Source organism: Rattus rattus, chromosome 6 (genome assembly GCF_011064425.1).
Source record: "Rattus rattus isolate New Zealand chromosome 6, Rrattus_CSIRO_v1, whole genome shotgun sequence".
NCBI lineage: Eukaryota > Metazoa > Chordata > Mammalia > Rodentia > Muridae > Rattus > Rattus rattus.
Window position 1 is genome coordinate 135,003,473 of NC_046159.1, and position 113,100 is coordinate 135,116,572.

The 113,100-nt window shown below is 40.0% G+C and overlaps 1 protein-coding gene across 3 annotated transcripts; it reads right to left on the minus strand.

The window, feature by feature from the left end:
• Nucleotides 1–8,181: 8,181 nt before the first annotated feature.
• On the minus strand, nucleotides 8,182–111,475 carry Vps50 (VPS50 subunit of EARP/GARPII complex). Of its 3 annotated transcripts, XM_032906980.1 has the most exons (28): nucleotides 111,434–111,475; nucleotides 105,120–105,188; nucleotides 95,120–95,242; nucleotides 93,961–94,032; nucleotides 91,439–91,492; nucleotides 90,476–90,546; nucleotides 88,592–88,709; nucleotides 87,203–87,238; nucleotides 85,766–85,848; nucleotides 78,496–78,538; nucleotides 77,258–77,356; nucleotides 74,312–74,452; nucleotides 64,762–64,894; nucleotides 62,492–62,583; nucleotides 51,753–51,847; nucleotides 51,358–51,456; nucleotides 41,712–41,802; nucleotides 38,514–38,690; nucleotides 35,559–35,677; nucleotides 31,676–31,782; nucleotides 26,586–26,707; nucleotides 23,857–23,937; nucleotides 19,001–19,149; nucleotides 17,466–17,562; nucleotides 16,681–16,839; nucleotides 13,013–13,134; nucleotides 11,101–11,290; nucleotides 8,182–8,835 (listed from the first exon to the last, which is right to left on the minus strand). In XM_032906980.1, exons 1-28 carry the CDS (start codon nucleotides 111,464–111,466, stop codon nucleotides 8,716–8,718), a joined length of 2,895 nt encoding a protein of 964 aa, XP_032762871.1. In that variant the 5' UTR covers nucleotides 111,467–111,475; the 3' UTR covers nucleotides 8,182–8,715. The 3 variants fall into 3 exon arrangements, with proteins under 3 accessions (XP_032762871.1, XP_032762870.1, XP_032762869.1); XM_032906979.1 differs by lacking the exons at nucleotides 90,476–90,546; nucleotides 91,439–91,492; nucleotides 93,961–94,032; ... (1 more) ...; nucleotides 105,120–105,188; nucleotides 111,434–111,475 and having other exon boundaries at nucleotides 77,258–77,350; nucleotides 88,592–88,886; XM_032906978.1 differs by lacking the exons at nucleotides 90,476–90,546; nucleotides 91,439–91,492; nucleotides 93,961–94,032; ... (1 more) ...; nucleotides 105,120–105,188; nucleotides 111,434–111,475 and having other exon boundaries at nucleotides 62,492–62,580; nucleotides 88,592–88,886.
• Nucleotides 111,476–113,100: the final 1,625 nt, after the last annotated feature.

The window sequence follows — 113,100 nt, forward strand, 5'->3', positions numbered from 1 at the left end:
TCTCACTGTGCGCTAAAATAAGTGAGTGCTACCTGCTTCCTGTGTTCCTGCCATTGATCGATCGATCGATCGTGGATATTTGGGGCTGGAACACAAAATGAAGTGGGATAGCTTGGATGGAAAAGGGATAAAGGGAACAGGAGATTCACTGAGGGACAAGGGGAGGGACTGCAAGGGACTCTGCCGTGCAGTAGAATTCTATTCCTTGAAGGTCTCCTGTCATTCGATCTCCCATGCTCAGACTCCCTGAATGTAGGTTGGGAGAGGGGTGGTGTACACCTTAAAGAGAAAATTTTCCCCACAGCGGAACTGAGGGCAAAACGGTTGGAATTTCCTTTGGAGCTGATATGGCAGGAAAGAGTGGCAGTGTCTCATGAATTTCTTAGCCGTCAGGAGAGGACCCTTTGGGGTACTTTTCAAAAGAGAATCCTCCAGAGCCCTCGCCTGTACATGGTGTAACCATGGATTCTTACATTTACAAGGCAAGACCTGTTATTCTCTGCTAGCAATAGGCTCTGATATTAAATGTAGAGACACACAAAATTGAAGGAATCTCACTGAAGATCCGCATGCGTCGGACACTGTAATAACTAACCCTTTGGGAAGAAGATAAAAGACCCAGCCAGGAAGGGGATATGGGCACGAAATTCAAGCTCACCGGTGCCCTGCGGAAACGTGATGCAGCTGGCCAGTGGGCAGTTTGTGACTCACCACTCCTAGATGCACAGACAGGAAGAGCGCTGGGTTTAAGCTCGTCCTCCACTTTTCAGCATGACTTTGGGAAATGCTTACTACTCCAGCTGTGATTCCCTTCTCCCCAGATAAGGCTAATGATGCCAGCCATGTACTTGCAAACTAAGCCCTGTTTAAGGCTGTTTTCTTATTTTCTGTCTCACCCCTAGGGAGTAGGTACTATTATTCCCAATTTACAGCAAATGAAAGGCTTTCTCCCATCATGGCATAAAAAGGTGACCAGAAATCAGGCAAGGACAGAATCCCATCAGCACATATCCAGCTCTCAAGGAGCAAATTGGGGGAGAAAAACCCACATTAACTTTGCACAGGATAAGATATATATTTTCCAAAATTAAGCAAACAAAATGCACATACTTGGGATGATTTGTAGTGTGGTTGGCAAACGGAATGAAAATAGATTCCTACATCTTTTACCTAAGCCCACCTCAGCATTTAACTCATTCTGTGAGAATTTCATGGAAAGTAAGTCGATCATAAGCCCGTTTCCTCCCTCATAGAGTATGGGGAAGATAATAGCGTCAGTATTAAGCTGACTTTAAGGTCAAATGGACAGAGACGAGGAATTTAAAACATTCTTTGTGACCGTTAGCTTATATTTAGATTGTTACTAACAATTATATGGCAAAAGTGCTGTAAGGGGGAGGCTATGATGCTAAAACTGTTCCCCAATTGGTTCTTGATTTGTCAGTAAAGAAAGTCAGGGGTAGGGTGTGGGGTGTGGGAGGGAATTGCTGGGCGGAAGGTATAGGTGGGACTTCCGAGTCCCAAGAGGAAAAAGGCAGACAGCGGGAAGGAGAGGCTTTTTCTGTCATGATTTGGAAGTAGAAGAATGCAACAATCATGTAAGCGTAAGCCCTCAGAGGTAGCTTGGGCCTGTGGGCTACAGGGTGGCCAAGGATGATTGGCAGGGGCGAGGCGGAACACGCCACTAGGTTCAGAGCAGGAGAAGAGACAGAGATAATAAATAGGTAAGGGCACGATTTTCCAGACTGGAGATATCTGCGCCCAGTAATTGGGACCAGTAGACAAATTATAAAGTAACAAAGCTGTGTGTGTGTCTTTTATATGAGGATTCAAGGGTCTTGGGAGTGGCCAATCCCAGAGCTAAGCCAGGTAGGAAACAAAGGGAAGCTAGGAGGGTCAGAGTAAAGTCCGATCCTGAAGGTAGTAGCATTTAAAACTACATGTAACAAAGTGGTGTAGATTCTTCGAAAAGACTGTATACACACACACACACACACACACACACACACACACACACACACACACACACACACATATATATATATATATATGTATATATATATATATATATGTATATATATAGGTCTGATTTGCTTCATCGGAAGAAGCATATGAATACAAACCAAAAGATGCATTTCGGGTATTTTCAAAAGTCAACTTTTCTTATCACCCTTCCATCTTTGGAATTTTGGCAGGCGAACAGGTGAAGATGGTCATCATGATACACTGTTAGGAAAAAAAATCCTATAGGATCATGTGTGGGTGTTCCTGTGCACGTGTATGTGTGTTTGTGTATGTGTGTGTCTGTGTGCATGCACATGCATATGTGTACACAAAGCTTTATGGAAATGTCAGAATAACTTCAGCTCTGTTTTGTTTTTAAATTTTAGGCATTACATGTACTTCAATGAGCATGCACGCCTCCGGCAGAGCCCAGCTGTGGCGTTGGAATAGAAAGAGGTGCCCCCCACAATGCTGCAGGACTTGCAAGGGCAGTGTGGACAAACCAATCCTGCCAGGTGTTTGATTCCTTCCTGTATTCTAGGGACCGTCAGGAAAGTGAATGTTTGCAGCCAGCTGATTCTCAGACAATTGCCATCTGGCTGGCTGGCTGTCTTCAGCAAATCGTGGTTTCTCTCTTTGTCTGGTTCACTGAATCGGTGACTTAAAGATGGACTGCTGTAAATCGAGATGCATCACACTAGCTATCCTCAGAGCTCCACCTGCCCCACTGCTCGCAGCTCAGGCACCAAACTCTCCCACGAGGGCCTTTCCTCTGGATTCTAGATGGTGGCCCGTCCAACTGCAGGTCACTCTGAGACTTAGGGGCGAAAGACAATGTTCTAAGAGTCATCTGGCAGAGAATGTCTATTTGTTATACTGACACAAACATAAGAGAAATGTTGTCTAAAAGTGGAAAGAAAAGACTCCCAACAGTGTGCTGAAGTACAGTGGACTGTACCTCTGTCACGGCAGGGGAGATTCCAGGTGGACAACGCTGCATCGAGTCCATCAGGCAGCAAGGGTGGGGGTGGGGCGAGTCGTGGTGTTGTAGTTCCGGTCCTAACTTTCCCTCAACATATCATATGTGGAAGGTTCAGTTCTGAGTACAGCAGTATTCAGAGCTGGGCTTTTGAGGTACCTGGAACATGAGGGGCCATCTGCCACGATGGATTAACCCATGAATGGATCTGTAGTTTAATAGATCAAGAGGGAAGGTTTACCTATGAAAGTGAGCTCTGCCCACTCCCTGACCATCATGAACAGCTTCTTCCTCAACACGGTCCTACCACCATGATGTGTTGTCTCGCCATAGGTTCCAGAAGCAGGGGAACCCAAAATGGACTAAAAGCACCAGCATCGGAACCAAAGAAAACTTTGCTCCTCTATTTAGTGTCAGGTATTTTGTCTAACAGAAAACCGACTTAACAGCAGAAGTGGTTGAGCAACATGCAATGGTTCTCAAACGTCAGTGTGCCTTAGGGCTTGATAGAAGACGTAGGGCCAAGCTTCCTCCTACAGAACTAGGGTAGGGCACAGAAATCTGCACGCCTAAAAGCTCACAGGTGATCCGAGGCTGCTGGTCATTGCTTTTGGGAACCACAGAACAAAGTCTACTAAAACCAGGCCAAGCTTCACATTCTATAACTTGTAGTAATTTTAAAAAGTGAGGAAGTAGAGTTACTTGTTTCTTTTAAAGTTGCCAATATTTCATCTCAAATTGCTAATATCTATCTCTGTTCAATGGGCATGAGGGAAGTAATCTTTCTTCCACAATGTTGATGAGTCAATTAAAAAAAAAAAAAGGAAGCCCAATCATTGTGTGATCTATAATGGGGTGCTCTGGAAGGTTGCTCATCTTCCCCAAAGGAATGGACTAGCTGCTCAGGCCAGCTACTGGCCAGGAACTCCTGTCCAAGGCCCTGAGTGCTTACACTGCATCTATCTATAGAAGTTTTGAGCTTCTATGCTAAGCACTGCTTAGGCTGTACCTTGAAATACACACTTGGAAGTTCTAGGCCATAATCTCTTCTATACACTACTTCCCCAGCATGCCAACTAAAAGGCCAGCAGAAAGGTGCTTTCTTCGTTTTGATGTAGTTTTAAGTGACAACTCAGTGCTCTAGGTATTGGCTGGCCTGCACTGACTCCTCCAAATGCATGCCTGTCACTCCCTACTGCCCCCATCTGCTGTTTATGGACCCATGCCTTTTGCCTGGCTACACAAGACATTCTCAGTACAGCTCCTACCCCCATTTCCGGCCCCTTTCTCGGGTCAGCACACTGGCTGTGATCCTCCTGCATACTGTGTGCTCCACCTTCTCACCTAAGTCCTATTCATTGCCAGTCTCTGCCCAAGTGCCTCTTCCTTAAGGTAGCTTTCCTGATCCACGGCTCACACTTTCTCTGGTACATAACCCAATGTAACGGAAATTACATTGTACAGAGTCCACATACTATAGGATGTGGCATCTTCCAGAGCCGTTGCATGGCAGGTGGTTAACTCAAGAGATGACAGCGTCTTTCCCAGTATCACTAACTATCCTGGCTGTGGTAGACTTTCCTGTCTCATGAAGCGTGCCTGATTTTCTGCCACATTCATACTCACATTTGCACTGGCAACTCTGACATCCTCAGTTACTTGTCTCAGGTGCCTTCGAGATGCTCTTTAATACTCCTACCTCAAGGTATCTTAAGCTCCCGCGACTGCTCTTTTGATCTTCACAGACCCAGTCCTGACAGACTTGTACTTTCTCAAGCGAACCTTAAATCATCCTTAATTCTTCACCTCAGCACCAGACTCTACTGTCTGACTTCCAAGTATCTGATGTCTGATAGCGTCTCACAAAACCCACCAATACCGCTGTTGTCCATCAGCCTGGCAAGCTTTACGTATTCTTGCTTTGCTGGTGGCCCCTTTGTGGCCTCTTCTTGAAAACAGTAATTGGCTGAAAACTGAAGTCATAAATCAGACTAGCACTTTGGCCAGGTGTTTCCCATTTCAGTCAAACCCCAATCAGTCTCTTCCTGGGCTTTACAAAGTTGCACAAGGGACCCTTCCTGTCACATCCTTTCTACTCACTCCCTTACTGTGCCAGCCACAGGGTCCCCTTGCTACTCCTTATTATCCAGCATCCTGACCATGTTCTCTCAGCCAGCCACAATCTACCCAACTTCCCATGGGCAGTCTGTCAGCTCCTTCCACAAGGTGTCATAGTTACTCATTAAAACCAATTGCTACAGGAGCCACCAATTCTACTCCACCACACCTGTCTTTGAGAAGATCAATTTCATAGAAATGGCTCATTTGGGTCAGAGGCTCTACTGTTAACACAAGACCACAGAAGTTAGGAGACGTAGGCATCAGGGAGACAAAAGGACTGTCTTCTTATGATGATTCCATGTGATGTTACACTTGGTGAAGGCTCTAGAATGGAGCTTTGCAGAAGTGAAGACACTCATCTGTATCCCTTTTATGGGGGTGTGGGGGTAGAGGCAGGAGGTAACACACTGAAAGCTGGACCATACAGGTTGTATCATGAGACCCAACTTTTCGAGTCACTTGATTACTGTGTTGCTTGCTGTGGCAAAAAATACAAATTCTCAGAGAATGGAAATGCTGACTTCTTAAGACAAGTCCTTTTGCTTACAAACAGGAAAAGAACCAGGTATTGGGAAGAGGCAATACAATACATTCAGAGATGGGCTTTCTGCCAGGCATTCCTTTAGATGCTGTACTGGGGAGGCAGAGGTAGGAGGAGCCTCAGGTTGAAGCTATCCTGGGCTGCACAGTACAAGATTCAGCCTAAAAGCAAGCAACCCTTTCCAGATATAAAGGTTCAGCTCACAGTGAAAAACTAAAGGGTAAATTTGAAGGGACCCACAGGCTGGGTCTCCTCAGCTCTTAGATAGCAATGATGGCTAAGGTAACTTCAATCAGAGACAAACCAAACACAATAACTACAATTTCACTTGGGCTGCTCGAAGCGAAGAACATTCAGCGGTGGTGTTTAAAGACAAATATTCAGGCATACTTAGCAACAGTCACAAGAGGGTAAGTCCACAAAAGTCAACAAACTATTTTTCATTTGTTTTTAATACAAGGATTCTTGTGTATGAATCTAAGAGTGTTGCTCTGGTGAGAGTTCAACAGCCTGAACTTTTTGATAGCCTTCGAAAATCTGTAGACCATTAGAATCTAACAAATATTTTCCATAAAAAGAAAAAAACTCTGTAAAAGCCTAAACCAGTCTTAAAATTTACAAAGATTCCACCAGAGTATCAATGATATGCTAGTCATCAATCACTGGCAAGAGCCAAATGCCATTTGATTAACTAGAACATCTATACCAAAGTAATTTTCAAAGGGATAAGATACATGTCTATGTCTCTCTTCCCCCACACCACTTCTGTTTGCTTTGCGGACACTTGGATATCATTTTCAGATTCGATTTTTTCTATTACAGAAGATAACTATGTTTTCAAAGTGAATTGAATTATAAGCCTTCTGTCCACTACTTTTCAGTGGGCAAGTGAAAGAAAGCTATTTAAAGTTTCACCTTAGCACCCTGCTACAAGAAAAAAAGAGAGAAAGAAAACAAAACAAAAAACAAGACACAGGAGGTGCTTCCTAAAGATTCGATAAACTCCTACACAGGCTCTTCCTCAACAGAAATCTGATTTGTGAGCAGATCATGCCAGATGACTAAAGGGAGAACGAGTGCTCTACACAGGTAAACAAACGGAAACACATTAGCTAGATGTTGTGCATACTCTGCGCGTTTACTTGTATAAATAACTGTGCATCCATATGAACTTAAAATTCTGAATCCTGCAAGAAGCTTTCATATGAAGTGCTTGAATTAAGAAAAATGTATAAACTCAAAGGGGAGGGAAAGCTACCCACAGTCCTTTTTTTGAGCTACTTTTACTTACTTTCTTAGTTTTTCTGTACTATTTACCACATGGTAGTACACTGAGAAAACCTTCCATTCTCATTCTGAAAATGGAAAAAGTGAAGGTGGATTTAAAGGTCTTATTGTAAAGGGAACATCATTTAGTGTCTAGTCCTATTATCCCCAGAGAACCAGGTTCTTCCAAGGTAGTTAATTTCTGTTAATTTTACCCATAGGTGACTAAAAAAGAAATGAATGGAAATTAAACATAAAACCCCTTAAAAAATTAACAGCCTCTAGTCAATTAAGACATAAGTAAGATTAATTGGTTTTTTATGTACCCAACTGCATGTGCCAAGGCTCTCAAGGCTGTTATAAAAAAGTGGGTGCAAATAAATGAAGCCTGCTGGAGAGTCTACAAGTACAGAACTTCCTATCACAAGTTAATCATAATGCACCAAACTCATCTTGTTACAAGAGAGTTTAAATTGACCACAGAGAGACTGTAGAGCAAAAGGTTGAAAACAAATAAAACTCCTCATAGTGCTTACCCAGAATGCCCTGCACATACCCAGACCCACCCCCACCCCCACACCGAGCAATGCTCAAAATGCTTCCCATTATTACTGCTGTCTCTTAACTGAAGGAATGAGTGGCATCCTCTTGTCAGACCATGCCAACTACAGCCACACATCTACTCTTCACCTCATCCCCTAAGCCTCACTAGACGCAAGACCAATTTCTGATGAAGTTTCTGAGGGTCCTGGGGTCCATTGATGCCACTGATGATCTGGCCCAGTGCCACCCAGCCTAGATACTCTGTACCCCGGGGTCAGAAAGAACACACACATTCAACATTGACTTTCATGGTATACGTATTGGGAGAAGACGCTTGATTTCAAGGCGAACGTTCCGAGCAGCAGCACACAGAAATGAGCTGGGTTCTGAAACTCTAAAGTGAGAGACACACATTTCACACCTGTGTATGGCCTGTACTTACACATAACTAGTAACAGCTCTGTCTGCAGCCATTCAACCCAAATTTTATTGTCCTAAAAGTTGAATTTAAAGAGAGCACAGCCTGTATAATATTTTATTTTTAAAAAAATGCATGATAGTTGTTCAATATGCTACTCAGGCACTGGATAATCCATGCAATAAAATGACAGCTGATCAGGATAGAGGAGAACTAGGGTGAGGACATACTAAAAAAAAAAATGACACTATTGTCTCCTGAAATCTTTCCAACACAGAGTGATATTAAAAGGCAGTCTCATACAACTGATCATTTTAGAGTAACATTTATTAAATTTCATCATTTATGATCACTGTTATAACCAAATTAGCCCTGGCAGAAGCTCTGACAGTTAAAAACAGAGAACATATTGATTTTTCAACTACTTTCTTACATGTTTTTTACTTCTCATGCAATGCTCATAATTAGGAAAGACTGTACACTCAATCTCTCATTTTATTAAGACATTCTCCAAAAGCTATTCATAGACACACTAGCCACCGTTTCTTCCAACTATGTATTTACACTCTTTTGTAAAATGTATAATTGTAGCCACATAATAGTTATGACAATAAGATCATTTCAGGAAAAGGTTACAATAAAGAGGCGCAAAATCTGAAGAAACTGGAGCATATAAAAGCCGCCTGAGCACAGCACACACAGTTGAGTATTTTCTATTTTCCAGCTCAAAAGGACACGCTCCAAGTTTTCTTAGAGGAGAATTATCAGGAGTGCAAGAAGAACCGCCTTTCGTGTCGTACAGGCTGAGAGAAGATCAATGCCTTCGAGGAAGAGCTCTGTTCATTATCGTTTAGGTCTGTCTATATCATCTATAGCTGCTAGGAGCTTCTGTCTTGCTTTCTTATTAATATGCGATCCCAGGCAAACATTCACCAGGTTGGTCAACTGCTTCGTTGAATATTCCTGCCCAAAGAGAGAAAATCCAAATGTAACACCCAATGCACTGGAACTGATGCTTCTGATTAATACAACAGAGCAGGCAGACATCTGAGGCTGGAGGATGGCTGAGCGCTGTGGCCCAGCGAGAGTGCTGGAAGGCACAGCTGAAGCATAAAAGACAAAGGGCTCTGGTGTCACACGGGGGAGGAGCAGGGGTAGGATATCCTGGAGGCTGGCAGCAACCACCTCTGTCACTATGACAGAGCAACATAATGTGCTTTCGTCACTTTAAAGGTCGCACACTTTGTACTTGTTTTTGTGGTAGTCTGTTTTCAAATTATCAAAACACATTTCCATTTCACATTTTAAAGTACAGCATACATTTTATACTTTAGCTAAGAATCTCCAAAGGAACAATGACTCCTTACATCCTACAAGACTTGTGCTTGCTGTGCGTTAAGGTCAGAAGAGGCTGCTGGATCCTTTGGGTCTGACTGGCAGATGTTTGAGAGGCATTATGTACATGCTCAGAGTCAAGCTGGAAAGAGCAACACATGCTCAACTGCTGAACCATTTCTCCAGCCCCAAATCACTCTCCTTAAACTCCTCAGATTATAACTGTTGGACAGTTAGTAAAATGAGGACTAAATATCCTAACTGTCCAAATCTACCTAGCTCATGGGTTTCAACAGTGCACTGTTAGGATGGGCATAGATACTTCCTCAGACATACTGACACACTGTTTTTCTCCTGGATTAACAGGAGTTAAGACAAGGAAGGACAACTGTGTACCTTCACCTTGTAAGAGAAAAGAAAGTCTAGGTGCACTGAAGGCATTGTAAAAGACAACACTATTTTACAGCATGAGGCAGTTCGTTCCAACCCCTTAGCGAATGGTTTCATGTATGTACCTATCACCACCCCGCAGAGTTCCTGAGCCTGCTCAGCACTCAGTATCCACCATCACTGGCCTCTGTATTGCTCTGGCGGGTTGTTGGAGAAGCTCCCTGCTTTTTTGCCTGCATAGAACTGGCAGGAAATTCCCTGGAAATTGTCATTGAACTACAAATACCATCCAGTTAAAGCTTCTACAATGCCAAGTTAAAACATTTACTGACTGTACTAAAAGAATAAATCCTAAAAGGGCAGCATTTTGCATCAAGTAACAAACACTTAAGAGCTTTGCTTTCTCTCCTTTTGCACCCTCTATATCCATCCTCACCACCTACCCTCACCCCCTGCACCAGAACTGAACACTCACTCAGCAGTCCATCTGCATATAGGGCTAGCATTTTGGTTCTCAGATAGAAGTGGAGTAAGGGTAGTGAAGTTTTTCTTAATTCTGGCTTATTTATCAAAAAGTCCTTAAAATAGCATGGGTTTTAACTTGCTTACAACACACTAGATATTCTAACAAGGCTCATTTCATCTTTTTATAATGTTAAAACTCAGAAGTATTGAGATTTGGTGATTCCTCTTCCTGTTTCCCCGTTTCCCTGTCTCTCTCCCGACACCCCTCTCTTAGTGGTTCCTATGTAGCTCAAGCTGGCCCCAACTATGAAGTCAAGGCTGCTTCTGAACTTAGGCTACTCCTGCCTGACTGCTGGTAACGTTAATATTCTCCATGTTTTCCTCAAGACCCTTTTACAAGCTGTTTATCCAAACAAATGAAGAGGAGAGCAGCTGCCCTCTGCCAAGAATGTTTGTGTTATGTGTTCAATAAAGTGTAGAGGTCCAACATTCTACATAACTGAAGAAAACCTACCAAACTTTTATTAAAGGTAAAATCTCATGCTTGTTAAAAGTGTAGCCATGGGGTTGGGGATTTAGCTCAGTGGTAGAGCGTTTGCCTAGGAAGCGCAAGGCCCTGGGTTCGGTCCCCAGCTCGGAGAAAAAAAAAAAAAAAAAGTGTAGCCATAAGTATTAAGTACTTTTGAATCACCCCTACAGGCCACAATGATGAGGACGCTACCATTTTACTATTTAAGAGTACAACACTCAGGTTCTATAGCTAATGAGTCATTTCAGCGTTACTATCCTCTACTTGTCTTGACAACCATGTTTACCTCTTCCTACGATGCAGCACAGGAAAACCATACTCATATTCTGATCCTAGGGCACACTTCAAAAGGGCTCAAATGGATCTGAGCAGACAAAGGACATTGCCTAGACAGTGTGAGTACGGGAAAAGTGACCTCAGTGTGTTCCTTTGTATTTTATTCTTATGATTTGGAGTCGCACAACACCCAGACAAGAGCAGCACATGAGCATACACCAACCCGTTCTTACCCGGTGCTCTTTGATCCAACGCTCCATGTCATTCTCAGTCAAGTAGTAGGCTTTGATATATGTTTCCACAAATTCTTTATCAGGAATAGGCCTAATGTCAGTTAGTTTCTCGAGTTTCATTAAAAACTGTTGAAAATCCAATTGCATCAAGGCACGTCCCTCGTTACTGCACTTCTTGACATTGGCGTATCTAAGAGATACAAGGAGGAGGTAACATGTGATGAGACAGCAAGAAGGGGCAGGAACCTATGCTCCAGAACAGGCTGTGATCGCACAACTATGTTCAAACACTCCAAAGCCAAACTCAGGTTAGAATCCATTTCAACATTGTAGCAACTCAATGAAAAAGGAACAAATGAAATATTTCTCCCATCAACACTGCACATATTTTCCATAATAAAATAACTCATGGATGTATTCTTATATTTTTGGTTGTGAGCCTAGCTTTTAATGACTGAGCCATCTCTCCAGCCCATGGATGTATTCTTATACACTACTGAAATACTGGGTTTTAAGGTGGGTGCATGATAATACAAATACGGCACAGAATTTGAGTACTCTTAAGTCAGTGATGTATTCAATGTTAGAAAATGAGCCATTTCTTTTAAGGAAAAAAAAACTGACCAGAAAATCATAGCTAATATTATTTAGCAATCAATGGATTTTGTGTGTACGTATTTTTAATAAAGTGGAATATGTGTAAACTTAACATATATTTGTTGCTTTTTATTCAAACAAATTTATTTTCATTACTTCTACACTATGGCTGCTGATATGCTACCTTACTTACATATGACACTGAGATTGTTCTTTTAATAGGTCAGACCGACCACTTTCCTACTTTCTAAAGCATTCTGTCTGTCTGTCTGTCTGTCGTCTCTCTCTCTCTCTCTCTCTCTCTCTCTCTCTCTCTCTCTCTCTCTCTCTCTCTCTGGGTTTCCTCTTGCGTAGCCCTGGATGTCTTAAACTCGCTCTGCAGATCAGGCTGGCCTGCATATATCAAACATATATCAAAGCCTACTACTAGATTCAGAGATCTACCTGACTCTGCTTCCTGTTTCTAGAGGGAGTGCTGGTATTAAAGCTGTGGTATTAAAGGCCTGTCCTGCCTAGGGCATTCTTTTCAGATGATGATGATGGTGGTGGTGGTGGTGGTGGTGGTGGTGGTGGTGGTGGTGGTGGTGGTGGTGGTGGTGGTGGTGATGATGAAGAAGAAGAAGAAGAAGAAGAAGAAGAAGAAAGAAAAAAAGACAAAAAGGAAGAGCGAGCAGTCGGATGAAAGATGGTATGAAATTCAATGTGCACATGGTCTCTGAAAGAGCTGTTTGCCTCTCAGGCCCATTTTCCTCTGTGTGTCAGATGAATGTATGCACACAGTAGGGACAATGTCGAGTAAGAGGGAGAGCTACCGTAAAAAGCCTGAAGACATGGGCAACCTGGAGACTGAGCACCGGGCATGGAGAAGCCTTCCGTGCATCTGAACACGGTGGGCCTGGACAAGCTACACTCTTAAATCTGGGCTTTCTGATCCAAGGTTTCCCACTGACAATTACCAGCTGAGGTAAGTCATGAGTTGTCAATAAAATCTGTGAAATCTTTGGCTCAGTAAATAATCTTCAATAAATGTTAGGAATACTCACAGAATTACTAGATAATAATTATCAGCTACTTTCAGATGATCTAATGGCTCTGTATTCCTCATTCATCTGCCATCTTGGTTCAGTGTCAGTATCAAGAGAATAACCCTCAGGAGACAGGCACACTAACCTACGGCTCCTTTTCAAGCTTGGATCAAGCATGGCTGCCATTGGTCATCAGCTCTATTGATGCTTTCCATCCATTAAATCATAGGACATTCATTCATATGCTACATTGTAATTTAAGAAACAATGAATGCTTTCATGAAACTTACCCTTCCACAATAGTTCTGTTAGCTAATCGTATACAATGTTCCCAAAGTATATTTGATACAGGCAAGGGTATCCGAACTCTCTTAGAAACTTCATTTAACCGCTTGTTAAACTGTTCAAATTCCTAAGAGGGACACAAGGCATGACTATAATTTTAATGCCACAATATTACAATTATTTTTTAAAAAAGAAACAAAAAAGATCCAAGGATGTAGCTATTAACTAAATGAAGCAAAAAAGAAAAATGGGGGTGGGGTGGGGAGTGACTTATGCCATAGACAACTTGGACTTAGTGAAAAAGTTTTTAACAATATAATCAGGTCTAGCAAAATGGCTCGCTCAGTAGGTAAAGGCCCTTCTGTGTAAGGCCAACTCACAAAGTCTTCTGATCTCAGGCCCATATAGATCTCTCTTTCTCACAGTAAGTAAACAAATAAACATTTTAAGAAAAAGCATAGCACATTATACCAGAATTTATCTAAAGAGAAATAAGCATCATAAATTGACTAAACCATATAAATCATGCCTAAATATCTCAAAATTTTCTATGATTGGACTAAAAAAGCTATTGGCTTTAAGAAACAGTTTTGGTTTGTGTTTTTAATATTCTTCTTTCATATAATACATCCCACCACAGTTTCCTCTCCTTCCCCTCCCCCAATCTCTTCCCCACACCGCCCCTCTTCCCCCAGAAGGATTCCCATCCCCTGACTCTCCTGCTTACCCTCAGACAAGAGCAGGCATTTCAGGGGATATCAAAATGAAACTCAGTATAAGAAGCTATAATAAGACGAGGGAGGCAACTCAGTGGAGGAAAAGGGTCCCACAAGTAGGCAAAAGACTCAGGGACAGACCCTAGTCCCACTGCTAGGAATCCCATAAGAACAACTCCCATAGGCTCCCTGATCTCTCTGAGCTCCCATGAGCCCTAGTCAGTTAATTCTTTGGGCTGTGTTCTTGTGGTGTCCGTGACTCTTCTAGTTCCTCCGATCCTAAAGTCTATTTTAATAATCTTTTAATTCAAAACTAACTATTCATAGCTTGTCAGTATTCCTGGTAAATAAAAAAACCTGATACATAATTTTCTTTCCTAACCATTACTTAGCATTTAAAAAATGATTTGAGAGTTTCCTCGTAGTCACAAAAGTTTAATACACAGGAAAACAACCATGAAGTATTTTCTATCAACTCTTAACTTTCACAAGATTACAGTAGGGAACTTGAGTGACTGTGTAACAGCAGTGAAGAGTTCATTTCGGAGGGGTACTGCCATCTAAATGCTCATACACAAAGAAATGCCCCTGACTCCTCCCTGGGATGTAATTCATACAAATTTAAGAAGGGTTACGGTAGAATTTTTCTACAGTTTTCTGGATAGAAAGTCACATGCTGTTTAGCATATCGGGACCAACATGTGCTCACAGGTCCTAATGGGACCCAGGATGACAGGTGAGCTCAGCCCAGGTGAGCTGCCACAGAGACAGCAGCAGTAGCCACTGCTCTTTGCCTACATCACAAAGCACAGCTTTTCCTGTCGATTTATTTTTAACAGTTCATTGCTTTTAATTATTTTTTGAGGAACGTGTCTCCAATTCACCAAGCTTACCTTTTGAAATCAAAGTTAAATAAGTAATTGCTCTCCATCAGCTGTTTCATTTCAGGGACCTCACAGAGCAGCAGCATGGGCTACGGCATTTATTCATGCATCTGCTACAGTAAACTACTTTGGATTTCAAGTCATAGTTTGGTAACTTTCATTAATATTCTACTTTAGACAGCTATAGGCTTCATACGCAAACTGACTGTTTATTGCTGAGCTCGGTGTGCACGAGCACCGCCTGCTAACTGAAGCAGTGCGTTTTACTCTGGATTAGAAGAGAGCAACAGCATGGTCTGCCTTCACCCAGTTTCAGGAGAGCAAAATAAAGAACAGAAGACATCAGATGATTAACTTTTAAGCTTAAAGAAGGCCCTGGGCCAATAAAAAAGGACAGATTGAGATTAATAACCTCAGTGAGATTGGCTCTTCTTTAGAATATTTTTGTTCCAGGAACTAAGACAGGGCAGCAAGCAGTGCCCTTCAGAACTGTGCCCTGAGCACAGAATTCTTTTTCCTTTATCCCATGTGTCTGATTGTGGGCATGGGCTATGGTCCCAAAATTTTGTTACCTCGAGCTCATCTTCTAAAACCCCAACCCCAGGGTGACAGTGCTGGAAGTCAGGTCTTTGGAAAGTGACTAGGTCTTGAGGACAGGGTCCATGTGCCTGGGGACTGGCACGTTTGTAAGAGGCTCAGGTCAGCTGCCTGTCCCTTTTCATCGCTTGAGCATGTGCTGGGAGATAAGATTGGTGGGAGATCAGCCCAGCCTATACAACAAATCTGTCAGAGCCTTGACAGTGGACTTTCTAGGTGTCTGAGCTATGACAAACAAAACAGAACAAAACCAACCAAACAAAAAAAACACCTACCTTGTGTATTGTCTCAATAAAATGAAGAAAAGGCAAAAAAAAAAAAAAAAAAGAACATATTGTTTTGAAATGAGGAGGTACCATTATTTATAAATTGTCCTTGATTTCTTCATTCCAAATTTAAAGCAGCAACCAAATCTCAGAAGACAAGTATCTCTCAGTTCCAGGCCAGCAAAAAGCAAAACTCAAAGACTCACGATTGTCACTCACCCTTTAGATCTCCAAGCCTAGATCCTGCCAAGCGCACCCTGTGAGTCTTGAGACAGCAGAAAGTCCCACAGAAGCACTGTAAGCTGTGGTCAAGCACTGCAGCCCAATCCTACTTAACCTGTGTTCTAACCTTCAGCTCCATTGGTTCTCAGGTACCCTAGCTACTAAGAATGATTGTAAATGAGACCAAAAGCAGGACTTTATAGGTCAGGTTTTCCATGTTGATAGGGATGAAAAAGAACTCTGTGGAAATTACTTTCCTTTTCTCAGATACTCTTTCAATATTAGACTCCTTCTGTGACCAGAATGAACAAGTGTCATTCCCTCTCTCTGTGCTGGGCGTGTTTGTTCACAGCATTATATACCAATAGATACTAAACACCTCAGGCTCTCTGTGTATGCTCCTACCTCTATACCAACGTGGCTATTCCTCAAAGTCACATAAGTTCCTTAACTGGCAACTACCTGGGCAGATTTCTATCAGGCCTGGTATATATCAGGTGGTCATAAATATCAACTGACGCACAAAGGAAAAGAGGCGAGCTGCAACTCCTTTTAGGGAACTTACAAAAGCAGGCATCGCATATAGACACCTGATGCATAAGACCTTGCAAAAGTAATGTGATTTATAGAGAACACAACCTGGACCAAAGAAGACGATCCTGTCAAAGGAGCACATGCTGAGCTACAGCCATGACTCTAAACAGAAATACCTTCCTGTGTTTACAGATAAAGCTACTGGGTTCTATCAGAAAGGTAGCCATGGCATGCAATAATCAAACTAACTCAATGTTAGAAACTTGGAGCAAAATTTAACAAACAAAACACAAATCTGCAAATATCACAGATCAAAACAAGCACGGAATTTAAAGGTCACATACATCAATTCAAGCCAATTCCAGAAGTGAGTACCAAACAACTAGAATCTGATATTTTAGAGCCAAAACTCTTAATAAAAGTGATCATTGGCAAAGGTTCTCAGAGCACTTGCCTTTAGCAATGCATCTACATAGACGTTGTGCTGTGACATGATCTCTTTGACATCCCACTTCACATTAGTCATTAGGAGAAGCATCTGTTCATAATCAATAGCTTTACCAGCCACAATCCAGTAAATGGGTTTGCGCAGTTCACTGGCAGTTGAGACTGTCTGAAATGTTCCAGAGAAACAAGAACAATTATTTCTAAAAGTGCTACACCTAAAAAGAATAATTTGCTCTTTTCTAGTTTGTAAAATATATAATATACAATTGGAAATTTCAATTAAGAAAATACTTTAACATGAGGCAATGGCCCTGTTTCCACTTACCCCATCTCTCTTCCTGGTCCTCTTAGCTTGGGATTCGATCCTCATTAACAGCTTTCAACTGCCCCACCCCACCCTATGGGTGCCATGTAACAGTTTTTCCACACCTTCAGAGATTCCTTTCCAAGCGCACCCCTCTCCCACGCTCCCAGACCTTCCTGATGCCCTTGGAATACAACCTAGTCCCAGGCTGAGAGCCTGGGTGTAAAAGGCTCTTTTGCCTGTCACTCCAGATCCCCTCCTCTTCCCTGCTCTGACAACTTTAGTTTTCCTTACACACTCGTGTCCCCCCAGTTTGCTCCCTACCCAGCTGTTCCCTAAGTTGTTTAATCTAAGTCATGAGCAAATAGAAGAACATTTTATCCAGCTCCCCTGGAGCCTTCACTCTTGTGATATAGTAACAAACAGCTTAGGAGGTGGCGATGGCCGCACCTTGCCAGTAGCTGAAATGACAGACAGGAGCATCTGACCTGGGAGTAAAACTGCTGCAGGAAGGGCTTTTTGACTGCAGGCATCACAGCATCCAAATGTGGCTGAAGGAACTCGAACTGCTCAGCCAAGAACACTCTAAAGAGAATGAATAACCATGGGGTAGTTATTGCAGGATTTTGAACCTGTTGTTGTTCCTGTGTAATGAAGCTGTTAAGAACAAAAACAACTGAAAACTGTTTTCACTTTAGTAACTTTATACTGTGAACTAGACAAGTTTCCCTATCACATTATAGCAGTGGATGTTCATTTGTGAGTTAAAGAGTCATTTCCGGGACATTCGGGCTCTAAGGTATGGAATTACATAGCTTTTCATATGCAACATACGAGCCCAAGTAACGTTAAAAAAAAAAACAAACTAAAAATAGAGCTTTTCTTTTTAAAAGAAAAGGGTTTATTTATTTTATATGAGAATGTTTTGCCTGCATGTGCACGCCTGGTGACCACCAAGGCCATAACAGGGCATCGGATTCCCTGGGACTAGAATTATAGGTGATTGTAACCCACCATGTCAATCCTGGGAACTGACCCTGGGTCCTCTGCAAAAGCAACACATGCTCTCAACTGCTAAGCCAACTCTCCAGTCCACGGCTTGTCTTTTAGAGGATTTCTTTTAATTCCACTCAACGTATTCAATACACTGAAACTTAAGAGCTTCAAAAGGATATCTGTCATAACCCAACAATCCTAACAGGCTGTCTCAGGAGAGGCAGGCATATATACACTGGGTAAGTGCTCCTGGACTGTTGCCTGCAGATACTCTATCACTGAATACTGTTTTACTTGGATTTCTGTTATGTATGGGCTGTACCTTATGGAACAGTCTGCATGATTTAACTGAATTAACTTGGGGGGTTAAGAAAGACCAAAAGGCATTCTTGCTGATGCCCAAAATAAATTCTATGTAACAATAACAGTGGACTACAATTACCATGGATTCTACTAGGAAGCAGAAATATATCATCCATTTATTTAAAGTTTTACTTAACAAGGACCATCTTTTTAACTATCAAATCTTAACATATTTCCTTACATTGATTTATATAATTAAAGCCAACCATAAAAAGCCAAGGGTGGTGGGACCACTGTAACCCCAGGGGTGGTCAGGCAGACAAGTGGATCATCGGGGCTCACTCCTAGGCCATTGAGAGATCCTGTTTCAAGCCAGGTGAACAGCATCAGAGCGATGATATCCAAGGCAGTTCTCTGGCCCTCATACATACAGAGACATACACCTGCACAAACATGAGTCTCCCATACACATGAACACACACATACACATAGACACAGACACATGCAACCATGCAACTATAAAAAAAAATCAATTAGTAATCTATGCTAACATATATTTTGCAACAATGTGTAAGTGGTATTTAAGAGTAGTAGTAGTAGTAGTAGTAGTAGTAGTAGTAGTAACACAGCAGTAGTATATAGCAAAAAGTATAATTACACAATGCTTACTTCTCATAATTTTTCCTTAAATATTTATGGCAAACAACTGTTTTCAACAACTTACAAGGATTCTGTGGCTACCACTCTCTCTGCCAACCCATACAATGTATCCCCAGATGTCAAAATCACTAGCTGATTGAGGTGTGGGCTGGGTACCTTCTCCTTTCTTTCCTCGGCTGCTGTGAGAGTGGCAGTAGGATCAGCTGAGCCCTCCTGGAAAGACAAAGCACACAGTGGAAAGAGCAGTCGCTAGCACTGAGGACTGGCGACGGCGGACCACGGGGCTGCACACAGTGCACCTCACAGGCACAGGCACAGTTGATGCATACTTAGCTTCGGCCGCTCTTTTTTGCTTCTATGCTTTGCAGCTATTGGGATTTTCCTTTATATATTAAATTAAGATAATTCCGTCTGTTACCCAATATAACATGCTACCACATGTACACAACCTAAGTTAGCCACCACAGGAAATCTTCAATAACTGACGGCTGTTCAGAGAGCAATGTCTCTCAAAAACTGGAAGCTGAGGGTCTGATCCTTGAGAATTATGATGAAATAGCAACGTATGGTTTGATTAATTATTTCACAAAGAAAAAACGGAACCCAGGTAATCTGGTATACTCTCAAGAAGGCAGGACTAGAACGCTGTTATAAACTTAAATCTAACCGCCCTGTATATGTGTGGTTTTGATGTGTGACTCTAGGTGAGATGGCCATGGCTACGCTGCACTCCTTGGCACTGGCCAGGAGACACTGCATCACACAAACAGTGCCGCGGCCAATAGCAGAAAATCCGTGGTCAGAAAAATTCTCACGTGAAATCCCTACATCTGATACTCACTGGAAATCCTCTCCTTACTATATGATCTCAGCTTGGCACCTAAGTAAGCAGGGTACAAGTCACACATGCCTCTGAATGCAACAGAAATATATCTCCTATTAGAAGCAGTCTAGGGAAACAGAGTATCTTCAAGTCTTAGCTAAGTATGCTCAACTGGCTACATGAAGTAGCCAGAGACCAGAAGTCGGCCAAACACTTAATAGAGCTATGTGGATGGAAAGCTGCCCTCCATGAAACACGCATGAGAAACTGCTGCTGACAACACCATCCTCACTAGTAACTAGTGAGTAGTCACCAGTAACTAGTCACCACACTCAAGGTCAAAGAAAGATAATTTATTTACTACTTTTGAGGGGGCTTCAGAGGGTAAAATTACCATTGCACTAAAAACTCCCCAGCTCGTGCCCTCCTTTTCTCCCATCAACACCGCAAGTTAGGCATCAACTTCTCTGGCGATTAGTTGTTTACACCAAGTCTCCATAAGAAAATATACTCCAACCAACTAGCCAGCTACAAAACTGCCAGGCTACGCTTATCGACAGGAAAGGAGCGTGGGGCCCTCTGAAGGCAGAAGAGAACTTTCAGTCTCTAGTCATGGCAGAAGTCATGCTTTTGCCTCTTGCTGCCATCATCCTACCACTGTAAAGAGAATTTAAATCAACAGATTTTCTGGTCAGATTGAAAATGCTTCTTTAAGTAATCAGAGATTCAAGCTGGGTGTGGTGATAGATATCTGCAACCTTAGCTTTAAGAGGCTGAAGCAGGAGATCACCAGTCTGAGGCTAGCCTGGGCTACACAGCAAGGCCTTGTCTCAAATAAACACTGAAAGTTGGCCAAAGGTTTTAAGCAATTTAGTTATCACCACTCTGATGGTCTGAATAACAATGGCTCTCAGAGGCCCATGTATCTGAATGCCAGGGAGTGAACTCTTTACTAGGATTAGAAAGATTAAGAGGTGTGGCCCTGTTGGAGGAAGCCTGTTACTGGGGTAGGCTTTGAGGTTTCAAAAGCCCATGCCAGACCCAGTGTCTGTCTCTGTCTGTCTGCCTGCCAACTCCCACCTGTGGATCAGGCTGTGACTCTCAACTACTGCTTCTCCAGCACTATGCCTGCCTCCCCCATCCTCCCTGCCATGAAGATTACAGACTAGGCCTAGGAAACTGCAAGCAAGGCTCGATTAAATGCTTTCCTTCATACGTTGCCTTGGTTGTGTTGTCTCTTTGCAGCAATAGAACAGTGACTGACAGTCACCAAACAGAAGAGTAAAGACTCATTTCTGGGACGAGATCAGTAGCTGTCACTTCCTCATGTGTACTTCCTCTATTAGACCTTGAAGACTTCCCCTTGATGTGGGAAACACATTTTTAAATTTTAAACGGAATTTAAAATTATTCCAGGTAGCATTTTTAAGGATCAAAATGGATCTGCCATTTATAAATTAAAAGTGAAAAATCAGAAGATATGGATAGAGAAAATAAAGCCATGAAAAAGTCTAAAGTTTATAGAGCCAAGTAGGAGTAATGTGAGGAAAAGTATTTCAGCTTAGCTCTGAGTTGATTGGTTATTCCTTATTGGCCTATCCACACACTGCAGCAACTCTGCCACGCTTTCCAACATCATGGAAACAAGTTAAAGTTCATATACTAACTTAAAAATAATCTAGATCAAAACTATTAAACAGCAAACGAGATTTTTCTGAAACAATAAACCAAGGCTTTTATCTATGCAATGGTATAAAAACTAACAGGAAAAACAAAACAATACAAAAACAAGACACCCAGAAGGAAATGGAAACTATTTTGAAAACTTGGGCTGTACTCTAGGGAGTGTTAGTTATCCAGCTGCATGAACTGGGCAGGGGGGGGCCTTAGAAACTGAAGGATGAATTGACGGCTGGATGGATTTTCTATCCCACAGTCAACAACCTTCTGATTTACGAGAACATAAGCATAACACTTAAAATTGGGGCGTGTTTAGAAAAATGGTGCCAAAAATGAGAAACAAGAAAAGCAGGCATGTTACTTTTGAACATACAGCTGTAAATTTGACAAATTCACCACTTTAGGGAGCAAATTCATTCAGTTATCATCGTAGAGTTGGACAAACGTCATGGGCATTTCATTGTCAAGAAGATGAGTAACTGCCTGTTTCAAAGAACTTGTTTGGTTCCTTGATCTCTTACATGCCTTGTGGCAAAACCTTAGGTACAAATCCATGCCTTAAGGGTCAAATTCAAAACTCTGGTTTGACGATTCTAGTCTAGTAACCCGCAGGAGAGATGGAGAAATGCCAGAATGATTTTAATGATGAAATTCAACCCAGCAGTCTTGAAGCGTTCTGTTAGAAGGAGAGAAAAATTTCAGCTGAGTTTTAAGCTCAACAGAGAACAAGATCTGATGGTCAAAGCCATCCCAAGGCAGAGAAAATGCATAACAAAACATGGAAAATGGTTGAAGTGGCAAAAGCTGAAGGATTAAAAAAAAAAAACAAAAAAACAAAACGGAAAAACAAAAAACAAAGTCAGGCAGGTAAAAATGAGGAAAATAAATGCTGGGTCAAAAAAGGAACCATTGTTTGAGACAAAGATTAAGGATTAATAAACATCAAAACCTAAAGAAGTCAGACTAAATCAGGATACAAGGACCACAGCAGAGTCTTGCATACTATGAACATTTCCAGGAGATGTCCATGTGCCAAGAAAGGCAGTGTGATGGCTACGCTGTCTACTTTCCATACCCACACGTCTGTGTCTGAGCTTAGCCAACCACAGTTCAAAAATTCTTGAGGTGTAGGGCACATATTTGTACTGAATGTCATTACTTCTGAAAGAAACATATATTACACATCTTTATAAAAGATTTATGCTGTGTTAGGTAAGTATATACTATAGAGATGATGAACAATACACAGCTATGCACAGTTTATATACAAATATAACGCTATTTTTACATAAGGGAGGTGAACACGGGTGGTGAATGTGATCCTGGAACCAATGACCCACAAATGCTATAGGACAGAGATGTGCAGTACCAGAAGAACCCGAGGTGAGTGCTACTTATTTCTTCTGCTGTAGCAGTGCCACCTGAGACAGCAGTTACTCCATCAGTGCTCAGCGGCGGCCATCTTAGCTCTCTCCACTCCATTCACCACAGCGTTCAGCATGGCCCAACAGCGTCTCATATGTGCTAGAGAATGCATGTGTCTAACTGCCTCTTCACTACCACAGAATACACACTTTAGGAGCAAAAGATAAAGATTGCTATTTTTATATACTGCCAGAAGTTTTGTACACTGAAAAGTCATAGTATAATATATAACAATTCTTTCAATTCTTCTGTCTTTTCCCTTTTCTTTCCCTATTTCCTCCTTTATTTCTAAGACAGAGTCTCACTTGAACCCTCAATCTTCCTCGATTAGTTTCCCAAGGACTAGAATCAGAGGCATGCATCCCCATACCCAGCCACTGTTTCTTAAAAGATGTATCATCATTGCTCTATAAAATTTCAGTAATGGAAGTATGCATATTATATATCCTTTATGAAAAATGGGATAATCAAGCTTGTTCTGAGTAAGTGAAAGGAATAAAGGAAAACTCAGAGAAGTCTGTGTCAACACAGAGGCAGGCAGATGTCTGAGCAGCAATTTCTCGTCACAGCAACCAATCGGGAGACAGAAGTTCGTTTCTAGTTTTCAGTGTTTATACTACCTTAAAACCCACCTTTGGATTGCTATATCATCTTAAACCATGCATCTCATCATCTGACACACCAGTCAAGACCCAGGAGTTCCTGCTACAAAAAACAAACAAACAAACAAAAACCCACCCAAACTTTGCTGTGAATTTCAAGGTGACTAAGTATAAAGTGCTATCAGACACTTTCTGAGCACCGATCTCAGTATCTACCAGCAGCCAACTGGAGATACGTCAAGACTATCAGTATCAGGTTCTTACTTCCTGTATGAACCTGATGTAACACCAGAGGGCTCAGACACTCCATACATGCACATTTATATACAGTTGATTTGTGACTACTTGTTTCACATAACTCAAATGAATTAATTACACTTAATTACTTACCAGGTCAATAAGGCTTTCCTGAATTCTGTTTAGAGTTGTTCTTAGTCTGCTACTACTAAGGCCAAGTCCTGTTGATTCCAACTGAAAATAAAAAAACACATTACACAGCTCTGCAGATGCTGTTGCAGTAAGACCTCAATAGTTCAGATGATTGGTAACCGGTCTCCAAAGTGCATTAAAAATGCCAATACAATATCATCATCAACAACATCAACATCATCAACAACAACAACAACAACAGCAGCAGCAGCAGCAGCAGCAGCAGCAAACCACTCAAATCTTAGCCCAAAAGGAAACAACAAACCATTAACGAGTCCTGAAGGTCAGGGCAACATCTAAGGAGTTTGTCAATTATCAGGACAAATTTTATCAGAATTTTTTTCCTGCAAATTACATTTTTAGTTACAAAAGTTAAGACTTAGATTCCTGAAGATGGTTCACTTTGGAGTATATTATCTGTTATGTTTATATTTAAGCAAAAAATAAGTGTTGCTATTTTTTTCCATACATGAATTAAAGAAAGTGTATTGGCACTTGAAATAAAATCTCTTAGGCCTACTGAACATCTCACAGCACTCAATTCTATTCATTAGAAAACAAAGTCAAAGCATTTACAAAAGCCAGTTTATAGCATGTAAATGAGAAAGCTTTAGTGTTAAAACGTGAAACATTAGTCAATGTACAATAATTGTACAGTAATTCAATTGATGAAATTAATTTAACTGGGAAGTTATAGTAAACACATACAGGTACTTGGAAGAAAGTTAAATTACTTGCTGTGACCCAAGAAACTTAAAATGATAATATTAGTAAACTATAAAATAAAACCTCATTAACATAAAAAGGATGGGCGTGTGATTGTGTGAACTGACATATGAACAAGCATGAAACCATATTTAGTCTAACTTTCTTCCCACCCAAGGTGCAAGAACAGAAAGGCTCAAACTAAAGCCGATGTGGGACCCTGTGGGAAAGCATGAGCTAACTTCTTTCTCTGTGTTTTCTCCACTTCATTAACTCATCTCTCCCCTTTTGTAATTAATAAGAAACTTAATCAACTGTAAGTGTGTGGCATCCGGTAATTGTTATAATCTTTCAACCAACACCACTTAACTAAGATGTGAAGTTCTTTCCACTTGAAGATGCCATCTCACCTCAGGCACTCACCACACCCCATCCGTAGCCTCTAATCTCCCCGGCCTACAACGGATTGTGTTTTCCTAAAATCTCACAGAAAGGGAATCAACTGAATTATATTCTTGCTGACGTTTTAGCACTTCGTGTGCCTTCACAACCCATCTGTGGTTGAGACTGAGCATTGTGCTGCTTACTTCTGTTTACAGGGCCGACATGACACAGTCCCTACCTAACATCTGAGTGAAAGCTTAGGTCTCTGCATAATACTGCCATGAGCACTCCGGTCTTTGACCACTACACTCATTTTCACTTTCTTGGGCAAATACTTTGCTTGACACCAGTTTTCCCCTACTATTTACCATTTTGGGGGGGGGGGGGTTAGTTTGCACTTTTTTCTATTTTCGTTTTGCTGGTGACACTGAAGGGTAGACACCTCCCTCAAAGCCCTACTGAGGTGCACCACAACATCTAATATGTGTGCTTTTACCATCATCATTCAGCTCACAGTGTTTTCTAATTCTCTTGTAATTTCTTCTTTGAACTAACCATTTATAGAAGGGCATCATTTAATTACCAAATACCTGGAATTTTCCTAGCTATTTTATTTTATTAATTTCCAACCCAATTATACTGTCATTAGATTATACCTGTTTATTACTGGTCACTAAAGACTTTTAGGATGTGCTTAGTGGTGCAGGTATGAAGAGCCAATATTACCCTGTAGTCTGACCACTTCTCTCAGGAAATGCTCTTAACTGCCGGGCCATTTCTCCAGCCGCCAGTTTCTAGATTCTGACTGATGCTGAGTACACACTTGGAATCAACAAGTTCTAGGGCAATAATCTGTTGATACTTTGTTTCTGACCATTCTTACCATAAAAATTCCAGAATTTTGAAACCTGTCTATTAACAGGTCATGTCCTTGCTATACTTGTGATCATAGCAAAGATACAAATATTAATAGAAACTATGGAAGTATACATTAGAATTTACACATTTTAAAAAAGAAAACACTACATTAGAAAAGTTATTCCTATGAACCAGGGTCTACTCTCATACAGAAACCTTATACAGATGCACACAGGCTGTGCAAGTCTTTCCAGCCTGAGATGAGCCACTAACGTTGGAGCAGAAAGAGATAAGCTTAGTAAGATCTTGAAACACAAAAGGAAGCATGGAAAACAATTCTGAGGAAGGCAGATGGTTCAGTTAGCAAAATTAATGACTTAATAAATGTCTGTCATTATCTGTTAAGGTGGTAAGCCACTATTTAAAAAGTCTCAATTATTATACTTTAATTACACATAGGTCCAGGTTTATATAAAGAAACCTGCACATTTTTCATTTTCAAAAAATATAAAGATTAGAAAAAGCAATTTCATTTTTTCTACCAAAGATCTGAACAATATGAAGTATGTTCATCATGTCAAAACTAAAGTGAATATATAAACATCATAATCAGACATCTGAAGACATTTTCATGTTTGATGGCTGATTCTCCAGTGTTATCTACTTATACAGAGTAAAAACTTTACATTTGAGGAAATGAATACATTTTAAAAGAGATTTATCTTCCTCCAAAGTTGACTTACTGAATCATTCCGACCAAAAAAGGTGTATATGGCATACAAGTAATAATCAAAGAGCTGAGACATGAAATGGATAACATCAAAGGCGATTGGCTTAAGGATGTTCATCATCTGCATGTACTTTCCTGAAAGGACAAGAACACCCGAAGATTAGTTAAAAAAAATTAAACTGCGTTGCTCTATAATTATTAAAGGCAATAAGAATATTTCAATAAAGTATTTTAGGTAGTGCAATACGACATTCCTCATCATATGAATTGCATTTGTAGTACTTGGCAGGGACTAAAACGGCTCCAATATTTTGCGGTGTTCTACAAGGCAGCATACTGAATGCTCCTACCACAGTTCCCTACTTTTATACTGCATTGTCTGCTTGTCAGTTCTTACCAGAGTCCTTTGCTTTTCTGTAGATAACACTGTACAAACACACAACCCATGTTCTGAATGGTTCTACTTAAAATAATTTGTTCAAGAATATTTAACTTCAATAAGGTAATACACAACTTACTTGACAAAAAAGGACATTTTCAGAAGATCACATACACATAGCCAAAGTGAAAAAACTGAGTAAATTGAGCAAGAGGAAACTGCACAACAAAAGTGATGCCCGGGCCCTTTAACCTTAGCCCTATGAACTCATGTGTCAAAACATCTATCACAACATATACACATAAGCTCAATACCCTCAAAGTACCAATGACATGTAATTCTTACTCCTTCGATAGAAGCCAATGGCCTCTTCTCTTTTAAACATGATCACAATTAACAGACAATCACCATTTACCAATTCATCTGATGGACAGATATATAAGGAATAAGTAAAATTTTAAATAATCAAGTAAACAATTCTAAGTTTCTAGCTATCTTTCTTTTCTAACAAGAACTACACACACAAAATAATCAAAATAAATCTTTAAAGTAAAGATGATAGAACCAGGTTGATGGAAACTGTGGGGAAGATGAAAGATCCACAGCCATCAGTGACTACTCAAGAATCATGATAGCATAGAAGGTGAGAAACTGGCTGAGAAGAGAGGAGATATTCCCATGAGCCAAATTGCACTAGTCTATGTTCTCACCCAGAGTGGCCACCCGTCAAGCACTGCCTGCCAGGCTTAACCACCTAACAAAAGCCACATCCTTAGAAATCCTAATCTTTTTTAAGTCAATAACAAAACTAAAACAAAACAAGGGAAACTAAGTTAATAACAATAGTTGACATTTTCTATAGCTGAAACAACTAAACAATCAAAACTGGTTCTACTTAAGTGCAAGAAACCCCTGAAAATCAGACCCAAAGTGACTTTGACAAGAAAAAAAGGAAGGGAAGGAAGGGGGGGAAAAAGGAGGAAGAAACAAAGAAACAAAGAGAAACAAAAGAGAAAGAAAGAAGGAAACAAAGAAAATAGACATACATACATACATACATACATACATACATACATACATATAAAAAAAGACAAAAAGACAGATCAAAGAAAAGGTTAACTTTAACCATATACATTACATGGCTTTAAATATTCAACAAAAAAGTAAAAGCAAGGATTAAAATGACTGGTAAGATTTCTTAAAAACTAAAGGGACTATACTCTGTAGACAAAGGCTTAAATCTACACGAGAAAACTATTCCTCACCAACAAACTTCTTTTTGATAAAGAAAATGCTGCCCAGGCATAGGGCATTCCCTCCTTGGCTCAACTTCAACACACTATGGTACATACACAGGACCTGAAGCCAAGAGATATACCCACTGCTGTTCTAACCTAAAACTGAAATGACAGTTACAGCCCCCGCTCCTGCCTTCCCCTTCAGGCCACCTGACAGGGACCTCACACTGTGATTGTAGTCACTCCAACATCCATCAAAGTGCCTGACAGCAGAGTATCACTTTGTAGTCTAGCCTTGGAAGCCAAAGGGGGAAAAATACCCTAAGGACAAGCTCAAAACATCTTCTGAGCCCACCCAGAGATTCGTGTGGATTTCATTTAAGGAAGACCTCTGAGAAGCTTCGGGGTCCCCTGGTTATCTGTCTATGTCTTACAATGGTAAGTCACTGCATCAAAACATGCCTATTTCCTATTCCTAGTAGAATGAACCGTGTCCTCTGCTCAAAGGGCTCCAACTTCAGTTCTGCTAATTTCCCTCTTGCCTTTATTCCCCTCATATCTCCAGCCAGGTACCAACCAATAACGTCCTTTCACCCCTATACCTGCTCATTAAACAAATGGGACTGAGTTACTTTCTAGTCACCTAGACAGCCGCACTGGATATGTACCCCAAATGCCATATCTGAGAATTCCACTGAGCTTGAAAAAGCAAGACAGATGGACCAAAGCAGCCTAAATGCCAGTCAGGGAGTCTTCGTAGAGGAGACTGTTGAAAACAGGAGCTAGAACTGGACAGGCAGACGTGGGGAAAGGGTACCCCAAGGCAGCCGTTCCACAGATGTTTTTGGGTGTCTGGCCAGGAAAGCCGAAGGACAGCTGTTTTTTCATCTCCCTCTAAATGAGCACCGTGCCTGAGGCTCTACATCACAGCAGGAACCAAAATTCTAGCCCAGACTCTAATCAGGTAGCCAGAGTTGGACATGGAACTCCAGATTTTCATTAGAAATAGATTATGTCTATACCCCAGACTCAGTCTATCTCCTAAATGATTTCAGTGTTACCTCTTCATAAGGGAGATGCAGTAGATTTGATCAGAGTTACTATTGAGGCCTATTAAACTATTTCTCTAGCCTGAACAGAAAGACCTGACATTCCCTAAAAGGTAAGTCCAAGCACTTCGCCAAGGGACCACTAAAGAAAGCAGGCTCACCTCAGTCCATGCTACAAGGATATGGGGTAGTTAGTCTTTAATGAGATGATGCACTTCTCCCTCCCAGGCTTCTTGCACAAGCCCTAGCATAATGTTCAAAGAGAAGGGTAAGCTGAGTCACACATATATGCACATCTGGATCATGGAGGAGAGCAACAATGGAAGCCACTGCAGTGGACCACACCTAGGGCATTTTCAATGAACCTCATGTTATGTGGAAAGTGGGGAAAGGCACACTACAGAACACTATGCACAGTGTGAGCTAGTCTTGAAACCAAAGTGAAACAATCAAGAGAAGAAGTGCACACTAGCACTTTAAAACACAAACCAAACAAACAAACAAAAAACCAGGAAAAGGCTTCCTCTAAGGAAGGGGATCTGGACTGCAAAGCATTTGTTTAAACTTGGAGGTGTCTTAATAAACATATATATATATATATATATATATATATATATATGTGTGTGTGTGTGTGTGTGTGTGTGTGTGTGTGTGTATGTATATATATAACAATATGTATGTGTATACACACACACAAACACACACACACACACACACACACACACACACTTATTTACAGCCTCCTTCCTTGTTTTATTTAATGTGATAAAGCATTTAGAACAAAACGCAGTATGACTCCTCTAGCTACTTGATCTGGGTATGGTTAAAAACAACACTTATGTGTGAATGGTAGCTGCAGTATTCTCATTACCTAAGTCCCCACTCCCAATCAGAGTACTATGCCCCCACATCTTGACATCAGTACCTCCCCAGACAATTCTCTGCCACTAAAGCCGCTGATATGGCAAAAGCTGTCTCTAATTTAACCTTCAATAAAACCAGACAAACTATTTCAAGCAGTCTATTCAAATTCCAAAGGGTATTAAGAAAGATAACATGGTTCCTACAAGGCTTAGGATATCTATCACTAAAGACCACAGGGGTAAGGGTTAAGTGGGCTGGAGGGGGAAGAATGAGAAAGGACTGACAGAAAACTACCTTCACATATCTGAAAAGTGACCATGGAAAAACTGGAGGACAAAAGGCATAGACATATGCTTTATCTTTAAGCAAACTAAAGAATCTGATTCAACACAGGAAAGAGATTTTTAGCAATGAGATCCACCTAATGGTAGAGTAAGTAGCCTTGTGATATTATATGCTTTCAGTGACTCTGAGTCATGAAACAGGAGCCTGACAGGCACCACATATTATGGGCACCACTGGAAGGAAATCTTGTTCTGTGGGTATTATACCAGACAACCTCTCGGACCTGTCCAATTCTGACTCTGCAAATTCTAAAGTTATTCATGGCACTTTTCTGTTACTTCTCCTGGATTAAAGAAGAAAAGCTAATTATCCTGACAATAATTATTCACAGAGTAGCTTTTTAGAATCTTTTTTTTCTAGGGCTTAAAAATGTATCTTTTCTTCTCAGCTCAATATGACTTGCATATTTTTCTCTAAAGAAGGTGGACTAAAGCATTTTGTACATTTTATCATATTCATTAATGATATTTAGAAATTATCTTAAATAGTATAGATCTATTTCATCTGATCTGAGTTTACTCAAACAAGGCAGTAGATAAAAGGAATCTTAACAAATAGAACCAGAGATCTATTCAAGTGCTAAAATCCCTGCTGGTTTAGACAGCACTGAGAGAAACTCTCAAACTTACCTGTCAAATGTATGGTCCTATTTGTGAAATATAAAGTCTGAGAGAATCCAAGATGTTGAAATACCCACATTAGAAACTGACATGCCCCTGGAGCTGTATGTCTAGTATGGCATTTGTCACTGGTGGCCTTTGGTGACATCAACTAAAAGTCTCATCTGTAATGAGACACTTCCTACAATGGGAGCATTTCCTCTGTAAAACCCTCATGTCTTAGAAGAGCAAACAATCACTGTTCACTCTGCTTATCTGACAGGAAGGCTGGGAAGCTCTATAAGGCAATTAAACTGAGAAATTGGCACTATCATCCTTATACACCAACCTCTCGCTCAGTCACCTGGAATGCTTCAGAAAAATCAGAAGACACCATAACATACTAAGTAGTTAAATGAAAAAGTGAGACCAACATTGCCATCTGTATACTACTGTTCGCAGCATTACAAGATGAGAAGCACTGGTGTGTAAGAGTCTTAAATCCTTCACTCCAGTGAACATGAAGTAACCATGCAAAGGAATTTAAGTAAAAACAATTTGGTAACTAATTTAACAAACTCATGTAACTGACATAATAGTCAAAAAACTAGAAAGGCACGGCTACTCACCAACAAGCCTTATGACATTCAAGGTTGTGTTTGTTAAGATGGGTGCATTCACTTTATTTAGACTGTAATCCGATTTCTTCCTGCTCTTCAGTGTCTCTCGTGAAACACTGCACAGGGAAAACAATGGAGAAGCGCCATTAGACTGCAGTCGAATTCCCAGTACAACACTCAGATTATCATCTAGCTCCAACTCACAGGTTATTCCTGAAGTCCTATGCATAAGTGAACTCAGAGCAAGAGAGAGGAGAAAGAAGAGAGAAAGGAAGTTCTAGAAATGTATTTCTTTCTTTGTTGGCATTCTGAATGCATCACCTGGAGTTCTTGTTATCATTTCTATCTGTTGTCATTCTCTTCCGATTATGTCTGTGTTTTCGGATATCACTCAGTATTTACTGCCCTCCTCTTTAAGTTCCTGCAGTTGCTAGGTTTTTAACACTTGGGATTCTCTGAGGAAGTATGTGCTCTTTCAAGTTCTGAGCCCTGGGGTTCGTCCAGATTATTCCAACTGGAGAACATCCCTACAGGACTAGTGCACTGCATATTGCTGGTGTTTTTGTGATGTCCCCTGGGCAGATAAGCTGCTTTTATTATTTGTCTAAGGTGAGAGGCTGAGCCAATGCAGGAGTTCTGCACCAGGCCGGGTGCGGCAACCAGTGTATAATCTGTAACACTTGTGAAACAAATGTTTTCCTATGGAAGGTATACACGTAGGCATAAATTATCAAATCTACAGATTCCAGCAAGAAAAAAGAAAAACCCTCTATGGAAGTGGGATTAAAAGAAGACATAATGATTGGGTTTGGAGTAAACAGGTGACATTGATTCAAAGGAGAAGCAGAACTTAATGGAAGACCATCCTATTTTGTTCAAACACTGGTTGTAGGATGATATCATACTTCTCAGAAAATTAGAAAAATAATTTGCAAAGGGTATGGAAAAAGGGGATCTATCACATAACAGGAGATAAAACAGTCTACTGAGAGATGAACAGAACTTCACCATTCAGCCACATACAATACAGAGGCAGAGGAAAATGCCACAAGAGAGCCAAGCACAGACTAGGTCAACAAAAGCATCAGGCCTGAGGGGCACAGGGGTTTCTAAAGCAAAGGTGAATCAATCACAACTTATCCAGAAAAACACCATGGCACTGAATTAAACTTATATCTAAAACAAATAATCTAAATTGATAACTAAGAACAGTTTGAAAGGTGAGAAAGTTTGGAGTCAAGAAGCTAAAGTAACTAGCAAATTGGGATATACATTCATAAAGAACAGACACTACCTTACATGTCCACTTTAGTTAAAACAGAGCTTTCCTTTAGATAAAGTATTTCCTAAACATATCCGATGAATAAATTCAAGAACATCATCCTCCTTAGTTCAAAGACTGGTTGTAGGATCATGTCATTATATATACAGGTGAAGGCAGGTATAGGACAGAAGAAGGCCTGTCATTGGATGAGAAGGAAGGATGGGCAGGAGAAAAGTTTCAGAGAGGGGCAGAGAAGGGAGCAAGGGCGAGAAGAAGAGAAGCTGAGAAAACGTGGTGGTAGATTTTTTTTTTTTTGGTTCTTTTTTTTTTCGGAGCTGGGGACCGAACCCAGGGCCTTGCGCTTCCTAGGTAAGCGCTCTACCACTGAGCTAAATCCCCAGCCCCTGTGGTGGCAGATGTTAAGATTCCTCTCTGCACATAGTTACAGGTTATGCATATTCTTAAGGGATGGATGTGAACAGGACTTTGTATGTCTAGGTGGGCAATTATATCTGATCAATTGGATCAGAGGTTATTGTGTTGTGTGTTCTTTCGTGTGGCGATTTAATTAAATTCAAGAGTGTGTAGTGGCTGGAGACACTGGGCCGCTACGGAATTGGGATGTATATGTCTTGCATGGTGGTAAGCTGCTTTGGGAACTAAACAGGTAGAGAGAGTGCTGCCAGGCTCAGAGAGAAGCCATCGGCAGTATGACATGGGATGGAGCAGAGTTGGATGTGGAACTACCCAACTGATGCCATGAGGCACTGAGGCGCCTGCTCTAGTGTGGGGTAAAGAAAGTCCTTCTTTATTACAGCAACAATTGGTTAATATCTTACACATGGAAAACTCAATAAAATCAAACCTTCCCAGTCAAAATAACTACAACTATATGGGCTGATCACTATTAGGGAGAGAATTAACTAAGTGTAAAATATACTTAAATCTAGCATTTACATACGTATGTGAGTATGTGTATGTATGAACTAAAAAGTGTCTGAAATGAATTTAATTCAACCTAAAAATCAGGCTCATTGAACTGGATAAAGGTGACAAAAATTCTTAAGAAAATCATAGTTTTGAAGAGCTTATCATAAAACAAAACTTGATTACTAGCAGGAAACTTTAATAGACAAATCACCCACACACTCCAAAAGGCTGGAAAATTAGATGAGACGCTGTATTTACCAGATCAATACAAAAATGACTGAACACTCTTTAATAGGGCTTAATATTTGCATGAGATGATAAAGTAACTTTTAAGATTTGAAAAAAGGCAGGGCAATTATGGCACACTCCTGTGACCCTAGAACTGAGGGGCAGAGGTAGGCAGATCTCTTGAGTTTGAGGCCAGTCTGGTCTACAGAAAAAGTTCCAAGGCAGTGAAGGCTATACAGAGAATCCCTATCTCAGAGCCCACCCCCACTCACAAAAATGACAAACTGGAAAAGAGATTAGCTTGTAATTGTAGTTTTTTTATTCTCTTAATTAGATTTCTTTGTTAGGGTTGGGGATTGGGGTGGCAGTGGCGTGAGGGCCAAGGTACATATGTGGAGGTCAGAGGACAAATGATAGGAACTGGTTTCTTTCTACCAGGTGGAATCTGGGCTCAGACTCAGGCCATCATGCCTGGGGACTAGTCTTTACTCACTCACTAAGCCACCTCACCAGTTCGTGTTACTATTAGTTTTATAAAGAAATGAGAAGACGAATGGAAAAAACCTTATAAAATCCCGAGGCTAGATGAAGAGCTATAGGCAATTAATGGCTGCTAAGGGAGGGAAGTTAGTGTATTATTGTCAAACAAGCCCCCGACAGGCAATCTAATCCCATGTGGTCAGCTCTAAACCCGTATATCAATGATCAACATTAAATGGACCAAGGAGGGTGGTGTGTGTGTGTGTGTGTGTGTGTGTGTGTGTGTGTGTGTGTGTGTGTGTGTGTGTGTGTGTGTGTGTGTGTAATGATAAAGAAGAGGTCATGAATTTGAGAGGCAGTGGAGAGGGACATTAGAAGAGGTGGAGAGGAAAGAAGTTGAACTGAAATGATGTAAATTCAGTACTCATTTATGAAATTCTCAATAAAAATTTTTAGAATCTTGCTACGAAAAACAATGTCAATGATAAATATGCACAAGAATGTCATAATGAAAGTTATTATTCTATGCACAGAATATATGTGAAAAAGAGAGTAGTCCCTTGGTATACATCAAGGAAAGTGTTTTATGGGACAGAAGATCCACAAAACCACTGACTGAATGGGCAAATTTTAGAATAATTTTTATAATGTCAAATATTCTGTGTAAGTTGAAAGAAAAGGCATATTTAAACCAGCTTAGGTGAGGAGAATCAATTAATATTTCTGTTACAGTAACAGTCAAATTCCATCAAATTAATTGATCTGTGAACACCAAGTGAGGCTGTGCTTAACTCGAGTTTCTTTCATGTAAGTGTTTTACTATTTTTCCTGAAGGTTCAGTTGTGGAAAAAATCTGCATGCTCAAGTTTTTCAGAAATCATTTTTGTAACATACATTAACTGCTGCCATATTTTAACTTTTGAATTTAAATTTGTTCTCTCTTGACCTTCAAAGGAGCCTAAAACCCACCCTGACCAGAGCAGTAGTCACCTCTTTACGGGCACATCACCGGTTTGCTCATCTACATAATCGCGCTTCAGCTCCTCAGGAACGTCGCTGTCGCTGTCATAGTCCTGATAGGCACTCTTCTCTTGCTCATCAGATTCGTACTGAGGAAAACATGGTGGGATATGCAACACGGGGTATACAGGGTCGCAACACAAAAATGATGTGATTTTTAATAAATGGCTAAAGGAAAATTCTTAATTTAGTTTGAATTTTATCACGAAGTAGTAAACTCTCCTTCCATTTTCTTTTTCATCCTACTTTAACTTGACCAAAAGAAATAATAAATATCATTTATGTGTCATGTATTTGTAAATGAAAATGTAAATCAAATACTCATAACCACAACTAATACCTCACTGGACCTCAAAGAAGGAACAGTGTATTTTAGACTTAAAAAGATCTTTTAGTGCTGTTGTAATGTTTACGTTCAAGCTGTTAACTCTTTACAACTGAAGCTGGGGATTCAATTCTATCCCAGAACTATACTTTAGCTCAAAAGTACACTCAGCACAGGGAGGACTCCGGGAAGGCTCACTGGTGTGATGCGGCTTCCTTGCCTTACGGCACAATGGACGGGTGCCAGCAAACACAGGCGAAGTGAAGCAGGGGAAGAGTGGGCGCAGCACTCCCGTTCTCATCGTATCAGACTCGACTGTAACTAAATACTGGCTAGCATTTTGCAATTCTGACCACGGACTGTGCACAGTTCTCAGTAATTATATCTCCTGAGTTCTAAAAACTTAGGATTTACAGCTTAACCAAATATGGAGTTAAGTCAAGTCCATCCACAGCTGAGGAGACCAATGTGATAACAAATGGGAAGAAGTCTGTGCCCCGAAGCCAACTACTGTTTGGTAGTTTATTACTGGGGTACAGCATCAGGCCTTACTCAGATATATACCCAGATCTTCAAGGACTTACACTGTATCTGCGAAGACTAGATTCTTCACTAATAACTAGAAAAATATTGTGGCCTTTCCCTGTATTTAAACATTTAGACAAGAAATTCTTCTCAGGAGGCAGAGGCAGGTAGGTCTCTGAGTCTGAGACCAGCTTAGTCTACACAGTGAGTCCAAGCTCAGTCAGGACCACAGAGGAAACCCTGTCTCAAAACTCTGCCCAAAATAGGTTTCAAAACTAAAACAGAAAAAGAAAAGAAATAGGTGTTCTTACACCTAAACAATGCTTGTTTGGTTTCATCAAATCTACAGTGGGTTCATCTAGATATTATAGAGAACAAATGGACATACCAAGTAATATCCTGGGTCAAAGGATGATTTTGAAAGCAGGCACTGCTCTCTATTGCAAATATGGACAGACCAGAGTGCACACATGTAACTTGTCAAGAACCACACAGCTAATAAACTGAAGGAACGCTATTGCATTGAAATTCTACCTACTAAGCAATACCTATATTTAATATTTTAAGCTGCTCAAAGAATTGTTAAAAGATCCCAGTTCTCTAAATTCCCCTTTCTAAACTCCTTGTCAGGCAACAAGGCAACAACTGTGTGGTTGTTTGAACAGGAATGGCCCCATAGGCTCATGTATTTAAATACTTTGTCATCAGGAGTGGCACCACCTGGGAGGGGTTAGGAAGTGTAAATAAACGTACTGGACAAAATGCGTCACTAGGGATGGGCTTAAGCTCAAGCCACGCCCACCGTCTGTGTCTGTGTCTGTGTCTGTCTCTCTCCGGTCTGAGAATCTGGAGGTAGAACTCTCAGCAACCTCCCCAGCACCATGTCTACCTTCCCACCACCAAGCTCACCAAGACAATGGACTAAACCTCTAAAACCGCAATCCAGCCCCAATCAAACACTTGGCTCTACAAGAGCTGCCATGGCCAGGGTGTCTCTTCACAGTCACAGAACACTGACTCTCAGATGAAAGGACAGAGAATAAAGTACTGACTCGTTACCCAGGAGCGCAGTAATGACAAAAGCTGAGGTGCACGACTCCCTCAGCCGTCTGTTAGCCACCGGAATATCCCAAGGGAATATCCCACTAACAGGTTTTGTAGTTCGGAGACAGCATTATGAGTAAGCACACTGCAGAGTCATTATCCCACAACATATTCTGTAGGTACCCGGCACACACCAAGAACGCTGGTCAACAGGCAAGCAATCCAGCAAATTACCAATTCACTTCAGAACACTTTTTTTTTCCTGTTTTCTTTCTTTTTTTCCCCTATCTTTATTAAATTGGGTATTTCTTATATACATTTCAAATGCTATTCCCTTTCCCGGTTTCCAGACCAACATCTCCCTAGCCCCTCCCCCTCCCTTTCTTTATGGGTGTTCCCCTCCCCATCCTCCCCCCATTACCGCCCTCCCCTCAACAATCACGTTCACTGGGGGTTCAGTCTTGGCAGGACCAAGGGCTTCCCCTTCCACTGGTGCTCTTACTAGAATATTCATTGCTACCTATGAGGTTGGAGCCCAGGGTCAGTCCATGTATAGTCTTTAGGTAGTGGCTTAGTCCCTGGAAGCTCTGGTTGCTTGACATTGTTGTTCATATGGGGTCTCGAGCCCCTTCAAGCTCTTCCAGTTCTTTCTCTGATTCCTTCAACAGGGGTCCTATTCTCAGTTCAGTGGTTTGCTGCTGGCATTCGCCTCTGTGTTTGCTGTATTCTGGCTGTGTCTCTCAGGAGAGATCTACATCTGGCTCCTGTCGGCCTGCACTTCTTTGCTTCATCCATCTTATCTAATTGGGTGGCTGTATATGTATGGGCCACATGTAGGGCAGGATCTGAATGGGTGTTCCTTATGCCTCTATTCTAAACTTTGCCTCCCTATTCCCTCCCAAGGGTATTCGTGTTCCCCTTTTAAAGAAGGAGTGAAGCATTCGCATTTTGGTCATCCTTCTTGAGTTTCAGAACACTTTAAAAAAGAAAACTCACTCTGTTTTACAAAGCATATTAAAAATATCACATACCCCATTAGAGGCTAAGACATCTTCTGTTTCTTCGTCTTTGTGGTCAGCTTGAATTTCAAATGGATTCCCACCACTGCAGTACTGCTCAAACAAAGTCACAGGTTTGGAAGAAGTTGCCGATGGCTGCTTACTAGGTGAAACTGATGGGGATCGAGACTGTTCCAGGAATTTAAACTCCTATACATCAGAAAGGACCAAACGGCTGTTAGAAAGGTAACAAAACCTGAGCCCACAAACATATCCATTAAATGTAAATGTAGAAGTGGGAGGGGAGCGTGATCTTCACCATTCAAGACCTTTATACCTTGCAAGTTCTCTGAGATCATCTCGGAAAGGCAGCTTTTCTAAAAGACAACTCAATCAATAGTATCACTAAGTCAGAGCTGCCACCTCAAACAGCTCAGCCCTCCCTGAAGGAAAGGCCGAGCAGGAGGGACCATGGGATGGCACTTGTAACCCACAATAGCCTTTCACAAGAGCAACTGCTGAGACACTGCTGCCTCACGCTTGGACCATGCAAAGCATTCTTACACGGAAAGTATCAAGTGCCAATCTATCCTTATTATGTCAGTGCCTGTAACTTGATAGAGCAACTAAAATTCATTTTGGTCAGATGTGTCTTCTGCTCCTAGACTGATGTATTCACACTATTACGAAACACCACCCGCCTTCTCTTTGCTTAAACTTCCTCATCTTTAAAAGGGGAGAAACCATCTAGATTGGAGAAATAAAAGAGTGATAAAGCTAAAGGGACTCATCCCTGATCCAAATTCCACGTTACAGAAACGAGGCAAGTGCAGCAGTCTGGAGAGACCAAGTGCCAAGCTCAAGGAGCAGTTTATCGGAAAAAAGAATCAAATGATCCCCGACATTTGCCTACAGCACAAAACTTCTGACTTGACAACTGTGATGGTTTGCACATGCTTGGAAGGTGTGGCCTTGTTGAAGGAAGGTGGAGGCTTGTCGGGTGGAGGCTTGTCGGGTGGGCTTGGAGACCCTCCTCCTAGCTGCCTGAGGATGCTCAGTCTGTTCCTGGCTTCCTTTGGGTGAAGATGTAGAACTCAGCTCCTCCTGCACCATGCCTGCCTGGATGCTGCCATGTTCCTGCCTTGATGATAATGGACTGAACCTCTGAACCTGTAAGCCAGCCTCAATTAAATGCTGTCCTTTATAAAACTTACTTTGGTCATGGTGTCTGTGCACAGCAATAAGACTGTAACTAAGACAACAACTTACCACAAAAAATAAGTTTTTTTTTACCTATCAAAAGTCATCCCAGGTTTACACTCAGAATTAGTCTTAGAAGGTCCAAGGGCAGTGTCTCACATCTCTACCAAGTACACTGACGTCTTTACCATTATACTGTGTCTTAGTCTCGGTTTGTTCTCTTTACAAACTTCAACTACATGTTAAATCACATCTAAGGCGATGCCTGAAAATGTGACATTATTTTTACAAATCTAAACAAGTGTTCAATATAACAAAATGATTTTTTTTTCATGAGAATACATGTGAGTAATTAAGTTGTAAGTGGTTTTCAAGGCAACCATTTAAAAAAAATAGGCTTGCTTAGATGGAAACATGTTTCTATTAAATGTTCTCTTACAATTATTCTCTTACAAGTATAAATCAAAACATGCATGAACAATCCTACCACGATCATTCAGTTAAATAAAAATTCAACAAAATCATTTATATACTCTAAAACTAATGTTAAAGTTAGAATTCTAAATGTAAGGGTTATAACAATTTTAGAATTGACAGATTCTGCTTAATTTAATGTTATTTCATTATTGCCAATTAAAATGTGTTAGTTTTATTGTCCTTGAACATATACTAATCACCAACCACTGTTAGTGTTTTTACTATTGCCATATTAGGAAAGCAACATGATAGTACTGGATAAGAAACCACCTAACATAAAAATAATACCCCTACTAGAAGAACACATAAGGCTGCAAAGGTGGGTCAGCAGTTAAGAGCACCAGCTGCTCTTCCAGAGGACCCAGGTTCAAATCCAGCACCCATATGACAGCTAGCCATCACCTGTAATTCCAGATTAGTGGAGTCCATGCTCTGATTTGGCTGCCCACAAGCACTGCACATATGTAATACATAGACATACACAAGGGAAAATACCCATACATATAAAATAATTTAAAAAAAAAACCCAAGTACTCTTTAAATATAACAGATTTTGTTTTAATGCTTCTAGAAAGTCATTCCAACAGACAGAAACTCTCAAAACACTGTACGTTCAAGTCATGGTGTACAACATATACCTTAACACAGCAGTACTTACTATAATGTATTTCAATCAGACCAATTAAAGAGTTTTTCACAAACTTCATTCCAAAGACTCCAATTAACTAGTAAAAATTAGTATTTCTTATAAGTGCCTCTTTTGTTTATGAAGCATTTTGTCAATACAAGCTGTGATGGTTTGCATATGCTTGGCCCAGGGAGTGGCACTATTAAGTGTGGCCTTGCTGGAGGAAGTGTGTCACTGTGGGGGTGGGCTTGGAGTCCCTCCTCCTAGCTGCCTGAGGATGCTCAGTCTGTTCCTGGCTTCCTTCGGGGTAAAGATGTAGAACTCAGCTCCTCCTGCACCATTGCCTGCCTGGATGCTGCCATGCTCCCACTTGATAATAATGGACTGAACCTCTGAACTTGTAAGCCAGCCCCAATTAAATGCTGTTCTTTACAAAACTTGCATTGATCATGGTGTCTGTTCACAGCAATAAAACCCTAACTAAGATACAAGCAAATCTGATAATTGTGTTATAACTTAAATGCCCATCCATCCCTTTAGGAAGTTACTAGTATTTTATGTCTGTAAATAAGCACTTTTATACAGAAAATATAGCCAATTCACTCTCTGAAAAAATGAAATAAAACACTGGGTTATCTTCTGAAGCCAAAAGATAATCCACTGTACTTGTCACTTTTTTGGCAAAAGAGTTTACTGATGCATGTAAACTAAGCTCTGGAAAGAAGGCAGCTTTTCAAGTCCACCAGTGGATAATTCCTATAAAAGGGCCTGCTAGGAATGCCTTTCAAAGATTAAAGCTATACAGTCTTCTCTCCTTTGGCTGCTTTATAAATGCTCTCACATGTGTTTCTGTTATTAAAACAAAAGCTCATATAGTAACTAGAAGACACATTTTGTTGTTGTTGTTGTTCATAGGAAAAACTTACATGAAGCTGCAAGATGCTGAAATTTGACTTAACAGGGCAAAGCTCCCATGTCTCATTCTCTAAGAACATTCTCAGTTCATCAAGTCTTATCCTAAAGAAAAGAAAATGAATAGTCCAATGGAAGAAAAGGGCAGGAAATACAAGAACTGAGGAAACGTGATACAATGAAACAACAAAATTATCATCATCATAATCACCTTTACAACCCATTTAGATTAGCACAAGAAACTACAAAAGCTTGCTTCTGCCAGCTACCCTAATGTTCCTTAAGAGAAAACAAAATATACTAAATATTTACTAAATTAAATATTTTTAACACAGAGTAAGAAATGAGGTGTAGAAATATGATTTTTATTAAGGAACTGATATAAAACCTGTCACTAATTCATGCACTTAAATTTGTCTTAACTAATCATGTACCAATGCCAAAAATAGAGAAACAACTAGCCAAATATAATCTCACAAATATTTATGTATTAGTGTATCATAAATATATCAAGTGTCAGACTACTAAGCAAAAACAGCAAGGTAATCATCATTCTCCACAGGTCTCTGAGGCAGTGTCTAGCACCACAATGCACTTAAGACTTAGCAGGTCAGTACTCAGACTCCAGATTCTCCACTAACTGCACACAGTACAGTACACATTGCCTGAACAAATCACCAATGGCTTATGCTCAAGACCAACAATCTCTAAATGGGGAGTCTTAAAACTGCAAAGCTTCTGTAAGGCAAAGGACACTCTCAATAGGACAAAACAGCAACCAACAGATTGGGGAAAGTCCTTCACCAAACCTAGATTTGACAGAGGGCTAATATCCAATATATACAAAGAATTTAAGAAGTTAGACTCCTGAGAACCAAATAACCCTACTAAAAAATAGGGTAGAGCTAAACAAAGCACTATCAACTGAGGAATGCCGAATGGCTGAGAAGAACCTAAAGAAATGTTCAACATCTTTAGTCATAAGAGAAATGCAAATCAAAACAACCCTGAGATTTCACCTCACACCAGTGAGAATGGCTAAGATAAAAAACTCAGGTGACAGAAGATGCTGGTGAGGATGTGGAGAAAGAGGAACACTCCTCCATTGTTAGTCTGATTTCAAGCTGGTACAACCACTGTGGAAATCATTATAGAGGTTCCTCAGAAAATTGGACATTCTACTACCTGAGGACCCAGCTATCGCACCCACTCCTGAGCACACACCCAAAAGATGCTCCAGCATATAACAAGGACACATGCTCCACTATGTTCATAGCAGCCTTATTTATAATAGCCAGAAGCTGGAAAGAACCCAGATGTCCTTCAACAGAGGAATGGACACAGAAAATGTGGTACATCTACACAATGTAGTACTACTCAGCTATTAAAAACAACGACTTTATGAAATTCATAGGCCAATGGAATAAACTAGAAAATATCATCCTGAGTGAGGTAACACAGTCACAAGAGAACACACATGGTATGCACTTACTAATAAATAGATATTAGGAAAAAAGCTTGGAATACCCAAGATACAATTTACAGACCGCATGAAGCTAAAGAAGAAGGATGACCATAGTGCGTTTGCATAACTCCTTCTTAAAAGAGGGAACAACAATATTTATAGGAGGAGATACGGAGACAAAGTTTGGAGCAGGGACTGCAGTAAAGGCCATCTAGAGACTGCCCCACCTCAGGATCCATCCCATATATAGATACCAAATCCAGACACTATTGCTTATGCCAAGAAGTGCTTGCTAACAGGAGCCTGTTATAGCTGTCTCCTGAAAGGCCCTACCATAGTCTGACAAATACAGAGGTGGATACTTGCAGCTAACCACTGAACTGAGCACGGGGTCCACAATGGAGGATTTAGGGGAAGGACTGGAGGAGCTGAAGGGGTTTGCAGCCCAATAGGAAGAACAACAATATCCAACAACCAAACTCCCCAGTGTTCCCAGGGACTAAACCACCAACCAAAGAGTACACATGGAGTGACCCATGGCTCCAGCTGCATATGTAGTAAAGGATGGCCTTGTTTGACATCTATGGGAAGAGAGGCCCTTGGTCTGGGGAAGACTCAGTGCCACAGTGTAGGAGATAACATTTAAAATGTAAATAAATAAAATATCCAATAAAAAAGAAAACATCTTAATGTTATAAGTATATATAATACAGATAATAAATATAATATGTAATATAATCAATAAATATAAAATAGATATTAAGTAGTTAGGTGGAATGATGGAGAAGCATGAATAGATGGATGGATAGGGATGCATATATGATACCCTGTTTGCCAGGAAAATGGCTACACTGGTAAAGTATTTGCTACACTGCCATGAGGAACTGAGTTTGTATTCCCAGCATCCATGTAAACAGGCATGTGGACTCTTATAGTCCAGTGTTGGGGAAGTGGAAAGAGAAGGCAGTCTAGCAGAATTGGTAAAGTTTGAGTCTGTGAGAGATCCTAGCTCAAAAACATAATGAAGGATAATATGGGGAAGGCAACTGATGTCTTCTGGGTTATAGACACACACAGAAACACACACACCAGACACACCACACACACACACACGCACGCACACACACACACACACACACACACAGAGAGAGAGAGACAGACAGACAGACAGACAGACACAGACACATGGGGTGCTTATGGGGAGGAGAGAGGGAGAGAGGGAGAAAGGGAGAGAGAGAGAGAGAGAGAGAGAGAGAGAGAGAGAGAGAGAGAGAGAGAACAAACAAGATCTTATGTCAAAGTAGGGGAAATAGCAGATATTTACTTAAAAGGCTGTGTCCATGTGTAAAACCACAGAGGGAAAAATAGTGGACCTAACTAGAAACTACAACTATATAATTTTTATAATTTAACAGTAAAAGACTAATAATCCAGTTAAAAATGGGAAAAAGCTTTAGACATACTTTTGCACAGGAGATATACCAAAAGCTAATAAGCACATAAAACATATAAAGCTGGCAGCATCTTTATTCATTAAGGAAATGCATATTGAAGCCAGAACATAACACCATTTACATCTACCAGGGCAGTTACACAAAGAGAGAAAAGGAGACTTTGGCAAGGATGTGGAAAAACTGGAACCCCCCCCCACACACACACACACACACATATACACTACCACCACAAATACAAAACGGTGGTGACTAGTGGGTTGGAAAACAGTTCCATGGTTTCTCAAATTGTTAAAGTTAACAGCAGAACCAATTGCTGTCTCTATTATATTTTTCTACAACAAATCATCACAACTTGAGTAACTTCAAGCTCTGGCGGCAGGAAATAAAACATCAATTTTGAAATCAAGACTTGAAATGAAGAGGGCAGCAGGACTGCCCTGTTCCAGAGATGCTGGCCTAGGGGGAACCGAGGCAGCTGTTCCAGCTCTAACAGGGTGCTTGCTGGAACCCCTGCTGCCTCCGGCCACAACACTCTCTCTGCCTTGGTCTTCACACTGCTGCAGACAAACTTTCCTCATGTCTCAGTGAAATCTCTGACATTGCTTTCCTCTTAACTTGTGATGGCATTTAATGCTGACCCAGATAATAAAGTCTCTTTGGTGCTAAAGACTGAACCAAGGACCTCATACAGACTAAACATTCATCCTACAGCAATGGCCTCTGCTACTCGTTGCAAAATTCTTAAGATAATATTACATGTCAATGTATTTTTCCCAGTAAGCTATCAATTACAATTGTGGGGGACTTGTCATGAAATTTGCTGGATGTATATGAAAGGAAGCATATCATTTTTCAACTTTGCATAATCTCCTATAAAATATTTATTAATTCAATTTTATGTACACCATATATGTACACAATGCCCTCAGAGGTTGTGAGCAATCACATAAGTCCTGGGAACCAAAACCCAGGATCTCTACAAGAGCAGAAAGCATTCTTAACTGCTGAGCCATCCAGTCCCTTATCATAATCTTGAAAAGAATAACCTTTTCTTCTGAATGAGAAAAAAAAGGTAATTTTCCTCTTCCAACACGACTCACAGCACAGTCCAAGCCCTTGGACATGCTTTATGGTTTTCTCAGAGCAATCATGAAATCAAATGAATTTGTTGTTAAATAGGCTATTTTGATAAGCACACATTCGTGCATCATTCCAGGCTGTTACTGCCTCAGCTAGAAGGGTGGTCCTCTTTGTAGCAGACGAAGGATAGCTTTAGGTCTGTACAAATTCTTAGTTCATGAACATAAAGAAATTTGGACAATAGAATTCCCCATGTTAAGACATCAAATCTCAACATTAGAAACCATTTTCCCACATCTGCTCATACGGTTTTGCTGCAGAAAAAGATAAATGGTGTGAAACTTGGTTGTATAACTAGCAGAAGTAGCACACAGCGGAAGATGTGACATGCTTTCAGTGTCACCTCTCTCATGCCTGTATCTTCCAACTAGCAGTCTAAATGACATGGAGTGAGGGTAACTTTACAGTCCTTCATTCTCCCCAAGAGCTCTGTTAAGCAGGAGAGAACTACAAAACAAATCACACATTTAGGCACCTTGTTAAGAAAAGAAAATCATGCAAAAATCTACATTTTATACTTTTTCAGTGTTTATATAACACAACTTGTTGGGAAAAAATAGGCTTAGATTTGACCCTGTCTCATATAACTTTGGTCAATACAGCTGTGCACACTGGTGTCTAGGCTCTGGTTTAATCATTAGGGAAAGAAAATATTCACCAACCACTTTTTGCCTTTTCAGGTGTTCTAATCTTTGTTACATACAATGCAGCAAGAAGAAAGGATAACCAAGAAAGCAGGAGTTTCGGAGGCCAGTCAATCCAGCCACCTCACTTTACAACGGCTCGAGCCACAACCCTGAGAGGTTGAACAACTGCCCAACTATCTAAGAGTTGGCACGCACCACAGGTAGACAAGAGCCTGAGCCTCTGCTCTCCCAGTCCAGTTCTAACCACACAGTGTAGCTTCATCAATGAAAAGCAGGCTCATTTTACCAAAAGCGATCTACAGATTCAATGCAATCCCCATCAAAATACCAATCCAATTCTTCAAAGAGTTAGACAGAACAATTTGCAAATTCATCTGGAATAACAAAAACCCAGGATAGCTAAAACTATCCTCAACAATAAAAAGGACTTCAGGGGAATCACTATCCTGAACTCAAGCAGTATTACAGAGCAATAGTGATAAAAACTGCATGGTATTGGTACAGAGACAGACAGATAGACCAATGGAACAGAATTGAAGACCCAGAAATGAACCCACACACCTCCATAGGCACTTGATTTTTGACAGAGGAGCCAAAACCATCCAATGGAAAAAAGATAGCATTTTCAGCAAATGGTGCTGGTTCAACTGGAGGTCAACATGTAGAAGAATGCAGATCAATCCATGCTTATCACCCTGTACAAAGCTTAAGTCCAAGTGGATCAAGGACCTCCACATCAAACCAGATACCTCAAACTAATAGAAGAAAAACTAGGGAAGCATCTGGAACACATGGGCACTGGAAAAAAATTTCCTGAACAAAACACCAATGGCTTATGCTCTAAGATCAAGAATGGACAAATGGGATCTCATAAAACTGCAAAGCTTCTGTAAAGCAAAAGGACACTGTGGTTAGGACAAAACGGCAACCAACAGATTGGGAAAAGATCTTTACCAATCCTACAACAGATAGAGGCCTTATATCCAAAATATACAAAGAACTCAAGAAGTTAGACCGCAGAGGGGGAGACAAATAACCCTATTAAAAAATGGTGTTCAAAGCTAAACAAAGAATTCACAGCTGAGGAATGCCGAATGGCTGAGAAACACCTAAAGAAATGTTCAACATCTTTAGTCATAAGGGAAATGCAAATCAAAACAACCCTGAGATTTCACCTCACACCAGTAAGAATGGCTAAGATCAAAAACTCAGGTGACAGCAGATGCTGGTGAGGATACGGAGAAAGAGGAACACTCCTCCATTTTTGGTGGGATTGCAGACTGGTACAACCATTCTGGAAATCAGTCTGGAGGTTCCTCAGAACATTGGACATTGAACTGCCTGAGGATCCAGCTATACCTCTCTTGGGCATATACCCAAAAGATGCCCCAACATATAAAAAAAGACACGTGCTCCACTATGTTCATCGCAGCCTTATTTATAATAACCAGAAGCTGGAAAGAACCCAGATGGCCTTCAACAGAGGAATGGATACAGAAAATGTGGTACTTCTACACAATGGAATATTACTCAGCTATCAAAAACAATGACTTTATGAAATTCGTAGGCAAATGGTTGGAACTGGAAAATATCATCCTGGGTGAGGTAACCCAGTCACAGAAAAAACACACATGGTATGCACTCATTGATAAGTGGCTATTAGCCCAAATGCTTGAATTACCCTAGATGCCTAGAACAAATGAAACTCAAGACGGATGATCAAAATGTGAATGCTTCACTCCTTCTTTAAAAGGGGAACAAGAATACCCTTGGCAGGGAATAGAGAGGCAAAGATTAAAACAGACACAGAAGGAACACCCATTCAGAGCCTGCCCCACATGTGGCCCATACATATACAGCCATCCAATTAGACAAGATGGATGAAGCAAAGAAGTGCAGGCCGACAGGAGCCGGATATAGATCTCTCCCGAGAGACACAGCCAGAATACAGCAAATACAGAGGCGAATGCCAGCAGCAAACCACTGAACTGAGAATAGGACCCCCTTTGAAGGAATCAGAGAAAGAACTGGAAAAGCTTGAAGGGGCTCGAGACCCCATATGAACAATAATGCCAAGCAACCAGAGCTTCCAGGGACTAAGCCACTACCCAAAGACTATACATGGACTGACCCTGGACTCTGACCTCATAGGTAGCAATGAATATCCTAGTAAGAGCACCAGTGTAAGGGGAAGCCCTGGGTCCTGTTAAGACTGAACCCCAGTGAACTAGATTGTTGGGGGGGGGGCAATGGGGGGAGGACGGGAGGGAACACCTATAAAAAAAGGGAGGGGGCGGGATTAGGGGATGTTTGCCCGAAACCGGGAAAGGAATAACACTCGAAATGTATATAAGAAATACTCAAGTTAATAAAAAAAAAAAAAAAAAAGGAAGGAAAAGAAAGAACACATTGCTGGAGTTAGTTGAGGACAAGCAGGGCAACTCACAGAGAAGCTGAGAGAAGCCAGGTTGAATCAATCAGCTTAGAGAGGAGTTTGAGCCAGGACAGTTGAACCAGCCAACCAGAGATCAGAAAGAACTAGAAAGGGTGAATTTATTCAGCAGTAATTCTCAGAGGCTGAAACACTCTAGGTCTAGTTTAGCAGACAGAGGCTGGAAGATCGTATGGAGGCTAGAGGCTTCTGGACCTAAGCCTAGGGATAGTTAGAACAGAGAAGGACACACTCTAGACTCAGCCAAGTTGCACAGCTGTCATCTTATCACCTCATCTAAGGTAATAAAAGATGTATTTACAGATAGTGATGTAGATGTGCTGCTGTTCATATATTAAATATATATAAATATATAAATTTAATATATAAATATATTAAATTCTCAAAAAAATATTAAAAACAAAAATCATAAAGAGAAGTACTATGTAATATAATATAGTTGAAAATTTTCTCCTTGTGTCTCCATGTATGAAATTCTTCACAATAATATACCTTTATTTCTTTATTAAGAAAAAAATTGTTTAGAATATGCCTAATCTCATGCTGATATTATTGGAACAAATAAGAAGAATTTAAATTGAGGGTTATGAAATTTAAGACTTGATAATTTCTTTGATAGACTTTTGGAAAAAGTAGCTAATCATAGTTTGAACTATTAGCATGGGGTAATAAAGTTCTGTGATCATCCAGTCCTGTGACTACTAATTTCCCAGTTTTACTTATGTTATTCATCCGGCAAAAAAAAAAAAAAAAAAAATGCCAGTCAGGTCATAACTGAAAGTAAGCTATGTTAGAGGTAAACATGACAAATTATGGAATTGACTGTATGTAACGCCATTTACTTTGTGATATGAATAACTGTAAAACTAACATCTAAAAAATTAATGTTCCTGGCCATGGTGCCAAGGGATGAGGACACACCTCTTTATACCATGGTACTTGGTGCAAGTAAATATGGCATCAGTTTAGAGGACATTAAGCAAATGAGTAATAAGGCATTTACAACCCTCAAAAAAAAAAAGAAAAGAAAAGCAGGCTCTGCACATGTGCCTAAGAAGCTCTGATACTGGCTGAGTATTTAGAAGAGTAAATTTTTTCCCAGATTCTCTAATTTCTGCAAGATAAACTTTCACGAATATTTTCCACCATGATCAGAGTCTAATGCAAAAATGTCTGCACTTGGATACCAGAGATGGTGACAGACACCCTCTAACAGTCACAACAGTACAATGCAGAGTGGACATCACTCCCAAAATCAACATTAGACAATGCCTGTTCCTCCAGACACTAGGAACAACAAATGTCTCCTGGTTGTCATGCTGGGTACAAAGCACTCTTTGGGGAAGTAGGCATTTGGCAGAGAAAGGCATTTGGCTCTTTTGTGGTCTTTTTCCCACTGTTTTTATCAATTACCTTCTCTTCTTTAACATAAATGTATTTAATAATCAATCAATACTTTGATGCCCAATAATCTCTCTACTGACATGCTACATTATCTCTGTGTGAAGGTACTAAAATAAAGAGAACACAGAATTTCATACTTTGATGCTCCGAATTAGAATATCGAAACCAAAATTTAGCTGTAAAAATTAAAATCTCAGAATGAAAACGTATTTATAAATAAGTAATGACAAACCATATAAAGATACAACTTGGAATCTGGCTTACATCAGGAAAGATCCAGGGTTCGAGACACAGGTCAGGGGGTCCGAGTGTTTGCTGCCAGGCCTGACAATACAAGCTCAAGTCCTAGAACTCACATCCTAGAGAAGGAGGCTAGACACCTCTGGCTAGTTGTTCTCTGACTTCCACATGCACGGCGCTCTCCCTCTCCCTCTCCCTCTTTCTCTCCAAATAAAACACACTTTAAAACGGAGAGTCTCACCACTGTTCTTCCTCTCTCACCATCTGGTATGGCTTGGGCACATGGCCACACTGCCATGGCAACACTCTTTTGCATCTTCTTGCACTCACAGAACAGCACCTAATCGCCCTTTCCAACACTGGCAGTGACAGTCAAGCAAGCGATGCTACATACAATCTTGGCTCTGCAGCTAGGGTCTGAGTAGCACATCTGCTACTCTACAAGCCTTCTCACTCCTGGAAAGCAGACTCAGAAGCACGCCACTGAGCGCTACCACTACCGCTCACTGTTCTCACTCCCTTTCTACTTGTGCAACACACCCTCAGGCACACACCAGTGACTAAAATCTCTCAGTAACACTTCTGTGACACTAAAGTTTTACCTCTAAAGAGACCAGTTCAATATTTAATCCAATATGTTCAACCCAGTCAAAACGAAAAATGTAAGATACAAGGAATAAATAATGAGAATACTTTCTAGTATATTCTTGATTAAGTATCCCTAACTATCCTAAAAAGAGACAGAATAATTTACTGAAAGTGAAAAATAGCTTAAAATCAGTCAATCTTAGAAAAATAAGCATAGATAAATGGCCTCATTGTCTACTGGATTTATTCCTATCTTACTGAGTTTCTTACCTATGGTGGTTCTTGAAGTAATTGATACTTTGTTTTCTAATGGATTCCTGCAAAACTTCAGACTTGCTACCACAAAACTCTTCTCCAACTTGCATCAACCTAGTTGGATAGAAAGGTATAAGTTTCAGAACATCCTTATAGAAAAAACAAACAAACAACAAACAAACAACAAAGAAAAACTAGCAATCGTCCAGGTTCTTTCTTTAACAAGTACAACTAATAGAAATTTAGGTATCTGGAAAAAAAATTATAAAGATCCTACAAGCCCAGATCCATCAGCCATGCATAATTATACCCTCTTCTGTAAAGAAGTTAGACAGAAAACTCAATTTCTGATTTCTTAATATTTATGGTTGAATGAATTATCCCACAAAAGTCAGTATCTCAAACACTACCTGCTGACTATATCCAGAACAAAGATGAAATCATCATATTTGAAAATAGATAAATCAGTTCCAAGCAAGTAGGTTTTTACTTTTAGTTGAACATCCTGTAAGACACAAATAAATAAATGAGTAAATTTATTCTAGTTACAGAATAAAATGAGATAGTACATTTTTAGTTCAATGACATCTAGCTACTTCCATCAACAGCCAAATCTTTAAGAGTAAGTAACCTAATAGAGACAGTCCCAAGAATATTTTTTTAAGAAACAGTAATGGTCAAAATTTTACTACAACTTGACAAAGTTGTGTTAAACTCTATCTTATGTAAAGACACACATGTACATGCATTTCCTATGGTTAAGAGTGATATCCTAGACTGAAGAGATGACTCAGTTAAGAGTCCATACTACTTTTACAGAGAACTAAGAGCTATTCCCAGTGCCCCACTGTCTCATAACTGACTATGACTTTAGCTTCAAGGGATCCCACATCTCTGACCTCTAAAGACATCTGTCCTCAGATGCACATAACCATAAACAGTCATACATATAATTAAATATTAAACAAAATCCTTTTCAAAAAGTTATACTTTTTGAAATAACAGGACAAAATCATCATTAATGCATGTCTCTTGTTCATTAAAAATCCAAATACAGCATATTTAGAAATAAAAAACTGTGTAAATAAGTATCAAATAATATATAAAAAAGATAGCCCTCACAATTACCAGCAAAAATGCTATAAAATAGGGAACTTTCACTTGGAAACATACTAAAACATAAAACGCCTATAAAAAAAATTCCAGACCATTAATACATAAAGAATAACTACAATGAAATTGTATATATAAATGTATATGTCTATATATTTTAAATAAATCAGCACATTAAGCGTAGTGGGACTAAGTATATGACTAACCAGTAGAGACAATTTTTTTTAAATTTTTATGTATGTCAAATAAAACTCCTGCCAAAAATCACAAGAACTTTTTGTTCTAAACAGTTATTCTAAAATTCATCTAGAACAATAGACAACAATTGCTTTTTTTACTTATTTTATTTATTTACATCCCAAATGTTACTTTCTCCCAATAACCGTTTTTTAAAGTGAAAGTATATAAAAATAAATGTTGTAAGTAATGCTGAAAGACTTGTAATATAAAAACAATGACTTCATGAAATTCTTAGGCAAATGGATGGAACTAGAAAGTATCCTGAGTGAGGTAACCCAATCACCAAAGAACACTCACTGATACGTGGGTATTAGGGTATTAGCCCAAAAGCTTGGAATACTCAAGATACAATTCACAGACCACATGAAGCTCAAGAAGAATAAAGACCAAAATGTAGATGCCTCAGTCCTTCTTAGAAGGGGAACAAAATACTCACAGGAGGAAATATGAAGACAAAGTGTACAGAGACTTAAGGAAAGGCCATTCAGAGTCTACCCCACCTGGGGATCCAGCCCATATACATACAGCCATCAAACCCAGACAATATTGATGAAGCTAAGAAGTGCATGCTGACAGGAGCGTGATGTAGCTGTCTCCTGAGAGGCTCTGCCAGAGCCTGACAAATACAGAGGCATATGCTCGCAGCCAACCATTGAACTGAGAATAGGGTCCCCATTGGAGACATTAGAGAAAGGACTGAGGTAGCTGATAGGATTTGCAACCCCACAGGAAGAACAACAATGTCAACTAACTAGACATCCCAGAGCTCCCAGGAACTAAAACACCAACCAAAGAGTACGCATGGCTCCAGTCACATATGTAGCAAAGGATGGGCCTTGCTGGGCATCAATGGGTGGAGAGGCCCTTGTTCCTGTGAAGGTTTGATGCCCCAGTATAGGGGAATGCCAGGGTGGGGAGGCTAGAGGGTGTGTGTGTGCGGGGGGAAGCACCCTCATAGAAGCAGGGGGAGGGAGGATGGGATAGGTTTTCCAGAGGGGAAACTGGGAAAGGGGATAACATTTGAAATACAAATAAAGAAAATATCCAATAAAAAAAATGGAAAAAAGGGGTTGGGGATTTAGCTCAGTGGTAGAGCCCTTGCCTAGCAAGCGCAAAGCCCTGGGTTCGGTCCCCAGCTCCGAAAAAAAGAAAAAAAAAATGGAAAAAAGACTTGTAATATATTAGATATTACAAACTATTTGAAACAAAAGAATGAAATATTCAGATAAATAATCCAGGTAATTCAGTAATGATAAAGAGTATACATTATAACATATACAATGGCTGAATAAAACAGTTTAAAAAAACTCCTTTCTGATTATTTACCCATGTCAAATACACTATGCTAACAACATTATATATGAGATAAAACCAGTCTTGTGAGCAAGCATTTATATCCCTGAAGAAAGGCGGAGGCTAGAAGGGTCAAGCATTTTGTCTCTTGGGCCTGCTGCACAGCAGAAGTCTACCTTCATTCAAGGCTACCTTTTTTCTCTGTATCTGGCAACTAATGAAGTAGACGGCAGTAGAATTATCCAGAAAGTGGTGAAAAGGAAACTAGTAGAGGGAAACATTTACTACTCAGATATCAAATGGAGTACACAGCAGATAAGTGATTCCTATGCACTCTCAAAAAGGTAAAGATTAGAAATTTCACAATAATTTACTAAGATAAAACATTTCTAGACTATCTCTCTAGTGCTTCTGATACTACTGTAGGCATTGTGGATACAGCAACTAATATGCAGTTTAGAGGCCAAAGTACAGCTACCAGGCAAGCACTTAGCTAAGCCATATGCACAGTAAAAGATAAAAAGACCCTGGTGGGAGAGAGACCTCACCGCCTGATCAGGTGGGCACTCCTGAGGCTGCAGAGCGGAAGAGACCACCAACACTGCCCACCCCTGCCGACATACCTGGCCCAAGAGGAAACTGTATACCACCTCTGGGTTCCCGTGGGGGAGGGCCCAAGAGCAGCAGGACCGCTGTGCCTGAGACACCGCCGGAACCTGAAGGAACAGACCGGATAAACAATTCGCTGCACCCAAATCCCGTGGGAGGGAGAGCTAAACCTTCAGAGAGGCAGACACGCCTGCGAAACCAGAAGAGACTGCACTCTGCACACATCTCGGACGCCTAAGGAAAACACCAAACGCCATCTGGAAACCTGGTGCACGGAAGCTCCCAGAAAGGGCGGCACAGATCTTCCTGGTTGCTGCCACTGCGGAGAGCTCATAAGCAACACCACACGAGCAAACTTGAGCCTCGGGACCACAGGTAAGACCAACTTTTCTGCTGCAAGTGACCTGCCTGGTGAACTCAAGACACAGGCCCACAGGAACAGCTGAAGACCTGTAGAGGGGCAAAACTACACGCCCGAAAGCAGAACACTCTGTCCCCATAACTGATTGAAAGAGAGGAAAACAGGTCTACAGCACTCCTGACACACAGGCTTATAGGACAGTCTAGCCACTGTCAGAAATAGCAGAACAAAGTAACACTAGAGATAATCTGATGGCGAGAGGCAAGCGCAGGAACCCAAGCAACAGAAACCAAGACTACCTGGCATCATCGGAGCCCAATTCTCCCACCAAAACAAACATGGAATATCCAAACACACCAGAAAAGCAAGATCTAGTTTCAAAATCATATTTGATCATGATGCTGGAGGACTTCAAGAAAGACGTGAAGAACTCCCTTAGAGAACAAGTAGAAGCCTACAGAGAGGAATCGCAAAAATCCCTGAAAGAATTCCAGGAAATCATAATTAAACAAGTAGAAGCCCCAGAGAGGAGTCACAAAATCCTGAAAGAATTCCAGAAAACACAATCAAACAGTTGAAGGAATTAAAAATGGAAATAGAAGCAATCAAGAAAGAACACATGGAAACAACCCTGGATATAGAAAACCAAAAGAAGAGACAAGGAGCTGTAGATACAAGCTTCACCAACAGAATACAAGAGATGGAAGAATCTCAGAGCAGAAGATTCCATAGAAATCATTGATTCGGGCTGGGGATTTAGCTCAGTGGTAGAGCGCTTACCTAGGAAGCATAAGGCCCTGGGTTCGGGTCCCCAGCTCTGACAAAAAAAACCAGAAAAAAAAAAAAAAAAAAGAAAAGAAATCATTGATTCAACTGTCAAAGATAATGTAAAGCAGAAAAAGCTACTGGTCCAAAACATACAGGAAATCCAGGACTCAAGGAGAAGATCAAACCTAAGAATAATAGGTATAGAAGAGAGTGAAGACTCCCAGCTCAAAGGACCAGTAAATATCTTCAACAAAATCATAGAAGAAAACTTCCCTAACCTAAAAAAAGAGATACCCATAGGCATACAAGAAGCCTACAGAACTCCAAATAGATTGGACCAGAAAAGAAACACCTCCCATCACATAATAGACAAAACACCAAACGCACAAAATAAAGAAAGAATATTAAAAGCAGTAAGGAAAAAGGTCAAGTAACATATAAAGGCAGACCTATCAGAATCACACCAGATTTTCGCCAGAAACTATGAAGGCCAGAAGATCCTGGACTGATGTCATACAGACCCTTAGAGAACACAAATGCCAGCCCAGGTTACTGTATCCTGCAAAACTCTCAATTAACATAGATGGAGAAACCAAGATATTCCATGACAAAACCAAATTTACACAATATCTTTCTACAAATCCAGCACTACAAAGGATAATAAATGGTAAAGCCCAACATAAGGAGGCAAGCTATACCCTAGAAGAAGCAAGAAACTAATCGCCTTGGCAACAAAACAAAGAGAAGAAAACCACACAAACATAACCTCACATCTAATATGAATATAACAGGAAGCAATAATCACTATTCCTTAATATCTCAACATCAATGGCCCTCAACTCCCCAATAAAAAGACATAGATTAACAAACTGATATTTAACGAGGACCCTGCATTCTGCTGCCTACAGGAAACACACCTCAGAGACAAAGACAGACACTACCTCAGAGTGAAAGGCTGAAAAACAACTTTCCAAGCAAATGGTCGGAAGAAGCAAGCTGGAGTAGCCACACTAATATCAAATAAAATCAATTTTCAACTAAAATTCATCAAAAAAGATAAGGAAGGACACTTCATATTCATCAAAGGAAAAATCCACCAAGATGAACTCTCAATCCTAAATATCTATGCCCCAAATACAAGGGCACCTACATATGTAAAAGAAACCTTACTAAAGCTCAAAACACACATTGCACCTCACACAATAATAGTAGGAGATTTCAACAGCCCACTCTCATCAATGGACAGATCATGGAAACAGAAATTAAACAGAGACGTAGACAGACTAAGAGAAGTCATGAGCCAAATGGACTTAACAGATATTTATACAACATTCTATCCTAAAGCAAAAGGATATACCTTCTTCTCACCTCCTCATGGTACTTTCTCCAAAATTGACCATATAATTGGTCAAAAAACGGGCCTCAACAGGTACAGAAAGATAGAAATAATCCCATGCGAGCTATCGGACCACCACGGCCTAAAACTGGTCTTCAATAACAATAAGGGAAGAATGCCCACATATACGTGGAAATTGAACAATGCTCTACTCAATGATAACCTGGTCAAGGAAGAAATAAAGAAAGAAATTGAGGACTTTTTAGAATTTGACGAAAATGAAGGTACAACATACCCAAACTTATGGGACACAATGAAAGCTGTGCTAAGAGGAAAACTCATAGCGCTGAGTGCCTGCAGAAAGAACCAGGAAAGAGCATATGTCAGCAGCTTGACAGCACACCTAAAATCTCTAGAACAAAAAGAAGCAATTACACCCAGGAGCAGTAGAAGGCAGGAAATAATCAAACTCAGAGCTGAAATCAACCAAGTAGAAACAAAAAGGACCATAGAAAGAATCAACAGAACCAAAAGTTGGTTCTTTGAGAAAATCAACAAGATAGATAAACCCTTAGACAGACTAACGAGAGGACAGAGAGTGTGTCCAAATTAACAAAATCAGAAATGAAAAGGGAGACATAACTACAGATTCAGAGGAAATTCAAAAAATCATCAGATCTTACTATAAAAGCCTATATTCAACAAAACTTGGAAATCTACAGGAAATGGACAAATTCCTAGACAGATACCAGGTACCGAAGTTAAATCAGGAACAGATAAACCAGTTAAATAACCCCATAACTCCTAAGGAAATAGAAGCAGTCATTAAAGGTCTCCCAACCAAAAAGAGCCCAGGTCCAGACGGGTTTAGTGCAGAATTCTATCAGACCTTCATAGAAGACCTCATCACAATATTATCCAAACTATTCCACAAAATTGAAACAGATGGAGCACTACCAATTCCTTCTATGAAGCCACAATTACTCTTATACCTAAACCACACAAAGACCCAACAAAGAAAGAGAACTTCAGACCAATTTCCCTTATGAATATCGATTTAAAAATACTCAACAAAATTCTGGCAAACCAATCCAAGAGCACATCAAAACAATCATCCACCATGATCAAGTAGGTTTATCCCAGGCATGCAGGGATGGTTTAATATACGGAAAACCATCAACCACATCCATTATATAAACAAACTGAAAGAACAAAAACCACATGATCATTTCATTAGATGCTGACAAAATTAAACACCCTTCATGATAAAAAAAAAAGTCCTGAAAGAATAGGAATTCAAGGCCCATACCTAAACATAGTAAAAGCCATATACAGCAAAAACCAGTGGCTAACATTAAACTAAATGGAGAGAAACTTGAAGCAATCCCACTAAAATCAGGGACTAGACAAGGCTGCCCACCTCTCCCTACTTATTCAATATAGTTCTTGAAGTTCTAGCCAGAGCAATCAGACAACAAAAGGAGGTCAAGGGGGACACAGATCGAAAAGAAGAAGTCAAAATATCACTATTTGCAGATGATATGATAGTATATTTAATGATCCCAAAAGTTCCACCAGAGAACTACTAAAGCTGATAAACAACTTCAGCAAAGTGGCTGGGTATAAAATTAACTCAAATAAATCAGTAGCCTTCCTCTACACAAAAGAGAAACAAGCCGAGAAAGAAATTAGGGAAACGACACCCTTCATAATAGACCCAAATAATATAAAGTACCTCTGTGTGACTTTAACCAAGCAAGTAAAAGATTTGTACAATAAGAACTTCAAGACACTGAAGAAAGAAATTGAAGAAGACCTCAGAAGATGGAAAGATCTCCCATGCTCATGGATTGGCAGGATTAATATAGTAAAAATGGCCATTTTACCAAAAGTGATCTACAGATTCAATGCAATCCCCATCAAAATACCAATCTAATTCTTCAAAGAGTTAGACAGAACGATTTGCAAATTCATCTGGAATAACAAAAAACCCAGGATAGCTAAAACTATCCTCAACAATAAAAGGACTTCCGGGGGAATCACTATCCCTGAACTCAAGCAGTATTACAGAGCAACAGTGATAAAACTGCATGGTATTGGTACAGAGACAGACTGATAGACCAATGGAACAGAATTGAAGACCCAGAAATGAACTCACACACCTAGGGGCACTTGATTTTTGACAAAGGAGCCAAAACCATCCAATGGAAAAAAGATAGCATTTTCAGCAAATGGTGCTGGTTCAACTGGAGGTCAACATGTAGAAGAATGCAGATCAATCCATGCTTATCACCCTGTACAAAGCTTAAGTCCAAGTGGATCAAGGACGTCCACATCAAACCAGACACACTCAAACTGATAGAAGAAAAACTAGGGAAGCATCTGGAACACATGGGCACTGGAAAAAATTTCCTGAACAAAACACCAATGGCTTATGCTCTAAGATCAAGAATCGACAAAAGGGATCTCATAAAACTGCAAAGCTTCTGTAAGGCAAAGGACACTGTGGTTAGGACAAAACGGCAACCAACAGATTGGGAAAAGATCTTTACCAATCCTACAACAGATAGAGGCCTTATATCCAAAATATACAAAGAACTCAAAAAATTAGACCGCAGGGAGACAAATAACCCTATTAAAAAATGGGGTTCAGAGCTAAACAAAGAATTCACAGTTGAGGAATGCCGAATGGCTGAGAAACACCTAAAGAAATGTTCAACATCTTTAGTCATAAGGGAAATGCAAATCAAAACAACCCTGAGATTTCACCTCATACCAGTGAGAATGGCTAAGATCAAAAACTCAGGTGACAGCAGATGCTGGAGAGGATGTGGAGAAAGAGGAACACTCCTCCATTGTTGGTGGGATTGCAGACTGATACAACCATTCTGAAATCAGTCTGAGGTTCCTCAGAAAATTGGACATTGAACTGCCTGAGGATCCAGCTTATACCTCTTTGGGCATATACCCAAAAGATGCCCCAACATATAAAAAGACACGTGCTCCACTATGTTCATCGCAGCCTTATTTATATAGCCAGAAGCTGAAAGAACCCAGATGCCCTTCAACAGAGGAATGGATACAGAAGATGTGGTACATCTACACAATGGAATATTACTCAGCTATCAAAAAACAATGACTTTTATGAAATTGTGAGGGCAAATGGTTGAACTAGAAAATATCATCCTGAGTGAGCTAACCCAATCACAGAAAGACACACATGGTATGCACTCATTGATAAGTGGCTATTAGCCCAAATGCTTGAATTACCCTAGATGCCTAGAACAAATGAAACTCAAGACGGATGATCAAAATGTGAATGCTTCACTCCTTCTTTAAAAGGGGAATAAGAATACCCTTTGGCAGGGAATAGAGAGGCAAAGATTAAAACAGACACAGAAGGAACACCCATTCAGAGCCTGCCCCACATGTGGCCCATACATATACAGCCACCCAATTAGACAAGATGGATGAAGCAAAGAAGTGCAGACCGACAGGAGCCGGATGTAGATGGCTCCTGAGAGACACAGCCAGAATACAGCAAATACAGAGGCGAATGCCAGCAGCAAACCACTGAACTGAGAATAGGACCCCGCTGAAGGAATCAGAGAAAGAACTGAAGCTTGAAGGGGCTCGAGACCCCATATGTACAACAATGCCAAGCAACCAGAGCCCAGGGACTAAGCTACTACCTAAAGACTATACATAGACTGACCCTGGACTCTGACCTCATAGGTAGCAATGAATATCCTAGTAAGAGCAGCAGGGGGGGAAGCCCTGGATCCGTTAAGACTGAACCCCAGTGAACTAGACTGTTGGGGGAGGGCGGCAATGGGGGAGGGTGGGGAGGGGAACACCCATAAGGAGGGGAGGGGGGGGGATTAGGGGATGTTTGCCCGAAACCAGGAAAGGGAATAACATTAAAATGTGTATAAAATACTCAAGTTAAAAAAAAAAAAAAAGATAAAAAGACCCCATCACAATATGACATCACAGAAATGCCACCTGCACTTAGAGTAAGTGGAAAAGACGGTTAATAAGATAAGGGACTATAGTTAGCACTGGTAACCAAGAATATATAAAAACAAATTAAAAAAACAAGTAAGTCACAAAACAAATTCTAATACAGAAGAGGCCCAATACTGGAACAGAAGACACAGAGGTTAGCAGGGAAAGTAGAAATAACAACAAACTAAAGTGTGACACTGGAGCATGACAGTCAACTCAAAAGAACACTGCAATCATATAGGGAAGCAGGATGACTTCCATAAACTGGCCAAGTGCGTAAGTAGCAATGGGGTACTAAGTTTTACATCAAATAGGTTCTTAGAGACCAAGAATACAATCGGGTGGCCGTGTCAGATGAGAACTAACTACATAAAATGTCAAGTACTTCAAAGGGCACAGTGATTACCAGAAATTCTTCCATAAATACACTAATTTCAGTTAAGTACAGGGTCTGTAGGAACTAAATCACAAAAAATTCATGCCTGGCCCTGGGTGAGTATTAACGAGGATTAACAAAGTATTAACAAAGTAAATGGAGGGGTATGGGACCATAGCAGACCTAAAAGACTCTACAGTCTCTCAAGGTTACAAAGAGTCCCAAGAAATTACACTTTGATCTAGTAAGAACCAAGTTTTAGCTAAATTCCAGATTATAACTGAATCAGTTGACTGAAAAACATGTAAAAAGATCATTATTGGTCTCTCATATTTGGGTCTGTTTATTAGTTCATGTGATAACATCCGAACCTGCAAGACGACAGCACAAAGTAGGGCCTTTATGAGGGCTCTATGTGATGAGGGGGAACCTTAGGAATGGGATTAACTTAAACAAGTAAAATGATAGCCAACCCTTTTATGAATTTTGATCTTAAACTTCCCAGACTCAAGAGTCATAAGAATCAATACAGATTCTTCTGAAACAGTCCAGGCTGGGGTATTTATTATAGCAGCCCAAATAGAGTACCAACATCGGCCCAAACCCAAGGAAAAAGTGTATAGCATTCCTCAATGAACCTCACTGAGGAAATAAAATTTATTCTTCCCTATATTCTGACCAAATATCATCTACGTATTTCTTTTCTAAAATTAAGCAAAAAGGAAGTTAAGAAAATTAAATAAAATAAAAATAAATCTCAATAGGACATCTCAATAGAGAGGCACATCTTTAAGAAAGCTTGAGATTCCTTAATCATTGAACACACTGGAGATTTTCAAACTAAGAGACTTGTCTATTGTTCTTTGTAATCTATATAATTATCAACTAATTACACAAATTAGGCTAAATGATAGCCAAAGACGACCTAGCCTATGATTAAGCCTCCAGAGAGTACAAACACACAAAGTTTCGAATTTCTAAAACAACTGAACCATGTGACTTTCGGACCACAGCTTCTGTAAAAAGAAACATAAATAATCCAAACCTGCCATATTCGCGTAAGGCCATGCTCTAATTTCTTTTTTACATAGCCACGATCAAAATTGGTTTCTTCAGTACTCATCACATTACTTCCTTCTGAAACAAAAGATGGCATATGTTTTTAAATCAGTTTTTTTCCTAAAACTTTTCGTGTTTTCTCATTTTTATAAGCCAACCTAAGATTTAAAAAAAAAAAAATTATTTTTCAGGGCAGGATACAGGGCTCAAGGGTAGAGAGTACTTTAGATTCTGAGCAGCTATATGGCCCTTGAGCCTCTTGTAACTCTGGTCCTGAGGAATCCCCAGACCTCTTTTGGTGTCTGTGGGTACCAGCATGCATGCGGTTGGTGTACAGTATACACACAGGCAAACATCTAGACACATAAAATTAAAAAAAGTATGCTCCATATATGTACATTAAAGGAATAGTAAAATCAGGCACTGGGATTACAGCCCTTTGACGCATGGATAACTTCAGAGACAGGATAAATACACCCAGTACTAAGCAGTGCACGTGTGGCTATGCATATGCACCCTGTTTATGAAGGCACTGTGGCCCCAGAGAGACATACCACCTACTTCAGTCTGAGGTCAGCGAGCTAGAAAACCAAACAACTCCAGTCAGTCATGTGCATGCCAACAAGAGTACAACACAGGAGGTATATTTTTATTGCTATAATTCATATTATATTTTATAATGAACAATATTATTAATCATTCCAGATAATCAGTTTAACAGTATCCAGTCCCACAGGCAGGATCAATATTGTTCCTAAAAGAAGCCTAAAAGAAGATGTGTGAAAGCACAAACACACATCTGTATTAAAGTGACTGTAGCTTAGTGCACTGCAAGTGACAGCCAGTTCCCTCCACGGTGTCCAGGGGTAAGAAAAGGCTGTACATACACATTCTATCCACCTCTGAGCACTGCCAGAGCTTACCACAACCCAGCTGGGGACCCAGCACAGCACAGCATAACTATGCATGTAAACTACATCGTTAGTGTTTTGTATAGAATCCAGTGTTGGAAAGACAAACAGTATTGCTACAAAGCTACAGAAAATACATTTTAGAAGCTGAACACCTTTCCAAAGGACCTGGGAACAATTTCCTATCACAGTTCTTGCACTGTGTATAGACTCTGTGTGTGTGTGTGTGTGTGTGTACATATATGTATTGTGTGTCTTATATATATTATATATTATATTATATATAATACTAATTATATATTAATAATATTATTAATATTATATATTGCATGTCTGTAGGAAACTATGCAGAATTCTACATATTGCTGGTGGACTGCTGAATGAGTCAGAAAGCCCAAATGCTTTAAGATCTAGATTAGGAAGAGGGAATTGCGACCAAAAAGGTCTAAATATTTGAGGCCCAAATCTGGTATGATTCAGTATTCCATTACTATATTTTTGTTATACCATTTATATAAAGATTATAAGTATACATATTTAGGAGTTCTTATAGCTAATGATCTGCTATTTCTATCTGAAAGCTACCTTTCAGTTTAAGTTACTTATTAGAAAACAAAAAAAGATGTTGAAACATCTTACCACCGCCTTTAACTAGAAAAAAATGTAAAACACTAACGAAGTAGACTAAGCCTTATGAACCCTGGCATCTCAGTGAGCCCACATGCTCAGCAGGCACTTAGCACTGCACTACACACCCAGTCCCCTGGCTCGCAATTCTGACTTATCCCATGCACTGTGTATTATTCCATCCCTTTTATGTAGTGTATTAAACAAATGTTAATAAAATTATTAATTGTTTGAAAAGTAAAATTTTATGTGTGAAGGTGAATGTGAACAGGTATACAGGAGCACATGTGTGTATCTACACTGGTTTGTGGAAACCACAAGTTGTGGTGTGGTACTGTGAGTTAAAATGGTACTAGAACCTAATTTAATTTTCACAACCTGCAAATTAGAGTGATAATATTTAGTATTTCTTTCCTTTGTAAATCTAAAAAAGTCGGATCTCTTACCAGGTAACTGATAACTGATAACATTTTAGGGAAATTTTTTAAGCTTTTTCAAAACAATTCAGCACTAGGGCTATCAACATCTACCTCAAAAACAGAATTACGTGACACTTGAAAAGTCCTTTGCACTGCTTAATCCCCAAAAACTCGTAGATGTGAATGATTTCTTTTGCCCGTCTTAAAGGTGGGCCTTGTCCCTTCTCGCCCTTACTCCAGGAATGTGGCGGCACATGCTACAGCTCAGTTTTAAATGAGAAATTAAGACCATTTCCTACCAGAAGCTGCAGCTGTTTCCTCACTGTCGTGTTTCTCATGCCACTCCATGGTTCTGTAGTAGCTCAGCATGACTTCCCACAGTGCTTTGCACAGGTCCGCCAGGCATGGAATATAGCTGTCTGGTGTAACGTGCTAAAGAAAAGGAGTCAATTCCCAAGATTATATTTTCCTAAATAGAGCTAATCAAAATAAAAAGTTCTACTGTTCATCAAACCAAATACAGGTAAAAAATACAAGTTAAGAATTTCTTCTACTAGAATAACATGAGAATATCAACAACAAGAAAACATTTCAAGTGATTTCCATTTCAATATAGCATTTTATTACTCATCAGTACCAACATTCTGTGTAGTGTGAATCAACTGTAGTCCCTGAACCAAAGGATCCAAGAAATTACGTAACAGGTAAGTATTCTAACTAGTACTTTTAGCTTTCACAAATGTTGGAACACAGTCCAAGAATGGAATTGTGCAAGGGGAACTCTGAGACCTTATAAGAAAACTCCGAGTAAACAAGATGAGAGTCTCCTAGTCACTGTCCCCCCATAACACAGTGTGTTTTCTGTGCACCTCGAGGAGGAAAGGAATTAAGTTTATTCAGCTATTGTTTTTCATATGCAAAAATGTGTTTTTGCAATGGGAGGTTCGTCCTTATGATTGAATATCTTGCTAATGTTACCCTTCTGAGCCCTCGTCTGCTGCTCTGAATAAAGCTGGCTACTGAATGAGACTTGATTCTGCTTCTTTTTGGTCCTACACTCCCAAGTTTACACCACCAACCAGACCACTAAACATCCAAATACATACTCTTTTTGAAATGCACGTCTAACTATGCAGACATGGCTTTATATTTAGCTTTGGACCAGAGTCACGACTAACAAAATGGTGGCTGGATTTACAACTCAATCTGTGTAAAACGAGTTAACACTTTGCCAGATCTCCAAATTCTGCAGATACTGCAGAACTCAGATATTCCAGTAAAGTAAAACATTTTAAAGCAAGATATTACAAACAAAAATTCTGGAACACTGTAAAGCTCTAAGGGACCTACAAAGGTCTCTGCCGCCCATCTATCTTACATCTCTAAGAAGAGGCCTTCTGTATTTTTCTTCCTAGTCTACCTTTCAAGCTTCCCCTCTGTCATATGGCAGCATCTGTCACATTGTTAGGTTTTCTAGCTCCTTTACATTTGTGACCAGCGAGGACTCTGCTGATGAACACACAGCTGGCTCAGGCACTGGGTGGGTAGTGCTCCCAGGGAGGAGTGCTAGCAGAGCAAACAGACAGACACATCAGGCCGCTACTCAGTATGCTCACCAGCCCACAGCCTTTATGGGGCTGCTCACTAAGCTCACCTACCAATGGCCTAGTAGGGCTGCTTGCGACTCAGCCTGCTGCCTGGGGACCTTTCCAGACCGCTGCCTGGAGTGCTCACATGTCAGTAGCCCTCACTCTCAAACAGACCTTTTCTTCCCAGAACGACTTCACTCCTCCCAAAACGCCAACCAGGATGTCTTGGCACACTTTTGTGTTGAGCATGTCAAATTCCTCAAGCTGAACCACAAAAGAGAAGAGCTAACTTCTGGAACCAGAGTGCCCATGTAAGGCCTAGAACAAGATATTTTACTGGTTTAATATTACAAAACAAATTAATAATGCTTTCCCTCTTAATAGGTCTAAGAAGGCAAAACCAAATGACAGCCTCCCAGATACCAAGATAGAAAAACTGATTGTTATTCATCCAAGAGCCATTTCTAACTAACGACTCATGACTATATTAAGACTGGCCTCCACTATTAAACAGTTTTGGGAAATAGTGGTCAAAACGATCAGATTAAACCACTAGGGGCCACACAAACAAAAACCTACTTGAATCTATTAACTGACATAGTAACTGAAAATTCCTACAGATCTGTAAAACTAACTCAGTAATAACCCAGCAATGATAAGGGTTATAAAAAAGAATAAGACTCATGTCAGTAACAATCATTTAAAGCATTTACAATAAAGAGATAAAAAATTTTAGAAATAATCTTTGCAGTATATGTTCAAAGACTCCACAAGGAAAACTTATGAGACACTATAAAAAGTGTAGAAGATTTGAGCTAACTGGAAGTCAAGGTACTCTTGATGAGGGTGTTTCAGTTATGGACATATTACTTAAGTCGATTCAGTCTTATTATGGAACCAATTAAAAAACCCCAGTCTCTCACGAAAACCTAGCGAAGCGGGAGGGGCTCCTTACATCAGTACATTGTTGTTTCCAATGGTCAGCAACCTGACAGTCAGTAGAAAAGTAAGAATTAGACCCACTCCATACACTATGAAAAGAATAGTCAGAAAGCTAAACAAAAACTGTAACTATACAGCAGTAAGAGAAAATAGGAAGCATTTCCTTTCTAATGTTGATACAAGGCTCCCTTATGTACAACTCAACATTGAGAGGCATCCAAACTAAAAGCTGATAAATTTGTACATGAAAAAGCAGAATTTATAGGACCATAAACAAGTCAAAATGCAAATGATATAGCTGAGAAAATTCACACATACATATATAAAGAATTAACATTCCATGTCTAGATGGAATTCTAGAGTGAAAAGCTGGATGTGTCAGTATATGCCTGAAGTTCTAACTATTTGGAAAGCTGAGGCAGGGGAATGAACCTATGAGTTCAAGGTCAGCCTAGGCAGTACAGTGGGATGTCTCTTTCAGTAAAGAGAAGAATCACAACAACAGTCTGGTTTGTGGGGTGGCCTGCAAACACAAAATAATTGCTTCACAAAGAGAAACAGAAATTATGATATGAGAGACTATGCTCAGCTTATCTAATCTAGTCAGAGTAAGCCATGGCAAACATGATTCCCACAGCACTGCTGAAAGGAACCCGAAATGGTATATAATCTCACAGAGAAAGAGGAATCACCTAACAAAACAGCAACTTCAATCATGCCATCTCACCTCTAGAAATGTACCCTGATGATGCGCCATAACAGAATGTGTACTAAAAACCACTGGAGCCTACATAAACCCAAGCACCACAGGAATGTGCAGAAGAAGCTATCATTCACATACATAAAAGAATAGCATGCAGTTATGTAAAATAATTTCAAAAGCTTATTTTTATAAGTGCTAGCTTACAATGAGCCAATTTTAATTATTTTTCTTAGTTTATTTTAGCACATCATTATACCTGACTCATTTCTTACCAAATATACATTAAAAAAAGAACAAAATCAGGAATGATTAAAAATACATAGCCAAGTAAAACAAAACTCAAAAGTCCCAGGCTGCACTTCAGGATTCTTTACTCAATACAGGAGCTCCTCTGAGGCTAATTTAGAACAATAAACTTCACAAATTCAACAGTACTTAACTTATATTTATATTATGCAAATACATTTCATCTAGCTATATTCCAGCATTTTGCCTAGAAGATAAGAGAAAGATAGTATTAGGAATACTTTTTTCTGAGAGAAATATTAGGACTATAAAAATAACTGATACACTCAAACGTCATAGTTTATCAACTCATAAAATTAAAACTTAATTCTACTACTTTTTACTCTATACAATGGAAGGAGAAGAGACTCCTCCCCTCTGCTCTCCTTTAGGGCTCCCCCCAAGCTCTCTCTTGGGGCTCCCTCCCATGCTCTCTTGAAGATCCTCTCCTGTGCTATCACCTAGAGGCTTACTGTATTTTACAGATGTATCAAGCAAGATATATTAATGTTTGTCATTTTTTTCAAAAACAACTGAAATTACAGCAAACCTGTTAACCACTGATTCAAGCATAAATGATTCAAAGCTCTAGCTGAATCAATGATCTTGTCTAAAAGTCTGTCAAAAGAACTCAAATTTTATTATAACCCAGTACATCAATGTGTACAAGCATATGAGAATAATAAATTTAACACCAGATAGTAAGATAATTCTCATCTGTTTATATTTAAAATATAAACTTTAGAGACCATTTTACTAAATAAATGTATTTTTTTTCTTTTTTTTTCTTTTTTTTCTTTTTCTTCCTTTTTCTTTTTTCCAGAGCTGAGGACCGAACCCAGGGCCTTGCGCTCGCTAGGCAAGTGCTCTACCGCTGAGCTAAATCCCCAACCCCATAAATGTAATTTTTAAAGGGTATTTTCAATGTATATAAATTATGGCATATTAACCTCTGTACTTGCAACCTATGCTGTTGAGTCATTTTGCATTAAAATTGAGCATTTCCACTATACCATTCAAGCAATTAGCATCTGTACTCAAGAAACAACTCTTCCTAGCCATGTAAGGTAGGTGTGTTACAAGTTCAAGTCTGGCTGGGACTACATGGTCCCCTGCTTCACTACGAAATTCATGACCAAACCAGTCAATAATTCTGCAGGGATGGGGAGAGGAGGGGTGGGGAGGGGAGAGATGCATGGATTTCCGTCCCCAGCTGAGGGGCTGGGAGTTTCACGTCCCATAAAAGAGACAGAGGTACCCAGACCTATGTCATCACTTGCTTAAGTCAATCATCAATTACTAAACACCTAGCAGAAAAGCTTGGCTGGTGCTCAGGCTGGGCATCGCAGTTCCGTTTCTACATTCACAGATGGAAACGTGCAATTCATTGGGAACAATTCGATTTAGGAAATGCTACAGTCAGTCACCTCTTCCTGAAGTGCCTTTAAGGATGGGAGACAGAAGGGTGATTCCCAGCACCTCTCCACGGTCTACAGCTGTATTCAACACTTGGGGACTTCAGGGCAGGTGGGAGAGGGGGAAAGAGAGAATACAGTCTCTGAGAAACAAGTTTAGTACAGAAAAGGAAGAGTTTAAATAAAATCATGTTCAAGGGGAAACAAATCCCACATCTATAGGAAAGACATTCAATTCTCCTAACTGGGATGAGCACAGAGAGCAAAGCTCTCCATTGCAAGAACTGGATCTGCAGACCTGGCTCGCACAGTGAAGACGTGGACACAATCTGAGCCAGGAAGGCTCCCAGTCTAATCTTCACTGAGGCTTAAACTCCACAGATCTGACCTCCCACCTCACCACAGTCAGTTCAGAGAAAGCCTAGGACCTTCCTTCTCTACTACCAACCACTGCCGAGAGCCTATCTGATCAGCATTCAAGTGAAGACACCGACTTCTCAAGCGGCTACATGTCAGTCTTGATTAGTTAGTCCGGTCGATGCTCAACGTCTAGTGTAAATTCTGAACTTGAAGTATACAGTGGAAGAATATCGTTTCAAAGTTGCTTCAGTGAAAAGTGATGAATATCAGACTGACAGTCTTTTATTATACAACTGAACTCATAAGGAAACTCTATGAACTATAAAAAAAAAAAACCGAATTCCTAGAGGGTCCTATGCAGTTTTGTTGTTTCATATTTAGAATTAGTACTCTACTCACATTCTAATAAACATACAGAGAACAGATGCTCTGGAATCTTACCAAGATCCAAATTCCACAGTGCCTGTGTGTGTACGTACACACACACACACACACACACACACACACACACACACACACACACACACACACGGTCATTATCACCACTGGGAAAATGCTGCAGCTTGGGCAGTCATGGTCAAAACAACACTAGGCTGAGTGAGCTGAGAGCATCTACACGGGGACTGAACTCTGTCTCTAAGTGGAAAAGTGCTTAAGAGACATTCCCTCTGCCGTAAATCTCTACTGATTACTGCATGTGCCATGCTGTATGCAATGTTAATATCTTATGTACTTTGTAACCACCAAATACCTCGGCAGCAGCAGAAAAAAGAACAGAACTGGATGGGACAGGGCTGGGCTTGGAGCCCATGCTTGTCACTTCCTTGGCCAAGACTCCTGAAGGGCACCAGGGGATGACAAATATTCCTAGCATCTGATTAGACTCCTGACTTAAAAACACAAACGGCTTATGGAGAAAGCTGCCATTCTCAACTACCGGGCACTTGATCATCAGTGCTAAACAGAAATACAAGCAAAAAAAAAATGCAAAAATGTACTCCTAAGGAACAGCTGTGGCACAGACGCTGCCTCCTGAGCACAGTGTCAGGCGTTTGTAGCTGCTGCTGGTGCCTGTAATCAAACAGGTATGCACTAGCACCGTAAAACAGGCAATAATACAAATTACAATACAACATTACAAATGGTAGAGTGCGATATGGCATCTGAATGACCGTAACCATTTAAACATTTAGTTTAAATATAAGAACGCTAATGAATTAACAGCAGCAGTTCTCAGACTTCAAGTGGTTTTCTTCCCGTAAATTATTTTGTTTCTGCTGAGAGTTGTATGCCGACCTCCGGAACCACAGAAATAGTAAAGGAAAATGGAGGTTTTGTTTTCTCTGCTGGGCTTAAGAACCAAGAGACACTGTTTATCAGTTGATGAAAATAGGATATAATTTTATCCGATTCCTTTATAAAAGGTGGAGTTTAAAAAAAAAAAAAACCAGCTCCACTTCAATCCTGCTCACCCGGACGGATGTTCAGTAGAGTACCAAGAAGAAAGCAGGCTGACACTGTCTCCTTTTATTCCCAGGCTATTCCCAATTAAAGGAAGCACCCTTCCCTGCTCAGAGAACGTTTACCTCCCGATTACTTTGTGCCATTCAATCATCTTAATTTTTAATATTTTCAAATACTTTTAATAAGAGACAGATGACTCCCACCACCACATAAAGCTCATGTCCTACGACCGGACTCCTTCATGAATTACCCCCTTGCCTGAGTGATGCCAATGAGCACCCTACTTGTTCCCATGAGGAAAATGTGCTTATGTTTTCTTTCATCAGTTCCCTTAGTGAACGTCAAAGGCCTTCTACTCTCACTTCCTTGAGGTAACCACCGTCTTTTACAGAACAAAGTCAGTACATGGTATTATTCTGATAAACTAATCAACAAACTGAACTGAAGTCCTTTCTCCACCCCCAAATCTTAATCACCAAGAGCACAGTGTGTACAGTGGACCCAACATACATTCTCAAGCACTGCGCTGCTCATCCCCGCCTACCTGTGCTGAGCGTCAGTGAAGTGAGGGAGGGGGACTTAAAGATGACAGCTGAAGACTGTGGTGCACACCACACAGGCCATTGATTTTTTGGCACCCATTTTGGTAAAGAATTAAAGCAGTTCTGCAACCACCTGGGGCTACAAGCTAGCCTAGAATTGCCACAGGCAGTCAATAACACTGTACTCCTCTGAAAGCTGTATTACTTCATCATACTGGGCAGTATTTTACATGTATGTGTGCTTTCTATGACAGCTCTAGAATATTAGCAGACCAATGGTTCCCATAACTGGATTATATACAGTTCAACTACTACCACATATAGATGACTACTTTTGTAACAAGGTACCAGAAATCTTTTAGGGGTAACTTTAAAAAGCATTTGCTCAAGGGGCAATCCACAATGATAAGTTATTGGTTATCTTATAATTAAAAAAATATAGCTATTACAAAATATTTCTGTATCATCACTGTTTAAGTGAAAACAATACAGAATAAGCACGGTAAGAAACACTGAGCAGCTTTTCACTGATCAAAGCACATATAACTCAATCTTAATTGCCGAACTAAGAGTTTGAATGTAGAGGACCCGCTCATAAAGCCTGGACTTTAAAAAGCCTACGAAAACAATATGCACAAACAGATATAAACACTAGAGCTAACCATTATAAAGAGACTGGGCCTTTATTTGTTTAATCTGCTTTTTTGAATTAGTAGGAATTATATTTCACCAAAATTACAAACTTGTAATCACCTGCTATATTACTTAAAACCATCTGACAATTATAGTCACACTAACAAAACCAGAAGCACAGGCAACTATTATGGTAATAAAATATAGATGATTAAGAAAATAAATGATTCAGAAACATCAATTGACAGCTGTATTTACCAATGGACAAATGTATAATTATATAACTATATTAGATTAAAAGTTAATAACTGACATGGGTAAAAGTCCTATTTTATAAAATTTTTTTTTTTTTTTTTTTTTGGTTCTTTTTTCGGAGCTGGGGACCGAACCAGGGCCTTGCGCTTCCTAGGTAAGCGCTCTACCACTGAGCTAAATCCCCAGCCCCTATAAAATTATTTTTAAAAGACATTTCAATCACATTAACTCCCTGACATAGCAAATATACATAGTATGACCCTTAGAATATTTGTAATAGTTCAAAAGTAAGAAAATTTCTCTAGATCCCAAAAGACGTGTCTATGTGTGAGTGTGTGTTGAGATAGTGAGATAGGCTGACTCCATGCAGGCTTCAAATTGGCAGTTCAGAAGACTAGGCCTAAGAACCGGGCAAGCCCAGGCAAGTCAGTAACTAGAACAAACCCCAGGCTTCAGTCAGAAACTGTTCTGCCATCAGAAGCTGCCCACGACCGGGGCTGAAGCCAGGACAGTGGGTCAGCAACAGTTTCCAGCCCCACACGCTGGTTCTGGAATGAATGTCCCTAGCCATGGAGCAAGATAAAGTCACCTACCCTGGAATTCCACTAATGCACTTTAAATCAGGCCTGCGAGCTCACTTGGTTGTCTCCCTATCTTGGTAATGGGCGACCCCAGCGTGCTGGACTTCTGCAGAATAGAGCACTCTTTGCCTTTACATGCTGTCTGAGCCTGGGGTGTCACTGGGAATCACAGACCCTTACATCGTGTGTGTGCATGTGCACGAGTGCTCCCGTACATCCTGTTTCCTTCAGAAACTTGTTGAAGAACTAAGATTAGCAACTTTTCAATAGCAATAATTCCTGGAAATAATCTTTTAAAGTAGCTGTGTCGTTTCTGGAAGTGCTAATGGTTCCCTCACCAGATGTCCGAAGACTCACAAGGTCAGTGAGACCAAGGAGAGCACAGAAAGCGATGGTCTCCAGGCTGCAGTCACTGGGCCTGTGCAGTTTCCCGCATTCAGCCTCTGGTACCATTCACTACTCCACATCTTTCCTTTACACTGCTGGGTCTCCAGCCTCTCCTGGCTGTTCTACCCCACCAGCTGCTTTTTTCATCCTCCATCCTCTTCCACAGAGCCAACGGTTTATCATTTCCATCCCCCTTCCCCTTTCCCAGTCTCCTTATCTGGGCTCCTGGCTCTAACTGCAAACAGATGACTTCCAACTGCGTAACTACAGCCCTGCCCACCCTGAGCTTTTGGCCAATGGCATCTACAAGGCCACTGATGGTTAACAGGTACCAAGCAAGTTAAGATGGCAGCATCTGAAACTTGGGAGACTAAGGGAGGCAATCCCAAGATCAAGGCCACTCTGGACTATATAGGGTAAGATATCTGAAAAATAAACAAGCCAAAAAATGAAAAAAAAAAAAAAAACAAAAAACAATGAGTAGCAAATAGATGCTACGTTTCCTCTGCAGACACACTCTGAGGTTCCATCAGCCATGCTTCCTGCTAAAGTACACCCTAAATATGTCCACTCCTCACCTGTTTTCTATGTTTGCTTTTATTTTAATGGCATCTTCAGACAACAGGTGCAAAGAATCAGGGAATTATTGGTTTAAAACCTAAGGGAGAGAAGAGTAAAGAAACTAATACATACCGTACAGAGATCTTTATACTGAAGCTTCTGGAACTTTGTATCTGTGTTTCCTGCACACAGCTCCACATAGCCAAGCACAACTTGAAACACGGTGTTGTGAATGGCTTGAGTGAAGTGCATATGAAGCTGATCCATTGCAGTCTGGGAAAGAAAAATAATAATAATGTAAGTTCGGAGTCTTAAATACACATCAAAAGACTTGACAAAACAGAGAAGCAAAACCGTATCAACTATAGCAGTAGCAGGAGCTCACTACCATCTTAGAATTAAGTGTGGTGCACGCTGTTTGCAGATCAGCTTTCCTGTCACCGTGGCGTCACACCACTCAGGCTGAGTGTGCACTGGGAAGCCGTGCTGCTGCTCTCATTGTAACTGGCATTCTCGTTCGCTTGATCTTAACTGTCTCACACATAACTGTCCACCACAGGCCGTCTCTTACATTACTCAGGAGATTCCTCAATGGGGAGCCTTTCCTGACTAGACTATTTAAATCAGTATTTCCCACCACTCTTTTTTGGTTTCTCCAGGCAGAGCTCTTTGTAGCACTTCCTATTCCGCCTGACAGCATCTTCGCTTACAACCATAACATGTGCATCTGTGGTGGTTTGAACAAAAATGGCTCCCACAGGCTTCTGTGTTTCAACGCTTGCTCACCAGGGACTAGAACTGTTTGAAAGGATTAGACTGATTAGTAGGTGTGGTCTTGTTGGAGGAAGTGTGTCACTAGAGTAAGCTTGAGGTTTCAAAAGACCAACTCAGGCATAGGCTCCGTATCTTATGGGAAAATTCTAATTAAGGGTGAAGTCCACCATGACCAGATAGCCTATAGGCTCAGTGCAATATGGAAGACTCCATTTACTAGTGACCTTGTCTGAGGAATTCTAAGCTCTAACACATACCTATACTGGAGGAATGTCATGTAGCCTCAGTTAGATTTTAGGATCAATTTCCTTTGTCCTGATAAAGCCTGCTTAGCCAGCATCTGAGTTTCCTGGAATGCTTCCCTATGCTAATGATGTATTTCAGGTACCCTAAGCTCCCAACCAATGACCTCTGCCCATCCTGGATGTGCTACCCTCAATCCTCCAAAACATTGTAAGCCTTAAATCACCTAAACAAAGCTGACCTGCTTCCTGAGAGCTGGTCCCAATGGATGTGGTTATTCGCAGTACATACTCACATGTTTCTGAAACCCTTGTTCCATGTCTCTGCTCCCGCTGCCCTTGTGGACCAAATGGGCCCATGATCCATTGGGGGCAGGGGTGGAGTTGGGGATAGATCCATATCTCTTTCTGCTTGTTATCTATGGATGTAATGCTCTTAGCACCATGACTGCCTCAGTGGTGTCGGGATCCCCACCACGATAATAAGACTAATAAGCAGGCTCTCTAAATGTTTTCTTTTGTAAGTGTTGCCCTGGTCAGAGTACATTGCAATAGAACATTGACTACAGTGGTTTCCCTCACCACAACAGGATACAAATGACAAGTTACACTCTGGGACCTGGAGTAGTACAGTAAGAAGGTACCATGTAAAAAAAAAAAAAAAAAAAAAAAGAAGGTACCATGTATATTTAATACCCAACAGCCTTATGGAGAAAACGTAAAGTCATAATCTTAGTTCTAAAGGTCTTTACGAATGTCACTCAGAAATATGAAGTCTTTATGAAAATTAAGAAAATACAAAAAAATCAGTTTTTAGATACTAAACAAAATTCAAAACATTTGGAGTAGTCTTGAATTTCCTTCCAAAAGAAGACATCATTTAAAAAAGAGAAAAAGATAAAAACTTGTGTCTATCACGTGTAAAGACTGAGTGATTAAATGCATAATTCTAGATACGGAAGATACAATTAAGTTTCACACCATTTCCCTTGTTTCTATTGAGGCCTTCTCCCTTTAATATAACAGTAGCCATTTTGGATTCAAGTTCAGGTTCTCAGACTCTGCTTCTCAGAAGTGTAATTATCCATAGCTAACATAAGAAAAATTCTTCTAAAAGGTCCTAACACTATGGTTGTATTATTGCTTATGCCCTGTTATCTCAATACTCTGAAATTCCCACCCATCTAACTCCCATCCACCTCCCCTCGTACCCTCACACAGGACCAATCAGCTTAACTGTCAGTTGATAGTACTTTGTCGAGTTAGCCAAACACATGGTACTGCCTCCACCCTTACTTTCTCAACTTCTGAACTTGGTTTTCCTATAAAAAAAACTCACCCTAACAACAGATTGGTACCACAATTAGGGTCCCGAGTCCTTTTTTGTGATCTGGATCGATCGGTCTTAGAGGGTATGTTCAATAAAATACTCCTGCCTAACTGAGATCAGAGTTCGTATGGTTTGTGTGATGACTCCTGACACTACACAGTTTCATGTTTTTCACAGAAGACTGTGCATAATGAGTGTGCACACATTAGATGACAAGCTACAGTACTAGAGAAACCTGTTAGGTTAAATGTACTCATTAAGAAATAGTTTATATGTCATTGAAGGAGTCAGGCTAGCCTGTCTAGGATCTTATTAAGATCTACCTCACAGGAACAACTTAAAGCACAGATGCTCATGCACTCTCCCACTGACTCTAATCAGCTGTACTTCCATTCCTCCCTTTGTGGGTTTTTGCTTACTTGTTTGTTTGAAAACAGGTTCTTGCTATGGCCTTGAACTTGCAATATTCCTGCCTCATCCTCTCAAGTAAAATATACTTTTCTTAAATCCTGCATAAGTAGGGAAAATAGCAAAACTGGCAAATATTGTTTAAAACAAAGTTTTAGGATGTTTCTGTCAAATTAACACTCTGAGACTCTATTAGTAAGATGTTACCGTTATTTATTCGGCATTAAAATGTACTTTGTTAGGTGAAATTTTGTAAGGATATCATATTGGTAACAATCAGACTCAATCATAAAGGTTCCTGAGTGACATCTGCTCAGAACTAACCTGTGTTTTTCCAAGAAGCCGATAAGCTTGCTGAACCTTGGTGTAATGGTTAACGTCAAAATTCTTGCAGATCTTGGAAAGAGCTACATCCAACTGTTCCTATGTAATCAACAGAAGAGCTCATGAGAGAACCTTTTTTCACAGCAATATAAAGAAAATATTAAGACTACCCTCCCTCCATTTATAATTAATAACTATTTACCATTTTACTGGATTAGTAGAAACCATGTATAATTTACAATTAGCTGTTATAATTAAGTTTTATATAAATAATAAATCATTAGCATTATGAGCAATTTATTTACCTTGAAACCTATGCTTAGTATTTCAGAAGAAGCAAAATAAGCATTCTCAACCCAGCACTGACTTTGAAAAATGCACACCCCGGTTAAGCTTTTCCATCGTAAATGCACTTCTTATTGGGTTTCTATTTCAACGATTTCATTTTTAAATAATGATTTTCTATATGCACAGAATACTATTTTTGTTTTTATTAAGAATGAATAATATTGAATTTTCAAAAAGGCCCTCATTAAAAATATTCAGAGCAATGTTTTCTTACAGAATTCAAGTCAGTTGCTTTTGGTTAGCAAATAAAAAGACATTTTTATAATTACCAAATAATATTTCTGACCAGACTTCTTTCACAAAAGGTCATTTGATAGTTTACCTTTTACAATTACAGTATCCTGATCTGGAAAGCAAGAGGTGGAGAGGGAATCCAGGAGCTCATACTGCTTTGTTAACGGAGCTCCCTGCACTGTAAAGGCTGCAGTAGGCAGACGGCCTCTGACATGGGTAGAACTGTAAGAAAGCTCGGCGAGGAACCCTTCTCCTCCCACCTCTACACTTCCAATCTGTTTTTGGAGTTTATGAGGGTTTTGTCGATTAATAAACACAATGAAATCAATTCACAGGGCCAAAAAGAGAAGTAATTTATTAAATAAAGTATGTGGAAAGTATTTACATTGTACAACATGACAACACAGCCATTTCCCATTTTGAGAGTTACTATTTCTAGAAAAAGTGATATCTTCAAATTCTGCTTTAAAGTCCCCCTAATTCTAGAAGTATTATTTAGTTTACAAGTAGATTAAATCTGACTTAATTTCATAGATATTTCAAATGAAACACAAGAGACAAGGGAAATAAAACAAACACAGAAAATAATGTTGTGTCTACACTAGCTAAAAGCCTCCAAAAGGAAAATGCTATCCAATTTATAATAAAACTCCTACCTCAATTTGCTCCAAAGTATCCTGCAGTTTTGAATTCAGCTCACTACCAAATAAAACAGTTAGAGGTGTTTAGTGCTAAATACCGTTGATGAATAAACAGAAAACCAGTACCCACAGTATGGCACTGATGTTAAAAAGAAAAAGAAATAATAAGAATCTACAGAGAATTAAGAATTAAAAGTTCATGGCACATTTTAAAATTAAGTTAAAAAGTAAAATGTCACAAAGTTAATTTCTACAGCACAGGAATAAAGGAAATAGAAAATAACATCTTAAAAATACAATTTAAGGAGAGCAAATATCAACAAAAGTTATGCAATACAATGCTGAGCTGAAATAAATTGAGCTTAAATACACGAAAGAGCACGTCATGCTAACAGATCAAACTTTCTAGCAATTATGTTCATCAACTGATCTACAATAACCAAACTTTAATCAAAAGCATTACTTGGAGAATCGGATAATCAGTTCCTGAAATCTCTGTGGCAACTTAAATCACAGAGAACAAGGTTAGCAAGGCCTGACTGCCAAGATACAGCGGTAAGACAGTGTGGCTGACAGAAGGACACAGAGTGAAGTGAACGTGGGGGCAAATGGCGCCAACAGACACTTGGCAGAGACTATTCAACTGCCAATAAACAACAACAAAAAGTATTTTTTAAAAAAAGTGGTATTTGAGTATAGTAGTTATTCTGAAAAAGCTTCTATGAAAAACAGCAAAACCAACAAGCAGAATGGCCAAAAGATATTTTTAAATAATTAAAGATTGCATCTTTAAACTCTTGCTGGATGTGGAACAAAAGGAATACTCTAGCATTTGCATGACACAGGGGACATCTCAACAACTCTTAGGAAATCTTTAAAGGCTACTGCGGTCCACACTCTAGCTTAGCAGTTCCAGTGTGGTACAAACATCTAACCAAAGTGTATATACAATTCTTGGGCCTATTTTTAACAGTCAAAAACCATAAAGCTGACATTATTAAAATTATATATTACCAAAAGAGGTCTCCGAACTCTAATAAAATAAATCCACTCACAAAATAAATTCAATCTCAAAAAACACTGACAAATCTTTTAATAATAAAAAGAAGTAAAAGACTTAGTTCAATGCATTGAAATCTTGATTTTCAATGTCGCCTGCTGATAATAAAGTTGACTCTCAAGTTCCTGGTAGCCCATGCAAACAGGGAGGATTACAATATACAATTCATCATTCGTAAGATCAAAGCACATTTAAGGGAAGAAAAGGATACGAGCACAGAAAAAAAAGTTTATTTCTGAGGTCATTAGTCTCTGGGAGGAATTTTCATAATTTTTTTAAATAAGGAGGACTATTCGTTGTCATAGGCACCCTTGACAATCCTACCCTCATGCTATACACCTCGACGGGCTCCTTGTAATGGCTCCTAGCTGAGCCTCTTACTGAGCGCTAAGGAGGTAACAGTACAGGGAGATGGACACACAGACAGCCATACAGGTACAAAGCAATTTACCAGAAAGGAAAAACAGTAGCATGATGTGTGTGATGGTCAAAGGATCAATGTTCAAGCTTACAGCACAAACCTTGCTTTTTGAAAGCATATAATGCTGCCATACGCATACCTTAGCCTGAAGTCAGACACTGGCAGCTACAGTCTCTAGAAAAACTGACAGTGAGCAAAACTAAATCCTTTGTCCACCAGCATTTCCAGGTTGATAGCTTGGAAATAATCAGATCTCTAGCCAGAACCAACACACAGTATACAGCAGAATCCACAGGAATGGGTTAGAGGAATACTTGTGACATGTTATCCTCAGGCTCATGGGCTGCCTGTCCTAGCCTCTGAGGGCTTCTATCTACACTCTCGTGATTTTGTTGCCTGGCTGGTTCTCAACAGAGCAATGTTTGCCGCACCTAAAGCTAAAGCAAAATCATATTACTGCCCCATAGTCAATAAACACTTTGGCAGCTTCCCAAACAAGGACAAAGAGAAAGTTAGCATGGAGTGTGAGACCCTCGGCTTCTCATCCAGTTTCCAAAGCCTACCCTTTATCCATACGGACAGCACGCAAGACTCTAAGGAAACCCCAGACTTCCACACTACTATCCCTGCTCTGTGTTCACAGCTGAACAACTCTTCTGTCAAACATCCACCTAGCTTTCCAGTCTCCAAGGTCACCTTCTCTAGGAGGTGACATCTTCCACTCACTTCTTGGTCCCCTTCATGGGTATCTGTGACTGTGTTCCCAGGGGAAAGCCTCCAGGAGGCAATCGCTATTTCTCAGTCACTGCCCAGGACCAAATTCACTACCTGACTTAGGGAGCCAAAAACATATCTACGATCCAATCTGCAGTGTAAAGAAAAATCATTAGTTAGCCTGCATTTCTACTTTAATAACTTGAGCTATAAAGATAAAGGAGAAGAAAAGCTGTCCTATTAGACCCTGCAAGTGCTTCAGTAACCAAAAGATAAACACAGCTGAACCTAGATACCCTCCTGCACCCAGTGAGGTTGCAAAGTCCGCCTGAGCTGAGCTGGAGAGAGGGAAGAATGGCAATATAATGGCACTTTAGAACTGGCAATCCCTTTCTTTTCGGGAACATTTTCACTCTAGAGGACAAAGAAGTATTTCCAATTGCATTCACACCCATTCAATCACTATAGAAATGGTTGTTTATTTATAAAATTGTAAATCTGGCTGCTTTTATGGCAGTTATTATTTATACTTACATCATTCTTTTTCTGTGAGAATGGTTATGTAAATAACATGTCAAACGCTATAAACATAAAATCTAGAAATCAATTTCATTTTATTAAAAAGGCTCTCAAACTCTACAACTGCAGTTTGACCACAATTGCCTACTAATTAAATACACACAGAGAGAAATTAGTGATAAAGGCGCAGGCATTAGATGTGCAGCTTTTAAAGAAACCCTTAGGTATCGGTTAGAAACGTTAAGTTCAAGCCATTTTAGTAACATTAATCAGTATATTCAAAAGAATTACCCATAAACATTTTGATAAATAAAAGCCGCATTGTGGTAAAAAAAAATCACTAATTCTAAGATGGAAGGCTAAAAGCTTTGAAAAGCTATCTGTAAACTCAACAGAATGAACTAAATGCTTCTGCTGAGTCTGGGCATCACCAGAGAAAGTGTAAAGATACTGTATCCATAAATAATTAATTAAGTGCTTTTATGTAACTGCTCTAGTGCACACACACACACACACACACACACACACACACACACACACACACACACACTGGTCGTAAGGATGGAAAATAAAACCTCTATACAAATCTGATGATACAAAGACAATATAATACAAAGATAACAGCACTGTACTGAACTTTGCCTGGTCTGGTGTTTCAAGTCCATTTCTGTAAGATCTCTGGGCATCACTTTGCTCTATAAAGTAGGCTAACTCAAAAGACTGCTTCCAGCTCTAAGGTTTCCCAAATACCTGTTATTCAGTCACCACATCTTTATATATACTGGTCTGAGCAAGTTCTAAAACTTTTAGAATAAATGTGAAAAAATGGAATTCTAAATTATATTTAATATCCATATTCCATGAAAATCAACAGTATGCTTGCCTTAGAGCCTGCCCCACGGGGTTCCAATCTACACATGGGAAAGAGTTTACCCACAGACCTCGAAGAAGACCAAATACCGTGAAATGAAGCCAACAACCCGAGATATCACGAAACACGTACATGATCTTCTAAAGCTGACATGACCAGACCAAGCAGAACAAGCAAGGTGGCTTTGCTTATAATCACATCTCTGTCCTCAAATCCTCTGCCTAACTTCAAACACAATCAGCACAAAGCTTGAGTCCATTTCTAAGAATGCTAAATAGCCAAACATCTTCAAACTATATGGATTCTCAATTCTAGCAAGTTTGGGAAAACAAAGAAGCAAAGTCCTTAGCATGTACATGTCCACAGCTAAAAGCTGTAAACATTTACTGTAAATTAAGTTCATAAAACTGTCAACATCATACTCTGAGAAAAAAAATAAAGGAGACTTTAAACATTATATTATGGGAAAAGTATAGTGCTCAACAAAGTAGTTCTGACAACTTACACTTCCAGCGTATAACACAACACTTTTAGGGTCTGTCAAGAAGTTTCTCTCCAATGAAATAAAAAGTAATAAAGTAGTTACGACTTTTGGGATAACTTTCCTTGAAACTAATTTAGATAAATTTCAAGTGAAAAATAAAAACTTCATTCAGATACATTTTAACATAACACATTCTGAATTGTATTCCCAGTAAATTCCAACTATATGACTCCATGTCAGTCGACTCAAGAAATTTCCAATAACATTACAGAGGTTCTCTGTCAGTCAAAGTGAACAAAATTGGTATTACAGTTTATTTTATTAAGGATATATTTCAGTATATCTCAACAAAGACACAAAGTTCGGAAGAGGCACCTTCCTCTTTGTTACTTTTCATTGTGTAACCAACTGAGTGCCTCAAGTATCACTTGGAGCAGCGAGTGTTAAACTAGAGACTCCCTTATGTAAAAGCAAATGTGTGAATTCTGATTTTCCTACTTTCAGAACCTTAAGAGTTAGCCCAGTTGTCCCTAACCTACCTAAGCTCCTTGCAGACATGACCTTAATGCTCAAACCAGACCTCCCCTTTTATTTCAAATAAAGGAGTCAGGCGACTAGAACCTGAAACCAACCGAGGCCAAATTAAGACATAGCCAAGCAGATACACGGTTATGATAAATGTAACTGAAAGAAAAAAAAAATCAGAATACAGAAATGCTCTATATCATGAAGTAGTTCTCTTGAAGACATTTCTACTGGGAGGTGGGGGGCAGGTGTCACACAACTTCAATCCCAGCACTAGGGAGGCAAAGGTATTCAGATCTCAGTGAGTTTGAGGCCAATATACATACACACCAAGTTCCAGGTCACCCCTGTCTCAAGATAGGTAGGCAGGTAGGCAGGCAGGCAGACAGGCAGACAGACAGACAGACAAAGAAAATATTAATGATTCTCTAGTACTCATTAGAATGAAAGAATAAACAGTACTTAAAATTTCAATATGGAGATTCAATTGCAAATTAAATACTACTCCTAAGATTAGCAGAGTGTCCAATTGTTTTTCACTGATTCTCTGGTGTTAAAACTGGGAATTCACGGGATCATCACAGGATACAAAGCATAGGATATAAGTAACAGAGCACGCTCTGCACTTTAGAAACCCACTGCATAAAAATGCTGCAAGTAACTAGGAACAGTTGACTTCAATATTGCTGCAAAAATAAACTCAAATGTGCTTATCATAGAAAATCAAGTATTTGGGGTCACAATAGGCTAATTGGCTGGATTTTTATCATTCCATACTGTTTTGGAAAATCATATCACTTTATACTCCATAAATATATAACTGTTAACACATAAGAGTATAAATCATCCTCAAATGTGAGTAGATTTTTTAAAAGAGAGAAATGTATGTTTTTCTCAAGCAGGAACAAGGAGTACCATAAAGAGACAACAGGAAATGGGAAAGTGGCAGAGCTAGGCAGGACAAAGCAAACTGCTACTATAAGCCAGAGAGGAATCCTGGCCCCAGCCACTGCTGCACATTTAAGTAAGTCACATGATATATACCCAGCTCCATCCACCAATTTTCTTAGGAATCCTAAGGTAAGCTCATGCTACCACAGCTTTCCTGAGACACACAAATGTACCTGTGACAAACCATCTGTAGAGAAAGACAAGCCCCTCATTCATGTATACAAACAATGGGTGCTTTTTATATACACTGTATCATCTAAAATAAAGCAATTTTAATTTATACTGCCATTCAGATCACTTTCAATCTCATGTCTGATAACATCTCCTCCTTGTATCAAAACATTCATTAATATAAAAGTTCTTGGGAGAACTTCCTGATAAATGTACTTTCAGACATTTTACAGCCATATTTTATTATATAAGACATTTACTTTAGCATAGCTAAAATAGAACTTTTAATTAATGGGGAGTATAGTTTCAACAGTTAAGCAGCTTTCTCAATTTCCTGCTACCAAATTCTATATTCATTCTTCCCTCCTGTAATAGACAGTGACCTTTGCAAAGTCAACCCTTGCAAACTCTTGGCATTTTATGTTTTATTTTACTTTCCAGTTCTTACTCTTTTCCATCAAGTTTCAAATATTCAAGTCCTTCTTTTCTTAATTCCATGTTTTTCACAAAAGTTCCCCATTTTATACCTACACTTCAGCCAACTCTCCCTAAATCTGACCCCAAAATGGTTGGTCATAACTTCTTTATTGCTTAAAGCCAACAGATATTTTCAGTCCTCATTTTTCCTGGCATTTCTAAAGCTAAGATTTCACTCATGGTGCAGGAATTTCTTATCCATGACTCATTTATTTTGGCCTACCTCACCCCCTACCTCCATTTTCCTTCAGGTCTCATAGGAGACTCCCAAAGGCCAATGGAATCCTGGAAGAGAGGGAAATCAGCACTTCCAGTGCATGGACCTTGTACGTCCAGTTCGAGCTGCCGAAGGGTTTGTACTGACGGCACTGTGTGTGGCTCCCCACTGTCCCCACTTAGAAAATGCACAGCTACCTCAATGATTTCACTCCCACCAACTTATTACCACCATGCAAAAGTACCAGAATAAAGAACTAAACAGATGCTCAATGTTTTTTCAGAAACTCAGAACATGTCAGAAGTTTACAAGGATCTACGCAAGGTTCTGGGTTTATTTCCCAGCAAAGGAAAATATTAAAAATGAGTAGAGAGAAAAGGGAGAAAGGGAACTCCTGAGTACAGTCAACATACAGGAGGTAATTCTGTATTCACTTAGATAATCTAGTTACGTGTAAATGTTTTTGTCAAGCTTTTCAATAATGACAGTCAGGTTAGTATTGTATATTTTTAAGCATCTAGTTTAAACAAAAGATAAAACAGAATCATTAAATACCACAAACACCACTATTATATAAACCGAAATAATATTTAAATTTTCCAGAAAACGAACCACTTGAAACAACTGGACCTGTGAAACAAGCTGCAATAATACTTCAATCTTTCTACAATGAGCAGCAATCCCCAAGGGATGAAGAGGCAGGATTGAAAAGCATGTGCTCTTCCGTTCCTCAACAGTTGGTAGTCATTTTACTGTAGTGCCGTTTAGGAACACAAACATTAAGAAGTTCACAGTAAGCCTCAATGCTTATTCACATTGTTATGTTGAACAATCAGAAAGTATAGAATCAGGTTAAAATGTATATTCCGCCATACCTTATACAGCTGTAGTGTTTAAAAGTGCTGGCAGCCTTCTGACATTCCAGGCACAGCTGAATAGCTCCTGGATAGTCCTCTTCCTTAAGACAGAAGGAAAGCCATTAGACTAAAAGCAAGTCCTTAAAAAGCCTGATAGAAGCACACTGCTGCTGATAGGCTGACAATGTATCTCTTAAACAATGATCAGAATACTAATGACTGACAAGTAACAAAGCAGGCGAATTTAGAGGCAACTAGCCTCAGACCTAAAACCTATGTGGAGAAAAGCTGTGCGATGATACTTAGCTCCCAGCCTGCCAGAGTGAACTAGAGAAGCAGAAGCTACTCCCAGAGAGCTTCTCTCTAAGCAGTTATAGTATCTTCTTGTAACGCTTCTAAAAAATGTGCCAAAAGTCTGCATCCTGTGTGCAGTAGAGTTTGAACTGTTTTACCACCACAGAATCAATAAACATCTCTGCATAAATAGTGATAACTGCATAGCTTAAAACTGTCTCCCAAAAGAACATGTGACAGAGGCTTAGTGACCAGACTGCAATGAAGCCTTCAAGAAGGATGCCCAAGGAAGGAATATACCGAGCTCCACCCCCAACCCCCACCCTGCCAGCTCCTCCACTCCCTCTTCCAAGAGGCGCCAAGAGGTGAGGGAAGTGGTGTTTCCTGTTTGGTCCTGTCACAGGCTATTATACCCCACAGACCCAGTGGCCATGAACCAAAACCTTTGAAACCCTGAGGGAACCTTCCTTCTGTCAGTTTCTTTTCCTGGATATTCTGTCTCAGTAACTACCTAACTCAGGAACTTAAGAACATGTTGTTACCCAAATAGTAATGTAATTCCAAATAAGTCTTTCCAATAGATGTCTCAGACTCAGTTTATTAGTTGGTGCAGAAGTAACACTGGTTATACAGAAAACTTCAAAAATATTTCCTTATGCTTGCATTTAAATCCAACAGAAATAATTCAAACACTAGGGATGCTAAGATAACAGCAAAGCACCTACCCCAAAGAGATCAAGTATATGTTTCCTATAATATTTAATATATCATTATGCTTTAGGAAAACCTACTATATAACAGAAATGTCAAAGAAAGCAAATGGCTAGCTCAGGAAACAAATTACTATATGAGATACCAAATATAAGGAAAATATTACCAATTTCACAAATTACTTCCATATGTTTAATTGGGAATTTAATTTGATTGTTTGGACACAATCAAAAGCCTAAAGCCAGCATGCAAACACTACAAAAGAAATGTTTCCCCAATCAAAGTTCATTTTCCGAATGAAATATTTGCTGACAGAAAAGGCTCAAGTACCTTTCCTGTTAAATATTCTCCTTATAGAGGATATCAAAGAAAAGCACAGAGCAGAAGTTTGTCCTCTGTGATTTTTCTTGGCAGTAATTTAGCATCAAGAAATGTAGTTTGGTCACTGACCTCCAGCATTTCACTTAAGCGTACATCGGTTCTTTGCTGGAAAAAAAAAAAAAAGTCAAATCTGTTTCAATTACAAAAATGACTTATATTTTTAAGATTTACTTTTTAATTTCATAATTTTCTCATACAATATAATTTGAACGTGGTTTCCCTTTCCTGTACTCTTCCCTGTTCCTCCCCTATGCACAGGGGCCTACAGGTGTCTGCCTCGGGCACTTTGTGCTTATACACTACAACGTTCAGTTTAGTAATCTTATGGAACTCACGAATGTGCAAATGATCGGTTCTGATTCTTATGCCTTATCTTGAGGCTCTTCTATTTATCTCTTGGCTTGGCCTGTCTAACTTTGACAGGCTGGTTTTTGTTTTATTTTCTATTTTATTTTGTTGTGTTTTGTTGTTAATCTCCTAGAAGCCTGTGCTTTCCTTTTTTATTTTTAGATTTACTTATCTGTTTAGTTATATTTAATCACTATCTATCTCATTGCTTTTATTAATTGATTACTTTATTTACATTTCAAATGTTATCCCCCTTCCTGGTTGCCCCTCCACAAACCCCCTATCCCAGCCCCTCCCCATTTCTATGACGGTGCTCCCCCTCCCACCCATCCACTCCCACCCTACAGACCTAGCATTCCCCTACCCTGTGGAGACCATATTCTGAGGATAGGCTCAGCCCCTAGTTAAGGGATGGGGCCATCCCCCATCTCAAAAAAATTTTAACCCAGAATTGCTCCTGTTTAAAATAAATACAGGGACAAATTGTGGAGTAGAGACTGAAGGAAAGGCCATCCAGAGACTGCCCCACCTGGGGATCCATTCCATATACAGACACCAAATCCAGTCACTATTGCTAATGCCAAGAAGTGCTTGCTGACAGGAGTCTGATGTAGCTGTCTCCTGAGAGGCTCTGCCAACATCTGACAAATACAGAAGCAGATGCTTGCAGCCAACCATCGGACTGAGCACAGGGAGCCCAATGGAGGAGTTAGGGGAAAGACTGAAGGAGCTGAAGGGGTTTACAACCCTGAAGAACAACCATATCAACCAACCAGACACCCCCAACCCCAAGAGCTCCCAAGGACTAAACCACCAAAGAGTACACATGGAGTAATCCATGGCTCCAGCTGTATATGTGGCAGAGGATGTATTTTTATTACTTTAAATTGTGTACATGTAGCAGTAGGCCATAAGAGCATGTGAGTGCAGGTGCCCAATGACGCTAGAGCCTCTAGATGACATGGGGCCTCGTACCACAGGCAGGCGTAAACTACCTGAAGTGGGCCTGGAAACGGAAACCAGGACTTCTAGTTGAGCAGTTTGAGCTCTTAACTGCTAAACCATCTCTAGTCTGCAAGTTTTAATTTTGAAAATGTGACTCATACATACCAATGTTTTAATGGTTCTCAGTGACTTCAGAAGTCCAATCAGCAACTGACGTTTCCTTTGATTTGCAAGAAGGCCTAAGCTAGCCTGAGTAAAACCTTCCTTCGCAATATTCAAGTGTCTGTGGATGTGAGCAACACAACAGTTAGGCAATCAGTGAACCAGAACCTAGGTTACTAAAGGAGGGCATAGCTCAGAAATGATGCTGGACTGATCCAACCCATCATTGTTCATGGCGCATGGTGTGTGCGGAGTACAGAGATTAAGAAGAGGCATCTTGAAAATATCATCCTTTTGGGACTGGGTTATGTACTCACTGATAAACAGATACTAGCCATAAAGTACAGGATGCCCATGCTACACTCCAGAGACTCAAAGAAGCTAAACAAGAAGGAAGGCACAAGCAAGGATGTGTGAAGCTCACTTAGAGGGGGGATAATAAAACAGTCATAAGAGGTAGGTGGAGGGAGGGAACTGAGAGGGGGAGGGGATAGAGAGGGGGATGGGGACCTCAGGATCAGGTGTGGGTAGGGACAGGAGAGATGGCTAGACGGCCATGAAAATGAATGGAAATCTACAACTGATGGGGGTGGGGGAGGTGGGGAACATCTCCAGGACAAGACAGAGACCAGGGATAAGGGAGGTACCCAAGAATCGATAGGGGTTACCTTAGCTGTGACTCAGAGCTTTGGGGATATGGAACCTAAAGAAGCTACTTTATGTAGCTGGGTAGGAATCCCAATGGAGCAACAGGGATACCAACCCACCCATGGGATTTTCAACCAAAAATGTACCCTGTCTACAAGGCACAGGGGATGGAGCAGAGACTGAGGGAATAGATAGCCAGTGACAGATCCAACCTGACACCCATCCCATGGGCCAGGACCAATCCCTGACACTATTAATGGTGCTCTGTTATGCCTGCAGACAGGAGCCTAGCATGGCTGTCCTCTGAGAGGCTCCACCCACAGGCGGATTCAGACAGATGCAGACACCCACAGCCAGTGTGGAGCTTGGGGACTTTATGGAAGAATAGGAAAGGACTTCTGGCCCCCGAAGGATAGGAACTCTACAGGAAGACCAACAGAGTCAACTAACCTGGGCCCTTGAGACTTTCAGACACTGAACCACCAACCAAACAACAACCATGGGCTGGACCTAGGCCTCCCTGCACACATGGAGCAGATGTCCTGCTTGGTCTTTGTGTGGGTCCCGAAAAACTGGAGTGGGGGCTATCCCAAAAGCTGTTGCCTGTCTGTGGAAGATGCTCTTCTAGCTGGACTGCCTTATCTGGCCCCGAAAAGGATGCGCCTAGCCTCACAGAGACTAGAAGGAACAGGTCAGGGGGATACACAGGAGGCCACCACTGTCTAAAAGAAGGAGGGAGGGAGGGAGGCTTGGGAAAGGACTATGGGAGGGGTAACTGGGAGGTGGGCAGTGAGCAGGATGTAAAGTGAATAAGTAAAATAATAATATAAATAAAAACACACATGTATGCATGCATGCATATACACACATAAATAAACAGCATCTCAAAACAGTACAAAAGTTCGCCGAATAGTATTATTTGTAGATCTAGTAATTAAAAAACTGGCACTCCATTGTAGAGTTTGTTGTTCCCTTTTCTTTTCTTAATCATCTGCTTCTACTGTATATGACAAAAATAGCCGATAACAGAGAGAAGAGGAGGGGGACTCTGGTTCTTCACTACAAATAGTGTGGAAGGAGATCTGTGGGTACAGGGCACATGCCTTTCTGGTGCAAGTCTTAGAGCTATCTGCTTACTGAAAAGTACTGTACACATTACAGACAGAGTAGCAATGGCAGATCTCTCCGTAGCTCTTGGAATAGTTTGAGCTTGGGGAGCAAAGTCATGGGAAGCGATACCTCCTGCCGTTCGTGCAGATAACAGCAGCCAGCTGAAGACCTGTCTGCAGCGATGTGACTCTCTCAAGCTCCTGCGGGAAGAGTAGGCACAGACTTAGTCTCGGGCGTGTGCTTTCTTCCTACTTACATGACATTCTAGCAAAGACCAAGTAAACTTTAAAACTGTTAGTATATTGCACGAAAAGTAATTTAAAATGCCTACTTCCAATTGATTTTCACAATGGCAAATGACAAAATATTTAGTATTGTTTGTAAGGAAATCTAAACCCGATCTATTTCAGGCAGGAATACATACCAATAATACATCCATTTATATATTTCTGCCCTACAAGACTTTACAAATTAATTAAGGATACGACAGATCTGATTTCTGTTTGCTAAGGGGTTTCCATGAATCTGGAAGGCTATTCTCTGGCCCCACTTCAGTGTGCACTATGAGACCGCAGAGGCCTGAGCATACTGGGTGTCCTGCTCTAGAATTCTGCCTTCTTCCTTTTAGACAGGGTCTCTCACTGAGACTAGCCAGCAAGCTCCAATGATCCTTCTATCTCCAAATACACAGCACTGAGGCACAGACACACACATAAAACACACCCAACTGTTTGCATGGGTTCTAGGATCCAGACTCATGCCTATGCCTTAAGCATTCTTACCCACTGGGCCACCTCTCCAATCTACAGCTCTCTGTTTCTGATGAGGACGGAGATCCAGTTATAGACTTAGTTTCAACAGCAGCATACTTTTACAATAACCCATACTGCTAAATTACTATTCTATACATTTGTCACAAAGCTCATGAAAGCAACTTTCATTGGTTCTTTAATTTGATAAAAATATCACGAATATACATATACACACATATATACACAAAAGAGAAAAGAATAATAGTTAATATTGTTAAGTGTCAAATAAACTTAAACCAGTTTTAAATTTTACTATAACAAGCAGCAAAGAGTATCTTACCTTTACATAAGCAGGCTGTTTCTCAAGAATTAAATCTGCCACTTTTTTAGAGACCTATAAGAACATACAGTCAAATAGAATAATGAAAAAGTCTCACACTTTCCACTAAACTATTTATGTCAAACTTCAGTCAATAATACAAGTCGTTCCTGGTAACTTCTAGAACACTGTTGGAATGATCATCCTGTTAACATTCACCTAGACTAGGAAGTTAGTATAAATTAGCACAGACGCAATCCTACTAGACCCTCAACAAATGGTCTATGGATGTGAGGGATATGTGCTTCATTACTGGCTCCAACAGACAGAAAGGTAAGCATAAGGTAAGCATCTTTAAGGACAAAGATCTGATTGGAAAGATGAATATGTTAAGGCAAGATTTAGTTAAGTGCATTTACAGAGGTAATTAATATTTGTGGAAATGAAACTGCTTGCACCATGTAAAAAAACAAACAAATCACTTCATCCCTACTTTGAAAAGCTAAAAATACTCAGGTTTTCTCGTTGGTTCGTTTTGGGTTTGTTGGTTGGCTGGTCGGAATGCTATCAACTCCATGAATAATATTAACGTGCACGGTTAATATTACATTGTTTGTGAACACAAAGTTCTTAAGCTTTAGGGGCCTTTCAACCACACATGACATCTAGCAACAAGCTGGGCTGGGTAAGCATTTAATGAGGTACAGTTAGTTCTCCTACCCCAGGCCAAATGAGAACAAAATTTTAAACCAGTGGTTCTCAACTTTCCTTAAGACAGTTCCTTCTGCTGTGGTGAACCCCAACTATAAAATTATTTTCATCGCTAGTGAGTGTGTGTGTGTGTGTGTGTGTGTGTGTGTGTGTGTGTGTGTGTGTGTGTGTGTGTGTAATTTGCTGTTATGAATCTAATTCAAATACTTTTGGAAATAGAGGTTTGCCAAAGGGGTCACAACCAACATGTTGAGAACTGCTGTTTCAAACATACTAAATAAGTGCATAATAACTCTTTTAACTTGCTTGCATCCTTGAAATTATGTAAATTATTTTCTATATTGTTTTTATCTATGAAGTGATGAGGTAAATCTCCAACCCCAATAAGCCCATGCAAGGAAAACACAACCCAGTTATGTATTTATAAGCTGCACACCTATATTGGGCAGGTCTGCCTCTACACCACTTTCTCCCCAGCTATGAAATCCCTGCTACTCCAAACCACGCTTCTATCTGCCTTCCAACTTTTCTCCCTCTGTCCTCCTCCGTGTCCACTGTCTCCTCCAATTCCTCCTCCTCCCCTCCTCTTCCTGTCTTGCCCAGAAAACCCACCTCCTCATTTTCGCCAAGCAATTGGCTATTTGTCACCTCTATTAGCCAATCAGATAATTAAGAGAATTTCCACTACAATGAAGCTTTTCATTTAAGACTAGCTTTAACAGCTTTAGATCAGTTAGTGAAGAAAATTCAGTTAATCCCTCGATATTGTTTTAAGAATTCTAAAGATTCTCCAAGGCTAACAATAGCTTAATTAGATAATATAATCCCTATTAGAAAGTGTCAAGGAGCCATAAGAAAATGAAGTCAGGAAGCTCTAGCTCGACATCACAAAATCTGCCATAAGAAATTTATGTCATGTACACAAAGAACCTACTAACTCAGATGACTTTACAAAGAAAACAGATGGTGTAGCTGCTGTTTGTCTGCACTGCCACACCTTCTCACAAGACCTCCAACACTCCTCTGTGAGTACCAGAAAAGAGAAACATTTATCTCCTTAACTTGTAGGTATGTTAGTAATAATCATGTGTTAAATCCAAACAGATTTCTTACTAATGCTCCTCTAGCTTAAAATAATTAGCAAGACAACGTTAGTATTGCCTAAACTTCCAATGAATTTCATAAACATTAAGTTTTGCCTCATACAAAGAAAATATAGAATTGTTGAACTTCATAGCATTTAAAGAAATGTGGGTACACCTATCATTTTAAAAGTGCTACAAGGTCAGTAACGTTCAGCAAGCTACCCACTGGCATAGTTAAGTAGTGACAACTGTGACTTTCTGAATCTCAGTTCTACATTTTCTTCCCATATTTCAACTGTAAGTGTGACTTTTACTGTGAGATTAAGAACTGCTCCATTACAAATCCTGGGTAGGAACGCCATTTACACCACTGCAGGTGCCTGTAGGTGCTCAGAAAGCAAGCTCCAAGTCAGCGGGTCTCAACCTATGGGCCACAACCCCTTACACAGTTACATAATTTATAACAGCAACGAAATCACATTTGTAAAGTATTTGGGGGTCACTACACCATGAAGAACTATGTTAAAGCAGCATAGTCTTAGGAAGGTTGCGACATCTGCGCTAAGCTCCTTGGTCATATCTTGGGAACCTCAATCCCTAGAAGGAAACCTAGCAAAGCAACAGCAGGAGAAGCGCAGAGCGGGAGACAGTATAAGCGTGTTGTCTGAGTGGTGCCGGACAACGGGATGTGCGTGTGATTTCTCTGTCTTCATGTACAGTTTTATCAAAGAGAAGTGCTTTACTTACTGCAGCTTGCTGTTGCTTTAATTTGTCTCTGTACTCCTCTAGCTCTTGCAGATTGAGAACAGGAGGAAGCTTCTATAGCAAAACAATTATAAATGAAGAATAAATTTGTTGAATTTGCTTTGACCCCCAGAACCCTTCTAACTAGAGAGCCATAGCGTGCACATGCAACAGTGCCCCATCCCACTGTCCTCTGAGGCTTCTGCACATCCTCTCTCACTCAGCTCCAGTCACACAAGCCTCGGTATCTGTTTTACACAACCCTTTCCTTTCAACCTCGTCCAGCCCTGCTCCACCCACAGCTGCTACTCGAGCTGCAGAGACCCAGACCCACTGGGCCACCTGGCATCATCAGGGAGACTGTTTACAGATTCCAGCCAGAAAACAGTAAGAAAAGGCTCTAACATGGATCCTGTATTTTACCTGCTAATGGTATTATAAGACATTTCAATGCAGATTTCCCCCTTCAGGAATATTATAAGTAAACTGAATATTATAGTGACAGGCAACACTCTAAGCCACCATGAAGAAATAGCAAAAAGCACACGGAATTGTGAATATGAGGAAACAGATCCCTAGCTTAAAACTCATTTTGCTATTTTGACTATTCGTACGGAGTCCCCATAAATTTACTACTGTGAACATCCAGACAGCTTTGTACAGAAGGTTTTTCAGCACACCAAACATTCACAATCTAAAGAGTCAGTACACTAGTCAGGCCCGGAGTTACATGGTTGTTATGGGCTGAGGTGGGAGGGTCCACTTAAACCCAGGAGTTGGAAACCAGTCCACAGCCAAAAGTCCTACATGGCTTCTCCAGGCATTTATTTTACATTTTTACAACTAAATTTTTATTTTATTTTAGCACTTTTAAACATATTTTGGCAACATGTACAATAAGTACAGTGAGAAGCAGAATAACAACATGCTGGATAGCAGCAATTAAATACCAAAAGCAAAGAAGTGCTTCTGTAACCAGGGCTCTGAAGGTGCACTTAATAACGCGGGCTGACAGTTCATTACGTTCACATTGTAATAATCACAGACCTATTAGTGCTATTAAGAAAATATTAGTTCCCTCCAAACTTCAGATCTCACAAATTCATTCATATGCACTGAGAAAATAGGCTTTAGATGTGTTTTAATCAAAGTTCCCTTTTACCTCCAGCTCATATTTAACAATATCAAATGGGTCCGCAGAAAAATAAACTTGTTCAATACTATTAATTAGCTCTTGTTCAGCTTGAGGGTCGCTTGGCTGCTCTCGAAGTTCCCTGAATTCCTCCTTAAAAAATAAAAAGATAAAAAAAAATAAAGTCTTAATTATATATAACTGTTAAGATTCCACCAGCATAAAAACAAATAATCTTGTATCTTCAATCATATACCTTCTGAGAACCATTCTGACCGAGAACACAAATGGATTAAATACCAGAAAACTAGAAAACAGACAAACGCTAAACACTGCTTTTCTATTGGAGAAAAAATATCAGATTATATTTTGAACTGCTTGTATGCAGGAAGGTTAAAAGAATTTACACGTTTAATTTACACGCAAGCAACTACCTAAATCTATAATAATCACACATCACTGACTCACATTTTATCACACCAAAAGTCTTCTAAAACCTATCTGACAACACATAACAAAGCACCATCTCGATGGGCCCTGGGACCCAGCAGCACTGGAACTCTGTGCAGTGAGCATCTCATTCTGCTAGGAAACAGAGGGCAGCAAGGATCCAGCTCAAGAACGGGTTACAAGCTTCCTCCCTATGTTCTATGATGCTCCTCCAACGTGTACTAACACTGCAACCCATGATCTGGCTGTAGACCCAAGCTGAGTACTAGAGTCTTCCTCCCCAAAGCACAGAATGGTCTTCCACACATTTCCTCTAAAGAATCCTGACAGACAGATCCCTATCCCTAATATTAGTGTCTTTATGCTATGCAATTTCATTGATTTATTTGACAATCCCTTGGTTAACTAGAAAAATCTCCTCAATTTAGATATTTACTTCTTCCCACACTGGGAAACCACCACCAACAACAACAACAAAACAAAACAAAACAGGCAAACCAACCAACCCCACCATCATCACAATGAGAACAGAACTTCTGCAGCAGCAGAATTAACTGCTGGGAAGGGGAAGTTATTTGCAACTCTAACCTACGTGGCACCATGGACAGCAGATGCTCAACTTGGGGCTGGAGTGAAATCAACACCACCTGCGGAAGAAAAGCGTCTTCCCCTCATTCAGCGCAAATATAAGGTGAGAAGGATGAACTAGAAAGAGAACTCAGTTTTCTGGCAAACCTCCCTCCCTTAAAATGGCACTAGCATCTGAAATACAAGTTGGTAGCATTCAAAAAGAAATGGTGAACATTACTAAATAAGTAATATTGGAAACTATCATTTGTAGCTAAGTCCAAAAACTCAAAACCATGCAACGATCAAGCGTCCCTTTCATCTTAAGAGAATGACCAGCACAGACCAGCACAGACCAGCATGCTGATGCTTTCCTTCAGCCCAGAAAGAGTGGACTGACCTGAGGGCAAAGACACTCCAGCTTTAGTTGCATCTCTACAACCTTGGAAATTTGATTTAGCTTCTTCACACCTATTTTTTTTATCCGCTTTAAAGTTATTAAAATTGCCAAAGGGGAAATGTGGTTTCATTTAAAAATATCTCACAAATGTACATTTCAAAAATATGATGGGTTTATAAAAACAGTACAACCTGTGTAAGCACACAAAGGTCAGATGCCGTTCCTTCCTGGAGATCTATTCAGTCAACATCAGAGAGCACAAAGAACCAACATGGAGAACTTCACACTCTAACACCACAATCCTAAATGACAGGCGGGGATAAAATGGAGCACGGCAGGGAAAGACACAGTACAGTGGAGCACTCCGAACAGCCAGCATGCCTCAATCTCTGAACAGCTATCTGACAGCAAGGAAAAGCTAAGTGCATTCCTGCTTATGATGAAGTCTGATTCTCAAGGATGGGTCTACCCTCCCTGCCACGTTAACTGCAAATGGCTGCCTACTGCGGGTTCCAGGAAGGGCACTCACATCTTCCTTTCAAAAGCTAATAACCATCTTGCAACTCTAACTTTGTTTCAAAAGGGTTGTTATGGTTACCCTGCTATGACTTCCTGTTGTTAGCACCACCTTGTAAACGTAGGCGCTTATGGCTAACTTGTTAGGTTTATGTTCTGCTCCTATAACCCACCTATTCTGTCCACCAAATCCCTTATTTAGAAACCCTGAGCTTATTAAAATGAAAAACAAAACAAACAAACAAAAAACCTGCTTGTCCTCCTCACATCCAAGGCTGACCTCTCAAGCCCTACCTTAGGGGGAGGCAGCTTGTGTACACAAATTAAAAAGCTTGCTTTAATTAGTTTGGCCTTGATGATTTGGGTCAGTGGTCTTTCTCCTATTAATACTCTACCCAAACCAGATACCCTGATACATCACTGTGACCCGATAAAGCAGCCCTCCTTTCCGCGCATCTAGTGACTTCTCTATGAAGTGCACATCTGCGCTCATCCGAGGTGCAGCGAGCGCTGCAGCCCGACAGGCTCTGCCTCCACTTCATCACTCCCTGCACGCTTCCCCGGTGCTAGGCTGCCTGCCCAGTCACAGCCCACGCTGCAGATGCATCGTGATGCCCTGCAGTGCCAAAGCGCTCCAGGAATAATTAACAGGTCAATTTGTAATGCAACAGTGAATGATATTCAGAAGGAACACGAAACAAAAGCAGTTTGGTAAGCAACAAGCTCCATAAACTCATAATGCTTCTATTAATGAGAAACAACAAAAATATCAGATGACTTAAAAGTATTTTATGTATGCAAATGAGAAAAAATAAACACAAGCAGCTACACTGCATTTTTAATATAGCTGCTGCGTAATTTTGCTAGAGTTAAAAACTCACTTCGTAGCATGAGGGATGTACAAAAATATGCAATTCTATATCTAAAACAGAATCAACAGGGTAATTTATAAGTATGAGATATTTTATATAAAAAATGAACCAAAGACTCCCTACAAAAAATTTTAAGGCAAACAGAAAAAACTAAATCCATATAAAATTCTTTATTGCATATTAAAATACGTTAAGAAAACGGAGGTTACATTAATGAGATAGTTCAGGTAAGTTAGAATTAAATAGTTCAGTCTTGCTAACTGTATTATTAATGAAGTATAATGGTTTATTTTATAGTGAGGCTTACGGTTTATAGAGGATAATTAAATGAGTATGAAGATTAGTGTAGTGTGAATGCTCTTTAAAATGTGAAATCCAAAACTAATTTGTCAACAAGTCAAGGCTATAAAATGCAACAAAACCTAACTGTCAATCGGTAAAATACAGAAAATGTACATCAATGCAGCTCATAATTAAAGCTGGGAAGAAACAATTACAGTCATGGATTTGACAGCACATGAAAGAAACAAAAGCAGAGAAAGCGAAGGAACACATCAGCCCACAGTGCCATCAGGAGCTTGCTAGCCTGCTCCACAGGCTCCGTTAGCGTCCCTCGGTCAGCCACTGGAGCTACGTGTAACAAACGCTGATTCCATTCTCTACGTGGAAAACTCTCCTCCACGGCACAGCCAGTGGTGAGTAAAATTCGGCTTTGCCCGCAAGCAGTGACTAAAGAGGCTCGATGAACAATTAAACAGCAAGGCCAGCAGAGCAGAGGGAAGAAAGGAGACAAAAGACCAATGCACAAGTGCTCCGAACCTCAGGGAAAAGAGAGGCATTCGGAAGACAGAGGAGCACATAAAAATTCAAGTTTAAAGCGAGGACCAGAACAAAATGCAATTATGAATCCTGTAGGATCCTTGATTTGAAAAAAAAAAAAAAAGGCAACATGCATGCTCACTAGGAAGCAGGAGGATGCAAGAAAACAAATTGGGACTTTTAAAACCACGCAAATGTATGGACATACATGTATAGGCATTAGAAGTATGTTTTCCTTTAATTAAAGTAAATAACATATGCCATTGTGGCAGACACTGTATCAAGAGTAAGCATCAATGTTCAATATTTTATTAACAGAGTACAGCAGGCTGGATTATCTGAGCGGCCTGGCAGGGAAGCGCTCCTGGCGTGCGGCGGCTGTTTGCCGGCACACGCAGGTTGAATACATTACCACCTAGCTGCTCCTCATTCGATTATCTCGGAGGTAGATAAAGCTACCTGAACAAACAACATAAAACGTACACTGCGAATACAAGTTTATGAGAAATGAAGAAAAAGATTCATAAAATATTTCAGTCATTATTCTGCGTAGGCTGGGTTACTTCTTATCTAAACATAAAAACAAAAGGTTTTATGGGGATTCAAATCCATAAAACAAAGCAAGCCCTCAAATGAAGATTGTGAGGAAAACATTCCAAGATATTTTCCGTTTCTGAGGAACTAAATGATCACTTTAAAAAACAATTCCATACCTCGGGGTCATTTCTTAGGGAATTCATCCGTGGTAAAGGAAAAGAAGCCTCCAAGTTTTGCATTCAGGTACTACCTTCCAACTACCCAAAACCCCATACTCTCTGAGCCAAACACTTAATCCAGAAGTAACTAGTTATAACTGCTTCCTCACATTAAAGTCAGCAGAAACAACACCTTGAATACATAACGATCAATTTTAGGCCTTTATTCGAACTAATTATATAACGTAAATTGACATAAATTCCTCAGTTCATAGGTCATGATCAAAGCTCTGCAGAAAATTAATATACTAAATACTGGAACCCCGACTTCCCTTTCCATATTAGATCACAGTTTACAAATGCTTGCTTTTCTACCTAGATGGCAGAATGCTGGGAGAGACAGAGACAGAGACAGACAGACTGACTGACTGACTGAGTGTTGGAAAGAAGATAAGGAGAAATGTTGTAGCTCTAAGCACGCATTTCCTGTCTGTTTGTCTGTGTTTTAAGTGTTGGCACCCCTTCCTCGGTCCAGACGGCAAGGTAGAACCGACAGTTACAATGCTGCAGTCTCATAAAGCTAACATCCTGTTAGAGCCCTAAGTGAAAGCAAAAAAATTAATAAACTTAGTCGCCAAATCCATATACAGTGAACAGGAAAAAAATACGGTTTTCAATATTTGATCATTATTATTAAAGTCATAAATCACTGAACAGATAGATATAGGGCTGATCTGCTTCCAAATGAAACAATTTCAAACCTATTTTCAGATCTCGGCTATCCTAAACCATGTACCACATAAGATTATAATGAACTGCCATATGTCTGATTACGTGGAGAAATGGTACAGTTCTTATATTCTCAGGAGAACAACAATAATAATCTATGAAATGTAGTGGCTTCCTCGGGTTGTTTCTGTACTTTTAAGTAAAGCAGGCTATAAAGGCCTTCCCTGTTTTCATCAGGTCTTCAGTGCCATCTAGTGGCGTACCGGTTACATTACAATTTGAAAGAAGGCTACAAGTAAATGATTTATAAACGAACACTCCTGCAAGGCTGTTAAAGTATGACTATTTTAATCCATACTTGAAATAAGATTAGGTAATAAAAGCATTTAATCACTTTGTGGAAAAATTAAGTAATTAATAAAAACTGATTTCAACCATACAAATGTATTATATTGATCTACTTTAAAAAAAAAAATCACAAAAATCAGACACCATAAATTTCTTTTTGACCCTTTGCCAAATATTTGTGATCAATTTCTTGTACAGCTAAAACGTAAATCCAAGTCTAGGATTCTATTATATTTTTATAAATTTACTGTATGAAAAACACTGAAGATAATAACATTGGAAACCTTAAAAAATGTAAGCTCTCTTTAAAAATAACGCTCGGCTTCGATGAATAGTAAGCGGTCTGCCACGACTGGAGTGCTAATACTGGAGCGAGGGCACGGCACACTCAGGGATTCAGACAGAGCCACACACTGCACGCCTGCCCTGTTTTCTTTTAGCTCTTACGGTCTTTTAGACCCTCTTAGAAGAACACGATTTGCTAAGAGGAGCATCGCAGCCCCTCCAGCCTCAGTACTTCTCCGCTCTCCCTGCTCACATCTAGGAAATCCTGAATCTTGGATTCTGCTTTCTAAATTTCCCTCAAATCCATGGCTTCTCTGTTTCTCCACCACATGTATGTATCTTTTTAATCAGCAGCCAAGTCTTCACCCCTGTGTTACAAACCAGTCCAGTGACCCATCACCTCTCCTAATCAGCCTCCAGGGGACCCTGCTTCAGCACCTGCCCCTGAACCACTCCTTGCTCTCCAGCACCATGCAGATGATGTCCAAGGTTTCTGCCCCTCCCTTAGCAATTACACAAGTCTCAAAAAAAAATTAAAATAATAAAAAATAAGCAAGTCCTGGCTCGTCAGACAGCACAACACATTGTTCTCCAGTTCCTCTTCACTGCCCTCCTTTTCCTAGGGAGCTGAACCAGCTTGGAACTTGCAAATATTAATCATTTTTAACCTAACTGACCACAGTATGATCCAGCCTAATAATCCACTCCTACATACACTAGCCCTTATTCTAGAGCCTTCCAATATATCACAACTCAAGCTAATCTAATTCTTTCTTGAATTTGACAGTTCCTTCTTGCAACTAGAAAGATATTATGACAAAGAAAAAAAGAAAAGTATTCATACATTAAACTTGTAAACTGAGATGATCACGTCAATTTTAGGGGACTAAAATATATCAGACAATATAAAGTGGGCTTCATTTGATTTTTCAAATTCTCTGCCCAAAGAAAAAGCATAAATATACTTTGGGGTTTAGAATGTTACAGCATTAAAAAGAAAAAAAATGAGCTCACTCTTGAGCAGAAGGGATTATTTTCAATGTTCTACCTATATATTGATGAGTATGGTAATGCCATTAAGTGGAATGTTTCTTCACAGCATTTAAATTGCTTAAGTAGAATAAATAACACATTCATCTTAACCCATCACCAAATAGCTTTAACCCTAGTAATATACTGTATTTTTCATGCAACGGATAGATTACTGAATTCATAATTTAAGTTTCAAAATCATCTCCAGTGCACATGGCCCTGTGGTACAGTAGCAGGAGGGGACACACTTCAGATGAAGCAGCACAGCCTGGCTAAGGTGATCTCGTCACCTCTGTCCTCCAAAGCCATGTTCCACTGTGGTGCTGCCAGTTCTACAGCATGTCTAGCACACAGGCAATGTTCAAACTGTTACTGAAAAGTCACGGGGAGACTACAGGAAGAAAACGTCACCCTTCACAGTGCTGGGGACTTTTGTAATATTTTTCTAGAATTTGTAAATTATTTCTAGAATATTTTCTGTGTATCTTATACGCTACTTCTACAGTAAACAAAAGGGTTATTTTAAAAGACTCATTTTAAATTAGTATTTTCCATTTTTGTAAATGCTTTCACTAATCTGAAAAACTTAGGATCAGTTTTTGAAGACAGCGAATTGCAAGTGATCAAGCACTAAGTTACACACATTAATTTTAAAAGCAACAGTATAGAAATCATTTACTATATATGGTTAAATACGATATACATATGCATACACCACACACACACACACACACACACACACACACACACACACACACACACACACACACACACGCTCTGCCCCACTGTGCAAGCAGTCACAGAACTCGGGTCCTCTGACTGTGAGCCCAATTCACATCAAACTCAAGTCTACCCCTGCAGCATCACCACCCTGGGCTGTATGGCTCCTGTGTGTGTAGAGCCACTTGGAGAGGTGGCTGCAGCCCCACAACCCCCAGTTTTTGTGACGCTGCCAGTACGCAGAGAGCAAACAGACACGAGGCTCTTGGGAGGTGTTCTTATCATAAGGCTAGCTGCAACTTAGCGCACAGCATCAGTTTCTATTAATTACTTTACAATCTATAAACTCCTCAGGATGTGCCCAAAAGATCAATGGTTAGACATAACGTTCTCCTGAACCAGTTTCACTTGCTGATCTTGTAACCCCCAGTCTGTACACTCTACCCATGGTCAGATATCACAAAAAAATGCAATAAAGAATCCATAAGAACTATGCACAAATCCACTGCCACCACTATCACAAAAAAACATCAGGTCTTGGGGTTTAAAGACAACAGACCATTCCTACTACGAAATTCATGTATTTTTAATGAAATTCACTCATCAACTTGACATGGACTCTATAACATGTAATACAATCAAATTTAGGGTGTGTCCATGATATATAATCATCTTTTTTTCATCACACAGATAAAGACAACTTTTTAATCAGTTAGGATGTATGGTCAGTCCTTGTTTGCTAACTGTACCACATCCATTTAATAAGTGTGTGTGTCTGGTGTGTGTACGTGTGTGCAATGTCTAAGTCTTTGTTTGAACTACTTCTTGCAAAATGATTGTTAGTATTTTATTATATTGAGACATTATGCTTGGGTCTGAACTCACATGAAGATTAAATAGTAAGTCTAAAATTTACTTCACTGGTGAAGATTCTGAAGGAGATAGGAGCTGACACTGGGGTATGAGGAGCCTCAGATAATAGAACATGAAAATTCCTGTATTAAAGAGACAGCACCTATGCTGACAAGGACATGAACTGCCGCTGGAACGGAAACCAGCCCACCCATAATTAACTAAACACTGGCCATCCGTGGTATCCCATGCACAATTCCCGTGCATCTGCCCACAAGACCCCTGGCAACCAGGCACCAATGCACGGCGCACCAGTGCTCACTGCAACAGGACTCACTGTAGCTAAGCTAGAAAGCTAGCAGAGGTTTCCAACAACGAGGGATGGATGAAGAAAATGTGCTTTGTGTACATAATACATTTTCTCCAGCCATTACGTAATTTACAGAAAGACAGACATAATCATCATGTTAAGCAAGGTAACTCAGTCTCAAAGGCAATCATTGTATACCCTCTCATTTACAGGTCCTAGATGCTATAAATACATATAAAAGCTATAAATACATATAAAAGCTATAAATATATATAAATGCTATAAATACATAAAAATGCTATAAATACATACAAATGAATACAAATGACCTGAGAGCAGAAGCTGAATTAAATGGATAACAAAAGGGACAACTAAGGAGGGTGAGGGCTCAGAGCAGGCAGGAGAGAAATGTGAGCAAAGGTCATTACAAAGCTGTGTCAAACACCCTTTATATAACCACATATAATAAGGTAAGAATGTATGAAAGTATGTAAAAGGAATTTTTAGTAAGAAAAAGAAAGCTTGTGTGGGGATGCCAGACACAGAAAAACGAGGAGTCCGTTAGTTATGGTGCCCAGGGGCTGGAGGGTTAATTCAGCTACAGAACAGTTGCCTGGCAAGCACGGAATATTCTTCTAGGGACTGTTCTCTGTGCTTCACATAAACTACTTTTATAGAAAACGAAAGGGTTATTTTTAAATACTCTTTTCAAATTAATATTTTTCATTTAAAAAAAAAAAGCTTTCATTAATCTGAAACACTGGTTTCAGTCCCTAGCTGTTTAAAAAGAGGGGGAGGAGAAAATCCCACCCCCCACCTTAATCCTCAAATTAAAATCATAGGAAAGCCTTTATCTGTGGCAGAGCTGTGATTCACACCACGCACTGAGGGGCAGCAGCAACCCACAGGCAGTGACAGCAGGGTTAACAATGGCTGGCTGTTCTCCAGAGGAAAGCCAGCTAGCTTTCAAGTGGCATACATTAAACTTGTAAACTGAGATGCTCACATGAATATCAAGGGATTAAAATCTGAAATATATCAGACTTAATATAAGTTGGGTCTCACTTGTTTATCAAAATTCTCTGCTCAAAGGAAGAACATAATTAAATATACTTTGGGGCTCGGAATGCTATAGCATTAAAAAGTCAGTATTTGATGTCTTCAAATTATAGCAAAAAAGTAAATAAAAACATACATATATATCTGCTGACAAGCCAAGAATTTATATAATAAGCCCTACCTTTATTAATTTTGAGTTTTTGCTTTCCTGGTGAGTCATACTGCATCCCCGCACAATAAAAGCAAAAGTGTCACCTAGCTTATCACAGCAACCACCTGCTGTGGGAAGCAGAGCTTCAGAGAAGCAATTAGTACCCAGGGGCAGAAAGTCTCTTCTTGGGGAAGTGAAAAGTCAACCACACATGTAGATCAATACCTTTCCAGGGACCCGAAGGCTCTCAAAGGCACCCAGATCATTGAGGCTCTCCGGAGGGCTCTTCAGACCCTTAAAAAAGAGAGAGATACACACAAACACAATTTAATTGTGCTAAAGAACTGTAACAAGATAGAACACACCTAGCAAAACAGACATGACAGTTTTAAAATGAGATTTTCCTGCTTCAAAATACAGAGAATATACATTCTAAGAACAATTGTCACCTAACACATAAATTGATTTCTGCTAGGAAATCAAGTAAGAATGTGTTTGGAGTATTTTAAAATAAAATAGTATTATGTGGCACTGTCAGCAGAGAAGCAGAAATCTATCTTAACTCCAACTTTAAAACAAACAGAAAGAAAACATTTCAAAGCTTTCTATAAAAATACTTTTATTTAAATCATTAATAAATTCACCTTAGAAAAGGATCCAAGCAAGCCTTAATGATATAGGATAAAAATACACTCACCAACTGATCTACTTCAAAACTTTTAAAGTGCTCATTAAAACATAAGTAAGCCCTCTGTTAATCGTGGTTATTTGTCACTAATATAGTCGATTCATGCTGTCTAAGGTAAGACTTAAAGCCCCATCTCACTGCTGTTTAGCTATTTGTCCTTCTGTAAATATAGCAACTGAAGGGTTCAGAAAAAGCTTACATATACCAGGGACACTTAGGAGCCATCTAAACTCCATTTTAAAGCCCCATCTTAAAAAACAAAACAAACAAACAAAAAAAAAAAACATACGATTGCCCTTCAGATGTCTCCTACTGACTCTCTGGGGCCTTTAGTCACCAAAATACAGTACTTCTGTCAGTTACTGCAGACTTGGACTTACTCTCTGTAAGCTGTAGGGGTGCTAATCTTTCTTGCTATGAAATAGTACCAGTCACATCTACAAGTTTATAACAACATTTCCTACCATTATTTCCAGATTATCCAGCCCACCCCCCTCCTTTCCTGTTATCACTCTCCCTATCTCCAAAAATTCTAAAACCAACACCCCACCAGCTTCAGAATTATCTCCTCTTATGAGTTTTCTTAAAGCCCCATGCTTCAAGGCACACGTACTTCCAAACACAGCTAAGGACTGTGCCTCCTAACACCACCCAGGGAAGTTCTTAAAGGTCCTGCCATGCACCTAGCGAGTAGGCTCTTCTGCACTGGGTCAGTCTGCACTCTCACTCCCACACTGGGGGACTCAGGACTGTTCATACTTCAGAAACGCAGCCAGACATTTTCAAAGCAATCTCTCAGCCAAATCAGTGAGGTTTTAACATGAAGTGCACATACTTCTCTCACACTTTTTAAGTCTCAAGGAAAAGAGAAAGCAAATGTTATTTGCCTTTATTGCCGATGGCTAGCTAAGTTCCCAAACAAAACAAGCACCAAAAAAACCTTTTTAAGATTAGAAAGTAAATTCTTGGGTATAAGTTGTTGCTCAGGCTCCAATCTCCAACCACTCAGCACTGTGTTCTCATGGGAGCATGCAACTGACTGCAGGCTGCAGTTTCCAGGAGCTCTTAGTGGGGGAGTCTGCTGCAGTCTAATATGCCTCGCAAGGAGTGCGTGTTGGATCCCACTGCAAGGCTTGGACTGTTCGTCCTATGATGGCTTTCACTGCAACTCATATGAAGCATCAAGCTGATTTAGACACACACACACACACACACACACACACACGCACGCACACACACACACACACACACACACACACACACAAATCCTCTACAGACATATATTATACATAACCATGCACACATAGGAAAGTCAAACTTTTAATTCAAGTGATACTATTACATAAATGCCATTTTCAACATGTAGCTAGCATGTCTTTAAACATGTTTTAAAGGTATGATTAATTTGACAAACCCTTGAATGAATAGAGCATGTCTATATTCTCTTCATAAATGCCAGAATATAAGTGTGATACAAACCAGTATCTAGAGAAAGGTTTCACTTCTAAATTATTACACAATTATCAACAGAAAGCGTGGGCAGCTTTCTGCCAAATATACAAAGTAAGAATAATACAAGTTGGAAGCCCAATGTCAAGAGCCAACAGTGGACTCCAGAACAGAGTTCCTCGTTTGTGCCCTAGGTCTCCATGGCTTTGCACAATCTACCTACACTTCCTGTGTGATAGAGCCCCCAACCACGGTGAGAACTCAGAATTACAAAGAACATTATAAAGAATGAAAGGGACGGTGCCTGTGTGGGACCAAAGCAGAACCAAAGCAGAGCTTACAAATTATCTGTTGAATTTTAACCCTTGCACTTAGAATTGTTAGAATTATTGTACTTAGAATTATTAGATCTCAGAGAAATGGTTTTTCTTTTAACAAAATAGAAACAAAAAACAAGGACCTACATTTCTCTACACATATGTAGCACACAACTGTATTTTAAGACTATAAGCTGTTAACCCTTTCATTGTCAACTTTTTAAGTTCTTACTAAATATGAAGTTAAGTTTCTGTTATTCTCATCTAGGACACAAGTTCGCCTCTGTAAATGTGGTGCAGTTTATCTGCATTTATCAAACAAAACATTTCTTATTATCATTATCTTCTAATATTTATATCTAAATTTTTTTTTACAATTTCCCCAATTTAAATGTGTATAAAATTCAGCATCGATAGAATTGCCTTTCTACTTTCTTTTATTTTTGTTTGTGAGCCTAACCTTTAGTGGTGGAGCCATTTCTCCAGCCCAAATCAATTAACAATAAAGACACTTCGATTACAGCTATGAACCTTTAATTCCTCTTATGAAACTGGCGATTATGTCCTATTAGACCAAAATGACATTCGCAGCCATTTGTGTTTCTTTCTCTTCGTAGACAGACTTGAGTGACTGTCATTTCTCTCCATCTCTCTCCCTAATATAGTTGACTTGAGCCCAACCTAGCCAGAATTTCTTCCCCACCACTTCACAAGGAGTACTGTTGTCAGGGCAGGAGAGAGAGCTCAACACCTAAGAACACGGACTGTTCTTCCAGGAGACGTGGGTTCAATTCCCAGGACCCACATAGCAGCTCACACTGTGTGTGACTCCAGTTACAAGGGCTCATGTCACAGAGACACAAATGCAGGGAAAACACATAAATAAAAATTAAATAAATGTATATAATATAAACTATAAAAACAAGAAAATCTTTTTTTAAGGAGAGGGAGAAAGTCAAAGGAAAAAAAGAGAGAGGAAAAGATGGAGGGAAAGACATAGAAAAGCAGAAAGGGAGGGAAGGAAGGAGGGCAGGCTATTCTTAGGTCCCCCAAGCTGTTCAGTCCCAAAGCGGACTCTCACTCAAGTCCGACCTGGTGGATCTAAAGCATCTTTTAAATCCTTGCTTTTTTATGTTTTTCTTTTTATCCAAATTCATTGAGTATGTATTAAGCATCAGGCTGCTACAAACTTCATCACTGACAGCTCCTTCATGCTCTGCACTGCAGAATCCATCTCTTAATATTAAATGAAAAGAGCAGTTTGGACTTTTCATATTATCTACAGTCAGTCCACTTAACTTCAGCCAATGCTGTCTGCCAGTCTGTGTTTGGCAGCTACAGACTTTTAATTCCTGAAGGTTTATCTATGCCTGGGATTCCTACCCATAAACTCAGACCCACTTGTCAAAGTGTCCACTTAATATCTAAGCAGCCTTCATATAAACAAGTCTAAAAACCTCTTCCCTCAAATCACTGCCTCTCCAGTGTCCTTCATATCCGAAAGTGACAGGGGCTGAACCAACTTGGGCCACCCTTGACCCCTTTACACAACACACGAGGAAATTTTCCTAGCTCTACGTTTACAACAGGTCCACAATCCAGGAGCTTCAGTGCATGTCCACCACTAGCACCCTGGATAAGGCCTGTCCTCTATACCACCTGGATCACTGCAGTAGCCTCTGCAGTCTCTCTATTCTTGTTCTTCTTCCTCCTTAAGTATATTATTAAAACGGAGGCCAAAATGGCTGTATGCCATTTCACTCAGAACAAAAGTCATGGTATGCTATGACTTGTAATGTTTGGTGTTACCTGGTTCCTGCCTTTAGATCAATGTCTTCACCCTGACCTCATCTTCTAAGGCCGTTTCCTTTATTCCCTTTACTCTGCCTACACTCAACCATAACATTTCCTGAATTTGTTCTTCTTCTGCTGGTATCCACTCATCCAGCTCACCTCCTCAATTCTCTCCAGCCTTTGTATTATCTTTGCACTAAAGCTTTCTATGACCAGCCGATATCTATAAATATAATTGATCTTAAATTGTCAAACCTCCCAGGCCTTCTTAGTTCCTTTTCCTCAAACATTTTCGTCACCATGACTTCCTTAGCATTGTCTATTCTATTCATTGCTGCCTCTCCCATTCCAATCTGGAATAGTGCCTGGCCCATAATGCTCAATTCAATTTGGCAGAACTGAAAGAACAGAGGCCAGCATAGAGAGAAATGATGAGTCATACCTCTCATCTACATAAGGCTAGTTAACAAAAGGCATCCATCCCTGTGAACCTTGTGCAAAAAAAGATCAAAATGGTAACTGAGCAAGAGAGAGAACATAAACAAAATTAAAATTTCAAAAACCAGAATTTCATCTCTTTAATATGCATCAACAGCATAACAATAAAATATGTATAATTGAGCCTTAAACATATAATTAGAACCACACATTTGCATAAACCTAACTTTGCGTCACCAATTATACAGTAGTTTCTTGTATATGTTCTAAAGATGTTTTTTTCCTCTCCAACTAAACACGGATATAACCTACTATAATTCAATAAACTGTGTGAGGCTTAAGAATTTGCACTTTCTGCAGTCAGCATTACATTTATAAACATGAATATATTATCATCAGTTTTCTGGAACTGTTTGGTTCTTCTCTTCCACTCATTTTCATAAAGTATACACCTATGATAATAGGCACCGAATGGAAGATAGTACCAACCTCAGAAAGAAAAAGTCCAAATGCAGCAGTCCAAGGCATTTACAAGTGGTATGATAGACAATGGACTATGCTGTTTAACAGGAGACCAAGCAGACAGAAAGCAAAACCAGAATGTAGTCATCTAGCACTTGAGTGGCTGCAAGTCAGCTCGTGACTGTCTTCTGCTTTCTCTCCTCCTACCTCAGGATGAGGAGCCTCCAAACCAATTCTCAAGTAAGAAGAGCAGGAAACACAGCCCCAGCGTGCAACAATGTGAAAGATTGCTAAATGTCTCTACTTGCCTACTTGTTCGTTTTATTATTCACATAACGTTTTTCCTAGTTTCTCAACCCCAATCAAGAAAAGAAAAAGCATTGTGCAAGGATCATGTAGGTACTGTCTATTAGAAAATATATGTAACTGTCCCACTATCGCTAAAATTCTGAAACCTTAAGCAGGTCAAGAAGTCTTTTGACTTATTACAAGAATTATAAGTAAAGATTTAAAGAAAGGTCTCTACCAACATTTCTAAGCCACCCTTATTTAAAAACGCATCTAAACTATGCTTCTTTCTTATTAAAACAACGATACAGCAGCTAAAACTGCTACAGTCAAAGCAAAGGTTTCGAAAATAAAATGTTCAATAAATACCTAAAAAATAAATCTCTTCGACTTCTTAAAGGAAGTTAAGACACAATATTAGGAAACCCTAACATACATGAAACAAGATGAAGTAGTCTTATTCGTGAATTATCATTGTGGCAAAAACATAAAAAGATCATTGTTTTGCCAGGACATTTATTATGTTTTTAAGTAGCAATACACAAAGAATGTTCATATACAACGCGTGCTTTGAGATGGGTTGGGGTATAGAAAAGGAACTGTCATTCCCATTTTTACATCCAGAAAACAGGTACAAGGTTTGGGGAGTTGCTTCCAAACCACAACACTACCATGTTGCCTACAAATAGCCCTGTCCCTTCACCCTCCCTCTTTTCGAGTCTTCTCTATTGCATAGACCCCACCTCACTTTCCAGGGCACCTACTGGCAAAACACCACCAGTGAGGACGAGGGGATGCTGCAAAGCAGCTGAGGCTGTCCTGGAAAGGAAGCTAAAGCAAATGAGGAGAGACAAAGACAGCCCAATTCCCTGATTGGCTTTGTCTAAATGAATGTGTGTAGGAAGACACTTCCACAAAGAGTCGAGGTCGCATCTAGGAGGCTCAGGTAAGTTCTCCAGGATACTACTTAGCTGCCCAACACCCTTGAGACCGGCCACCCACTATAACTTAAGTCTCCGCCCACCGCCACACGGGAACTGGGCGTCTCGGCTCCTCTCCCAGCCGGGAGCGGGAAGCTCTTTGCTTCGGACAACAGAACTCACCTGCCGGGTCATAAGAGATTTGATTTTTTGCATGTCGAACTAGAGAGACGATTACCCTGCCGCTGGGAAGTAACAAATCACTTAAGACCACCCAACAGCCAGCTACAGCACAGGGAAGCCATAGTGAAGTAGTCACGTGGAGCTGCGCGCCTGGGTCAGCCTTCCTTTCCCTGAGCATGATGGGAAATGTAGTCTTCCGGCTGCAATCAAAGAAAGAAGCCAGCCTCAGTACTACATTTACCAAGAAGCAACGCTTCAATGAACTTCGAATCTTTTTAGTCCAGCGTTAGTACCTGGACACGGAAGAGGATTGGGCGTGACAATTACTTAAGACCTAGGTAGTCTGGCCACTGAACTAAACAAACTCTGACAAGACTTTGTCAAGACGCCCTCTAGGAGTGTGAGAGAAAGCACATCTGGGCTAGCAGGGCGAGGACTGAGAGACTGACCTCCATAAAGAGCACTTTGGACAGGAGATCTAAGACGTGGAATTTCCCCAAGGGCTCTAGGTGTGCCCTGAAGAAAGTGGGAAGCAGTACCCCTAAGATACTGATGGCCAGCCGTAGGTTCTTTTTCATTCTTGACATTCCCTGTAATCGCTCTAGCAAATTCAAAGGAATTCGTCTACCCCCATCTATCATTTTTCTACCTGCTTTAGCAAAGGCAAGTTGTGGCAAATGTCAGTAATTATGAGAGCACGTGTCACTTTAAAGTCCTGGTCTTGTCGTTAGTGGTATAAAGGAGAAAGTAACAGGGGAACTTTGGTGTAAGAGGCAGCGAACCCAGAGCTAATAATAATAGGTAACAATGAAAATAACGAATTAGGAGAAACTTCGTTAATGGTTTCATGTATATGACCTCATGCATGTATTTGCATGAGCATCTTTTCCTTTTTTTTTTTTTTTATGTGTGTATTACGGGATTTTTTTCATACAATATTTTCTGATCATGCCCCCACCTCCTCACTTCCTCACACTTACTTTCTCACTCTAGAAAATAAAACGTGCAGACAAACAAACGAAAACACTAAAAAGGAAAGAAAGAAAAACACAAGAAACACACACCCACAAGCCAGTATACATGAACATCTTCTGGAGTTACCATCATCTTCATGTTTAAAAAATTAAACGGGTGTGGAGAAGTTAAGATACCTACCTAAGATTGTTATGGAGGTGTAACCTGATTACTCAAATGCTTAAAGGTTCCCAGTACTATGTTGAGGAGTGATTCCTAAATCACGACACTGTGCAGAGGCTTAGACACTAACACAGAAATCACATATGCAGTTGCCTCCTCTAGTGGCTAGCTCTTCCTACAGATGTAGTTCTCTTCAGAATTACAGAGTTAGTTACAATAATAAATGCTTTCCTTCCCCAGTTCATCTTCAGTACAACCATCCATGTGATCTTGAGGATTTCACCAACTCTCCTCCATTGTTCTCCAAGTGTAAATAATTCTAGTAAGGGATCCGTATTAAAGATTACGGCTGCTTGAAAGGCTTGTAGTAGATGTTCACTGGGCAAAACAAAACCAGCCTAATAATTTAAATGAACAGGAAGTCATGTGTGATTGGCGAAGTCAGAAAGCAGTCCTGCCCTAATCTGCATGCCCCCCCCAACACACACACACACACACACACACACACACACACACACACACACACACAC

Excerpts from the sequence above, each read along its gene's own strand:
- Vps50 (XM_032906980.1), bottom strand. The coding sequence starts at position 111,466 with ATGCAAAAAATCAAATCTCTTATGACCCGGCAG. Across the intron at positions 78,539-85,765 it reads AAACACTACAGCTGTATAAG|TGAGCTGAATTCAAAACTGC; the intron begins GTATGGCGGAAT and ends TTTATTTGGTAG. Across the intron at positions 41,803-51,357 it reads TACTTCAAGAACCACCATAG|GATAAGACTTGATGAACTGA; the intron begins GTAAGAAACTCA and ends TCTTTTCTTTAG.